The sequence below is a fragment of the Eimeria necatrix genome, genomic scaffold (genome assembly GCF_000499385.1).
Source record: "Eimeria necatrix Houghton genomic scaffold, Enh_scaff22, whole genome shotgun sequence".
In the NCBI taxonomy this organism is placed as follows: Eukaryota; Apicomplexa; class Conoidasida; order Eucoccidiorida; family Eimeriidae; genus Eimeria; species Eimeria necatrix.
Genome location: NW_013652802.1, coordinates 47,495 through 184,561, shown reverse-complemented (window position 1 = coordinate 184,561; position 137,067 = coordinate 47,495). Strand labels below are relative to the sequence as shown.

General features: G+C 52.3%; 22 protein-coding genes across 22 annotated transcripts in view; 13 read left to right on the top strand and 9 right to left on the bottom strand.

The window, feature by feature from the left end:
• ENH_00031690 (ubiquitin / ribosomal protein S27a fusion protein, putative) overlaps positions 1–690 on the bottom strand; it is a gene marked incomplete at both ends in the record, with an annotated part of 1,695 nt that extends 1,005 nt beyond the window's left edge. The window contains 2 exons of the mRNA XM_013580096.1: positions 1–64; positions 588–690. The exon at positions 1–64 is cut by the window's left edge and continues 22 nt beyond it. Of these exons, the coding sequence (XP_013435550.1) occupies positions 1–64; positions 588–690 (167 nt within the window). The remainder of the gene's footprint in view (positions 65–587) is intronic.
• A 3,367-nt stretch (positions 691–4,057) lies between these two features.
• ENH_00031680 (hypothetical protein, conserved) lies at positions 4,058–5,728 on the top strand (the record flags this gene model as incomplete). Its single annotated transcript, XM_013580095.1, has 1 exon — positions 4,058–5,728. One exon carries the CDS (start codon positions 4,058–4,060, stop codon positions 5,726–5,728), a length of 1,671 nt encoding a protein of 556 aa, XP_013435549.1.
• A 1,341-nt stretch (positions 5,729–7,069) lies between these two features.
• ENH_00031670 (hypothetical protein, conserved) lies at positions 7,070–10,604 on the bottom strand (the record flags this gene model as incomplete). The annotated part of the gene is made up of 6 exons (XM_013580094.1): positions 7,070–8,085; positions 8,208–8,322; positions 8,490–8,771; positions 9,028–9,141; positions 9,401–9,524; positions 9,652–10,604. The coding sequence occupies 6 exons, from the start codon at positions 10,602–10,604 to the stop codon at positions 7,070–7,072; spliced, it is 2,604 nt and encodes an 867-aa protein (XP_013435548.1).
• Positions 10,605–15,049: 4,445 nt separating this feature from the next.
• On the top strand, positions 15,050–24,821 carry ENH_00031660 (DNA topoisomerase II, putative; the record flags this gene model as incomplete). Its single annotated transcript, XM_013580093.1, has 23 exons — positions 15,050–15,169; positions 15,580–15,880; positions 16,118–16,310; positions 16,810–16,938; positions 17,058–17,419; positions 17,613–17,772; positions 17,938–18,127; positions 18,283–18,373; positions 18,686–18,804; positions 19,035–19,190; positions 19,352–19,465; positions 19,581–19,662; positions 20,072–20,744; positions 20,908–21,076; positions 21,235–21,355; positions 21,504–21,673; positions 22,257–22,349; positions 22,496–22,600; positions 22,976–23,098; positions 23,234–23,413; positions 23,552–24,042; positions 24,206–24,486; positions 24,661–24,821. The coding sequence occupies 23 exons, from the start codon at positions 15,050–15,052 to the stop codon at positions 24,819–24,821; spliced, it is 4,584 nt and encodes a 1,527-aa protein (XP_013435547.1).
• Positions 24,822–29,835: 5,014 nt separating this feature from the next.
• Positions 29,836–35,269, bottom strand: ENH_00031650 (hypothetical protein; the record flags this gene model as incomplete). Its single annotated transcript, XM_013580092.1, has 4 exons — positions 29,836–30,105; positions 30,248–31,253; positions 31,762–34,123; positions 34,408–35,269. 4 exons carry the CDS (start codon positions 35,267–35,269, stop codon positions 29,836–29,838), a joined length of 4,500 nt encoding a protein of 1,499 aa, XP_013435546.1.
• Positions 35,270–36,941: 1,672 nt separating this feature from the next.
• ENH_00031640 (hypothetical protein) lies at positions 36,942–37,976 on the top strand (the record flags this gene model as incomplete). Its single annotated transcript, XM_013580091.1, has 2 exons — positions 36,942–37,310; positions 37,485–37,976. 2 exons carry the CDS (start codon positions 36,942–36,944, stop codon positions 37,974–37,976), a joined length of 861 nt encoding a protein of 286 aa, XP_013435545.1.
• Positions 37,977–41,659: 3,683 nt separating this feature from the next.
• ENH_00031630 (hypothetical protein, conserved) lies at positions 41,660–46,779 on the bottom strand (the record flags this gene model as incomplete). The annotated part of the gene is made up of 9 exons (XM_013580090.1): positions 41,660–42,424; positions 42,577–42,707; positions 42,868–43,090; positions 43,277–43,402; positions 43,597–43,788; positions 43,938–44,387; positions 44,522–46,257; positions 46,350–46,444; positions 46,700–46,779. 9 exons carry the CDS (start codon positions 46,777–46,779, stop codon positions 41,660–41,662), a joined length of 3,798 nt encoding a protein of 1,265 aa, XP_013435544.1.
• Positions 46,780–55,025: 8,246 nt separating this feature from the next.
• ENH_00031620 (SNARE associated Golgi protein family domain-containing protein, putative) lies at positions 55,026–57,733 on the bottom strand (the record flags this gene model as incomplete). The annotated part of the gene is made up of 7 exons (XM_013580089.1): positions 55,026–55,144; positions 55,364–55,408; positions 55,565–55,615; positions 55,864–56,200; positions 56,418–56,554; positions 56,900–57,109; positions 57,538–57,733. 7 exons carry the CDS (start codon positions 57,731–57,733, stop codon positions 55,026–55,028), a joined length of 1,095 nt encoding a protein of 364 aa, XP_013435543.1.
• A 1,385-nt stretch (positions 57,734–59,118) lies between these two features.
• Positions 59,119–59,487, top strand: ENH_00031610 (hypothetical protein, conserved; the record flags this gene model as incomplete). Its single annotated transcript, XM_013580088.1, has 2 exons — positions 59,119–59,188; positions 59,351–59,487. The coding sequence occupies 2 exons, from the start codon at positions 59,119–59,121 to the stop codon at positions 59,485–59,487; spliced, it is 207 nt and encodes a 68-aa protein (XP_013435542.1).
• A 2,986-nt stretch (positions 59,488–62,473) lies between these two features.
• Positions 62,474–64,364, bottom strand: ENH_00031600 (hypothetical protein, conserved; the record flags this gene model as incomplete). Its single annotated transcript, XM_013580087.1, has 5 exons — positions 62,474–62,751; positions 62,985–63,223; positions 63,337–63,646; positions 63,796–63,870; positions 64,037–64,364. The coding sequence occupies 5 exons, from the start codon at positions 64,362–64,364 to the stop codon at positions 62,474–62,476; spliced, it is 1,230 nt and encodes a 409-aa protein (XP_013435541.1).
• Positions 64,365–66,555: 2,191 nt separating this feature from the next.
• On the top strand, positions 66,556–73,100 carry ENH_00031590 (hypothetical protein, conserved; the record flags this gene model as incomplete). Its single annotated transcript, XM_013580086.1, has 10 exons — positions 66,556–66,970; positions 67,117–67,179; positions 67,304–67,622; positions 67,737–67,975; positions 68,213–68,965; positions 70,794–71,132; positions 71,459–71,524; positions 71,758–72,124; positions 72,430–72,653; positions 72,904–73,100. 10 exons carry the CDS (start codon positions 66,556–66,558, stop codon positions 73,098–73,100), a joined length of 2,982 nt encoding a protein of 993 aa, XP_013435540.1.
• A 1,859-nt stretch (positions 73,101–74,959) lies between these two features.
• ENH_00031580 (DnaJ domain-containing protein, putative) lies at positions 74,960–79,140 on the top strand (the record flags this gene model as incomplete). The annotated part of the gene is made up of 9 exons (XM_013580085.1): positions 74,960–75,598; positions 75,974–76,030; positions 76,729–76,817; positions 77,036–77,097; positions 77,314–77,390; positions 77,852–77,937; positions 78,165–78,297; positions 78,724–78,795; positions 78,916–79,140. The coding sequence occupies 9 exons, from the start codon at positions 74,960–74,962 to the stop codon at positions 79,138–79,140; spliced, it is 1,440 nt and encodes a 479-aa protein (XP_013435539.1).
• Positions 79,141–79,360: 220 nt separating this feature from the next.
• On the bottom strand, positions 79,361–81,585 carry ENH_00031570 (hypothetical protein, conserved; the record flags this gene model as incomplete). The annotated part of the gene is made up of 2 exons (XM_013580084.1): positions 79,361–79,869; positions 80,361–81,585. 2 exons carry the CDS (start codon positions 81,583–81,585, stop codon positions 79,361–79,363), a joined length of 1,734 nt encoding a protein of 577 aa, XP_013435538.1.
• An 889-nt stretch (positions 81,586–82,474) lies between these two features.
• Positions 82,475–87,256, top strand: ENH_00031560 (hypothetical protein, conserved; the record flags this gene model as incomplete). The annotated part of the gene is made up of 1 exon (XM_013580083.1): positions 82,475–87,256. The coding sequence occupies one exon, from the start codon at positions 82,475–82,477 to the stop codon at positions 87,254–87,256; it is 4,782 nt and encodes a 1,593-aa protein (XP_013435537.1).
• Positions 87,257–88,780: 1,524 nt separating this feature from the next.
• ENH_00031550 (hypothetical protein, conserved) lies at positions 88,781–96,352 on the top strand (the record flags this gene model as incomplete). Its single annotated transcript, XM_013580082.1, has 1 exon — positions 88,781–96,352. The coding sequence occupies one exon, from the start codon at positions 88,781–88,783 to the stop codon at positions 96,350–96,352; it is 7,572 nt and encodes a 2,523-aa protein (XP_013435536.1).
• Positions 96,353–97,865: 1,513 nt separating this feature from the next.
• ENH_00031540 (brix domain-containing protein, putative) lies at positions 97,866–99,308 on the bottom strand (the record flags this gene model as incomplete). Its single annotated transcript, XM_013580081.1, has 2 exons — positions 97,866–98,214; positions 98,314–99,308. 2 exons carry the CDS (start codon positions 99,306–99,308, stop codon positions 97,866–97,868), a joined length of 1,344 nt encoding a protein of 447 aa, XP_013435535.1.
• Positions 99,309–100,723: 1,415 nt separating this feature from the next.
• On the top strand, positions 100,724–109,601 carry ENH_00031530 (hypothetical protein, conserved; the record flags this gene model as incomplete). Its single annotated transcript, XM_013580080.1, has 16 exons — positions 100,724–101,152; positions 101,728–101,902; positions 102,249–102,413; positions 102,689–102,783; positions 103,185–103,874; positions 104,061–104,879; positions 105,147–105,658; positions 106,138–106,366; positions 106,531–106,590; positions 106,814–107,520; positions 107,717–108,053; positions 108,167–108,385; positions 108,558–108,769; positions 108,931–109,107; positions 109,202–109,403; positions 109,512–109,601. 16 exons carry the CDS (start codon positions 100,724–100,726, stop codon positions 109,599–109,601), a joined length of 5,118 nt encoding a protein of 1,705 aa, XP_013435534.1.
• A 1,565-nt stretch (positions 109,602–111,166) lies between these two features.
• On the top strand, positions 111,167–112,437 carry ENH_00031520 (hypothetical protein, conserved; the record flags this gene model as incomplete). The annotated part of the gene is made up of 3 exons (XM_013580079.1): positions 111,167–111,325; positions 111,441–111,593; positions 112,285–112,437. The coding sequence occupies 3 exons, from the start codon at positions 111,167–111,169 to the stop codon at positions 112,435–112,437; spliced, it is 465 nt and encodes a 154-aa protein (XP_013435533.1).
• Positions 112,438–113,771: 1,334 nt separating this feature from the next.
• Positions 113,772–116,714, bottom strand: ENH_00031510 (hypothetical protein, conserved; the record flags this gene model as incomplete). The annotated part of the gene is made up of 2 exons (XM_013580078.1): positions 113,772–116,178; positions 116,290–116,714. The coding sequence occupies 2 exons, from the start codon at positions 116,712–116,714 to the stop codon at positions 113,772–113,774; spliced, it is 2,832 nt and encodes a 943-aa protein (XP_013435532.1).
• Positions 116,715–118,578: 1,864 nt separating this feature from the next.
• Positions 118,579–119,008, top strand: ENH_00031500 (hypothetical protein, conserved; the record flags this gene model as incomplete). Its single annotated transcript, XM_013580077.1, is given in 3 exon segments — positions 118,579–118,596; positions 118,600–118,881; positions 118,991–119,008. Coding segments are annotated over 3 exon segments (318 nt in total).
• Positions 119,009–122,055: 3,047 nt separating this feature from the next.
• On the top strand, positions 122,056–124,641 carry ENH_00031490 (hypothetical protein, conserved; the record flags this gene model as incomplete). Its single annotated transcript, XM_013580076.1, has 1 exon — positions 122,056–124,641. One exon carries the CDS (start codon positions 122,056–122,058, stop codon positions 124,639–124,641), a length of 2,586 nt encoding a protein of 861 aa, XP_013435530.1.
• Positions 124,642–126,008: 1,367 nt separating this feature from the next.
• ENH_00031480 (hypothetical protein, conserved) lies at positions 126,009–135,993 on the top strand (the record flags this gene model as incomplete). Its single annotated transcript, XM_013580075.1, has 4 exons — positions 126,009–130,320; positions 130,493–130,613; positions 130,982–131,317; positions 131,748–135,993. 4 exons carry the CDS (start codon positions 126,009–126,011, stop codon positions 135,991–135,993), a joined length of 9,015 nt encoding a protein of 3,004 aa, XP_013435529.1.
• Positions 135,994–137,067: the final 1,074 nt, after the last annotated feature.

Here is a 137,067-nt window from a genome sequence, read left to right as displayed (position 1 = left end):
AGAGTACAAGCGTCATCTACGGCTGAAACGCCGAAGAAAAGACGCTGCAATGACGCAGCAACACCTGCAGGACAAACAGAAGACATTCTCAACCACACAAAATTTTAATTCGCATTTGTTCATGTACACCCGCAAGTGTAGGCTAGCGATCGACATTTCCAAGAAATGCCTCAACTAGCGCCCTTTCAGCGCCAGCACCAGACAAAAGCCTCATGCCAGTAACACCTTCACTGCCCGCATAAAGAGCACCAAAGGCAACAAATGCCGGCAGACAGACAAAAGGTGCTGCGGGGCTTCGCCAGCCCTGCGCCCATAGGCAGGAAGCCTATGTATGCGCTCTAATACTCCGAGAGGGCAATTTTGGAAGCAATAACCCGCCACGTTTTGCCCAAAGGAGGCGAGAGTTTGAATGGCCTCCGCACTTTGTTGAGAGGCAAAGCCGTTGCTCTCACCCACATGATAGCTGCAGCAGTGCAATCTCGGCCAGTGGTCAGCTTCCGCTGCCCCTAAAGTCCCCCGCAATGCTGAAAACAATGAAACGGGCTAAAAATATGCAAAAATTTCGCGGAAAACCTGCAGCAACGTACCTAATCGCGCCTCCAGGTGCTGCTTGAGCTCGAGCACCGTCGAGGTGGCGGACACCTCGACAGGCACGGATTCCCCCGCATATGAACGCACGAAAATCTGCATTATGACGTACGACGGGGAAGCACAAATGTCAGAGCCCTTGCGTCGCCATTCTTGAGGTGAACTTCGATTAGCTGCAGGCTGCAGTGTGCGGGGCTCTGCGCTGCAGGACCCCGCAGGCGGTGGCCCCCAAAAGCCAGCCTATCTCCTGCTTGCATGCACGTAGGTGGGTCTTGTCTTCTCATTTGTAGCTGTAACCAGCTGAAATTAATTGCCTCTTAATACATTTTGTGTTTTCCTTCGTAGTGAATGCGATATCCAGGGCCTTCATCGACGTCGCTAGTGAAGAGATGCACTGAGTGTGCAGATTTTGGCTTCAAACCAAAAGCCTTACTGAAAGGCTACTACTAACCGAGCACGCCTTTGGTGAATCACTCTTCTCAATGACTTAATTGCATTACATTATAGTGAGAAAAAGTAGGGCTAGGTTGTTCACATGCGTTGGTTTCCCTAGAAAAGAGGCCTCGCAGTTGTATCAGGGTCTCGTTCCTGGGTTTTCCTTTGGCGTCTCATTTCAGAGTTTCCTTTCGGGTTCTTTTTTTTAGAAATTCCTTTCATAGTACTCTTTCAAAGTCTCTTCGTTGGGTCTTCTAGGATTTCTCTTCCGGGTTCCACTCTGCCGTTCCGTGGGTTACGATCCCAGCAAAACCAAAGTTGAACACAATTCGCCGCAAGAAAAGGTTGCTGTACTTCTCTCAAAATACCAGCAGCTTTTCCAGTGCACGCATTTTCTGCCGCAGCTTTCTTAGGTCAGCAGGAACCTTTTTCTCCGCAGGACCATAGGGGCTCTATTTACTATTCTTAGTTTAGCTTCCACGAGAGGGAGTATAGCAGGTGGCTTTCGAAGAGCAAGCGAATCACTGGGGTGCAGGTGTGAGAGAGCTATTTCAGCGCCTTAACACTCCATTACAGAAAACTCTTCCTTCAGCGAAAAGAAGAAAGGGGGATGGCACATGCTCCTCAGAGCCTTCAGAAAGAACTAGCAATTAGTAGCTTTCCAGTGGTCGATCTCCTTTCCGAAACTCGTGGTGATATACGTAAGCAGGTCAAGACATGGCTACTTCTTGTCCTGCGGAGTGCCTTCACACTAAGTTACATCTTGAAGGGCGATTAGGCGGGTGGTCAGGTAGCAGTAGCCCTGGTTGCCTTCACCTATGGTCTTTGCCCTAGTGAAGACTGAAACTTCATGCTTTAAGTTCGAATCATGGTGCGCGTCACACCATTGATGGTCTTCGCTTTCCGTATTTTAGCCTCACAAGACTAGCATCAATAACAACTCAAGCTTGGCTTCCTGGGGTATCCATAAGGTACTATTGCAACTAGGTAAGCTTTTGATGGGTGTGAGGCTAAGGCCAAGTTTGTTCTGCTTTATATGCAGGGCTAGGAGAAGAACAGGCCCTTCAGAACGATTGAAAACGCCTTTTTGGGGATTCAAAAAGGTGCTGCCCGGCGGGGCAATACTGTCGAGGCAAAATCCTACGAACCTGGCGCTTACGGGGTTGCCATACTTGCTTGAAACTAGCACTTCCTCAGAAATGCTGATAGGCTTCTTTGCAGGCAGGGATGGCGACTGCTGCTGCCAAGGCAATGCATCTTAGTTGGCGAGAATCGCCAACATTCAAGTAGTCAATATCTGCGCATGACGGCACCCACAATATATAAAAGGTTAAGGACGCCTAGAAACAATGCTTAGGAAGCAGTAGGGTGCTGAAGCTTCCAGTTTCACTCGCAGTAACTTGAACGCGTTCCCCCTGCGAAACCTTAAGTAGATTTAAACCTTACATGCTGTTACCTTGTTCCTTCATTGATGTGATTGAGACGATAATTGTATTTATGTACGACTTGAAATGAAGAAGTAGCACATCATTAAAAGTGGAACCAGAGTAAATCATTCCTGACCTAGGCTGTAATTCTCTGGAATTTCGCTCAAGCGCCTTTTACTCTTCCGTAAGTGTTACCTGTGCCGCGCTCTGCCCGGCCACCTTGAGCGGTGGACTATGATGTGACCACCGCACTCATACGTCGGCATTCCACTGGTTCTAGCTGTGCAAAATGTGTAGCGGATCTCGGCCGGGGGGCAAAGAAAGCTCAGACAGACTAATCGCAAAGGCTACACAGACAGGGCTCAGACAGCGGCTAGACACTACGAGCTGTACAGCGAGGGTAACAGCTACGGGCTGGCACTGATTTTGCAGCCAGAAACTCCTCTGTGCACACCGGGGGGTCAGGTTTTGTGGAAAGACCGTAGGTCTACTTTGGTCCTCTGCAGAATTTCCCGCTCCTCAGTTAACCCCCTTACGTATATGTACGGAGTCGGTGGGATCCTACTCAGTGTAGGTTACCCGGCAAAAAAAAATCTACGTAAGATCAAGTGTGGCTTTGGCTCAATGAAAGGTTTAACAACCTCACAGAGCCCTAAAGCTGACTCTCAATGGCGCTCTCGGCGCATTCGAGCTAAACTTTTAGTTTACAGTCAGAGGCCATATACATTCGCATATGAAGTCCGAAATAAGAGACCATCTTAAAGGCACCTCGAGAAACAATCTTCGTACACAGGTGACCAGTGATGCTGTTGCCTTTAGCTGCTGCTAGGCACGATTCCCACGTTCTGGAGTCTGGTGAGAGAGCCCTTGTACCCTTAGGGAGCCACATTTTTTGTCATTCTCTCCTGAAAAAGCCTAAAAGGTCTCTAGTACTATATTTATAGCAAGAGGGACTTGACCATTACTGTGGCTGGTACTGCACGAGCCTCGGTTGGGCGCCTGGCCAGATTTCGTTTTCTTACCCAGTCGGCATATCACCACCATAACCCCAATGAGTGTCTTAACACCTCAGAACGGTAACATGTTTGATCTGTGATCAAAGAGAACTCCACATTAACCACCCCACGGCGCTGTGTTACAAGAAGACCCACGGCCAGCCCCGACCGAGGCCTGGCACTGTGCCTCAGCACGCATGGAGGCCTTGACGGCTTTGGCTTGTTTGCCATCACAGCATGAAAGTACCTTAAGTAGTATTTTAATTTGTACAGAGAGCTTCTGTGCGTAGGAGGTTCACCCCGTGAAGTGCCCAGGCCTACGCCAACCCCCGTATCCTTGCGTTGGGTTGAGGGCGGTCCTGTGTGTGGCTTTGGGCTAGCTGTCCAGTTTGCTGATGCATCAAGTAAAGATCATTTAATGACAGTTGGCTTTTCCGCAAGCGGATACGCTGCGGGGTTTGATGGTAAGGAGGCACTTCGGGTGCTTGTGTTGTCGTTTTAGTTCGGTTTGCTGTATGTACCTTTACTGGCTGCGCGGCCCTGCAGTCTGTCCATTCGAGGAATCTTAAGTGAAATTCAAATTCAAATCTGGTACACCAACACACAGCTAAGATGCCCCACCACGTGCTGGCCATGGGGACGGTGTTGGCGGCCCTGGGGGCCAAGGCAGCTGGGTCCGCTGTGGACCCGGCAACCTTCATTACCACAGGGGCTGCGCCCCTAGGCAAAGGGATGGGCTCTGCGCTGCTTTCTGTGAAGGCTGGAAAGGCAGCAGCAGCAGCTGCTGCCCCTGCGGCGAGCTCCTTCCTTGCTCACGGCGGGGGAGACGCAGCAACGCAAGCAGCAGCAGCAGGAACCTCTGCACTAGCAGCCAAAGCACCTTCGGCGGGGGCTTTGACTGGGTCTGCGGCTACTGCATCGAAAGGAGCGGCGACACTTCTGGCCAAGGGCAACGCAGGCGGCGCCGCTGCCAAGGCAGCCGCGGGCCCCGCGGGAGTGCAAACAGCAATGTTGAAGACCTCACAGAAGGTCTGTCTGGCCAAGAAGAAAGCAGCTGTGGCGAAGGTCAAGCCGGGGGGAGCTTCGGGCTCCAGTTCTGCGGCTAAGGGCAGCAAGGCGGCGGCGAAGGCGCACAAAACGTCGGCGGGCGGCAAAGCAGCAAAGGGAGGCGAAAAGAGCGCGGGATCCAAAGGGGGAGAAGCAGCGCATGCAAAGCATGCAGAAGGCAAAGGAAGCGGCGGCGGCAGCCACAAAGAACATGAGTCCGGGCATTCACAAAGCAGCAGCAGCGGACCCCATCACCGCCACCACCAGTCGCACCACACAGAAGGTGCGCGCGGAGGTGGAGGCGGGGGAAACAGCGGCTTTCCCTCCACCAATGACCATTCATATTCCGGGGACTACGGCAATGGGGAAGGTGGATACTACGGAGAAGAAGAAGTGATGCCAGGCTCTCTGGGGCCTTCTTCCAAGGCTGGGTTTCTGCAAGTCCACCAGGGACCTGCTGACGCCGGCTCTGCAGCTACGGCCGCCTCGTTCACGGGCACTTCCCACACAGCCACTACAGCAACTACAGCAGCCCACACCGGGACAGCAGCAGCAGCAGCAGCAGCAGCAGACCACGCCGCCGACGTTGCCACAGCTGTTCCGCCCGGAGACATGGGAGCTTCTGTCGTGGACCCGTCAGCCGCAGGCGGGAACTTAACTGGCGGCGACATGGGGCTCTCCGCCGACCCCGGGGCGGAAGCTGCAGCAGTTGAGGAGGTGGCGGCGGGCCCGTCCAAAGGGTCTACTATTCTAAAGGGGCTGATGCAAGGGGCCCTGGGTATGGAAGGTTCTGAAGATCAGGGCCTGCTGCAGAGTGTGTCGCAGCAAGCGGGCTACAACATCTTCGGGAGCGTGCTGGACAACTCGCCCGTGCTGGGTGGCGCCGCCGCCATCATGGGCGCAGCAGCCATGGACCCCACGGCCGCGGGCGCTGACTACGGGATGGCAGATGTTGACACGGAACTCGTAGAAGAACAGACCATGGCGGTGGCTGCGTTTCTCCCGACGCTCTTCGGCCGGCTCTCAGGCCTTGGGAGTCCTCCGAAAGGCCCAAGCACAGCCAAGGCTGACAGCCGGCTGCGGAGGAGCGACTCTGCAGTGTCCACTGTGTGCTCGAGCGACGGCGCTCTCTCAGATGGAAGCCCCAACTCGTATCCTGAGCATTTATCAGCGCGGCGAGTCATCAGATCCCGTATGGACATCCGGAAGATCAGCTATGCAGCCTTTCTCTGCTGACGGGCGCGTACGTGCGAGTGCACGCACACTTGTGGGCAATACACACCGTCGACAGCACGCCTTCAAGTGTAACATATGTTAGCTGGCGGCACAGCTTAGGAGCCGGGACTGTCTAGTGCCTAGGCTCAATCAGTTTGTAGAAGGGCCGCCAGCCGTATATCGTTTTCACAGATTGCTTACTTGCTGCGGGGAGCAAAGATACAGTAGCGACATGTTAATCGTCTAGAACAATGGGACACCGTAGCCTGTTAGACAAATTTGCGAGGCCCTGCGTTGCCGGCGAGGCCTCCAGAAGGAAACTGTCCGTTTCCTCTCTTCCGCCTACTTTGCCTGTAAAGGCCCCCACGCGATTTGTGGAGAGCCGCAAACTCACCAGTGCTGCACTGTGTCAGCATTAGGTGCTCCGCTATGCACGCTTGACTACAGCGCTGCTGCTGTGGCCGGCTCAGGTGTCGTCATTGGGTGCTGTTCGGGAGTTTCGTGACGCACTACTGGCTAAATAGAGGGCGCTGCCCATAAAAGAAACTACGGCGATAAGGGCCGTGGCTACCGTAGGAAACCTAGCGGCAGATGCAATGTGCTGCTGAACAATACCGTTCTCTTTCCAATGTGGCCTGAGGCTTGGGGACATGGCGGAGGCCTTTCCGCCTCCGTATGTTCCCCAAGGGCTCTGCCCTCCCCACTAACTCCGAAACTTTTTGAAGGCCATCTATTTCAAGTCCCAAAAAACGCGCTCCATCTGCGGGTCCTCAGTGCGCCTAGCGGTTAACGGAGGCACAAATCGTGATACAAGTGCAGACAAAAAAGCAAAATTGTTGTCACGCAACCAGCTTTTAAATTGACGTTGCTAATGAGGCCGGGCAAAATGCACACAACGGGTTTCACCAACACCTCAACACTATAAAAATTTGGGTGAAGTCACGCATCTTTGAGGCTGCGCTGAGCGCAGCAACCTTGCCTTCTTCGGCTCCTGAAAATTGGAGCCCCGGGGATACATTGCTGAGGCACATATATGACAGGCTGTCTGGGGGTAAGGCGACCTGCCCACTGCAGCACGCATAAAGCGCGGGAGAAGAGCAAGAAACATAATAGGCACTTTGAAGCAGATACAGAAGGCCCAGAAACCAAACAAAGAGTACAGCCTGCTGCAAACAGCCCGCCAGCACAACCCCGAAAGAGCCCTTGACAGATGGTCCACAGAAGCAAATAAGGAGCACTCCTCCTTCGTTGCCTATGTAGAGGAAGAAGACCCCAACATTGTAGCATCCACCTAGCAATGTTCATAGAGAGGAGCTGGAAAGTAGATAGCATCCCACTAAGCTGCGGTACGAGTTGACGCCTTCATTTCTTGGCGCCAAAAAGGCCTCCCCCAGCAGCCGGCTGCTGTGTGCTGCCAAAGAGACCCCCGCCAGTCTGGGCACCCTTGTTTGCCCCAAAGAGGCCTCCAGTCCCCTGATTGGCAGTAGAGGCCCCGAAAAACCCTCCTCCTGCATTCTGCGTCCCTGTAGAGGACCCAAAAAGGCCACTGCCTTGTGTGCCTGTGGATGCCCCCAGGAGGCCCCCAGCAGTTCCTTGCTGATTGTTAGTGGAGGCTCCGAATAAACCCCCTCCTGAAGTATTTGTCTGCTGTGTTGTGCTGCCAAAGAGGCCCCCTGTCGTGCCCGCAGCGGGAGTCGCCGAAGAGGTTCCAAAAAGACCCCCACCTCCTGCATTTTGCTGCCCTGTGGATGAGCCACCGAAAAGGCCCCCACCTTGCGCATTCTGCTGCCCTGTGGATGCCCCGAAGAGGCCCCCTGTGGAAGGTTGTTGCTGCTGCTGCTGGATGTTGCCAAAGAGACCTCCACCTCCGCCCTGCGTGCCTGTGGAGGCCCCGAAAAGACCCCCTCCCCCAGCAGCAGTGTTTGTTGTGGACGGGGCCCCTGCCGCTGCCGAGCCAAAGAGGCCTCCTCCCCCTGTGCTGGAGGTCCCAAAGAGGCCCCCGCCTGGTGCTGTGGTTCCTGCTGCGGTCTGACCCCCCGTAGCAGCCGTATTGTTCGAGGCACCAAAGAGGCCCCCTCCACTTGATGTCCCAAAGAGGCCTCCGGTGCTAGGGGTGCCCTGTTGCTGTTGCTGGCCCGTATTCTGTGTGCCGAAAAGCCCTACCCCGCCTGCCGAGGCACCCCCAAAAAGACTCGTACCGCCTCCCTGTGGGGCCCCCGCAGATCCAAAGAGGCCACCTCCAGCGCTCGTGCTTGGCTGCTGGCTGCTTCCGAAAAGAGAACCACTACTTCCAAGCAGTCGACCTCCGCCTACGCTTTGAGGCGCTTTGTCTCCTATTGCACTGGCACCACCCAACAGGGAGCCTGGGGCCGTCCCACCTGAAAACCGAACACAAAACACTGTAGCCGTTTTTCACATGATGAACGCGCCGGCAGTACTAGTAGCAGTAAGAAAACGCAGGACCTGCAGTAAAGACCCTCCACAGCTGAAGTTATTTTACCCTGACTGCGCTGCATGTCTTCTGTCTTCTCGTCTTCGCTAGCTGGCAACAGCTTTATGCCTGCTTGCTCGAGGGCTTCTTGCGCCTCCTGCACTGCTTCAATCAGTACCAATGCCTGCATCCAGGCAACAAGGACCACAGGAGCACAGCAGGAACATGAAAGATCTTTCAGGCGCACGTAAGAACCCCGAACTGAACAACGGTCTGGGTGGCACACAATGTTACGGGGGCCAAGGACATGAGCAAATCGGGAAGCCCAGAATAGCCGAGTGCCCTATGTACCCTCTTCGATGCATTTAGTAAGAGGTCTCGCTGGGCCGCGACGATTTCGACTATCAAGACGCCATCTGCTCTTCTGGGAGAGGCGCCCCGTCCAGAGGCCAGTGAGGCCTCTTGTTGGCCATTCCCGTCAAAGAGAGGCCCCCCATCGCCATCGCCAGGCTCTCCCTCTTGGGCACACCGCAGCTCCTGCAGCTGAGCTTCAAGAAGACAAAGTCGTTCTCGTGCCGCCCCAACATACTGCAAGAGCTGCTGGATGCAGGGTGTGGACAAAGCGCAGGGTATCTGCAGAAATGCGGACAAACATGGCTTCAATTCCTGATCCTCAAACCCTGAAAACTGAGCTGCGCAGTTTCATCGCAACTCCCTGGGTCATTTGTCCACACATGCATGCGCTGCTGAGGCCACTAAAAGTCCTTGAACAGCGGTGATGCCAGGTTCCTAGCTGGGTACTAGCTAGCTAGGCAGTAACTACCTATGCGAGGTTGCTAGGTACACTAAACAGCCATTTGGCTGATTAGCAGCGGCTCCGGAGTCGCACCTGGAGCGGCAGTGCACAAGGCGCGTCAGCCGATTGCGCCCCCATTCCAGCAGCTGCGACTGCGAGGTTCTGCATGAGTTGCTGGTACAACTGTTCAACTTGCAAGCAGAAACTCTGCAAAATACAAAATACAAGAACGCGCGAGAGAAGGTGCACCGAGGGTGTTTATTTGAAAGAAACTCTTCGGACGTTCCCCTTGTATATCAGCACCAACGACTACATAGCACACGCCAGCTCTAGAAAATCCAAATAGGCTCAAGGAGCTCCTCCTCAGGCTCAACAGCAGTCTTTCACTGGCCCCAGGGGACCCTTCAGAAGCCCGCAAGGCCTCCAGCTGCCCAAACAACAAATTACATAAACTCTTCAGGCTTACCTTGTCCCTCTCCAGAAGAGGCTGCACTGCACTTGTCTGCCGTTTCGTCACTGAAATGCGATGGCCCGCGGCTGCCACTCTCGCCGCCTCCGCCGCCAGGCCTCCCTCGAGTGACCCGAATGACCTGAAAGTAAAATAAAAACTAAAAAAAAGATTCCATTTCCTTTGCACTGACGCATGCGGGCTGAGGGCACTCTGGGTCTGTGCGGGGCGCCCGCCCAGCAAGGCGCAGCTGAGAAAGAAAGCCTCACTTTTTCAAAGCAAGAGTTTGAGCTTGCAAGGATTCCAGTTGCCTCTCCTGTTCCCTGAGCTGTACCTCCACCTCTCGGGCCCCCTGGGGCAGCTGCGGCAGCACTCTCCCCAAACTCTCTAGAGTGGGCTGTCTCGGCAGCAAAGCAGCAGCACGCCAGTCTACATTAGCAAAGGCAGCGCTGCTGATGTTGACTCCCTTTGAGCTGCCAGCACTGCTGCCGGCGGCGCTGCTGCTGCTCCCCAAAAGGCCACCTGCGCCGGCGTTGCTGCTGCTGCTGCTGCCAAAGAGACCCGTTCCAGTGTTGCTGCTTCCGAATAGCCCCCCCGTGCTGTTGCTGCTGCTGCCGCCAAAAAGTCCACCCCCTGTGGTACTGCTGCTGCCAAAGAGACCCCCGGTGGAGGGCGCTGCTGCTGCTGGCTTAGCTGCACCGAAGAGGCCTCCACTTGCCCCTGCAGGCGCTGCTGCACCTCCAGCAGCATTTGTGCCAAAGAGGCTTCCCCCACCCACCGCACCTAGGTTTGACCCAGCAGTGCTGCTGGAGGCTCCGGCAGCAGGAGCAAGGCCTCCAAAGAGGCCTCCTCCTCCTGTGCCAGTGGCTGTGTTGGAGGTGCCACTGCCAAAGAGGCCCCCACCAGAGGCTCCTGTGCCTGCAGGCTTTCCAAACAAGCCTCCGCCAGAAGTTTTGTTGCCAGCGGTTGCTGCAGTTCCAAAGAGGCCCCCTCCCGTGGTACTGGGGTTGGTCACGGAAGCGCCCCCAAACAAGCCCAGTCCCCCCGTTGAAGGGGCTCCTGTGGAGGCGTTTGTTGCTGTTGAGTTTCCTGGTGCCGTTCCTGATGCTTGGCCCCCACTGCCGAAGAGGCCTGTAGTCCCACCCGTCGCTCCAGGGGTCTGGGTAGTCGAGCCGAACAAGCCCCCGCTTGTGTTCGTGGCTAAGGCAGTGGAGCCGAACATTTCTTGCTGAAGTCTTTTCTACGATGCTCAAGAATTGAATCTGGAATTAGTAACTTCTTTCCGACATCCAAAACCGAGAAAAGACTCGCTATTGGCGAAGGGCCTGCCTTCGGACCCAGAAGCAACTTCAAGAAGAGCACTCGGGCCTCACGAGAACATGCGTGGAACTGGGAAGAGGCCTGCTACAAATATGGCTTGAACAAAGGAGCTGAAGGTGTCAAAGAAGCCCTCATGAAAGTTGGGGTCCTCCACCCTAAAGGGCCCCAACGAGAAACAGCAAAGAGCGTGGCGGTTCCATGAGGCCCTTGTCTCTCCTTCAAACCAGAGCCACGTTGGTTAACTTGACAGTTTAAGAGACAAACACAAATATTGCAGCTCCTGTGCTGTAGCAAACTCTGCCTGAAACTTCGAGTCACAAAGATAGATCCACCAAACCACCATTGCGCACGATCTCTCGTGGGGGGCCCCAGCCCGCACCTACTTTGCGCAGCGTTTCTGGATGCCGATACTTTCCCGTAGGAGCCTATCTGTTCAGTTACTCTTAAGCGACAGGCCTGTTGATCTAAAATGAAACAGGATTTGGTGATGTAGTTCGTCAGCATGTGACACAGCGCAACCATCTCCAACCGGGCTGCGTTACTGCACATTGGAAGGGCTTAGGTCCTGCGACACCTGCCGTGGATTGCTTGCTTTCGAAAGTTTTGTGAATTCTTTTCATTCTTCCAACAGAATACTGCATGAGCGTTTGGTTCCCATCAATTATGATTTACTGCAAGCGGTTGTCGGCGTACCTGTTTCCTAGTGGAGCGCTGGAAGGCTTGCAATTCAGTATACAGTGTAATATCTGTGCGGCACTGATTAAGAAAACCATTCTTTGGGACTTCTTTTATCCACAATATGGCCTGGACACCCGTACATAATGTGATACGGCCAGTAGAGTCAAGTGCGGCGGTGGCATGTGGTGGGCGTAGACTAACCACAAAGCTATGGACCAATAATACTTTGTGACGTGGGGTTGCCGAGAGGACACCAAACTAAATTGGCAAGGCATTGTGGAGTATCTTGCCCTGTGAGAGGGCTAGGCAGTGTTCACGTAGCGTTGCTGCGAGGGTAAGTTCACACAATGAACTCAAGCTTTACAATTCAAGAGACACTAACAGTGGCTGTCGGCAAGTTAATATGAGGTGGGCAAACTTTTAGAGAAACTGTAGCGCCGGACGGTTCCCCATTTTTCCTAAACAGCACCAGAATGGTGAGGATAGGGACTCACCGGTACGTGCCTTCCCAAGAAAGTTGAGCTGACTGGAGTCTTCTTTCGCCTGTTCTGATCCATTAGTTACTCTAATATTCTTCCGAATATTTTTATTGTACCCGTATCTCCATGGCTGGAGGCTCTTGTTGGTATCTGGTTCCCTCCCCTCTGCCCCTTTTCTATCGTGTTCGAGCCGATTCTCCCAGCTAGTGGATGCTTCTATACGGTGAAGCGCTGTTGCTGGTGCCCACTTATTTCCTGTATGATGCGTCTGGTTTCCAGAACGTTGATTTCCTGTTTGCCTCCCTGCGGTGCCAAAGATCGCCTGTGGTTCCAAAGCTCGATTCCTCGCCTCTCTCCCAACGTTTTCCAGAAGTGACTCGGATTTCGGTAGCCTGTTATCCGCGTTTTGGCAGGTACGGCACAGCCACGTATACTGTCACACTGCCTGGTGACAGTGTTCACAGGCCCGCGTATCCTTTGAGCACTGCCGGGCTGGGCATGCTATGTTTCTCCCTTCAAAAGCTACACTCGCGTGTGGCGTTCCTCACGATCCCTTGCAGATAGCTCCTCACGATGGTTTCAACGCATTGACGTACATCCTGCATGACAATTTTATTCAGCCGTTTGTCAGGGTGTTCGTGGCCACAATCGCCCACCATCGTTTTCCACACAAATGATGCCTCCTGCCAAGGAAGATACGTCACCGGCCTGCATCCAGTCAGAGCAAGAAAAGTGTTCTCATGTTAATTAAGCTCAAGCAAAAATATCAGCTACTTGAGGGATAATAGCTCCCCGTGAGCAAATAGGTCACAAAAGTCCGATACGTACAGGATTACTCTTCCACTTGTTTTCCGTTGTGGGTGCCATGCCAGCCCCCTGAGATTTGCAGTGAACTTGGCTGCTCATTGCCTTTTTAGCTACATCGGGGCCGTCCGTATTAGCAGCGCCAATGCAGTAGAGGTGGAGCCAGTAGTTAAGGCCCGCTGCTGCCGTGTGCTCACGGACGCCAAACGCACAGCAGTTGAACCGGATCCTCGTGCTGCAGCATGCTGTAGGCGACTGTGTAACGAAGAAAAACTGAGCACAGACCAGTTCCAGAACCTGGAAACGGTGATACGAAATCAAAAACGGAGCCAATCCTGGTTCTGTGAAAGGCTCTCCACGTTACGGAAAAGCAGGGACAACTGTGGAACCCCCGAGATAACCATGAATTCAACTGACTTAAGAGCTCTTGTACCTAAACTGGCATTGGCAGAGCAGGATGTTCTTGAAAGGTAAACTGCGCCCGCTTTCTTCCCAAAGAAGTTGAAAACAGAGAGCGCTCAGTTCGTCGGGAGAATCCCAACCTGCAGCAAGGTGTTGCTGCCTATCCGTCAAATGCATCATAGTGACCGTCTACATCTAGATACAATGTTGAGAAATGAATGTCAAACCTAGGGAAGCATTAAACGTCTGCACGGCTGAATTGAAGTGGCTTTCCCCTGCATTGCAGCACTGCGCACACCATCAGCCGACACACTTGTAGGCGGGCCTCATGGAGGGCCACATGGGCATTAAACCTCTTCCAGGCTCATCTTCTGCTATAATATAGACGGAAACACACACTAGCAGAGTCGCTTCATTGGATGCTACCAGCCTGGGCATTTCCCTACGCACAGTATGGCCCATTAATTTGCCTGGCATGGTCTTCATGTGCAGCCAAGGCTCAAACTCCTGCCTTTGCAACCCAAAATGACTGCCCAGTCCGTGAAAAATGGTAGTCTCTTGCTTTTTTCTTTTAGTCAATTTTGCAACTCTTTAGTATCATCACTCCGCAATGCGGGCCGTAGCTGCAGAGCGCAGTTTCACCCATAGTAGTAGTGCAGAACGATAGAACACACACAATTTAAATTCATGTACTAGGAAGTGCCGCTTCATCAGTCTCTGTGACTTGATTGCGTATAGAGCTACCTAGTCTGCTCGCAGCTGACGTTATTTGTGTCCGACACAAAGGTTGATTGCAGGTGATTACGCTGCCTAATTTGTCATGGCAAGCAAGCACATTTTGACGTTCTGCTGCGTGGCTCGTTTGACTGGGATGGCGCGGACCGCTTGACGGGTACTAATTGTGGTATACAGGTTGTGCTACCCTCAAGCTAAGCACATTGCTGCACGCTGCTTCGCGAGCAGCAATTAAGAATTCTCGATTTCTCTCCCTACAATTTTCCCCCCCAAAAACTAATTTGGCACGTAATGCCTGCTTTTTTGCAGAATTCGAACAGACGGTGCAGCATCCTCGCAGAAACTTCCAAGGAGTGCCCGAGATCCATTACTTCAACGGGCTCTCGTGCAACGTCTCGTTGCGACGTCCACAAGTCGCAAATTGAAACCTTGATATCTTCTTAAACAATCCCATTTATACATTGGTAATAGCTCCATAGTTCCAGCGGCGTCTCACGTCCATATCCAACGCAGCACAAGGCAAATCTAGGAATCTACGAGGAGCAGAACAGCACATGCTTTCCCCCTGAGTATCCCTCCCACGACCGCCGTAACTCTAACTTTACTGCCTCTGGTTTCGGTTTAGACTCATCGAAACGCAAATTTAGACTCACTACAATTATGAAATTAGGGCCTGCTAGCTTCCACTGCAAATAGGGTTATTGTAGACGGAAGAGGCTGTTTGGGGCTGCAGTTCGGGCCTGCAGTAATTGCCCGATCGTGGTGCCCAGCTCCGGCTTCATTGTTTTGCTTTTCATATTTCCACCAGTAAAGCAAGCTGGATTTTTGGCTACGAAATCGGGCCGCAGAGACGGTCCATCGGGGGGGCCCTCAGTCTGTCTGACTGTTCTAGTGGGGTTGCTTTACAAACACACTCAACCCCCCCGTTCCCTTGCGTAGACTGAAAGCCCAACAGGGTTCACTAGGGACAACCTTAAATTGTCACAGACCGTATCCCTTGCTACCAGGGACGGTTCTGCCTTGGCTGTTGCCTCTGTCTTGAGCACGAAAAGGAGAAGACATTGTGATCACCACGGCCCCCTGGATCGACTGCAGCAGACCCAAAGATAGTTGCAGCTTCAACAGCATCCTCATCAATACCGGAGTCATCAGCGACAGCAACAACAACAGCAGCGGCAGCAACAGCAACTGGCACAGCAAGAAAAGCAACAAAAGCGGAAACGACTGTAGCAGCAATTGTGTCTGCAAAATGAGCTCGTCTGACACCGAAGATGCGCACGAGATAAGCTCCAGCGATGAAGAAGCAGAATCAGGGCCTACTTGTAGGAGCGGGGGCGGCGCTAAAAGGGCGAAAAAGACAATTGAAGAGGTATCGAAAACGTGTCCGCATAAGCTGAATAATCGAGAGGGTGAATCAAATGGAACTTTCACGTCGGTTTGCTTCTATTTACCTCCTCTAGCTACACATAGAGAACAGCGCAGCGATAAGCACAAACTGTAGCTTTAGGATGGCGATCCATACGCATGTATGCCTGCATTTCGTCTGTTCGTTTGTTTTTGACCCCGTAGTTTCGTCTTTGAGGCACATATACTCATGCGCTACGTGAAATATTTTACATGCTCTCACTAAATACTGAGCGCAATATGCTTGTTGAGGAAGGAAGGATAGGCGGTAGTCAAGAATCCCGTCCCTCGCTCTACTTCAGTTTTTGCTGTACACCTCATTCTTCGTTCCGAATGCCTTAAAAGCCACTTTTGTTTCCTTTCATAATGGCTCAGAGGTACCAGAAGAAGTCGCAACTGGAACACATTCTATTGCGTCCGGACTCGTACATCGGCAGTACGGAGATAAGTTCCCAACAGCTATGGGTGATGCCTGAAGGGGAGCAGCGAATGCAGCAACGGGTCATATCATTTGCTCCGGGGCTCTACAAAATAGTTGACGAGATATTAGTTAATGCAGCAGATGTGAAGGCGAGAGAAACGGAAGGCGGTGCGGCGCCAAGGGCGAAAATGACGGCTATCAAAGTCAATGTCAACCAGGTCGAGGGAACTATCCGTGTATGGAACGACGGAGACGGTTTGTCTTTGCCTCTGTTTCCTCCCCTGTAAAATGTTGGCGTTGTTTATTTTGTTCTGCATGATTCAACATGGCTTTCTGGCTCGACGAAATAAAGCTAAGCACTCGTCCAAAAACCCGCTTGCCTCGTCGGTTCTGCCTGCCGCTTGCTTCCCGTCGTTTCCTATAGTGGACGCTCTGCATCTCCAGTGGCGCCCCCAAAAAGCCTCTGGCACGGAAGGCGTGTGGCGCGTTTAGGTATTCCCGTCGCAATTCACAAAGAACACAAGGTGTACGTTGCGGAGCTGATCTTCGGTCAGTTGCTCACTAGTGACAACTACGACGACACAGAGGCCAGAGTGACGGGAGGCCGTAATGGCTTTGGCGCCAAGTTGACGAATATATTTTCTACATATTTTGAAGTCGAATGCGCAGACAGCAAGAGAAACAAGTGAGCCAATCTCGCTTGATTCTTTTCTTTTGTCGCAATGTTTTCACCACCAAGTGTCCGTCCTGCCTTATGCACTCTGTCCCCCCAAGCCGCGTTTGCTTGGTTGTATTTTTTCTGGATATCTCTGTGTGCCTTTTCGCCTCTGTCTGCCCTTGCCTTTGGCTTCATAGACCTCCTAGTGGTTTGGCAGTTCCAGGGTTTCGCTCTTAACTTTTCCCTGGCTGTAGTGACGGAAGTGTAATTGTGTGCCTCTTCCCTCGCTGTCCATGACACGGCATCCTCTTAGCCAGTATTTTCTTCATTTTTTCGCTATGCTTCGGTTTGGTGCCGTCGAGCTCAGCTGTTTTTTTGCTCCTCGCTTCGTTCGATCAATCCCTCTGCTTCTCCACATGCTTCTGCCGTCTCTTTGTCGCATTGTCCATGCTTGATATCGCATGTAGCACTTGCCGTCTGCATCTGGCCCTCAGATTGTTGTGTTTCGGGGTTCCCCTATTTTCAGAAAGATTAAGGTTGTGTGGACCGACAATATGAGCAAACAAGATCCTCCGGTCATTTCGCCATTTAACGGGGCGGGCGACTACGTGGCCGTTAAATTCAAACCTGACCTTCGCCGTTTTGGGATGACGACGTAAGAAGGATGCTCTCTGTTGCATGCCGAGGCTTCATTTTCCAATACCTGCAAATCTGCTGCCCAAGCGCACACGCAAATGGTTGCCGAGTCGTCTGTCTGTTGTATCTTCGTCGCAGGCTTGATGAGGATTTGATATCTTTGCTACGAAAAAGGTGCTACGATCTGGCTGGCACTGCAGGGACTGCTGTTTACTGGAATGGCATGCGTTTGCCAGTACGCAACTTCGTAGAATACGTTGACCTGTACCTTGGGGAAAGCCCATCAAGAAAGAGGGGGAGCAAAAGCAAAGGTGGAGGACGAAAGAAGAGAAAAAAGAAAGGCAGTGACGGTGAAAGTAGCGATTCCACGGGAGAAGGGACAGAGGATGGCACAGAGACTGCCCAGGATGAGGACAAGGAGAACGAAAGGCCGCCTGAAAGGCAGACAATTAAAATTCACGAAAAAATGCATAGATGGGAAGTCGTTATTAGCCAGACGGGTCGGTCGCGTGTAAACACGTTTATTAGAGATGTTCAAGCACAAGCAGCCTGAAGGCCTGGGCAGAAATGGAAAAGAGCTGAACAGGCAGCGCAGTAGTAACTGATCACATGTATCCTGTGGATACCCAGACTGAAAGACATGCGTTTCCAGTGTTCCTGATGCTGTGGCTCACTTCGCTATATTGTACGCAGACGGCAGCGCGTTTTCTCAGGTGTCATTTGTCAACAGTATTTGCACGCCAAAGGGGGGCCACCATGTAAATCACGTCATAGAGCCGCTCTTGGCGGCCTTAGTTAAGAAGGCGAATGCCAAAAATAAAGGAGGGATGGAGATCAAGGCCGCGCACGTGAGGTCGGTACCACGCCGCGGCGCCGGGGACCATGATAGAACAACGTCTTTCAGCTTGCTCATCTAATGATAGCAGGATGCCACTAGGCGTTAACGCGTAAGAACATGTGAATATAGATAATGTGTTGAAACGGTACATGGCTAGCCCGTCTGATTTTCGTGACTCAGGCAGCACCTTTGGGTATTTGTCAAATGTCTTATCGAGAACCCGGCTTTCGACTCGCAAACAAAGGAGACGCTAACCACGACTGTTTCTCGCTTTGGGAGCAAGTGTAATTTGTCGGAGCGGACAATAAACGCTGTCGCTAAATCTCCTATCTTAGAAGGGGTTCTCTTGTGGGCACAGACAAAGGCACAGGTACAGCTCACCTAAGCGATGAGACCCCCTGTGGTTTTATTTTTTTGCGGGTTTCAATGCTAGTCAACAGTGCGTATATAATCGACGAAACTCGTTGGAGTATGCTTGAGCTGTACGCTTGACTATCTAGAGAGATGCATGAATATCTTGATTAGGTTGAACTGAGGCGTCAGATGTCTGTGGGAAAGACAAAAGGCAGAGAACGTCTCACGGGCATTTCCAAACTTGAGGACGCTAACGAGGCGGGTGGGCACTAACTATGTGTCGCTTCATGCGTTGCATCCCCTACGCAAAAAAAAATTTTCGTGACCGCTCACAGCTAAGCTCGCACGACTGAGCACTGTTGGCGCATTGGCCTGTGCAAGAAGTTGTGCACGTGTTCCATTATAGCCTTGGCGCAGCCACTGGTGTGTACCGTGGGCATTTAGAATGCTCCACTTGCGTCAACAGTACAGGGGTACCGACTTACGCGCTTCTTTGATGTCGTGCACAGCGCACCGGAGCCAGCCGATGACGCTGCATCATGCTAGGCAGCCGCAGTGCCAATTGGTGACGCAGGGGGCCGCTATGCCCAGGAGTGCACGTTGATCCTCACAGAGGGTGACAGCGCCAAAACGTCTTGTCTTGCGGGCCTTTCTGTCGTTGGCAGAGATAAATATGGCGTGTTTCCGCTTCGGGTAAGTTTCACGATTACAGAGCCCTTGAGGTCTTATGTCTGTCCCTTTCGCATCGCATCAAGATTTGCATTTTGAGGGGAGAATGCGCACTAAGTGATTCATATTCCCACTGCGAGTACTATGCATGATGGTATATTTAACCTGCATTACACTTCAGTCTCTAGAATCCCTCCGTAATTTGTTTTCGGAAAGGCAAAGGCAGAACGATTTGGCCTGGTGAGTTCCTTCAGGGGAAGCTGCTAAATGTGCGCGAAGCATCATTCAAGCAGCTAAAGGAGAATCGAGAAATACAGAACATCCTCAGAATTCTTGGACTGCAGATTAACGATAAGTTGCAGGACGCGCGGGGCTTGCGTTATGGATCCCTCATGATCATGACAGACCAGGTAAGTCTTGCATTGTGCTCTGAATTGGATGCAGAGCTTTATGTCTTTGCGAGGTTTGATTCAGACACATTATTCATGCAAGGTTTGGCTAACTGAGCGATAGCGGGGAGCCAGCGGGGTCTAAGGCGTCCATGTGCTTTTCCTGCGCAGTGTGCCTACAGGACTATGACGGGTCGCACATAAAGGGGCTTCTCATCAACATGCTCCACCACTACTGGCCCCAGCTGCTACAGTGCAACCATTTTCTCACCGAGTTTGTCACACCCATTGTCAAGGTGAAACCGTAGTACAGATCCTGACAGCGGCACTTGCACAAAATGCACGCAAGCATCACGTTTTTGTTCATCCATGAAGTAACCTAGGAACTTGTTCAAACTGTTCCCAATGCAGGTATCGAAGGGGTCGGTCGAAAAGGCATTTTTCACCCTCGTTGAATATGACATGTGGAGGAAACAGGCCGGGAACCTCACCGGTTGGAAGATAAAGTATTATAAAGTCTGTCGTGTCTGACAAAGGCACAGATGGTCAAAAAAGTATACACAGACTAGGCATGGTACAATACGACTAGTCCAGTCAGTATCTGCATAAGCTGGGCATTCAATCGTGTTGAACGGCTGCAGGGGCTGGGTACTTCCACCGACAGAGAATTTAAGGACTACTTCCAGGCACTGGATAAGCATCGAATCAGATTCCGATGGACAGGCAAGACATTGCGCACAGGCTTCTGTTTGAGATTTTTTGTACTCAGCGCCTTTCTCATGTCAAAGCTATCTCATGCTCCCCAAAGTCGCACGGGGGCTGTCTGTATGGTCAGTAACCAGTGCTGATTTAACACTTCTCTATGTGCGTGGCTCATTCTGTGTTTTCACTTCTGTTTGCAGGCACCGGAGATGGGGAGCTGATCGATATGGCCTTCAGCAAGAAACGTGCAGAAGATAGAAAGCGTTGGCTGCAGGGTTATCGTGAGGGCACCTTTGTTGACCATTCAATGAGGGAATTGACTTTCTCCGACTTCGTAAACAAGGAACTTGTTCAATTCTCCCGATACGACAATGAGCGTTCTATCCCTCAACTTGTGGATGGCTGGAAAGTTGGGCAGCGCAAAGTGCTGTTTGCAGTTTTCAAGAAAAATACGAAGGCTGAATTGAAGGTCGCTCAGTTGTCAGGTTACGTAGCCGAACAGAGTGCTTACCACCACGGAGAACAGTCCCTGCAACAAACTATCATAACCATGGCGCAGCGGTTTGTGGGCAGCAACAACCTGAATTTCCTTGAGCCTGTTGGACAATTCGGCTCGAGGAAAGAAGGAGGGAAAGATGCGTCTGCACCGCGCTACATCTTCACCAAGCTCGCGCCGTACACTCGTCTAGTCTTTCCTGAGGCGGACGACCCACTGCTGGAATACCTTTATGAAGAGGGTCAAAAGATTGAGCCCAAGTATTATGTCCCTGTCATTCCAACTGTGCTTGTCAATGGAAGCGAAGGCATCGGAACAGGGTGGTCTTCCTTCATCCCCAACTATAACCCAAAAGACATTATCTCTAACTTGAAAAGGTCAGCATTCCTCACCACAACGCAACATGCCACGTGGAAAAAACGTTAAATGGAACACATATGTTCACCTTCCACAAACTTTTGTGAGGCTGGATGCTGTGCCTTTGAAACGGTCGTAGATCCATGCGGTAAGCGCATTTTCTTCTGCTGCTTGTTCATGAAGATTCATCGCGGGAGAGGAGATGGTTCGGATGAAGCCATGGTATAGGGGGTTTAAGGGCATAATTGAAGAAAACGCGACCAAAACTGCATTCGAGACCATTGGCCTTATTGAAAAGAAGGGGGAAGATGTCATAGAGATAAGCGAATTACCCATCAAGCGCTGGACGCAGGTACGCTCCGGTAGATATTAACTCTACACTCACCAGAAGTTGAAGAAAAAAGCATTTACACGGCATCCTAAAAGAAGGGTCTGCTGATTCCTAAGCTTTACTACAGCAAGGCTCGATATTGCAGCTGGAGTGCAGGTGCTTTTCGGATTCGACTGCAGGATTACAAAGAATGGATTGAAGAGCAGCTGCCAGCACCCGACAAGAAGGATCCTTGGATTTTCGACTACAGGGACAGCAGCAGTCATGAAGACATTAAGTTTGTTGTTAAGCTTTCGGCAGGTGAAAAGAAGGGCTTGTCGCAGGCGTTGCGCAACAGCTCAGTTTCGTCCTCACCATCCATACGAAGCAAAGTCGCACAATTTGACGGACTGTCTGAGGTGCTAGCTTTTGATTGGTTATGCATTTAGATGTTTTGCTATCGCTTCAGAGCGCCTTGAGGGGGCCGATCATGAGGGCCTTGTGAAAATGTTTCGTCTCAAATCTTCCTTAAGTACCCAAAACTATCACCTTTTCAATGCTGAGGGGAAGGTTCAAAAATACGCTGACGAACTTGAAATCATGAAGGACTTTGCTTCCATTCGCTTGGCGTTCTATGAGGTAAGTCATCCGCACCCTTTCTTTCCTCCAAAGAATCACAATCATCATACCCTTGACGGACGAGCATCTTTTCATACTTAGCATTAGGCTGAATGGACCCTAGCGTCAGTCGCCACTACGCAATACTTTAGCCCTGGCTCAACTAGGCAGGAAACGTGGCAACTTATATTTATAGGCCTCTGCAATAGAAAAAAGGCTGTGATGTTCTTATGATTGGACTGTTGAATGATGTGCGCGATGCCGCAGAAGCGGAAAGCTTATCTCATCGCAGTGTCGGAGAAAGAAAGATCTATTCTACACAACAGAGTCCGCTTCATCACTTCAGTCCTTTGCGGAGAATTGGTTGTGAACAACAAGCGGCGCCAAACTTTAATAGAGGAGCTATTCGCTAAGGCAAGCAGCTCTACAGGAACTATAGCTCTTTCGTTGTTCTCGATTTTCTCACACTCACAGCGCAGTAGCAGATATCATGCAGCCAAAGTATCGAGCATACAGGATTGTTTTAGCTGTAGCATTGTTTTAGCTCCAAGCTCACGATTTAACTCCCGTGCTTGGAGCCAGGCACTGTCCGGTTTGTTTTAAGGGGTATGACCCCATGAGGGAACTGGAGAAGAAATGTGCATGTCTCATTGAGAGCATCCTCAAACGCGAGACCCCCCAAGAGCATGGCTTGTCTGTGAGTTGTATATGCGATTTTTTTGCACTCTGCAGTTGCCTTTGGCCACTAACACTCTAATGAAGCCTACTTCCCGTCATGCTTATTTATCTGGACAAAAACCACGTCGGGTGTACATATATCATGTACACTGTGCATGCGCTCAGGAAAGAGAAAGTGCCGATGAAGAGGTGCCGACTGCATGCGGGTGTATAGGCTCGGACTTTGACTATCTCGTTGGGATGCCTCTGTGGAGTCTAACAACCGAGAAAGTAATCGTGACTCGTGCGACAACTACTCTTGCTGTGTTCGGTCATAAATACACCAGCGAAGCTTTGTGCCTGTTTTCTCCTGTCTGTTGTGTACCTGAGGATGACTATCTGTAGATGCGAATAAACAGTAAATAAAGTACCTCGGTATGTAGCAGGAGGCCCGCGATGCAGTCAGCAGCAAGAGGCAGTTGGCGGCTCAGACCTTGCAGTTCTCAAGCTTGGCCGAATATGGGGAAAAGCACCTTGAGGGAGGAAGAACGCCTTTAGTCTGCCGCCTTAACTTGCCTGCGCAGCATCTGCTTCGTTCATGAACAAGCCACCAAAAGCATAAGCACCTGCTTTTCCTCTGTTCTTCCTACGAATCTGTGGATGCAGGTTGAAGATTTGAAGCGGCAGCTGCGCGACAAAGAAGTTGAGCTTGAGAATCTTCGGCAGACAGACATCCGCACCTTGTGGCTGAAGGACTTAGACGCCCTTTTAGAAGCGATTGAGAAGCAGGTGATGCGTGGGGGGCAACTATACGCTCCAGCACAGCAGCAGCGTTCCCTGGATAGATGCCCTGCATGTTCAAAGCCAGGCCAGCCTGAGTGTTTGCGTGCGCGTCCATGCCTTTGTGACCTACGTGTCTGTTAGGAAGTTGCTGATCAAAAGCAGAGAGAAGCGGACCTTGCTTTTCACAAGCATTTGGAGAACAAGAAAGGCCTGAAGGGTCTCACAGCCCTTAAGGGAAAGCCGAAGGCAGTGAAAGGAGGTGTACCCAAAGCAGCACCCAAAGTGGGGAGCGCCAAGTCGACATCCAAAGCCCGTAAAAAGGTGCCACTTCACCTCAGCCTTGCTCGCCAGCTCCAATCCTGAATACGTTGCAGGCTTTCGACATCGGGACTTAACTTGGCTGCCACGTGGGACAAAGGAACCTGGTCGCATCGCTGTTATGTTGATGCAAATATGCAGGCAAAGCCAAGCTCTGAGGAGGAGTGTGTGAGCTCCTCAGACGATTCAGATGAGTCTTCAGATGAAGTGAGCCTTCCAGACGATTCTTCTGAAGAGGATCGGCCTTCCAGGAAGCAGTCGAGATCTCAGCACGCTCCGACAGCGAACGAAGCGAAGCCACAGGTGTCTTCAAGGCCTACTGCTGCGTTACCGACAGCTGCAGATGGACACGGATTCGCGTCGTTGTTGCAGTCACAAGAAACTCCAAAGGCGACGACCGAGAAGGAAGAAAACACCCCACAGGCCCCAGCCGTTCGACCTCCACTTCAGTCGCTTTCGCTTCTTGACCGACTTAGACTAGGAGGAGGGAATTCTTTTTCTTCGGCCGCTCCCATTAGAACTAAACAACTAACCCTGGACGAGATATTTGCACCTACGGGCAGCAGCGCGGCCAAGCCCTCAAATTCTTCAAAGCCGGCTCAGCTCATGTCCACCAGCGCGACACACACCATGTGAGCAATCTTCTTTCAGCGGTGAAGAATTTGTGCATGTACAACATCCATCACTACCACTGAAGCCGAATTTCGCATAATTGGATCGCTAATGGTCGCGTCTGTCTGCATGAAGTAAGTTGCTTCGGAGTCTCATTGCGCGTTCTGTCTCGTGTTCACTCAGAAACGGACCTCCAGCGCCGGCTCCTGGTGCAACTGCTCTACCTGCCTCTGCAGAACCGACTACAGATCACTCTGTGACCAAAACGCCGCCGAAGCCCAAAAGACGCAGGGTGCTGGCGGACTCCGGTGATTCGGATTCCTGTGTGAAGTCCGCAAGAAAAGCGAAGTCCTCAACTCCTAGGACGTCCGCGCAGTCAACACCGCAGAAGCCAAAGCCTCGAGAAACTCCAAAAAAGCGGCAATCCAGGAATGATGACGCTATTGGCCCTGCCACAGACGACGGTAAGATAAGTCCATCGTTGCCGGCAGGCTGCTTCTCAAAGCCATGGCCGAATACCTAGCTGGGCTCCATTTTCATATGTTTTTTTATAGACGCAGTAAGTCGTCGTCGTACGTTTTCCACGTGGTTCACATCTGTGGGGAAGGCTCGTGCATCTTTCGCTATTTTTTGTCCAGATTTGGGCGTGGAGGTATCTCCGATCGCGTCTAACAGGCCTCGTCGCGCGGCGGCGCAGGCGCCGAAGAAGTACACCGTAGACTCATCGGATTCAAGCGGAGACAGCGATGCTTCTGAAGAAGCTTCCGAAGCAGAAAGTGTTTCGGACAGCGATGAGTAGATCCGCGGAAGAGTGGAACGAGTTTCGCCATTGTGCCTACGGACAGGATTTCCCTTGTCCAAAGTGCAGCAAAACACGACCGCGCTTGCAGAAGTACTAGATTGCCAGCTCTGACTTATTCTACATGCTCTTCATTCAACATGGAGAGCTTGCCCTTGCCTGTTGCCACTGGACGTTAATTTATTCACTCCTGGCACCAAGGAGCTGTCCTGCAACGCGCAATCAGTGGCTTTTGAACGATTCAAGCCAACAGCTCCATTAGTTGGTTGCCTGTTACCAAGGCACCTGTACAGGGAGCATTTGCGACGAAGAAACGCCTACCAGCACTGCGGCCCCAAATATTAGCCTGATCCCAGCGTGTAACCAAGGTACTGTTCACGATTACGCCAAAATACCTGAATGTTCTCGTCACAGGCAGAAGATGAAAAGCTCATACAAATACTTCTAAACATAGCACTTCCTCTTTGGGCCAGAAAAAGTGGGGTGCTCCAAGCTGCGGGTGAATACCTCCCCATATGAAGCATAAATCTCGGAACCCTTCAGCACCTTCTCAGTAGTTCGTAGTAAGACGCGCCTGAAAATTGGCAATGAACGTGTTTGCCTGCTTGAATTGGTTCCAAGCGCACTGTAACGCCGGGACGCCTGCGGTCGGCGGGCGCTGCAGACGCACCTCTCTTGTTTGAACTTGACGAATTCGGCGTTCAAGGCGCATTTGTTGCCGTTGTCATTGACGTACCTGGCGAATACCTGGCGCACAACGCGGAGCCTTGCGTGCTTGTGATGCTATCTACGCCGCTTGCTACTTCTTTTTGCAGATCGGGCGTGCGGGTCATTAATCAGGACAATGTTGGCCACGGGAGATACGCAAAACACGCCTGCAGAACTTGCCTTTGGATGCTTCGTAGCATCTATGTGGCAGTTAATATGTCCAGTACCCATAACATATTGTCTGTCCTCCAAGCGCAGCAGTTGCCTGCATAATGCATCATCTGCACTCGCCGAAGACTACTTCCGTTAGGCTGAATCTCTATTCACTTTCTAATGAGCATATTAGTCCGACGCCGCTGTCGACTAATGGACAGAAACAAGGGCCCCGAATATCAGCTTTAATTCCCGGGCTAATCTTCATGTAGCGGCTGCCCACATTAGGCTCTTCCTGTCTCCGAGATACTCGCAAATCCATGTCCCCGGTGCGATATCTAAGACAATCGAAGACAGAGATTTAATGGCCTTAAAAGAACGCGAAAGAAAAACCCATTCTTTGGAGTAGCGTGCATCCGAGCTACAACTGTCACCACAATGCACCATAGTGGGCACTTCGTGTCACTGAGGCAACAGCACACTGTTGGTAAATAACTTATGTCATCAGCCGCCTCGTTTTCCCTCACCCTCTCCGGCAAAGAGCCCTAAGCCTGCGCCGGGGATTCGTGAAGCACTAATAACGAGTGCACCTTCTGGTAGAAAAGACCCGTTGGCATTGTTTGATTTTTGTGGAAACTTATCAAGCTGGCTCGACCTCATTTGAAGCGTTGTCAACTCCACGGTGAGCAGCCGATTGAGGGCGAGCGACAAACAGCAGATCAGGAGTATAATGAAGTGAAAACTTTGGAACTACAAAAGTTTCAGTTTCATGTCTTCCCAACAAGTAACCGAGCCTTTCTGATAGTGCGAAAAATTGCAGACTGAGGAGCGGGATCGTCGCCTTTCATAGTTAACAAAGTACTTGCTCATCAGAACACAGTTTCGTCTTTACTGATCGGCAACTTAAAAGCGACAGATCGTTATTACCAAAAGAATAGACTCCTTGAAATACAATTTTTTTCGCCTTCGCGTGCTCCCTGCTGAAGAGGCCCACAACGGGCCGTTATCGTGCCGGTTGCTTAGAGCGGGGCTTCACACTGATACTGTACTGCACTCCTCAGAATCTAAGCGTCATATTTGGTATTATGGGCAGGTTCATAGCTCAAAATTTAGCCTCAGCGTCACGCTATACTTGTACAGAGGTGCACAAAACCAAACAATTCCGTGCATTCCTTTGACGAGCTGTAACCGCCCCTCGGACAAACGTCAGTTGGCTATCGTGGTTATTTGGGGTTTGGATAAATTGTTCCCATGAAAGATAGCCCTTGTGTATGAATGTGCAACGTGTGTGCTTAGGGTTGGGTTCTCGTTTGGCACAATATGGGATGCGCTGTGTAACATTACAAATTCTAGAACAGCCTCAAGACAAGTCACTGCCTCCTGTACGTAGCATATCGGCGCTTGCACCTCATACTTTATGTTCTCCATAAACTCTTTCTCATATTAGTTTTGAAGTTAAATTTTCGGGGCTTATTTCTGATACGACCACCGAAAGCGTCTCGCGAACAACCTCAGCTGCATCTGCGCGTCGGCACGTGCAGCGCGCATAGCCCACCTTAATTTCCAAAAGCCTGTGGCTCGGTCCACAATCGAGAATTTGAAAAGTATAAGCGTCTATTGTGTTTGCTCTATCTGATAAGGGCACCTGGACCAGTAGCGTTTTCGGACTCCAGCGGGAAACAAAGCAATGGCGGTGGCCTGTACAAACTGAGGCTCTACGTAAAACCCCAAAAGCGACTCCACACAACGGTACTAGACAAGGGGACATGTGAGGCAATATTCAGAGGGGTTGACGCAGAAAACGACAGCAATGAGGCTTAAATTAATGGAGGATAACGCGTGACATCACGATGGGGACACATGTACTCCTCAGCGGGCCTGATCATTAATACCTGTCTTGTATGTATAGTAAACGCAGTGCATGGTCTTTTTGTGGTAGCCTTGAGCAATTCTAGCCCCCACATTGAAGTGCTGGAAGGCCACGACTACTGCCGCCCCCACTGCCCGAGTGGAACACCTCCAGTGTTTCACGCCAAATGTTTTCCTGGCGTGGGCCACTTTACCCAGATCATTTTATTGGAGTACTGGCCCACGAAGTGCAGAAATTGTGAACACTTGGGGCTTTTTCAGTAATGCAGGCTTGGCGACCCTTGTCCCTATCATTCTGTAAGGCGAGGCCAAAAAGGCCTGAGGTCCTCGTACCCTTTGAAGAAATCTGAAGCTATTCTAACGACCACACTGCAGTAAATGGGCTCATGAACCATAATAAGCGAGTTCTAGTGGCTAGATTCAGTGTTTGCGCCTACCTGCTACAAAACACCAAGGCTCTGGCGGGCGCCCTTCCATTACGTTAAGGTGACTATGCCATGAGCTATCAGATACGTGCGCTGACTGTTTGCTATTATGGGCATCAGGGTCGCATCTTGTTAAGCATCGGAAAGCTTAGTTCCGCTCTCCCAGGGATGTTCAGAGGCAGACTTCCTCGATACTTTCTGTAATGAGAGGTATGGCCACGTAGGTTCTCAAAGTTTCCCTCCAAGCATGCACAGGAGCACTGCTGTCTATATTTCTTCGAGTCATCGGGGTATGCACCAAAAGCACAAGGGGCACTTCTCTTTCTCAGCTCTGGGAAAATTAAATGGAAAGCAACTGCCTTCTCTTTTCAGGTATTTTTCGGGCAGCTGGCGACATCACTGACACTGCCAGCCCCAAATGCAGGGCCTAGCTGTAGAGAATCATGAGCCAGAACTGCTGCACAACGAACCCTCTTCGTGTTACCTATTCTCCAGTGCATTTTGATTCTCATTGCTCCGAGTCGTACAACGGGCGAAGGTTGTTTCTTCTCAGCATGGTACTACACGTGCTGTCTCTTCGTTGGCTCCATCCCGCAAGCCAGAGGCTTGCGATAGATGAAGGGCCCCCTTCCTCAAAATATGCTCACTACACACACAAAAGTTGGGTACATAGGTTGACTGTTCAGCTTGATTCAGTACAGGCATGACAACGGAATCCGCTGCCGAGATTCAGGTAACCCGTGTGTAATACTGTTGGCCAGAAAGGAACAAAAAAGTGTCCGGGGGAGGTCCATAAACTGGAACAATAGCATCTAACATACGCACTTGCACCGTATATGAAAAAACAAAGATCTGAGCGTGGATAGACCCTGTGGGATCTGCATCTAGTCCCGGGTATTACAGCCAGCGGCCAGAAACCGTATGACCAACAACAGGGGTTCTCTGCTCGCCTTGTAGTCGTGGACTCTACTTTTAGTGTCTCTAAGTATGCTGTGCATTGGCGTTCTCCTCTATTTACTCTTTTCTTGAGACATCGGAAGAGTTTCTGGGCTCACCGACAGTTGAGGAAAAAAAACGAGCCAATCGGGGCTTGGTTCGCTCCAAGTGGTGATATTATTTTGGATTCATAGAATGTTTTGCACCTCTCTGTTGAGGCACTCGACACCATAACAGACTCAGCGCCACCCCGCGAGGACATGTGGCGCCAGAGTCTCATCCGCACTTTCGCAATATTAGTGACAAAGGAGCATTCAGACAGCCTGCAATGGAGATCTCCACACAACGGGAATCCACCTCAGTCACTATACACAGCAAGCAAAATGTGACACGGGACCACCTCCTGAGGAGGAAGTACTGCTACTATGCAGAAATAAGTCTACACATGCCCATAGAGAACTGACTGCGGAGTTTGAGTTCCTACAAACGATGCCGAGTTAGAAGCGCTTGAGAAAAACGAAATAAGAGCTCCAGCGCGAGCGAGGAAGCACTATTGCCTAAATTTTGTTTCACTGGGGAGATCCGCTTCTCCCATGAGCGCGTGGTCATACCCATGTTACACAGTATGCGAGGGCAGGTATTTCCTTACTGTCCTCACAATATTTATCGCCGCAACTGATGCGCACCGTCTGCTCCTCTACTTGTTCAGGAACCTAGTTCACGTTGTTCCACACTACTCCTTCACGCTCTAGTTCAGTGTCCAACAATAATTCTAGACGACACTCGGATCATTTGTGTTTCAGGCAGGGGAAATATCTTTACATTCTTGGAGGGTTCGTACTTCCTTTCTCTTGGGATATATGGCTTTTTTCTCCAGCTATAACTGTAATCTATGAGGTTGTCCTCTGTCCCAACTGCACACATCACTGTTTCGCCGCCGTACTGGCACACACTGCATTCGTTGCCGGTTGCCATGTGGCCCTTTCCTCGGGAGCACCCCGCCACTTAACAAGATAATGCGCCTCCTCTCCAGTCCCTCTTTGGTCCATGGTATAGTCGACAAGATACTGGTCCGTAGGGTTGCCGGCGTCATCGCGTGTTGGTAGCCAGCCCACTGGAGCTTCGTGTGGAACTAAAGCGGGATCACGGGGATGATGTGGGACCAATTGTGAAACATGAAAAACATTGTGTCCCTCGTATGTGGGGGGCAAAGCAAGACGGTATGCGACCGTGCCAATAGGTTCGGTCACTGTGAAGGGCCCATCTAGGTTCAAACTTAGAACAATGGTTAAGAGCAGGTAAGTGTTTGCCACTAAGCCAGAGTTGGTCGCCCACCTTATATTCCACAGCCCTGCGGCGGGCGTCAGCGTAGTATTTCTGACGCCACTTTGCCTGGAGGATGTGGCTCTGTGCGCGATCGCAGAGCTGCCGGAAGAGTTTCGTCATAGGGGAAGTGAGCGTAGGAGCCAAAGCACCAACAATGTCTAAGTCCGCCGTGGTTAAGGGATTCTCCCCAATCATGATTTCGAAAGGGGAAAGCTCAGTAGAGGAATGACTGGTGGTGTTATACGCTAGCTCCAAGGCAGGCAGCAGGCCTTCCCACTCCCTCTCGTCTGCCTGGATGTACGTGCGTAGCATCTGTTCAAGGGTGCGGTTAACTCGCTCGGTCTGGCCGTCCGTTTGCGGGTGGTAAGAAGAAGACATCGCCCGGGTAATATTGAAACGTGAGCACAATTGCGACCACACTTCCGATTGGAAACGAGGATCCCTGTCGGAAATAAGGACGTCGGGGAAGCCGTGGTAGCGGATGAGACGGTCAGCAAGGAGCTCTACAGTGTCGGCGGCTGAATGGGACTTCTTGGCCGGAATAAAGTGTGCCATCTTGCTGAGAGAATCAACGACGATCAGGATGGCGTCGTGCCCAGTGGTAGTGAGGGGTAAGTCAGTGACGAAATCTAGGCTAACATAGCTCCACCGGCGCGAGGGAATAAGCAGCTGCTGTAAGAGGCCGGCGGGTTTCTGATTGAGGGATTTGGATGCGCGACACTGCGTGCAGGACTCCACGTACGCGTTGGTGTAAGTACGCATGCCAGGCCAATAGTAACGCTTGCTGAGGGCCTTGTAGGTCTTCTTTTGGCCTCGATGCCCGGCGGTGACGTGATCATGATGCCTGTACAGGACGTGAGTGAGGAACTCTGGAAATTGAGGCACGCAAATAAGCCAGAGATCATTAACGCAGATATGTAAGTAGGGCAGAACAAAACGGAAGGTATGACGACGATGTTGGAACTCCAGTTGAACAACTTCACCCTGCTTGGTAGAGGCAGCGTTATAAGGCGCGCTGAACACAGGGCACTTAGAATACGCTGCCGGCCAGTCGAGGACGGGAGAACTGGGCGTAGGTGTTGGGTCCGCCGGCGTGGGAGATTCGGGAGCGGGTTCGAGCGTAGGGGTCGGGGGTGGAACCGGCGGTGACAGAGTGCGTTTCCGGGAGGAACGTCGGCGGAGGCCGGCAAGTTTCCGGTAGTCAGGATGTGTTCCCCGGGTGGTTCGGGCGGGTCAGTCGCAGGCCCGAGAGCTGCAAGGGACCCAGAAGGGGTCGCAGGGGGATCGATGTGGGAGGGTGGAGGGCAGGGGGCTGAGTGACAAGGGAGACGAGACAGTGCGTCGGCTACTTGATTACGTGCACCCGGCAAGTATGTAATAGTGAGGTCGGGGAACTCAGTCAGAAAATCTAGCCACCGGGCGGTGCGGCCGCGGAGAGGCTTCGACGCCTTGAGCTGCTGTAAGTATGTAAGGGCTTGGTGGTCGGTGTGTGCCGTGACCTTGGTAGGTCGCAGTGTGCACACTTGTCGAGTGCAGAGACTAAGGCCAAAAGCTCCTGGTCGTAGATCGAGTATTTCTGCTGCGTGGGGGTCATGGCCTGACTGAGGAACCCTATTGGCTGACCGGCCTGTTCGAGGACCGCGCCAATTGCATAGCCAGAAGCATCCGTGTATAGCTCAAAGGGTTTCGTGGTGTCAGGAATCTGTAGGGTGGTGTAATCAATCAAAAGCTGCTTGAGGTGGCGTACCGCCTGAGTATGTGCGTCTGTCCACTGGAAAGGGACACCTTTGCGTGTGAGATCGACGAGCGGGCGGGCGACCCTAGCAAAATCCGGGCCCATGAACATGCGACAATAATTAACGGTGCCTAAGAACTGACGAATTTGCGTCTCGTTCTCCAACACCTCGGGCCACGCCTTGATGACTTGAATCTTGTCTGCTGCGGGTTTTATGCCCTCCGCGCTGACTGTATAGCCCAGGTAGTTAAGCTCCCGCTTCGCAAACTTCCGCTTAGAGAACTTTGGGTAAAATTGGTGATCGAGGAAAATACGTAGCACTTGTTGGAGGAGGGTAACGTGACTGGGAAGGTCGTGGCTGTACATGAGGACATCATCGAGGTACGCGATGACTCCCTGACCTACTAAAGGCTGGAGGTAGGCATTGATATTGGCCTGAAACCTAGCAGGCGCGCCCTTGAGGCCAAAGGGCATGACCTTATACTCAAATAGCCCCATAACAGAACGGAAAGCTGTCTTCCACCTTTCCTCCTTAGCCATCCTTATCTGGTGAAATCCTGACTCGAGGTCAAGGGTAGAAAAGTACTGGGCACCCCCTAGCATCTCAAGAATCGTTTGAATGGGTGGTAGGGGAAAATCAGGCGCAATCGTAAGGGCGTTCAGCTCCCGGTAATTGACAACCATGCGCATCTTACGCTCGCCCGTTCCATCGCTACGCTTATCTACCATAATCGTAGGTGCACAGATAGGAGAGTAAGTGGGGCCAATCCACCCATTAGCAGACAGTTTAGCTATCTCCTGCTTGTGAAATTGAAGTTGTTCGGGGGTCATGCGGTAGATCGCCGACTTCGTAGGGAGCTTCCCTGGCACGAGGAGGATACGGTGATCGTGGGGGCGCTTCGGTGGCAGCCCTGTAGGAAGTTTATCCGGGAAGACCGCGCGGTGGGCACACAACACATCCAGTATCACACGGGGAGTGGCCTGCGCCTCCACGGAAGTTAGCCACGTATCGAATTGCGAGTACTCGAGTTTGGCCGTTGGCCAAGGGGATGTTTCCTCTTCTTCGGGAAGCGCGGAAGCGGGTAGAGCCTTAAGACACTGCTGTTGGGGGTTGGGAGGGGAGGTTTCGACCATGGCACAACATAAAGCCCCTTGCCACTCCTCCACTAGACGCAGAGCCACGTTCGACTCCATCGCGGGAAGAGCTAGTACAACGTAGAGCCCTTGAAGTGGATGGCGTATGCAGGCTGCGCTCTCCGAAGCCTGCTGTATCAGAGCAGCGACCACTGCCTTCCGTTTGCCTTTTGAGGGTGGCTTGTACTTCTTGGAGGGCGGGCGTAGAAGTGCCGTAGCTTCCTCCCTAGTCATGTCTGCTACCTGCTTAGCCAGTATGTCGTACGCCTGCTCCGCGGGGGTCCGCTGACGCGTCCCTAGAGTACTGCCGTTCCGTTGTGTGACATCGTTGGCACGAACAACAGGTAGATCGCACCACTGGCCATTCACATACGTACGTAGCTGATCAGACTGGAAATACCACGCTACCCTATGATTAGTCAGCCAATCAAGCCCCACCACTAGGTCATATGGCACAGGCCCGACTAAGAAGTCGACAGCTAAACGGGTAGCCCCACACCACCTAGTGAGTCCCTTCACCACGCGATCTATCCTCAACTGCGCACCGTTAGCTACGGTGAACACACATTCCTCAGGCCGCTTCCACGCTTTCAGCCGTAGGCGTTCTACCGCCCCTGGGCTAATGAAGCTTCTTGAGGCGCCGGTATCTAGAAGAACTTCGCATTGGCTGCCAGCCACTTCGACTATTAATACGGCGGTCATACCCACACTACACAGAGTCCCCTTGGAAGTGGAGTCTTCCTGCGTCCTCTGCTCGCGCCACCACTGTGGTTCTTTAGTGCTCGTGTCCTGCGGACGGTCCCCTTCAGCTGCGGCGTCGTTTAGCTCGCCGCAGTGGTCCAGCTTACGCCTAGACCCTTCCTCAATTTGCAACGTAGTCCCGGCGTGGGACTGGTCTGCCGAGGGTTGCTGGATCTCCCCCATCTCCGGACCCTCGGCGCGTTCCTGTTCCTCCAGAATAAGCAACCTCTTCCCCCAATCTGGGGAGACTGGAATGGAGTTAGGCCCTGACGCTACTGCGCACATCGCACCTTAACCACTCCTAGTCCGCCTAGCACGCTCGTCTCCCTTAACGGCTAGGCTCGTCCGTTCAAATGCCCCGATTGGTCGACGTTGGGCCGCGTTGGCTGCTGTCTGTGCTGCCTGACGGGCTCTGCTCTGGGTCGAGCCGACGTAGGACAGTCTCTAGCGTAGTGATCCCGGCCCCCACACCTGGAGCACGTTTCCCCAATCCGTCGCGTCGCTCCATTGCGGAGCGGACAGTCCCTGCTCACATGTCCCCTTTTGCTGCACGCGTAACAGCGTGAGTCCGTAGTGTCATTCCGTCTGTTTTCCCTGCTCGCTCGTTCGCGTTGTGGGCCCGGCTCTCGCCCTCCGTTAGCCCATCTACGCTTGGCATCCTCTAAGTCCCGCTGGAATCGGAGGCGATCTTCGCATGAATCCCTCCACGGTGCCGCCGTGGTAGCCAGTGCTGCGGCTGCTTCCTGCCAGTCCGCGAATTTCCTTGTTCCCCCTTGAGTTATCTCTCGGTATTTTTCATCCGGCAGGTTGGCCAAATAGTAACCCACCAACAGGTCTGGTGCCACCGATACCCCTTGGGCCACGATAGCCGCAAAGCGCGCAGAGTATGCGTGGTGATCGCCCCTCCATACATTCTCCGCTATCATGACTTTCATCCGTTCCTTTGTTATGTTACAGAATTGCGCACAGAATCGCTGTCTCAGTTGCTCCCAATCAGTCAGGAGTACTCCCGTGCGACGCAGATACAACCAGTAACCCAAGGCGTCGCCCGTCAGATATCTTTTGAGTTCTTGTCCCCACTGCCGCTCCTCCAGCCCTCGTTCGATGAACTCTAACTCCACAAGGTCGAGGAAATTCCTCATATTCTTGCCGTCCTCGTGCCCAATGGACCTCTGGGGCGTATGCACTAACCCCCATGCCATCTGAGATGCGAATTGCCGAAAAAACTCGGCCATTCCCGGTTCCATCCAAGCTTGATTCATTTCGGGTTCCTTGCGTCCTCCAACGTCGCGGTCCCGGTTTCTCGGTATCGGTCGGCCTACCCCCGCGATGGACTGGCTGATGCCGCGACCGGGTTCTGTTCGTTTCGATTCAATAGGGTGCTCCGCGGTTTCTTTGCCTGATACAACTATATTCGGCATTCCTGCGTTCGTGTCTGGTGAAGGTTATACCACTTTTCCGTTGCGTAGGTGCATGTCCATCCCCGTCTTCACCTAGGTGCAGAGGTCACTTCGGAATTTGCGAGAGCGAAAGGAAAGGATCTTCCCCTGTAGAGCAAGCTCAATAATTTCTCAATTTAGTTTAAATTTTATATCCCGGAACAGCCCCCAAATGTAGTGAACAGCTGGCCTGCACTGTTACTACGTATGGTCCCTGGGCAAGTCTGACTTAAGTGCACACTCTGCGCTTGCTGTCTAAAGTCCATGATTCTCGCCAACCACTACTGAATACCATAATTAGCCATATACAATTGAGTTCATATTATTAAAAGGTAAGAAAAACCCAGAATAATAGAACTGAGTGTTGACCGTCGCTGAGGGTCAGTGCCTGAGCCGCGGCACCAACCTCGCGTCCAGCCCCATACCCGGTGCTGGCTAGCGAGCACACTATTCCCTTTTATGATTTCCCAATATCCAATGGTTCCTTATGCCTTAAAATATTCTATATTATTCATGCCTTTTCGCGTTATTAAGCCTCGAGGGGTGGCGACGAAGGTCAATTGTAGTGCCTGGCACTACACTGATCATCAAGCTCTCACCCATCTCCAACGACTCCAAGCATCGAAGCGTCTGCGCGGACGCACCGCCCGGTGGCTAGACTTTCTTGCGGAGCTCCCGGATATGTTCAAGGCGCGCGCAATCAAGTTGCCGACGCCTTGTCTCGCCATCCTGGCCTTCCTAACACCTGCTCGAACGACACACCATCGGTACCACTGATGCTCGCAATAGGACAAGCGCGCGCGGCTCCCCGCTCTCGTGGTCGGCCTCCCAACTACAGGGAGCTCGCCGGAATTCGTTCGCGACGACCTAGACGACGCAGCATGCCGTCTGCGCCTTCACCTTCGCCGCCGGAACCCAAACCAGAGGCGGAACATCCTACACTCACAACGAAGCCACGAGCTGACCCTCCTGATGTGCGCCATTGGCCGCAAGCTTACTCGAAGTGTCCTGTTTTTCGCGTTCCCTACAAAGCCGCAGCAAACCAACCAGGAGAAGCTCTGCAAATCGATTTTGTAATCGCCAATTTACCTTTCGCTACGTAGAGCCCTAACTGCACATCGGCGTTCATGGATTGTGGCGCATCTGCGTCCCACAATTCCCTGAGTTCCTTACTCACGTTCTGCATTCACATCACGACCATGTCACAGCCGGCCATCGAGGCCAGAAGAAGACCTTTGCGGCTCTCAGCAAGCACTACTACTGGCCAGGAATGCGCGCCTACACTACTGCTTATGTTGAGTCTTGTACCCACTGTCGAGCGTCAAAGTCTCTTAGCCAGAAGCCTGCAGGCCTTCTTCAACAGTTGCTCATCCCTTCTCGTCGATGGGCGCAAGTGAGTCTCGAGTTTATCACAGATCTTCCCCTTACAGCGACAGGGCACGACTCGATTCTTGTCATGGTCGACTCCCTCAGCAAGATGGCTCATTTCGTTCCTGCAAAGAAGTCATTCACAGCAGCAGACACCGTGGAGCTTCTCGCAGACCGCCTTATCCGCTAACACGGTTTTCCAGAGGTGCTCATATCGGATCGAGACCCCCGTTTCCAGTCGGATCTTTGGAACCAGCTCTGTTGCCGCTTTAACATCAAACGGTGCATGTCCTCGTACTACCGTCCCCAAAGCGACGGCCAAACTGAACGGGTTAACCGCACACTGGAGCAGATGCTTCGTACATATATCAAATCTGACGAATGCGAGTGGAAGCGATTGCTTCCGGCCTTGGAACTTGCCTACAACACAACAAGTCATTCACCCACTGAGCTCTCTCCTTTCGAGGTCATGATTGGAGAGAGCCCGTTGACTGCTGCGGACCTTGATATCGTAGGCGCGTTAGCTCCTACGCTCACTCCTCCAATGACTAAGCTTCTCCGGCAGCTCTGCCACAGAGCACAGAGTCACATCCTGAAGGCAAAATGGCAGCAGAAGGAATACGCAGACACAAAGCGCCGAGCAGTGGAGTATGCGGTGGGAGACAAGGTCTAGCTCAGCAGCAAGCACCTACCGCCTTTCAACAGCTGCCCAAAGTTAGAGCCCCGTTACCGCGGACCCTTCGAAGTCATCGAACGCATACGAACTGTCGCTTACCATCTCGCTCTGCCTCCCACTTATGAATGCCATAACGTTTTCCACGTCTCGCAGCTAGTTCCCCACCGCCCCCGACCTCCCGCTTTGGTTCTCTCGGCAGCCGACGCCGCCTGGCCTCCTATCCATGATGCAGCAGGCAATCCCACAGATGAATACGAAGTCGACTATATTATGGACCAACGCGGCTCGGGAGATGCAGTTCAGTACTTCGTGAAGTGGCGCGGGACCCCTGAAGATCAAGCCACATGGGAGCCAGCTCACCACCTTACAGGCTACCCGGCTTTGCTTCGCGCTTGGCGCCGCCGCCAACGAAGACGTCTTCAGGCTCGAAACAAGATTGGTCCTTCCGAGGCGTGGACGTATGGGTCCGTCATATTCCACCGGCTACACCCTTCAATGAGGAGTTGGGAGCGCTGCGCACCGCATGCGATCACGACGTCAGCTTTAGAAGAGCACAGAGATTCAAAAGGCAAAAATAATGTGTTTTGGGGTAGGTCTCTCCAGTCCGGCAAAGGGGGAAGTTGTAGTGCACAGGCAATACAATAGGGCTTGCTAGTGTCCTAGAGACAATAGCTAGCTAGCGACCTACAAGGGGTCGCACCACTGGAGGAGGACAGGACCCTCCTACTAGGATAAAAGTAAGGAAAATTGTCTATGAGTTAAAATGCATACGTGAAATGTGTGGAAGTTGTGTGGAAACTGGGACTGGCGATAGCGCCGGCACGAGTGCTGGCCTCCTCCCCATAGGGACTAGGAGGCGAGCTCCCAGAGTGGGGCGAATCGAACAGACAGATTTTGAAACACTTAGGAATTATTGTATTTCGATGAAATTAAGCTACAGTTTCCAGGAAATGGGCCTACGCTAGGTGTAGTTTGTAGGCCTGCTCGAGGGGCAGGTAGGAGCGTAGTCGCAGCAGTAGGCGCTACGCACTACAAGCCAGCTCCCTCCCCTATCGGCTACAAGCTATTTTTACACTGGTAAAGCGTATATTTGCATTGCCTAGTACGGTTTTCATGACTCAAAAGTTGTTGTGCTGTTAAATTTTGATGGACATGCGCACTTCTTTGCGCATTCTTCGTGGAAGTTCCATCTCTGTGGGCACTTACTAAGCAAGGCGTGTTTGTTAAACAGCTACAGCACTGTTCCTGAAGAATGGGTATAATACGTGAGCGGGCTCACTGCTGCCACTACGTAGAGACCTAAGTGCTTCTCTGCGGCGAGCACCCCGACAAACTTCCTAAATCCCCACAATTAACCTCAAATCATGTTTCACGTCTCTTTTTCCATAAAAAGGGAGACTACGAAAGAGCTTCCCCCTGATTCTGACCTCCTAATGTGCGTTGGTCTCTCAGCAACTCAGTTAGCCGCGAAATCCTGAAAGGCGGTTGTCGCTCCTTGCCTGCTAGCACTCCGGCTGGCGCTCCTAGCCGGTTGGCGCTCATAGCTGGTGGGCTCTATCTCTCCCCTAAATGTATTTCACGGAAAAGCTTACTATGTGCTCACTGGGGAACCACTGTAGTGCTTGTGCCCTACAGTGGGGGCGTCATTGTACGACCCCGTCGCTTATGCATTTCCCGCGCCTCATTGAATTTTTTTCTTCGGGTTGGTTGGCTCGGTAACTTGCGGTGACTGCGGTAGCTGTAGTCGCTCTTTTTTGTAGAAATCTCTGGTGTAGGCTCTATGCGCGCTCGTTTGACGCTTCCGTATTTGCGTATGCGCAGTTGCTTATGCCACTCTGACAGCGCATATTTGCCCCAGGCCTAAGATGTCGTTCTAGTGTGAGCAGCTGTTTAAGACTAGAATAAGGGAGTTAACGGACCCTCGCTTCACCGAGCCCCGCCTGGTTGGTGAACTGTTTCCAATATTCCCGGTTGATAGAGAAGCTTTTTTGACATTCCACGCGAAGACTACAAACAATCAAACAGTGGCATCCATTAAATATAAAAGAGCTATGGGCTCTGAAACACACAGGAATAAAACTGAGCTATATAAAAAAAGCGGAAGGCCATTTTGTTCGAAGATTCCCAAACGGCAAAAGGGTCGCTTCTAGGCCTATTCCCCTGAGAAGTTTCCAGAGCTTGCAGGTAGAATCCCTCTTCGAAACTTGTTTGCTCTGAGCAGGTTATGCACATATGCTCATGAATTACGTCCATTTTTATTAATGTAGCATTCCACGGCTGCTTTCGTGCTCCATTGCAATGTGCGGCACTACAACGTCGCCTTCTGAGGCCACTGGTGGTTGACAGCGACACGCAACAAAATAAAGCTGGACCAATGGGTTAATAAATTGTAATCAATAGAATGAACCCAAGGATTGATTAGTAAAGAAGCGTCGATACTAGTTCCGCGTATCGAGAGCCCGCTGGGCGCGGGCTGCATGACTGGGGATGTCGAACCCAACTGGCTCAATCATAACTCCTGCAAGAAGAAGTCAAATAATTATAGGCTCTTTCGGCAAACTCAGTGCCTGATCGCTATAGGCTACAGTGCTTTAGGCAGTGGGCTGAAAGCTCTCTGCGGATTGCTGCCGGCGTAGGCTAACTGCGAAACTAGCTTCAAGCAGCCAAATAAGTTCTAACCGCCTATGTAAGCTCTGGAAGATCTGGTGAGTCAGCTAAGGAGAACTGGCAGAGCAGGGACCTTGAGGCGTTTAATGTAAGGCCATATGGGAGGCCACGAATACTCTAAAGCAGTACCTTTATAGAAATTTGGGCAATGCGTCCTCCGCACAAATGACCACCAGCTGCAGAACAGTGAATACTTTGTTCTGCCCCGGTACGCAGAGGCCGCAACTAATGTCCCAGCCACCCTGCCTGTGAATGTGAAGAGCTATAGATACAAGGCAAGCATTGATGCTAAATGGAGTAAAGGATCTTCTGAGCACCTTTGCGATAGTTATGACCCTTCCCTGTGCTACTGTTCCACTCAGGTATTATTCAGTAAGGCCCAAACAGCCTGGTTCATTTATCAGGTTCCTTAAAATTTTCCGTAATTGTTGCCTGTGGGAATATGGCTACGCCTAAGGCATCATGTGGCCTGTGCATACGGGAGTGCCGTAGCATTGCAAAAGTTCTATTAAACACTACTCAAATGGGGCCGAAAGCTGACAGAGCTAAATCTTATTAAATGCGGTTATGACCGACACGGAGCAGTCATCCGCGGTCCCGTGCACTCCCTGAAAGCAATCAGGTAGCCTGATCAGTTTCGTGTAACCGCTTATGCTCTAGCCATCTCATTTACAAACCAGTTGTCACCGGATTGTATATCGGACATCAGATGGGTTTTGGCAGCGTACCCTGGTTAGGGCTGCGGCTACAGAAAGAAAGCGCCACAGCATTGGAGCCAGCTCAGCCTACAAAATAGGCAAGGTACACCATTGCTGAGCGGCGACTTTCGCAATGAGCTTAAATCCTTGCTCACGTTCAATCGCGCTTTGTTGTACTGACCCGTTCTGACGGCATATCCGGTCGTTAGGTATTAAAGTGGCTCATGGTAAAGGGCACACTTTACTTCAGGCTGAAGTACAACTAAGGCAAGAACACAAGAGCAGTCGCTCCGCTCTGATGGCCTGAAGTTACCTTCTGCCTGCTGTGGCAAGCGCAGCTTTACCGCCTTCGTGGCTATCTTCAGGCGCATTCTAGGACTCTGAGAAGAAGCCACAGTGCCAACACATACGTATTTAGCAACTGTGGGCAGCGATAGATTAAGAAGTGACACCTAGAGAATCACAAACACGCTACTCACGGCACTAGTTGTCGTGCCATTAACTGGCATTGAGTTTGCAGTCGACTCTGTTGTCGTGTTTCTCGTATTAATACTAGGGAAGTAGCAACGGGAAATTTTCGTTTACACCTGAAGCAACCAGGCTTACAAGTCCGTTAGCGACGACAAAGCTAGTGCAGTAGGTAACAAAGTGACGTGCAGCATGCAAACTGAAGCATGGTACTGCACGTTTACTCGGATATTCGCAGAGTCAGAACGAGTTCTGGTGATCCCTGTTAGTGCTGAGGTCCTACTTCTGCAGCTGATGTACTGCCTCCCATCTTCAAGACTCGAAGCGTTAGTGAAACCAGCTGTCCTCGAAGCTGCAGTGAATAGAATGAATTTAGCTACTTTGATACCGTGCTCGTGTTGCCTGCTGACGCCCTCCACATGGCAGGACGGGCACGCTCTCCTTTGCCCCGAAGTGGCCAGGAGCCCCCGTTGCCCACTGAATTGACAAAGACAATTATGGCTTGTTATTTGACACATCTCCCCGCTCTAAGGGATATCTGTACCGCCATCCCATGCTAGGAAAGGCTTTCGCCACAGGGTGTGTTTTGTAACACTGGCGACAACAGTCCCGTGCCCGCAGAAGTCTCTGCATAACACATGCACCTTCTGCCTCTTTAGCTGCGCCCTCTACCACGACCCAGTGGCTTTCGAGCAGAGGACCCAGCTCGTGGGGTGGAAGACTGGCATACGCCTCCGGAAGATGCAGCAGCCGCAGCGCAACCCGTCTTAGTTTAATGCTGCTGGGGCAGCTGCAAAGGGGCAGAGAGGCTTCCCTTGCTAAAAGCGATTCTATTTCTTCTCTGAATGAGCTGTCATGAGATACGTGCCACTGCATAAAGCACGTTAGACCCGTGCGCGGGGAGATGTTAATGCTGGATGGCTCTCTATTGCCGGGCCCGCTAGTCAGGCCTAGGCGACTGGCCAACGTAACGCTGCGCGGCCCTTCAGTGTTGTGCCTGGAAACAAGCTCCAGCAGGCGAACAGTCTCCATCGAACCCCTAGAGCATATATCTTCGTAGTTCAGGGGGTACCTCAGTAGCAAACACCGCTGTAGCCACTGAGGAGATGTGTAGCCCTGCAGCCGTAGGTTCTCTAGCACGCTCTCTGCGTTTGCGCGACGCCTCTTTATCAAACCCAATGTCGCCAAAAATGTGTCCGTCAGGAAACCGGGAAACTTCAGCATGTTTAGACACAACTCATCCCCAGTTGTTAGAGACTCCTGCAGCGCAGGCCCGCCAAAATCAATACCACGCACACAATCCACGATGCGTTGCTTGCAACAGCCTCACCGTTGCAGCAAGCCAGAAAACTTGAAAGCAACATCGAAGGCAAGAACAACAGTGGCAAGAACATGCGCCAAAGAGGTTTCACCTGCGGATTGTTCGAGTAAAGGTAGAGCGGCAGTCCGTTTACCAGCACTTGGTGTACACAGACAGTTTCACGCTGGCGGCGCCACTTTGTCCACGGGCTCCTCAACAAATCAGAGTTCAGCAGGCGTTCCCCTGCATGACCCACAGACGCATGAACTACAAGCCCAATAACACCAGCAGAAGACTGACAAGAAGCAGCCACATTATCCAAGATGAGGTCCTAAAAGCAAAAAAAGATGAAGCGAAACGGCAGTGTGCATGCACCAGTCCAGACCAGTAACTCAGAACCCACCCGTATGCTGGACAAAAGCAAGGGGGCAGGCTCTGCGTATAGAGGAGAACTCTAAGCCCATGTAGGGGACTGCCACAAATGGTACCGTGCCGCAGTCGCTGCAGCCATGCGAAAAGCGCTTCGCGCTGAACTCTTTCTCCCGTGGATCACTGCTAACACCCGCCAGACGAAGAGCATCACATACCTTGCGCTGCCACTGCCCGCTGGCGTCTGAGGCGTCCGGCTGCAGCAAAGATTCAGATACAGACACATATAGCTGACGGTGCGTGGGGCTAGTGGCTTCGTTGAGCCGCGAAAGTCCCACATAAGCCTACTCAGGGCTCTGGTTCATCAATTGCCACGAGGGGCGGCAGAAACACCCAACAAGTACCAGCAGCAGCAGCAGCCTCCTCATGGGGGCAAATCTCACGTAAATGTCGCAAGTCCTAATGCTGTCGTACTGTCCCGTTGGCTGCAGGGCCTTAGCCGCCTCGGCCCCTTCTGCAGGAGTAAGAAATTCCCCGGCTCGAATCCCAAAGATCTTAAACTCGCCTTTCTACACCAACACACATAGAACCAAGTAATATGCAACACTGCACGTACACCAACGTTGGACTGCAGGCTCTGTGTAGTGCGCAAGCTCAGGAAAGGCAAAAATGTGTGGCCAGCAGCAGCACCTTCAGCAACAGCAATACGGACGCCTTAGCAATACAGATGATGAACCCCAAAAACAGCAGCCGCGCCAGTCACCTTGATCGGGGATCCGACCCAGACTGCCACGGGGTAGGGTGAGCCGAAGACCCAAATCCGTTCTCCTGGCCTTGTGAATCTTTCTCCTGTGAAGGAAGTAAGTTTACTTATTGGGTGACAGGCATCGGCCACTGCGGCCAGGCGAACCTCAGGCACGCAGAAGAAGATAGGTAGCCGACTCCACAAACGTGTCTGCAAAAACAGCATCTCTAGCCGAGCAGAACTAGCGCCAATGCAAACTACTACCAAAGGAGCCCCTCACTGCCAGAAATACTACAACACCAGCAGCCAGAATACGGCAGTAGCACCGCGGAAAATTTGTCCGATTTTGCTGTGCTCACATGAACAACCTGAAGGACCTCGGCTTGGATGTGTTTTGGTGTTGGACCCCAACTCGATCGCACGTACTGCAACTGTGGCTTTGGCATAGGTGTACCTGCAGGGCGCGTCAGCATGTCGAGGCGCTGCATTGCCATGAAGACGTTCCGAGCTGTGGGGCCCAGAGCCTCCTTTATGGTGCTCACAGTGCTTAACTGCAGTGCAGCAACCCCAAAGCGCATCTGCGTCTTAGCTGATACAGCAGTCTCATCATCTGCCGCGTCTCCAGCCTCCGTTGCTGATGCTGCCGCGGCAGAAATTCCGACTGTTGTTGCTGCTTCAGGTTCTGGTGCTCTCGCGCTGCAGGAATTTGAATTCGTCTCCACGGTAGCGGGGTTATTTGGTAAACGACATTCGGCCACAGGTTGCTCACGGATGGGCAGGAGGGATTGGAGCATGTGTTTCCGATGCCGCTGCACGGGCAACAAAAACAAGAGCAGAAGCACAAGAGCACTTGTGTGTCTGGGGGCGTAGGAGAAATAGATGCAGCTCGCACACTACCAGTAGCTGTTGGATCGTCTTTGGCGCTGGCGCTTCCACAACTCACTGCTAGTCTTTCCTCCCATTGTTTGGCAATCTTGTTACTGCTGCTGTTGTTGGTTGAGATTGTGGTGCTGCTGTTGCTGCTACTGTTGCTGCTTCCTTCACCAGACAAGGTGGCCTGCTTCTTTCTCCTGAGAGCTTGCCGGGCCGCCATGAGGGCTTGTGTTCTTTGTTGTAGCTGTTTTTGAGTGAGTTTACGGGGGTGCTGCAGCGCGTTGTGTTGCGTACCCTCACGCTTCTGTTGCTGCTGTTGCAACAACTGCGCCCTCTGTTGCGAATACTGCTGGTGGTGATGCTGTTCTCTCTTCACTGTCAAAAGGCGCTGCTGCTGTGCCTGCTGCTGGCACTGTTGCTGCAGGTAGCTCCGCTCCTGATTAGCGTTTGATCGGTTCCTCATATGCTTTTTGTTATGAGACTCTTCCAGAAGCGGGGGACCCGCTCTTTTAGTGGAAGCTTTGTGACCTACTGTGGCAGCAGCAGCGGCAGCAACAGCGGCAGCGGCAGCAACGGCAGCCGCCCGCAACGACCGGTGGTGATGCCGAGGGGTGTGGAGCTCCCCACTTTTGAATGTATGTGAGCCTTGGAGACGGCCCCTTGCCTGTACCGCGCGCGAAAGCATTGGCACGCTGCTGCCTCTGCTGTTCGTAGCACTTCTGTAACTGCTGCTGCTGGCACTGCTGCTGCTGCTGCGGTGGCAACTGTTGCTGCTTACGGAGCTGCTGCAAACTTGTGAGACTGTTCTCGTATTGCTTTTGTTGGTGCCAATCGATGGCCACAGGGCTCGCTGCTGAACGGCAGCAACAATTGTTGCTGTTGGTTCTCGTTGCAGGCTCACTGATTGCATGCGATGCTGGTGGGTCGGTTCCTGGTCAGGTTGCTGCTTGATAGTTTCACTTCTGCGTCTGTCGAGAAACTGCTGCAGTAGCTGCAGCGTAAGCTGATGCTGCTGCTGCCGCGCCGTGTCGTCTTGCTGCATTGCTGCCTCTAGCAGCTCCCACTTGAGAAATGCTCTGTCTACGATGATTCGGTTGCACTCTTGCTGCGTGACCTTCATCTGTTGCAGCTGTTCCTGTTCCGTAGCCCGAAGTATCTGATGTTCCTCAACAAGACGAGCCAAGTGCAGTACCTCCCGGGCGTCCTCACCTTGCAGCTGCTGGTGATGCTCGTTCTGTTGTGATGTTGGCTGCCACGACCCCTGCTGTTCTCTCTTCGGTCCCCCTTCACTGCGTCGGGAATCTTGTGGCTGCCCAGCAAAAAGTGCGTTGCAGCAGCTTAAGGCACCTCGATCTTGCTCCCGCTGTCGCTGCTGCTGCAGATGCGTTCCCTCTCGCTTTCTGATTTCATCTTTAACGCGGATTATTCGCTTGTTCAAGGCCGACAATCCCAACAAGCCGCCACCTTTCGAGGCAGAACTCAACGGGTTCTCAATTGCTTGCTGCTTTTGAAGCTGGAATTGCTGTTGATGCAGTTGCTCTTCCCCCTCGTCATCATTATCGCAGAACAGCTCGTCTTCCGCGCCAGCATCAGGCTGTGTTAGCTGCTGATGCTTCTGCAGAACATGTTGCTGTCGTAGCACTCCCACATCTTCGCGTGCAAGTCCTGTTTCCGAGTCTCTTGTTGCTGTAATTTGCTTTTGCAGCCACCCGTGTTCGTCCTCCACCCACGAGTGCTGTCCCTGCCACATCCTCAGCAGCTCGCTGCCTCCTACATAAGCTGCTGCTCGTGTTGTCGCTGCTGCTCCTGTCGGTTGCGTTGTGCTATGCTACTTGCGCTGCGCTGTCGGCGTACGCCGACACAGCTTCAATTTAGCTGTCCAAAGAGCTCCGCAGCACCTGGAGCTGTTCCCTCCTGTTCAGTAAGCAAGTAGTATTTTTGCCGAGTTGTCCCGTTTCTGCTGCGAGCATCCGCGCGCGCTTTCCTGTACTGCCTTCATAGCTCCATCAGGATACGCTGCCACCTCCGCAGCATCAGAGGCAGCCAATGTTGCGCCAGCAGCTGGTGTTGCAGCGCTGCATTGAAGGTGACCCTAGCGAAAAGTGCACTGGGTCGCCCACTACACGGAATCCCGTTTCTGCTAAATTAATAATAAAGGGGTTGGATGGTAAGGCAATGGGAGCTGCGACAGCAGGTGCACACAGCAGGCTTATATGTGAGCAGGAAAGATCACGATGTGCTGCCTCACCGGCTGTGGTTGTGGCCGTTTCCGTTCTTGTAGCTGTTGCAGCTGTATCTTTGGGCCAGATGTATCACAGATTGGGACATGTGCTTCTAAAGAATAAAGAGGATCGTCTCTAGCGGGCAGTGAGGTGCATATCCACTCGACTCAAAACAGCTGCAGCAACAGCACCAAGAACGCTCGGTTTTCACGCGCAAAGAAGCGTCCCCGTGAAAGTCTTCTGCTTAAGTACAAGAGCGTTTATTTATGTGATTATCAAATATATCCCCATTTTCCTCTAACTCGAACATAATAGCAGTTGCCACCATGCTGTAGCTGTGACTGGAGCTGGGCCCCCCAACTGATGTGGGGGTCCAGTACCTTTCATCTGGGGGCGCAGCATTCTGCCTTCTGTGGTGCCACTGTCTTGTGATTTATGTACAAATCAACGTTTATGAATTATGCAGTTGCAAGCCCCTTGCTTCAATGTGGCGTTTGTATTGGGAAGCCTGCTCGCCCTCTCCTTGGGTTTTGCCGTGTGGGTGTTGTTCGTGTTAGCGTTTGTTTTATGTTTGCTTTTAAAGGCAAAACGAGTTCATGTCTCCGTAATCAAGTTTCAGCTTTGAGGCTGGTGGACACTTCCGTGAGTTTTGCACATGCGAAAAGAGACACGAGGTCCCGGAACGGAACTCACCTGCTAAGCTCACCAGCTGCAGCTGGTTGGGCTGTTGCAGCTTGTCACATGCAGCGCCCCTTAGCTTCTCACAAAAACGCCTATTCCTCTGTGAATGAGACATGTGCTGTGTACAGCCCCATGCACCAGTCTATGCGACGTTTGTGAAGTTCCTGCGGCTTTTGCTAAGTTTGAGTACTGAAGGTGTATTTTTTCTGCGCAGTGTAGCGCCTCCCTTTGCCTGAAGGCGTCATTGTACGTTGTACGCTTAGCCAGTTGCAGCAAAGGTAGTTTTTGGCGCTGAGCATTTATCATGGCTGCTCGCTGGAAGGGAACGGAGGGGACACAGCCTCCACTAAAGCAATGTGACGAGAAAGTTTGGAATTCTCCTATCCCTGTAGCATTACTGGAAACTGAGCATGCATACGGCAACGCCGTGGGCACCTATCTACGGAGCGCTTGACCACTGTTTCGTTTCAGTTTGACATACAGGGATTGCGACTGTGGTCGAGACCGTCGTCCTGGGAAGAATAACAAATCTATTCCGCGCTCGTTGCCTGTGCCGAGCAAGTGGTGTGGGACTGGCAGGGAGTAATAAAATGAATGAGACCAGGACTGCCTCCGTCCCTCAGCCTCACTTACATGCGTCCATCCAGTACGGCAGACAGCGAATATTTTATACCTGCATGCAATGCAGGAGCAACCCGGGAGGTACTCCACATGGCTTGATCACGCTTTCTCAGTTGCCACGGCGAGTACAGTTTGCAGCCGGCACTCCAGTATGCCAGTCCAAACAGCACTTACTTGCAACCTCAACCTAGCCTGCGCTCATCCGCGTTCGAATTATCTAGACTTTTAAAGTATAGCAGCGGTGAAAGACGGCACGCGAGCAGCCTGCCGCAAACGCTCTCCGGACAGCTTTAGCCGCCTTGAGTGACTGAAGTATTTGACGTTTTTCTCTTAATGTTGTCTTCTCAAAAGTCAGCGCTTCACAGTGACCTTATGAGCAAATAAATCTGCTAGAAAGGAATTTGACAATGCCCGCTGCAGTCGGTGTTTTTTTCCTGTGGGAATAGAGTAGGCCGTTTTGGTGAAAACTTGAAGAAGCATAAGTGTCCATTCTTTCCCTGCGAACGAAACGTCGATAGCTTGATGTCGTTGGCGTGACTGCAGCGTCTACAGGGAATGACAGGCGGATAAAGAGGACTGGCAGGTTTTCGCTTCAGTGCCTCAGCAACAAGACATTACAGTCAGTGCAGTACACGTAGTATTTTATGCTTGCAAACCCTCCACTGATAAAATTTAAAAAAGCACAAAAATAATCTTCCTTTCCATGCGTTCTGGGGCAATTTGATGCCAATGGACGCTGAGCATGTGCGTGAGGAATTTTTCAGACTAGAGCACACATGTAGTGCGCAGGCACTAATTAAGGCATTTTATTAGAAAGACAGCATGTTTAAATTGGCGATGCCTGTAAATACCATAAGATAGGGGCTGTCTCTAACGCTGGCACCGGTGCGGGGCGCCGCCCCAACCTGGCCAAGGAAGCAAGAGCTATGAGGGTGCGGCTTTTAGCAATGTTGGATTGAGAACTTGAAAGATGACTGCTTTTATTGATATTTTGGTATTTGCTTCATGAGATATGAGTCGAATGCAGAGGGTTTGTCAAAGGGCGCCCTATTCGTGGGCCAGGTACCAACATACGTAGTAGCAGCAGAGAGCGCTGTGCACTATATCGTGAGACTTTTCTGTAGCTGATGCAGGGTAAACAAGTTACTATTTGGGTAGTGGGTACCGTCCGAAGCAGTCCGCTTGCCTGTCAAGTAGCAGCCTTGGCGGCGTTATGCCGCCAAGGCTGCGGGATGCATGGACCACGAAAATCTCTCTCGCATACAGCTGTTGTATGCATTCAGTGCCACAATTAGCCACTGGGTGGTTTGAATTCCCCAAGGAGCTTCGAGATATCTCAATAAGGCAAGTGAAAAAACATAGAGAACCGAGGTGCTGACATATTGTCAAAACCGTCCCAATACTCTGCTACTTGACAGGCAGGCGGACTGCTTCGGACGGTACCCACTACCCAAATAGTAACTTGTTTACTCTGCAGCAGCTACAGAAAAGTCTCAGAAACATGGTGAAGTTCGATGACTCAAGTGAAACTATATGATGGCGGGCATACTTATACATCTGTCCTGGCCGCTTCGCACCACCACCAAAATAAATAATCTCCCTCGCTGCTAGCTTCAGCTCCTGCCTTTCCCAGGTCCTGGCCCTTTTGTGGTATATCTGCTAACAAAGCACAACAAATCAGCGAAGCCGTTCTAGCTATTCGTAGCCGGTTGTAGCATTCCGCTGTTAATATCTTTTTTCAGGCGTTTATATTTGAGGAATGGAACGCAGACTCTGCTACAATGTTTCGTCAAACCGCGTCAAAAGCCTGCGCTGTACCATCTCCCAGTTGCTTAGGTCGTTATTCCGCCGCAAATACATCCAGTAAGTCAGGGCTCGGCCCACAAGGTGGTCGATAAGCGCGGTCCCCCAGTTACGCGGCTTTAATCCCAACTGAGTGTACCGTCGTTCGATGCGCAACAAAAAGGCTTGCATAGTGCTGGAGTCTTAAGGAAGTATGGGGAACGTTGCGCACTATTCCCAGGGCATCCTCATAGCATTATTCATCACAGCAATCGCGGAATACAGTTGGTCCCGCGTAATGTGCGGACTGTCCGCTGGTAGGCCGGCAGCATTGGGTATAGGTGCCATCTGCGGGGGCGCCTCCTTATGCTCATGCGGCCGCTCTGCTGCGGTGGGTTTCGGAGTAGCATGACGGTTCTGAACCGGTTGCCCGCTGGGTATTCTGCTTAAGGAAATTACAGACGCCTCCTGTTGAGGTGGGCTGATAATGCACCCTTTGCGCAAATGCACCCGTTACCGAGCCGTGTGTGTGTGAATCATTTAGGTAAATATTGCAGGTATTACTACTCCTAGGCCTGGAAATGAAAAATAGTTAAATCCATGAGCAGCCCCAAAATGCAGTGCACAGAGCTCTTTGTTGCTACTACGTTACCACCTGGCGCATGAATAGGGCGCCCTTCTGACAAATCCTCTACATGGCACACGTATCTCATAAAACAGTACCGAATGATTAATAACCCGCCATCTCCCGAGTCTATGAATCGAACTTTCTTGAAAAGTCGCCGAAGCATAGTTCTTGAACACATGACCCGGTTGGGGTGGTGCCCGCAGCGTGCCGGCGTCATCGCCAGCCCCAATATGAGGGTATTGGCAGACACTTCTAGTTTACGCATGCTATCTTTCTGACAAAGTGCCCTACTTCGTTACCAGTAAGAAGTTTCTGCGCTCGCTTTCCGTGCTAACCTCCTATAGGTCACCAGCTAGCTACCCTCTTAAGGTCACCAGCAAACGCCATTGTAGTGCCTGTGCACTACAGAACCTTCACGCGGGCCGTCGTTGCCATCTTTGCGGTGGGTTCTGCCTATTCTGTTAATGCTGGTGTGTGTATGCTGCTATGCTTGTGCTGCTCGCCTGCTTCTGTGTGTTTCGTAAAAATGGCCTTTGTTTTCGCTTCCAGAAAGACTGCTGACAAATTGTCTCCACCGTGTTCATCAATCATGTTGCCACAAAATGTCCTGCCGTGCTGTTGTAAGTTCTCACGTTCTACTGCTGTACCAATAGTGCCTTTCATGCAGCGTTGGCAATATGTAAGTTTATCTGCCTGATATTGAACGTCTCATCTTTTTATTCAAGCCCTTGCTTGCTCGCTAGTTTACCATTCCTACTTCGTTTTAACATCTACGCAAACCGTCATGAGGAGTAAGATTTGCAGGAGGCCGGAGCATGCCGGCTTAGCCAAGGCCGACGACCATGAGGCAATACTCACAGCTCCAGGGAAGTGGCATACTTTTGCCTCATTAGTAAATGCTTCTGGCCACTCGTGAGGAGAATGTATCTTGCCAGCTGCAGGCTCCATGCCCCTAGTGCTGGTAGACTAGCTCGGATAGCTAACATTCCGATGCTGAGTACTTGCCGCCCGAACTTAGCATGCGTAATAGCTGTACACCAGCACGTCAACAAGGTGGGCAGTAGAACCCTATCCCCGTGTTGGAGCTAAGTGTTAACGTTAGCTTGAGAGACAGCAGGGACGTCCGTGAGGCCGAAGTGCATAGCCGTATACTCAAAGAAGCACAAGACTGGGAGAGACTGTTTTTCAGGGGCCTTCCTGGGTCACTAAGATCTGGGGAAACCTGCCTTGAAATAAAGCACACAAAGATGTTAAGCTCCCTTGAGCACCTCCAGTAAAGCTTGGGTGGGGAAGGGGAAGAATCAGCGGCAATCATAGGCGCATTTCATGTATCATTCTCGTCATGGGCCCTTTCCGCTGGAGTGGACCATCAGCGAACGCGCCAGCCGTTATTATCAATGCACGGATTGGGGATGAGACTGAGCCTATTCAGGCACTAGCTAACAGCTTAGCTATCCCTGAGAATTGGGTTGGTAGCATCCGGTATATGGTGGACTTGTTAAATAGCTGGCCTGGTGATAATAATGAAGCTGTCATGCGGACACCGCGGTGGTAGTCCCACAGGTAAGTTGTTTCAAACCAATGTTCTATACTCCTTTGAAACCTCACGTATCTGCAAGAGAACCCTCTGGCCCTTGTATAATTGTAGCAACTCGTCAAGATGGCCATAGCTGAGTGTGGCAGTAGCTTTTGGCAGCCCTTCGTCTCCCTGCCGCTTTTTTGGGAGGTTGGTAACACGATGCGGGCTTGTGAGATAGGGACGCAGCTACGATTCCCTGCAATCGCACAAGTAGAGGTCCTTGGCGCTTGCTGGTGGATGGCTGCTGGACACTCCACGCTCAGTAGAGCCAGCATGGTGTTAAGGCTAGGCGTCAAAAACGAAATGATGTCCTGTGTCTGCTGATGTAGTTACTTAATGAGTATCCTATCCTTGACTTTGCGGCTCCCCTTGTTTTTGTTTGCGGGTAAGGTGAAGGAGTGTAGCCACTTGTACCGCTTGCAGCCTAGAGAGTTGTTGTGCCAACATTTCGTAGGCTCGCTCCGACGGTATTCGTTTCAGTGTCCACTGATGGCAGTTCCGCTGCTCATTCACTTCGTTTGTTCGTCTTTCCGGCAGGCCACACTATCAACCATGCATGTGGTGTCGCAGGGCTAAAAGCGCTAAGCTTCCTTATGCTCAATTAGCCATTCTAGCTCTGGGAAGGCATACTACGGTAGAGGCGCCCATAGTGCATTCCGCTATGGGCGTTCTTCTCTGTGCCACGTAGTAAGCTCTGTCACTAAGCCGTCAATATGCAGTTGCTCGTTGTTTTCTCCAGTGAAATGGTAGGTTTTGTGTCAATGACACGCCCGCAGGCATGAGCGGACTAATGAAAGTGCGCAGTGCACTTGCATCGATGAGTCCCCCCAATGTCAGAGCACCTCAGAAACAAGCACAGCTGTTATGCCGACACTGCACAATCATCACCTGGGGGTTCAGCTGCTCATGTATCGCGTGGGCTTTTACCATGGCTGGCTTTCACTTCTTCAGCATTAACGGTGTCATGAGTTTTTCCCTTGCAATTAGAATCTTGGCACTCCACTGTGTCAAGAATTCCAATAAATACGTGCTCCTCTAGTTGGTGCTGTTTCGCTTTCTCAGCTTACACCTTTGGTTCATCTGTTGCACCCCCCTATGGCCTGAGCTCGATCCATCTGTGCCCAGCTTGCCACGATTGGGGGATGTTCGGGTGTTGTGTGCATACTACAGTAGTCTTAACCACTGGACTCTTAGGCGTCTTGCATCGCACACATGAGAGCTTACTACTTATGAACTTACCCAAGAAGCTTGTAATGTGCGCAGGCGATGGGACATCCCCCCGGTTGTCCGGTGCACGAGACGCCACTTGAATAGTGTAGACAGCAGCTCCTGTGCTTATAACAAAGGACCACCATGACACGAGAATATCCCTACAGGAGGTACGCCAGAGACACATAACAGATCCTACACCGCAGATTGTCCGAAGCAGGGGATGGCCCGCTTGGGCGGGAAGTCACGCACCTGCGGGATATCGTGATGCAAAATGCACTACAGCCAATAGGGTTGCAGAAGCAGAGGCATGGAAGAGATGACCGAGCGAGTTGGAGCTAACCAGCGCAGCAGTGCAAGTAGAGTTTAGAGGCCTCCTCCAAAGTGATATGAGCACAAGAAGTCACACAAGAGACACTCAGCAGAACCTCCACCACAGATGCGCCAAAGCAGGGGCATTGCCCGCTGGGGTGGGAATTCACACGCCTGCGGGATCGCTGCAACGAGGAGGCGAGGATTGCGTTATGTTCAATCGAGAGGACCAAGCAACTGCAGCGTTTAAACCGACTAGCCTTGGAGCTATCGGCGACGAGCATCCTAGGGCAAAAGACTGCGTGTAGAGACTACCATGCGCTGTAGCAACAGGGCGGAACGCTACCAAAGACATTTGTGGCTGGAAGCAGAGGCTTTCGCAACAAGAGAGACCAGATTCCCACTGGGGCACAGTGTACCCCATACTACGTAATACTTTTTCGTGGCTTCATCCTTGTCTCTGAAGGTCTAAAACGCCGGATGATTCCTCAGGAGGAGAGACTTCGTTCGTGTTTCTCGACTGTATTTCCAGACCCAACCGTAGGCCTAGTGCAGCAGGCTAGACAACCTTTGCCTGGTCTGCAGCGATTTAACAGGATTCCTTCAAGTGGGGTGATTTCAATTGCGCCGTATCTTTTCAAAGCAGATTTTTAAGTTCCTGCAGGTTGTTTCTGCGCTATATTGAGGGTAGCGTCCCCATTAAATGTCCCATACCAGCAGCGTAAGTTCCTAACTGGTAACAGTAACAAGCACTTTACAGAGGAGAGCTGAAAATTTAGACTTCTAGCGATGGGATCTGTTCTCCACGCATGATGACGCGGTGTTCACTGATTGTCTGGTGGCGAAAGCGTCAGCCACTTGCATGCTCCTCTCCAGTGGGCTCCATTACACAAGCCCTACCGCGCTGGTAAAGCAGCACACGGGTTCTTTGCATTATGCCGCTCTCTGCCGGGCAGTGTCCGCATCTACTACTGTCTATGCCTCTGTGCGGTCTTTGGCCTGTACGTGTGTTCTCCTGTCCGTCTGGTAACTGACTATGCGTGTCATTTCGTCCCATTTCTTTTGTGACTATCTTTCGTGGATGCATCTTTTCCCATCACTACTAGAGGTGGCTGCCCTGCTGTTGATGCACTTTCGGTTGCCTAAGTGAGGGTCACCCAGTAGGTAGCCGTTTGATTCTATCGAGGAAGGTCTTTACTTTTACCGCTACTACTCTTTGCCGGCGCTTCTTGTGCCGCTTCCAGTACTACAACTAGATATGCATAAAACCCTACGAATCCCTGTTGCGCCGAGGTCATCCCGTAAAGTGCTCGTCGTCCGGTCAATGGCGTGCAAACGATGGAGTTTATGAACACCTGCAACTTGCTGCTGCTGCTACGAAATCAGTTGCTCCAGAAGCAGCAACAACCTCTACTGCTGCTGCTGCGGTGCTGATACATTTGCCGTCGCAGGCCGGCTAGAGCCGCTCAGGAGAGGTCATATGCCACGGCCTGCAGCAGCCGCTGATTCGAACAGCCTGCAGGTGCTGCTGTCTCCTGTGTTAGGAGACAGTGGGCGCGTCCTGCTCGGCCAAGTGAGAAGGCCTCAGCTTCCGCAGAGCTGTCTTCAGCAGCACAACAGCAAACGCCCCAAAAACAAACACCGCCAGTGGCCTCCAGCCTGAGAGAGCAGCAAACGCTAAATTCACACTGTTGATAGGGCCCACGCTGCTGCTGCTTGCAGCTGCAGCGACTACATGAATCGGCGTCGCGAACTTGCATCTCCATAAAAGACAGCGTTTCAGTGCACTCTCAATCAAACACCTCCAAAAAGGCATGCCGTTCTTGTTGCTGTTAACTAGTTACTCCTACGTGTGTGCTGCAGCTCTCAACTTCTCACCCGAGCTAAGGGAGTCAAGGCTTCCCAACGCGGAGCCCATTGAGACTGCATCAGCACAACGCTCAGAGGCCAGAAACCGCATGCGGTTAAAATGACTATATGGTTAAAAGGACCAAGTTTGTCTGCCTCACACGAAAAACATAAACCCTACGCCCTATACCCCCAAGTACTTGCCAAAAAGAGCTGAGTTGGGCATCAAACCCAGCCATGTCGCAACGAAAAAGGCCCCGAATGGAACGTCAAGTACAGGCGCTGTAGGCAACAACAAAGCCGCACAATGTCCGAAAATATGAATTACGACCAATACGGTTCATCTGCTAAGAACCAACAAGTACACAGGGAGGCAGGAAAAACAGCGCCTAGGGTTAGCACTTCAGGACTTGTGGCTACCCGGCGCAAACACCAACCGTAAGCACCACACACAAATCCTTTGATGAAATGAGCACAAAGAGAGGCAGAAGAGGTGCATGCAGACGCAGAGGCTGTGGTTCAGCGCTTACAAGCAGCATTGATGACGAGATTGGGGAACGGAGATACTCTGAGGAATAGAACAGTCAGCATCAGATCCAGCTCCGTATCCCACGCACCCCGCGGTCGGTGTTGCCGCGGTTGGAGATGCTGCTGCCGCTGTTCCCGTTGCTGCTGATGCTGTCCTTGTAGCTCTGCACTTGTCTGTGTCTTCTGCTTCAACTGTACCGCGGCGCTGCTGCTCTTGTCGTTGGAAGCGTTGCTGCTGCTGCTGGTCACGTCGCTGCAGCCACTGCCACAGGCACTGCTGCTTTCCCCGGGATGTATCAGTTGACGCATGCGGTGCAGCTGGTTCGGGAAGAGCCGCACCTGCACCAGCGGTATCAGTAAGAGTAACGTACAGTCTGATTTGCTTCGTCACTGGTTTAAGGACGGGAGCAAACACAGACACAACAAGAAACAAGACACTTAGCAAGAGAAGCACTGAAAAATAAAAGAGTTCCGCGTTAAAACATATACGTCAGCGCTGCGATTCTGCAAAAGCATAATAAGCGGCGACAGCAACGACAAACGCATCCACACACACCACGAGGGGTTTCCCTGCAGCCTTAAAGAGGAAGTATGACAGGCTCGGCCCTATAGCGGACAGCGCAGAAGCCAAACTAAAGGCCACTAGTGGACTGTACAGCGCGCCCAAAAGCAGAGTGACAGCCATCGCAAGGCCTGCAGCAACAACATCAGCAGCAACGCGCACAGCAGTGGCAGTAGTCGCAGTAGTGGCAATAGCCACAGCAGGGGCAGCAGCAACACAGAAACCACCAGCAATGGTTTCAGAAGTCGAGAAGGGCGCGCTGCGGCTCTGTATTGTCATTAAAGCAACAAAATGAAATCCACAGCCACCAAAATTGGAATTCCAAACCCATAACACTACAAAAAAACAATACTTCGACAGCAGTTCTTCGGCACAGGAACCAACACACTGAACAGTTGCGTCGCGCCTTTCCAGCGAACACGTGCTTATGTTCAAACTTTTAGCAATCAGGGCTTGTGTATGTGGCCTTGTCGTACCAGAAAAGGGGAACATAAAGAGGGGGAATGCCTGGTAAAGAAGATAAACGTAGGAGAGCAACAACGCCAGAGCGACAGGGTGCTGCTGCCTGTACACGCCAATTGCAGCACAGAGCTTTCTCAGTGTTTTAATGTCTCGCAGACAACCTAAATCCGAGAATGAAGTCGGGATTACAGACTCCAGCTCAGCCCGCGCTTCTTCAGTTAGTCCTGTGCATGCAGCAACAACAGCAGCAGCAGCAATATAAACAGCAGCCGTAGCCTTGAGAGCACAGGCAGCTAAGGCTGCGACGTAAAAGCTCCCGCACACGCAGCAGAGACATCAGATGCGTTGATGCTGCTGCAGCCGCAGCAAAGGGAGGCCAAAAATCGATGATAACTGAAGAGAGAGGGCTCAGCCTAGGAAACAGGAAGCACTGAGCAGCCAGCCACTACTTCTCAGCAAGCACAAAGTGTTCACATATAACCTGGAAAAAGTGTCTAAGGAATTAGTATCTAAAGGGGCAGCCAAAATAGTAGCAAGTGGAAAGGCAGAGTAATGACGTTTTCTTAGAAGACGCAGCGCGAGCAGGATTTGCTACAGCCTCGGTAACAGCAGCACTGAAACCAGAAATAGCACTAGCCGCCCTGTGCCTCACCGGGAAGACTGAGATAGAGTATGGCCATGGCCCAGAGAGCGCAGACAAACAGCAGGGCCATGAATCCAAATTTAATAAAAATGACTCGCCCACGCTCACGGGCAAGATCAACCCTGGCACCTTCACGGGGTCCGTCGAGGCCCTGGGCCGGCAAAGGGCCCAGGAGAGCCTCTTCTCCATGCTGGACTGAGCCCATTGCAAACCCGAAGAGTATGACTCTTGCTTCGACTACTGCTGTCTCCGCTGCTGCCACCGTTGTTGCTAGTCCGGCGCGGAGTGATATGCGCTCGCGGAGTCAAGTACGCACCGGCACAGCCAGATGCAGATATCGATGCTGCTGCCTTACATTGGGAAGCCGCTGCACGAGCAGCAACAGCAGTAGCAGCGGCAGCGGCAGCAGGAGACCAGGAGCAGCAACAGCAGCAGCTGCAGTGGCAGCAGAGCCCTGAAGCAAAGCAACGCGGGCAATGAGTGCGTTCAAAATTGAACACAGAAAAACAGTAGAATAAATACTTCACGAATCAGCAGGTTTAGGAAGTGCCACAAAAAGAAGCACCAACGTATGCTCCTGCGATTTTAGGGGGCCCCAGGGGCCCCCAGCCCTCTGAGTCTCGCAGTAGCAGCACCAGCAGCAGCGCTTGCTGCTGCTGGTGCTGCACAAGGGAATCTCATAACCAAGAGCCCCAAAGTGGAAACCTGTGTTCTAATGGGTCTGAAAGAAGGTTTTTGTGCTTTTATCCAGCACATCACTGTCACGAGCAACAACAGCAGGTAGCAAGGCGCCGCAGTAGGAGGAGCAGCATCAACAGCAGCAGCAGCAGCAGTCGATACACTGATAACACTGAATGGCGGCGAGTATTTGAACTTGCAGCTACAAAATTTTCAGCTGCGGCACGAAAGCTGCAGCTTCTCCTAGAGGCCCAGACACACTGCTTTGGCGGCAGTCGCAGATCTTCTTCATAGGAGCAGCAGCAGCAGCAGACAGAGAAGCCAAAAGTAGCTGCTTAGTAGTCCTCAGTAAATGCAGAAGCCTTGGAAGCTCACTTTCTGGCTGTTCCCCCCGTGTTTCCTCCGGACTGCAGCGGCAGCAGTACCGTTTCCACCAGCACCGCACTCCTTCCCATGTCTATCCGAATTCCTCCGCTCTGTCGAACAGAAACACTACCAAGCGTAGGGGAGTTAGTGGCGCATGTCAGTCCTCTATCGTGCGACCTGGCGTGCAGAAGCTGTCCGAGGCTCAGCGGCTGTGGCAGCTGCCAGGCTTCATGAGCGCCGTCAGCGGAGTCAGCAGCAATAATAATCACACAAGGAAGAGCAACGGCCACGGCAGGAACACGAACAGCCATATTATTCCATTGCCTGCAATCCTTGCGTCACTTTCTACTTGGAAACGCACTGTCTGCATCGCCACTTGCCTTTGAAAAGGCGCCGCCGAAAGTTTCCGCTGCGCCACATCTGCTACTGCCTCTGCTCCTACTGGGTTATCGGCCCATCTTTTCCCAATCTGACTAAGACCTCCAAGGGGACACTGGCGACTACTTGTGCTTCTGCGTTTGGTGCTTTTCCTGCTGCCCGCCAACAATGGAGAACACGAAGCACGAGAAGTTCCTGCCTCTGCAGGCACTGCATTTGCCCTCAGTGCAACAGCGCAGTGAGCCGATCGCAGCTTAAGTCTACCTTGTTTGTCTCTCTTTGCTCTGCAGTGTGGCGTTTCACACCTTGTCTAACTGTAGCATGCCTAATCGCCCCGGCGTTAGTGGTTGGGCCGCTAGCTGTTGCAGGTAGCTGTGGTTTGTTGCTATTTCCTCTACAGATTTGGATCGTTTTGAGATGAGCATACGCCAGTCTCTTAGAGAACTAAGAGGGGTTGCATGCCTCCACACCAGTAAGAGCTGGCTTTCGGGGGTTACTGCGTCGCTAGCCAGCTACACAGTTTGCCTTAGACATTAGATCAGTCTGCACGGACTGATCCAGAGATGTGGCTACTACTGCTGCTGTTGCTGCCGACGAGTTGCAGGGATCGTTTTCTTGCTGCTCGCCTTTGCGGCCACAAGTTTACTAGCGAGCAGCTTGCAACGAGTAAGGCGTACCACGTAGTGTTGATAGTTGGGGAGTTACATTTAAGGCTAAGGCATAGGTTTTATCGCTTACGTTGTGAGTTGAGGTGATTTTGCACGCAGCCCTTGTTGTTGGACCAGGTGTACCCTCATTTGAACGTCGCTGTGTCTCTCCTGTTGCTTTTCCTCTGTTTGCACTCCCCGCGCTTCTCGCGCGATTTGCGGGCAGATAAGTTGTACGCACGCTGCTGTTGCCCTTACTTCAGTGACTGTTTCTGCTAATGTTGCTACTACTGTGGTGGTTGCCAGTTCTACGGCTGTTGTTATTGCTGTTGTTGCTGCTGCTATTCTTGCTGTTGTGGTTTTTGCTGCGTTCTCCCAAATGCTGCGTGCCATGCGGTTGATTGCTGTGATGAGAGGCATGTTTTCAATGAGACTGCTGCAGCACCATCCTAAAGAGCTTCCTCTCTCTTTTCGTCTCTTTGTTTTGTTTGGCATGAAGGTATTTGGCGAGGCTAAACTCCGCTCTGCAGCATTTACACTTGTTCTACGACAACAAGTGCGTTGGGTCCCTTCCCGCCTGCATAATTCACTTCAAAGTTTATTACTTGGATTTGTTGCTGACTCTATTTAATTTGTCGTTGCTTTGCTTACTCCAAAGTGTGTTTCATTTGATTATTGCTGATCGTTCAGTTTGTAGCTTAGGCTTTTGTTCTTTGCTGTCTGTCTGTGCATCTGCCGGCTTATGAGTGAGTTTTTCCGTCGTTCTTGGTTTCTCCTTATTTGCTCTCATCTGCACTTATGTGTCCTTGCCTTGCCGTTATGGTGTCCTTGTTTTGCCGTTCGGAAACTCTTGCGTTTATTTATCCCGCCATGTTTTGCTGCCGTATGCCTTTGCTTCTTTGTTTCGGCTCATATGTAGCAGTTCTTCTTCCTGTGCCTTTCTTCATTTTCCTGTCATCAATAGTTCATGTTTGTGTGTGTTCCTGTTGTCTTCGTGGTTTGTTGTGTCATTGTCTTGCCCTGGACCAAAAGTCCCCAATGGGTGCCGTTTCGTTGGCCGCTTTTGCTGTCATGCTTTCTTCAACTTTGTTCCGTGGAGTGCAGAGTTAATCACTGCTTGCCTGCGGCTGCGGCTTTTCTTCAGCTGCAGCTTGTTGCGCTTTAGTATCTAGTCAGCTTTAGTTAGTCGTGGCAGCTGTCTGGCTCTCATTCTGTGCCATTCTGTGTGTTGGCTGAAGACTTCCTGCTGCTATGCCTTCGTTGGTTTGGTACGGTTTTTTTTATGGTGCTCCTCTTCGGCCGTTGGCTTGTCACAGGCTGGATGGACTAATGGTGTCTCGCGGGCCCCCTGCCCCGCTTCAGGTGGTTGACTCTTGCCGTTTGTTGCAGCTTAGAGAGGCATCGTATTTGCAAGAAGGCGCTGCAGAACATATCAAGCGCTACAGAGAATGTCTTCTCAATACGGCATCCACGGATGTCAATGCAAACGTGGGGCCAGCTAGCTAGCTACGTAGATAGCTGGCCAGCGTGATCACTGGTTAGGCGGCCAGCGAGCCAGGTACCTTGCTAGCGTGCGAAATACCTGCTGTACCAGTGTTGTACAGCAGCTTTAGTAGCAGAAGTGGCGTGTTGCAGTTTCTTGTCAGTGCAAACGCACAGCCACGGGAAAGGTCTTACGCTCTTCTCCCAAACTTTGGCCGCCCTACCCCAACTGTGGCTTTTTTTTTGTTGAACTGCAGCTACAAGTGGGGTGCTTTCTTAGCCCTCGTTAGGATTTGGTGTAGCAGTGCTGTATTGGCAGCGAACAGATAAGAATGCTGCGAACAAGTAGACGACAGTTTTGACGGGAGCACGTCAGCTGGTTTTGGTGAACACGCCACTGGCAATGCCACCGCTAATGGTAATGACAGAAATCTAGTTAGGCGTACAGGCGTTAGAACGTCTTCTGTGGATGGGTGGTGGGGCATAGCTGAGGTGAGGCACTATCGCCTCTGTTTGGCATGAGAGCACGCGGCGATGAAGGAGGCGCATGCGCAGGCATGTGTACGTGGGCTCAACATACCTATAAGCACGGGCAGCTGAAGCATGGCGTACAAACGCGAACAGGAAATCAACGTCCACCGCCACTTGCAAGGCATGCTCCGTGCGAAGGGCTCTCCGCACCAGAGCCGAAAAGCCCAGCCTCCGCCACTGTTCACAACAAATGGCTAGCGAGGTGAAGGGGCGTCGTATGACCTGAGTGCAAATGGTCAGCTGGCCGAAAGCCTGCCAAGAACTAACGACTGGTGGAATGTGTGGCAGCCATTGCAGCACGTGCTGCGAACCTACACTCAGCTCACCACCCACGCTACAGGCCAGTTGAAATCGAAGCGGAGGAGCAAAGGTGTTGTTTTGTCGCAAGGAGGACGCTCATGAGCCAGCCTTGGGTTAGCCCATTCTCCCCTCGCTGCATATATTGGTATCTCGACCCTTAGGTCTACCAACAGAACTTCGCACGTATGCGCATCAGCCTGTTCGTGATTGTACGCGGACTCCGCAAAACGCGTTTGTATGCCTTAATCAATTAACCATGCCATGCACTCAGCTGGCATCAAATGTCACGAATACTCCCCAAGTTCCTTGTGACAATACTAGCAACAAAGCAGCAGCAACAGGCAGCAAATGCGGAAAAGGGAGATGTAAGCATAATTTGTACTATAGGAGGGAGCTGACCCCACTATTATTTGCGGTTGTACCAAAAGCGGGTTCATCATTTTGTCTTTCAAGGATAATTTGCAGGCCAATGACGGCTTCACAAATAAATTCCTAGCCAGAGCCAATGAGTGCGTTAGCTCGCAAGCGTACATGGAGCTGCGAGTACATCAATTTGACAAGAGCTAGTCGACCATTCGCGCGAGATGTTCACTTGCGTCTGTATCTGCGGGCGGGAAGGGGTTGCCCCCTTGATGGGGCCTTCTGATGTTCGCTGCCTTTTCTAGTATGGCAATTCTCTTCTCCAGCTCGTTAAGAAGCACCAGCGACGCGAACACGGACCTATGCTCAGTAGAATGGGGGATCGCCAACACGGCGGCTTTTATCACCTCCCGTAACAAAGTCACCATGCGTCTCCCCGCTGTTTCCACTCGCTGGAACGGCGCACAGGCTATTCTATAGTCTGCGCAAGCAAACGGCGGAAAGTGACATGAGGAAAACAAAACAACTACCTTCAAACTGGTGGGTTTAGCTGATGTGGTAGCTGATGTGGTGGCTCCGCAGGTTATTACGGGGTTAGCAGCCAGCTGCTACGAACACACTCTGCAGAAGTCAAAAGAAGCACAACAAAGCGTGCCGGCTGCTGCAGCTTGTGCTGCTCTCCGGGGGTGGTTATATTTTACGTCCGGCTCTCACTTGTTGACTGGCAATGAAGAACTAGGGACTGCTTTTTTTCGGAGGCGACACAAGAATTGTCAGCGTGGCTGTCAAAGGCAATAAGGCGAAGGTCCGGCCTGTTGGAGTCAGTGGACACATTTGTCCCACTCCCCAACTTGCCACTAAGGTCACCAGCGTGGCAAGCGAAGGGCCTGTGGGCGTAGATTGAAGGGTTGCAGTTGTACTGCCCCGTAAAGTGGGAAGTACCCTCTAGGGCTCTGCAGGAAAAGCACAGGCGTCGACGCAATGTGCCATCGAGTTTTACTCGCTTCCTTTAAGCAAAGAAAAATAAAAATTCCACAAATGAGTAAAGGCGAAAGGGAGTTCTCACGAAGAACCGGGGATGTTCAAATTCTTGCAGGCGGAGGCCCCTGTGGGCCCGCAAGCGAAGCCTGGGTCGTGATGGCCTCCAGTCCTCTCTGCCTCGCATGACTTATCGATGTTGAGGTGGCCTCTACTCATCAAGTCTACTGCGCGTTCATGCTGATGGAATGACAGCGGCAGCAGCTGATTGTTGCACTTGCTGCTGAAATCTTGAAGCTGCTGCTTGTCTATGCGCACGCGGGACAGCATCATTTGGCGTACCAAACCCACAGTGACTTGCACCTCGTCCAGATCTATCACTGCCACATTCATACACCCTGCAAACAACGGAGTGACACAAGTTGCCCTCATATTGTAAGAAGTTGTAAATGGTGAATCCGATGGAATTAGTGTTGCTGGGTTTGCTGGGTTTGCTCTAAGTTTACCAGGTCTGCACGAACTAAGCCCGACGCAGCTCCCAGCCTACCCAATCTATCGAGTGCGTCCACTAATTGGCGGTCATTGTAATCAATCCCAACGCTGCTAACAGCTGAGAGCCTCACTGAAATGACAAGCAAACAGCAACCGACGCGAAAAAAATGAAACTGGGAGCGGAGGGGCCAGATGCAGCGGTGAAACTAATGTAAACGCTTGAACGCCACAGATAGAAAATGCAATGTACTTATCTGGAAGCACAAAAAATAAGGATAATTAATTCGAAAATTTACCGGCCAAGGACCGTAAGTAATCCCGCACGCCAGTTATAGGCGCATCTCGGCAGCGGTTTTGACCGTTGATGAAACAGCCTGGAGGGTAGTTCTGTTGTGTATCATATTGTTCTTCATCCTCAGAAGCAGCTATTATGGAGTACAGGGCGGCATCTGAGGACGTTTCTGGGATGTGGGGTTTCATTTCGGTAGGAGGTTGTGCTTCATTGGCGTCAACGGAACCGGCCGCGCCGAGCCTGCGGAATTCATTTGCCGTGGCGAGTGTACAAAAGATAAGTAATATGAGACTGCGAGCTAACAAAAAGCGAATTCCTCCATAGGCTGCCATGCTGTCAACAAGTGCACCAGTGGTCACTCTTTCTACCACTGCAGGCTACTGCGTTGATGCAGGTAATCAGCGGTTCAAGGCTTCTGACCAAAAACTATTGAAAAAGGAGACAAGATAAGCAAATAATAAACTTCGGACATTGATGAAGTTGTGTGCCAACGTAAAGCCCCGGTGATAGCAATTTTGCCCACTGGCCTGTGGAGAGCCAGCCGAGCGGGGGTTGTGCAAAGTCAGTGTGGGCTGGTTCGTCAAGGTAAATTACTGCCACCCTGCATAATTTTCTAATAATAATTTTTATGCAAAAAAACACAAAAACAAATGGTAGCCTCCGTGCCGCCCAAGAGCCAAAGTGATGGTGACGACATGCGTACGTGTAGCAAAAAACTTCGAACAAGAGCTGCTCGCAAGTTATACCTCGCTGACTCACCCCGTGAATCCTAACGAAAATTGCCTATATCTTCGCAATTTCATAGTTTTGGATGTGATAAGGGGACTATGTTCTACCGGTAGCACATCTAGAATGCTCTGCACTCTGCATATCATGTGATGGGTTTAAGAGCAGAGCAAGAAACTATTTTTCCCAGTCAAAAAAAACAACTCGCCTTGTGAACTCTGTGTCAACTACTCAGAATAAAGTTTACACATTAGAGCTAACAACTTCTGGTCGTTCTGCGCTCCAAATAGAGCAACACACCTGGCGCAATTACATGCTAGTTGCTCGAGATTAGGACAAGGGCCTTTCCGTTAGGTAGACTATTCACTTACAGAGGTAAAAGTGCACTATATTTGTCCAAAGCGGCAAAACAAGCCAAGTTTATTCTTGCTAGGCAGACTACTCACCAGAACATGCCAACAGTCCGTACACGGCAAGGGAGCACCAAAGAGCCAACGCTGAGGCAAAATTTTGACTGAAAACGTCTGAATAATGTCCCACCAGAATCTCCCGTATCAAAAGACGAAGAAAATGCAGGCCTTTTTTTGTTCTTATATAGCAAACGCCAGAGCGTGGCTCACTTGGCATTAGCGTGCATATATACATAGTCGAATCACAGCGTGCTACCACTGCAGCCTTGGAAGATATACAGCCACCGCGAAAGAGCTTTTTCTCAAGTGCCAATTTGGTTGTTTTGGCCTGTCTCTGTCTGTGTTAAATTTGCTGGGCCAAAGTAATGCTTAGTGTAACTTGTCGGAACTCCTACAGATGTCAGAATAAATGCAGATTAATCGTTAAGATGTCGCTCGTCCCTTGTCAGCTTTGGCTAACTTCACCACCAGGAGAGCTTGAAAATAGCAAAACATCGGAAATATTCATTTCTGCCTAATTGTAATAAGACGAAACTAGCACCTTTTGCGGGCATCCAGTCCACTTCTGTGTCGTCGCTTCTCTTCTTCCGCAAGGACACTTGTTCGATTGATCAGCTTCGTATGAATAAGCTTGGCTTTTGTGACAAAAATTGGAGCTTGTATTGGCTCAGTACGGCACGAATTTGTTGCTGCAAACGGGCACACATTCTTCTTGTGTCGCTGGTTCGTCAGCCATTACAGGCTGCAAAGAGGTCGCAGCGGGCCACAATTTGAGAGTTGGGGGGAAATTTTGAAAGCCTGCATGCTATCAGATATTTTAGCTACTCCTGCATAGCTTTTGTGTTGTTGTCTCCAACCTCTGGGCTCTAGTCCTAGGAACCAGCTGTATGGAGCTGTACTCTGAGGGGTCTTCCTAATAGTGAGCAAGTCAGTAGTGTTTGAGGCAGGCGGACACTGAAATTACCCATTATGCATGGACCAAATATGAAAATATACAGGTAATCTAATTTTCGGCTGAGATTTCAAGCACAGAGTGCACCGAGCACTAGGGCGGCGCCAGTGGTCAGGCGCCTGTCACCCACATGCCGGCGCAGTGCGTGCGCCAGTTCTGATTTACGTCTGGGCCCCAGCAGTCAGCACATACTGGTTTTATTCATTTTTCTAACCGAGGTAGTCAGGTAACGAGGAGGAAATTGTTGACAGAGGCAGCATGCCAGCCGGGTCACTTTGTCTCTCACATTCGCAAGACCTGACAAGTGCTGTCAACCCCGCTCGGTTCTGACAGTTCATGAGTTCTTTGAATTTTCCTTTTGACTCCAGACTGCTCCTTTTAGACTAATGAGCTGGCAGTGTATTCTTCTTGGTTGTTGATTTATTCTCCCCAAGCATGACGCTTCCGGGCAATGAGCGCTGTCGGCAGTGCTCTACACTGCGAGGCTGTGGTACTGCAATGATTTTGGCCGTGTTGCTGCATTTTTCTCTCTTTTGCCTCTCTTCCTGTTTTTCGAGTGATCAAGATAGTTTTCATGAGCTACTTATTGGCTCTGATAATGGAGCAGCAGTGGCGTTTTCGAGCCTACTGCCACAATCACAGATGGACAAGTTAGAGATTTCTCTCAGCCCCGAGGAGTCGTTGACAGACGAAAAGGAAGACCATTTAACATCTGCGGCCAACGTCAGGAGACTCATGGAATTCATTAGTACTATGAACCCCAGTGCCCGCGGAGAGTTTCATATGCAAGCCAACAACGGGGTGGACCCCATTGTGCGCTTCCTTAGAGGTTGTCTCAACGGACTGGCAGGTGAAAACCAAAAAATTGTTCTCTTACCTCCAAGAGTTTGGGGAACTGCATTGACTTTCAGGGTATTCTGCGTAGTGATGTCTACATGGTTGCAAATCATGGTCACGAATTGTATTAATTGCCTTTGCCTATGCTGTTTCGCCTAGGGAGACTTCTAAAGCTCCAGGACGAAAAGCTTAATATTGATTATGAAGAGTTCAAGAAACAAGGTGACTTTCTTCTCAACCTAGCCGGAAGGGACGGCAAGTGCCCGCAGGGCTAATAATGCAAACAATAGAAGCTTACCTCTGCCTCTTTATGGAGCTATGCGCGCCTGCGTTGGTTCGACTTCAGGCTGCATAGCGTATGCCAAATTTAATCTGGAAGGAATGAAAGGAATTGTGGCGCTTTTTCCGTCTTCTTTTCTGGCCCGTCTGACTTTGTCTGTGCCCCACCTCTCCCCCCTCTTTCAGCAAGTCTTCCAGACTCCTTGCGTCACCCCAGTCGGTCTGTCGGTGCACGAAAAGAGCAACCCAAGTTTGTCACACGAAGGTTCTTTTAACAATCATGGCCAATGCAGCAAAGAGAAGGTCGGAGGCAGGCATGACCCCGGTCTGGCCTGCGGCCCCGACGGCGCGGAGCTTTGCGAAGCTCTATCCATTCCCCCCTTCGAGTAAACTTTCAAATTCCCAAAACGTAATTTGTCTACTTCTGCTCTGCCTTATATATAAGGACTCCAGTGGCATGTGAAGCTTGTGGCAAACTGCTTTCTTGGTTGTTGACGCAGCAAGGAAACGGGGAAAAGAAAACAAGGGGCGGCGTATTCATGCAATAGCACCCAGTACAATGCTCTCCCCTTCTCCTGCCATGCTGGGGACCTTACCGGAAAATTTGGCCCCGGAACAGATGTCTCACCCTCTCCCTTATTGGTAGACCTGCGCCAGGTGGCCTCGGACGAGACGGCAGACAATCCCTGTAGTATTGGCGAACATTCACTTCCGGTTGTGATAAGCTGTCACGCCAGTGGTCAGTAGCAGACAGTAACAGATGCCAAAGCACATTCCCCTGCATCGATGGCATTTACAAAAGCTGCCCCAAGTGATTACGCAAGCTGCACAGCTGTGACATTACCTTCCATTGCCTTTCTTAGAGTTCTCAATTACGTTTTCAAGTGCAGCACATGCGCAGGTCCCCTATGTAGGTCTTCAGCACGTTTGTTCCACTCCTGAGTTTACTCATAGCTGTGCTTTTCTTCTTCTACAGGCCGCAGGCTCGCCTGTTCACCGCTGCAGGTCCTCGGGACTGATCCTCAGCTCGTGGTGCCCACGCTACAAGAACTAGTCCTAGAGATAACGACGGCCCTGCCAAACAGCCCCACAGTGCAAGAGATGATGGGAGCACTGAAGGTGGCAGTAGAGCTAGAGTCAAGAATTAAGTTTCTTGAAGCTTTAGCCACGGGTTCTCCTCTTCCTAAGCCGCCAGTACCACTCCCACCCCCCCCTCGAACCACTACTACTACGTGCGCAGCCACCACAAGTCCCGGTACCACAACAACTACTCCACGACCCACCCCCACGCCCACAACTTCCACTACGACCACCACCACAACTACCACCACCACAGCCACCACGACCACAACTACCACAACAACCACTACTACAACCACGACCACGTTTCCAACTATTACCACTACGACCACTCCTGTTATTACCACCACCACCAGTGTGACTACCACCACTCATAAAGCAATTCCAGGACCTCCCACCATGCCAGACCCCGTAAGGCCCCCTGGGATGCCACCCCGCAGGAGACGCCGACCCATCCCTCCTCCCCCAGCGCCGGCACCCCCGGCGGAACCGGCGCCCATCCCCAAGCCTCCCACCCCTACTCCGCAGCCAAACCCAAGGCCCCCCACCGACCCTACCCCTGTACCACAGCCTCCTGGCCCGACCCCACCCCCGCGTAGGAGGCGAAGGAGGCCCTGGGAGCCCGAGCCGCGCACGTACTATGACGTCAGTGATGCACGCTCTTTGGTGTGGAGGCACCGGCTTTGACGGGGCCGGCGGGCGGCTTCGTAGCGCCCGCACTGAATTTAACTGACTTTTGCGTGGCCCGCAGCAGACACGTAGGCTCAGAATGCCTCGACCGCTGTGTTGCGCGATGCTGCTGTCCCTCAGCATTTTTTGAGGCACCCTAGACTTCTATGACACCTCCAGCAAGGGAATCAGAGCCTAAAAAGAATAATTCAAGGCTAGTAAACCCTTGCAGGAACGAATCATTGGAGTTTTCGCTGTTCCAGCAATCTAGAGGCAGGAAGCCCAAGTGGAATGAGATGAACCGGAGAGTCTCATTGTGCTTGAGCGGGAACTTTTTCGTTTTGCAATGTTTATTTTGTCATTCTACTTGATTACGCTTTATAAGTTTTGGTCTATGGTTTAGAATTTCGGCTCCGTAGTTCACTGCCTGAGGTTACGTTTGTTTCCGCACACAGCGTGGGTGCAAGCCCGTTTTCTGAAAGCATGGTAGGGAATCCCTCCCCTGAGAGAACTCCAGATGAGAGACGGCTTACTCCACCTCACCTGCACCACACCAAACACCAGCTATGAGGTTTTGAAACTAGACAACGTCTCCTGCATCTCATGCTGGCAGAAACACTCCGTTGGACACATTCTGCCGTTGCTGCATAGCAGCAGCGCAGGCTGCCAAGCAGGTGCATGGTCCCCGGCGTCAGCTTGGCTCTGTGCTCTTGCGTTTCCACAGGGGTTCACAGTCATGAAAGGGTGTGTCGCTGATAAAATAGCTAACAAGTATACTACACAAGTGCGGAATTGTGAACTTCATAGCACAACTTTGGGAGTGTAATCATAAAACCGAATCCTGGCAAGTCTAAACGTACTGGTAGAAAAGCACAACAGATTTAAAGCTTGCTCTTCTCAATGGTCGGTGGGACCACTCTCGTGAAACGCCGATGCCAGTACTCCAGCATTTACCACGTGCTTGTACCTGAAATTTACTACTTATGTCAGCGCAAACGCTGCCAAGAACGATGCTGTGACACATTATCTGTAGATTACTAGGAATTACGAGGAACACAATTCGCAGATTTCCAGGGGCTACAGAAAGTCAGCGAGTACATCCAAGTTCCCTGTGCGTAAGACCGGAATGCACGGCAGGAGTTCAGAAATCCAGAAGTTACACTTCATGAGCAAGATCAGAAGGTCTCATTTCGTCCAGCGCAAACACTCAATAGAAAAGAAAGCAAAAGCAAAGCGTGGTGCCACGTGCCGTCGAATAATGCCTCTGTAAGCAGCCACAATTCTTCAAAAGGAAAATTCGTTGAGTATAAAGTAATTGAAATGCCATCCAAATGGGACAGTATGCGAAATCTTTAGGCCGAATAATCAACAGAGGTTTTTTTCGTAGAGTTTCGTTTTCTGCCATCCCTGGACCGGACTGGTACGATGCAGGGTGTCCTGCCCTTCGACCATCTTAGTGATTGGGCACCTCAATAAATTTTCTAAGCCATCAAGTTTTAACGTAAAACATTTTCCTCCACTGTAGAAACATATCTGGGGGTTCTGGTTGCTGGCTCACCTGGCGCACAACATTCCCTCGGGCAGCAGCGCCCCACAATTGACACCAGGGTCACCTGGGGTGGTGGAAAAGCTCACGGCAATTTTAGCAGCAGGGACACTGGCGTCACTTGGAACACTTCTTACTTATGCTGCTTGTCGCTTATTTTTATTGTTTTCCCCCTTTGTCCCTACCGTGTCCCAACACCACTGCAAAATTTCAAGTACTGCAGAAATGGAATTGCTTCCTTCTTTGTCACGTTTGGCTTCAGTGTTCCTTCTTTTCCCTCGGCCGCTTTTTTCAAGTGCTTCTCAAACCTCATTGTCCGAGTTTACAGGCGCTTTCCCAGATGTTCATGCTGTGACAGCTGCTGCTGCATCAAACAAATCAAACACGCAGCCTACAGCACCAACAGCAGGCTGCTCCGCCCCTCCCTGTGTCAGTGATATCACAAGCGCAGTGGCATTAGAGCTGGAGGTCCCCTTAGCTCAGGAGGAGAACACATTAGGCAGGCGTTTTCCTGTCAAGGTAGAAGAAGCTGATAAGCCCGCTTCACATTCACAGCAAAGGCTAAAGACAGCAATCGAAACCCTCCTGTCTAGCCTAGAAGGTAAGCAACATATAATTTTGCTCCACTTGAACGTGCTTAATGTGGTCCAAACGCGACCGTTTGTGGCCGTCATAGCAACTCAAATGAGGATGGCGTTTGGAGGGGAATGAAGCTGCAGAATCAAACAGCAGTGCCTGCTCACAAGCTTCAATTTACTTGGCTTCTCTTCTGGACTTTCTTCCGTGCCTTCTGCCATGGCAATCTTTCCCTTTCCATTTATCTGTGTCAGCCTCTACATCACTGTATGCTTGTCATTTGTCTGTGGCGTTGTTTCAATGAAGCAGGTACAGAGTAGCTGTTGTCTGAATTTGCTCTTTTTGCCTCAGCCAAAGTGAAGCAACTCCGTACTCAACTGCCGCTTCACTACGACGAGCAAAAGTTTAGAGAGCTAGGTGAGCCTCAGACAAGCAAAAAGGCTGGCACTTTCGAATTTACACTAACTGATTGATCCCCAAGAGACGCTGCACTATTGTCCTTCAGTTTTCGTACCTGTGTTGGTATGCGTGCATTAGAGAATGAGGCAGCTGCAGCTGTAGGGGCGGCAGCAGCAGCCCTTCCAAACTAGAGTTGTGTCGCTGCTTCTCAAAGTGAATATATTTGAATGTGAATTCATTTTTTTCCTCAGGCTGCATCGCGGTGGCGTCCCCCTCCCTACGCGCCTTTAACGGTGTGGTAGGCCTCTTTCCTTCCGCGTTTTTGGCACGTTTGTCGGTTTCTCTGTCGCCCGTCGAGTCTGCCTTCGGCCGTGCATGCAACGGAAGCATTACCCCGTTGGCCTTAAACCTGCATAATTACAGGAATCCAGCTATAGCTCCAACGGGCTGCTTCAATCTCACAGGTCAGTGCAACAGCCGCGCCGTGGGCGGAATCTACACACCCGCGCCCACAGCATCTCCCACCTTCTACGAGCTCAATAAGAGCAATTCTGCTGCTGATCCACAAGCAGCAGTGCAGCGAAGTGACTGCGGCGGCCCCTGTTTTACCCCCGGACAGTACGTTGCACTGACATGACTGAGGTTGTGTGCATTTTTCCTCTTCTAGGCTGCCTCATAAGGATCGCAGAATCTGTCAGTTGCAGTTATTCTCTTCTTATATCTCGAAAATGTGCTACTGATGATCTTTGTCTTTTTCTCTTTCAGCCCTTTGTGTGTCTGACTCATGCTGGTTGTAGCTGCCTTGAGCATTTGCCCCCACTGGCGCCCGTTTTCTTTCTGCGCCGCGTCTGATGTCTTTTCACGTGTGCGTGGGCTCTTTTTCCATCCGTTTGTGTCTGGCTGCGCCTCTGCCTTTGTCGCAGGGGTGTGCCTGTGCCGTTGCAAGGCTGCAACCCCAGCACCTACAGGCTGCGGCCTTTTACGTGTCGGCCTGGTCACTTTGTCGGTAAATTTGGGCTGCCGAATGATGTAGCGTCTTCGGCTGTTTTCGCTGATTTGAGAGTTATTGCACTCGACAGACATTCCGAGAGTCCTTGCGTCGTAGGCGAGGCAAACCTGCCTCTTGTCCTGTCCTGCTCCGCCACATGTACGACCGGCCGCAATCCCCTAGCCCTAATATGTAGACCAACTCTTGGCCCTAAGCTCTAACGCCGAAGAAATCAGCATGCATCCTCTGCTAACACCCTTTAAAAGAAATGATGAGTGCGAAGCTCTCAAGCCTGAAATATAAAACATTTCGCCCAAAGGATTCGTGCTGTGAGCGCCTGCTGGCATGGCAGCTGTCTGACGGTATGCCCTACACAGTGTAGGTCATAGCATTTTTACTGTATGTGCAGGCGCAGCCCTGGCTTGTGTGCCTTTCCGCCGCTTGGAGACCTTACAGCAATCTACCGTGTTGGACAGTTTGGATTTGCTGTTGGGAGCAGCAGCAGCAGCAGCAACCGTCACAAATACTAACGAGCAGATGCAGGCTCTTCTTAGCATTATCAGTGAACTTGAAATACGAATCAACTTCCTCTTCTGTGGCCGCTAACACCCGCACGGCGCGGCGCGTGCTGAGCAGCAAGAGTGCCTCTGGTAAAGCACGCTCCCGAAAAACCCCTTACTCCCTATGCTAGCACTTACCGGGAACAGCTTGTGGTGGCTCACATCACCAGACAATAGACCCAAGAGCACTGGCGTAAAAGGACCCTCAGCACAAAACCGCGCTGGAGGGGCCCCTGCCTTTGAGGGCCGGGCTAGATCTGGATGCGCCGTCTCGTTTGGTTGCGGGCGGTTTATTTTTCTTACTGTGCCATATTATTGGCTTCTATGACGTTTTGTAGTTTGATGACGGGGCAGAATGCAGGGCCAACATGGCAGAAAGGCACAAACAGACCGGCAGAGTAGAACGAGATAGCTAACTCACAATGGGACTGTAAGGCCTGGTGAGTCCAGGGGCAAATAAGGCTAGATGATATTACGATAAGCAGAGAAGTGAACGGAGGTAACAGATGAGCAGGCAGGTAGATAAACGGCCAGAGTGACGAACAAACCAAAGCAGGGTTCACCGGAACATCAACAAATAAAAGAGGCTAGTACGGCTCCTGAGATGAAACATGGAAATAAAGGGGGATAACACTGCATTATGTATCTCAGAGGGACACCTGAATTGCTGAAGAAGAGTTTGTGCTGCCCGTGTGGGCCTTTTGCTACGCAGCTCTTCTGAACTAGAAGTAGCCTCATTTGCTTTGTTCAGAAACTGCGTCATAGTATACAGGGGTTCATTCAGTTTTGAGGGCGTGCGCTTTTGGAATCCGTGTCATAGTATACATAGGTTCATTCAGTATTGACGAGGTTGTGCGCTTCAACATAGAGTAATAAAAGTCAGAGTACGCTGAGTCCGCGTGGGCGGCGTGGGCGGACTCAGCGTACTCTGATTTTTATTACTCTATGGCGAATCGCATAACGTCTTCAACACTGAATTAGCATAGTACGAGAATTTGAGAGCTTCCCCTTGACACTGAATGAACCTCTGCTTACTGTGAGCGGGTCCCTAAACACAGCAACTGAGGCTGTTTCTTAATCTTAAAGTCTGGGTGAGCTGTGCTAATGAGAGAATCGCGGCTGAAATCCATTGTACAAGCGAGGGGCATAATGCACAGGCAATGGGCCTCCGAGAGCAGTTGAAGTGACCTTAGTCCCTTACACGTTCCCCAGGGGCTCTACGTATTACTTGATTAGAGCAAAATCATGAAAACGTCAAATAAAAACTGAATGCGAAGCCGATAACTTATTCTTGTACCGCAGTATGACGTGTCCGAACAGTTCGCCTCCACATGGGGCCCCGTGAGGCTAACGGGAGCTTCCCTCCATACGGTTCTCTGTATCCCTAGAGGCAAATCAATTCAAGCTTAGTGACAGGGCTAAAGTAAAATAATTGGATATGAAGATAAGGACATCAAGCAGTTGCTGTGGCAGGTAGTAAGACCCGAATGAGCACCTGGCATTCTCTGGGTTTTGCCAAGACAGAGTTGGTTGCAGCCCTCCATTATTGCCGTTTAGATCCCCACCTGACCGTTTTCTCCTCTACTTTATTTTTATTGGGCCGCGGCAGCTCGCTTTGCACAGGGCTTCCCCAAAGTCACTGGACACTGACGCAGCAGCAACAAGCTGCTGCCCCGTCAGCAGCAACGAATGCAACGACAGCGACGGCAGCCGGAGCAGCTAAAATAGCAGTAGCCGGGGCCACAGTTGCAGCGGCAACAACAGCGGCAACAACACGAGCGGCGGCGGTTGTAACAGTTGCAGCACCAGCGCAAGTTGCGGCACCGGCAGTAGCTGCGGCATTAGTGACGGTTGGAGCTCCAACAGCCAAAAGGAGGCAGCTCCATCATTTGTCACACCCGTCTTATGTTGCTTGTAGAGGGCTGCCGGCCGCTGCTGCGGAATTGGCCCTCCTTCCCCGCAGCAGTTGCTGGAGGATGCAACGAGCGGAACATTCTTGTGTTGGGTGCCAGCAGTTCCCCCCGTGCTGTGGTATGCACTTCAGCAACGATTGCAGCAGCAGTTTCGATCTTAAAAGCGAAGGAAGCCGCAAGGCAGAGGCTACGTAAGCCACGGAATGATGGGATTCAAGACGTAGGTTCAGACTTTCACCGCCAAGTGGAATGCTACTGCAGTGCCGGCTGTGAAAAAAATAGCCGCAGCAGGATCGGAAGAAGGAGCTTTGATAGGGGCTATAACTGGAGTCTTTCTAGCAGCAATTGCAGGACTGGCATCAGCAGCCATCACTCCCTCAGCCACAGGCGCAGTAGCAACAGCAACGGCATCGGCGGCGGTGGGAGCGAAGGCGGGAGCACCTCCGACTCAACGACGTCCGGTAGTCTATGTAGGAGGGAAGGCGCGTGGTGGTTTTCGGCATGCTCCGTGCGTGGGCTCTTTGTGGTCGGTGCGCGTTGCTCCGTCTCCAGGGCCTACAGCAGTAGCAGCAGCAGCAGCGCCAGTGCAACCACAACCACCGGTGTTGGGTCTCACTACGAAACCCTAGGGGTAAAGCCAAATGCAACTCAGGCGGAAATTCGACAGGCAAGAAGAGACACCAAAGCGTCGAAGGCTGAGAGACAAGAATTTGATAGACAACCACGCAGAGAAGCAGACAAGCAGATACACATGAATGCAGCATAATGGCAAGGCAGATAAACGAAGAGTAACCAGGGCAGAAAAACACGAATCTCTCAATAAATTGGCGTGCGACTAGAGGCAGACGGATAGACAAAGAAAACAGAGAGCTCGTCAAACGAGATCGCGCTGCTGTGCAGGACAGTGTCTCAGTGTCACTTCCATACGCTGTTTCTTTCCGTGCTTGTGTATGCGTTGGTTTGCTACTTAACGCATTTTCCGTATTTTGTGGTTTTTAACTTTCAGGCCTATGTGGCACTGGCCCTCAAATTACATCCAGACAGGAACAGAGACGACCCTAATGTTAGATAGCCACGGCTTATCTGCTGACGCTGCTCCTGCCGATTCTCCTGCTTTTGTTTCTTTCCATGTGCCGTTTGTTGCCTTTTGTTATTGCTGTTGGCGCTCCTGCTGGTGCTGCCGCTGATGCTGTTGTTGTTGGCTCGCAACAACTGTTCCCGTAAAGTAATGGAACAGCACTCACTGTTGCCGTTTCAGTGTTTCCTCTATTTGTAATTACTGTCTTCTTCTTTTGGGTATCAAACAATGCCACGCGTTTAGCCTTGCCGCGCTGCTCGTTTGCCTCTCTTCACCGTCGTCACTGCCTGTGTCTATTTGGGTTTTATAGTGTGTATGGCTGTTTCTGGTCTTGCATTTATTTTTTACCTTGCTGCCTTCCGAGCTTTGGTTAATCCTTGTAGTTCTCTCATTGTTGACTTTCCTCGATGTGCCTGTTGCTTTTCGTCCGTGCGTGTATATTTATCGCGTTCATCCCCTTTTTCCTGCCATCTTTGAGCTTCGATTTCTTTCTAGCGTCTGTTTGGGTCTTTGTTAAGTAAGGATCACCTCTTCTTGTGTATATGTGTGCGTGTGTCTGTGCATCGTACGTACGTATTTCTTTCTCTCCCTTCTTCCCTTTTTTGTTTTGTGTGTTTACTTTTTCGCCACCTGTGCTGGCCGCTTAAACCCAGTGGCCTACGGTTTGAGCTGCTTGTGTTCAGGCAGCAATGCGCTTCAATGAGATAAGAGCGGCTTATGATGTTCTCTCCCAGCCGTTTACCCGTAGCCATTACGACAGGCAATGTGAAGGGTAAAACTAGGCCTCCTCTTTCCTCCTATTCATTGCAGCATTTATCGCAGCATTGAATGTTATAAATGAAAATTTTAGAAATGTATTTGCCTACCACAGTGGTGCTTCTACGAGGAGGTAGTCGCCACATAGCGACATTGAGGGACGGGGCAAGACTTGCTGTCTACTTTGCACATCTGCTCATGTACGATAGCACTGCAACGTGAAATGCGCTGCAGCACCAGAGGTGTAGGGGCTATGGGTGAAGCAGTCTGGGAAGAAGAGACGGAGGAGCAGCGAAGTGAGTTGCTTGCCTGGGTTGTTAGGAAGCGAGGTCTCTAGTTGGTGTCGCCGCAAGAGGTGTCTAGAAGTATGTTTGGATCCGCTTGTGTGTGGCGTTTTCTCGGTAACATTTTGACACAGCTTACCGACTGTTCCTTCGTTTCATTGCATTGCCGGTTTGGGCTTGTTGTTTTGATTTCTTTTGCTCTTCACTTGTATCTCTGTCCTGCTGCAGCGCTTAGGAGGGAAAGATACCAAAGATACGCAGCAGAACAACGCAATGACGTTCCCGTGGACGATACCCCAGGAGTCGTGCGTTAAGACTTATCTTGTAGTTAAGCACCGCTAGGACCTTGTTGTTGTTGCTTGCCCTATTCCGTCGTGCATTAATATGCCTTAGAGGTAGTTCTGGGTGTTAGAACGCGGAGAAGACTATTCCTCTCCTGTCAAATTTCTGTGTTCCACCTGTTTTCTGTCCCCGTTTTCATGTCTGTCTGTGTCCGATCTTCGACCTGGTTTCCCTTCATCAACTGGCCTGTCCTTTCTGTATTTGCGTCTGCTCTTGTCAGCTATTGTGACCTCCTTACTCTTGTTGGCCTTTTTCTTCGTCCCTGTCTTCTGCTTGTCGCTGCCTGCTTGTTCTCTTGGCTCTGTTTGTTAGTTTGTCTGCAAAGGAGCCCAAATCCTAACCGAATCTAACTATGGCCGATTTTCACGGCTAACTCTCAGGAGACAGCGTCCAAGTGCAGTATTTGGGATTTTCTCTCTTTCAGGCGCCCGTCATCTTATGCGCCTTCCTCACGATTGCCTACTTCTCAGTGGCGTACCCCAAGGCGCGTGAGGCTGAGGAGTGTTATGGGTAAGAGAGATCGCCAGCACAAACCCTAAACCTTCGCCATGAACCGTTAGCCCCAATCCCAGTGTCCCTAGCCACTGCCCTTGGACAAGTATACTTCGGTTCCCCCAGCTGTTAAGTATATGCACCCATCAAGCTTTGGCTGTGGGCTCGCGCAGACGCGCTGTCACTCCCCGTAAAAATTTGAACAATTGCCCTACTCCCTATTGAGTTCTTTGTCCTTGCTTTAGGGTTCACGACAGGGTCACCGCGCAAGATACGCGGGGAGACACCTTAGTTAGGGCCTTCTACAACCCTCTTAGCTGCCAGTGGGAACGGATACCCAAAGGGCTGGAGGCTCCCCTGCCGTCCGCCTTGCACACGGTAACAATCAGCGCTAAAAAATTGAGTATTCACCTTGATGAGTTTAGGCCCCCTTTCAGTGCTGTCTCCTTTCTTTGTTCGCATGTTTTGTTGTGTTATTTGTACATATGGATGTATGCGTCTTCGTTGCCACTTTTTCCTGGCGGAGTGTGCCTGGCCTTAACCGGGTCGGTATCCATCTCGTTGTTCCCATTTGTGTTTGTGGCTTCGACTCAGTGTTTCGATTCTGCCACCGTATTTTCCCCCGTTTGCATACTTCTGCCGGGTTCAGCGTCTCTTCTGGTGCCCTTTCCAGCCAGTCCTGTTTTCTCCTTGTTCACCCCGTTACTGTCGCTGTTTCCGTTTCGTTCTTCGTTTTTTCAACTCCTTGCCCCTTTCTGTATCCCTGTACATTTCCGGCTTTTCTCTGTGAGAACGGCAATGCAGATGTATGCCGTACGCCACCCTTCACTTCACCTCGAAAAGTCCCACATGCCCAAGCAGTTGGCGGTGTCGCAGGTCTGTTTGTTTGCCTCTAGCAGTCGCTGCCGCTGCGGAAGCGTGAAAAACTTCTGAGCACTGCATGCAGCAACTGCAGCAGCAGCATGGACTGCGTGTCTGTGACTCGTGCTCATGCAGATGCCGCAGTCTCAGACGGAACCTTCACGTCTTGCTCGAGACCCTATAACTGGAGAGCATGTTTGGACTGACGAGCTTTTGAAGCACAGCACCGGAAGCTGCAGTAGTCCAAGCAGCAGAAAGGGCGGCAACAGCAGCAACAGCAGCGGCGGTAGCCCAAACGAAGCTCTACCCTCGACAGCAATTCAAGGGCAGCCCAAAGGGGCCGCAGCACTCTGTAGTTGAAAGCCAGCCAAAAGCCCTCAATGGTTTGAGTGCAGCTCCGCTGCAATGGCAGGGACGCTGCTGCAGCAATAGCTTGCTGCATGGGGCGTGGTGTACTCGCACTGGGTTGAACTGCACGAACTATGATCATTCTTTGCCAATAGCTGCACGCCTCCCCAGGACGTGGGTATGCCGGCTTCCAGTGTTGCTGCAATTGGCGCGATTGCAGTTCTTGTCTTCGTTACTGTTGGCAATTTCCGTGCAGCATCAGTTCCCGGAGCTCTGTACGGTTGTGGGGTGCTACCTGTAGTGTGTCTTTAGGAGGCTGCGTGCGCAGCCAGTCGTCGCCATAAGGCACCTTGCTGAACTTCAGCAGATCCAGAAGCTGTGGATCACTAGTCACTAGCGAAGCATTGCCCACGCGATTACAAAATACATAGTTAATCTCCCCGCGACGAGAAAAGCGTAGGTTGGCTACCTGCCCCTTTTGCCCTGGCTGCTGGTCCCGCTGAGACAGCCGCCGTTGAAGCGGAAGCTGAAGGCACAATTGCAGAGCAGAGCTAACAGAACAGCCAAGGAGAGCAGCGAGACGCTGCAGGGACACGCTGTGCCCCCCTAAAGGTGCTGCAGCAACCACGGCGGCGATAGCACTAGCCCGAAGCGCATCCAGGTGCCTGTATACTGCAGCCTGTAGCAGAAAGGGAAGCCGGGCCGATGTGCGCAGTACCCTGCATATATTCCCAAGCGATGCTGCGGCAGCCACAGAAGCAGCATGAGATGCAAGAGAAGCAAAATTTAGACATCGCTGGATGCCTTACTCCAGAAGCGTCTTCGGCACTGCAAATACGGGGGCAGACGCTTCCTGCATCGCAGGGCAAAGGGCTAAGCAAGCGCGCTGCCCTGGCACTAAGTACGCAAGGAACGAAAAAGTGGCGTACGAGAGATTGGTTTTGCACAACAATTGTCAGGCAGACGAACAGAAACATACGGGGAGCAATGCAAGTCACAGAAACATACAGACAACCTGAACACGCAGCAGACGGCAGCAAGATGCGAGCACGAGACGGAAAGAGAGAGAAAAACATAAGGCGGCGATGAGAAGGATCACCACTAGGCCGCATGCAGCCAGTGACGCAGTCAAGAGAGTCGGTCATGCGGAGCTTCAGACTCGTCTTGCCACCCACACGCACACCAGCAGCTACTTAGAAACTGAAGCGACCGAATTGCGGGAAAGCGCCCACCTTCGGAGATGAGTCGAAGGGCTAAGCGGCAGAGGCGCAGTTGCTTCCATCCATCTTTGCCCACAAGGAGCATCAACCGCTGAAGCAGAAACACCTGCTGCTGCTGCTGTTGTTGCAGTGGGGGCAGAAGCAGCTCATAAAGCATCAGGGCAGCGAAAAGTTCATCTAAGCTTGCAGCGTCCATCTGCAGCGCCTGCAATAGTGCAGCAAAGTGCTGCCGTTGTGCTACTGGCTGCTGAATCTGCTTTCCTGTCACTGCGCTGGCCACTTGTTGCAGCTGCTGCAGCATCGAAGAGAAAGTTCCGCTAAGGAGTAGGCGGTTCAGGCTTGCGGGGAAGGAAGCAGCCCTTTGCGCGGTCTCTGCCTCATTTTGTTGTCTGCTGCAGACGCTGGCTATTTCTACAGTGCTCCTGCACACAGCTGGCGTTGCATACAGTTGCTGCAGCTTCTGCAGGGCTGGCTTCCCACAAGTGAAGCAACTGCTGCAGCAACTGCAGCTGTATCCGTCCTTTGCTTCTGTGTGGTAGAGACGCCCTCCCCAGAACACCTCCGCGAACAACATAAAGCGGATACTGCGGAATAACTGGGACACTACTAGTGCAGGCGTCAAATTCTGCTGCTGCTGGTTCTGCTTCGTATGCTCGCACCGCTGCATGTGCAGTAGCAGACCCTGCCGCTGCGCTCTCAGTCTGTCTGCAATGAAAACGAATCCCTTACGCTGCTGGCGCAACAGGACAGTGCACTCACAGGCGCTTGTATTGCTGTTGTGGCTGCTGCTTTTGTTACTGCTTCTGAGAAAAGAACAACAGGGCTCTGCATCGGACACACAAAAAGGGAAGACAAGGGAGGTCAATAAATTGCCCAGGAGGTACCCGCTTAACTCCGTGAGAGCCTCTATGGGCAAGAGTTCACGAAGAACGAGAGATCCCTTCTTCCCATGACTGCTGCCGGTGCAGTAACCGCAGCGGACAAACTGCTGCACGAGACAGCGCCGGGGAGGGGCTTCGAGAGGGCTGGGCTGAATTGCACGTCGGAATGAGGATTCAGAGGGACCGCAGAAATAGTGGCGTGCAGGAAACCGGCAGCTGCCGCAACTGCAACTAGTAGCGGAAGCAACAGTATCAGAAACACCTGTTGCTTGTTCTCTTGCCGCTGTTGTCTCTGGCTCCGTAGCTGCTCCCGTTGGAGCTGCAGACTGATCTCTTCTGCGATGTTCATCCCCCATGGATGTTTCTTCTGTTGTTATTGACATCACTGCTTCTGTGGGAAATCCACTGCGAAACAATATGAAGAGTAGTTCAGGTAATGGTAATACCGTAAGCTACAATGGTCGCCAGAGGTGACCCTGAGCGGGTGACCAAGCGCAGCAGCAATCATGCAGGCACTTTAAGGCCATTCGATGTAGGAGCTGCATTTTCAGGTGTCATCTGCTCAACAGGTGAGGCCGTTCTGCGCTGCCTTCTACAGAGGCAACAACAACATGCCGCTGCTGATTCCTCCGTAAGACAATTCCCTTGGCCGTGGGCTTCCAGCTCAAAGCTTGTGTTATGTGTGTTTGCTTCATTTATCTCGAAAAGAGAAATAAAAGCAACGAAATAACGATGAAGTGTCGCTGTCTGGGGGTGGTGTTGGTGCTGTTGCCGTTGCGCAGCTGCATCGCATGCAGGACGAGGCCCTGTGTACTTCTGGCTGCTAGACACAAGAATGACGATTCATGGCTATTGTGGGCGCACAGTCACCCTGAAGTAATTCCTGTTTATAAGGGAGCAGCAGCACGAACCTCTCAACAAGCAGCTTGGGCGAGGGGAACTGAGTATGCTGCTGCTACTGCGGTTGCTACTTCATGCTTTCATCTGGCTGCAGTGCCTGGATAGCTGCTACATGCATCCCCATTCTCTGTTTATTTCTTGGTGTAGAATCACCTTCTGTTAACAAGGGCTTGACGAGATTGGCTTGACGAAATAGTGCTACAGGAAATGCCACTGCAGCCTCACCTATTCCCTGATGCGAACAACGTTAGCTGCAAGTGTATGCAGCAACCGCCGCTTCAGCAGTATCAGCCCTGGCAACGTTAGTAGCCAGAGCAGCAATCACAGCAGCTGCAGCAAAGGCCTATGGAAAATGCTGGAGGGAAAAGCATGAAGAGAGCAAAGGTCGCAACGGCAGGTGACAGATGGCGCAAGAGGTCCTTCCTTGGGCCGGTGCTTCTGCTTCTTCTTGATGCTGCTGTCGTGCTGCTGTTGCTCGCCGCCGTCTTTGCTGACCCTTTTCCTCCCGAAAAAGAAGCAGCAGGCGAAATCGAATGCCTATATAGCTGTCTATTCCCCACCACTGCATCGGCTCCTGAACCCCAGAAGCAGCAGCTGCAGCTTTCGCCGCAGCAAGAAAATGCAACAGCTGAATCAGTTAGCTCTGCAGACAATGGAGGAAGGCCTAGGACTACGCGGTGCAGCAGCAAGAGTTGCAATCGTCTCCGTTTGCCTGCTGCGGCAGCTGCTGCAGCTACGGTGGAGTTACTTCGGGGCAGCAGCGGGGCAGCAGTGACCGCAACAGCGCGCATCAGTCAGCTGTGTCGGGTAGTCAGGGACATGGTAGCAGCAGGAGCATCAGCAGCAGCTGCAGCGGTCAGCCGAGGCAAGGCAACCGCCAGCTCACTGCTGCAGGATGGTCTGCTGCAGCACCTCCTTGTGCTGCCGAGGGGACCCCCCCTGCTCATGCCTAAGGGCTTGCTGCTGTTGCCTTCACTTCCACCTTTTTTGTTGCCGCCTCCGCACAGCCGCCTGAGGCGTATCTTCGACTTTCTCCCGGGCCTATTGTTGCGAGTCTCTTTCTTGCCTCCTGCTCCCCGCCCTCGTCCCAGCAACAACGGCAGCAGCGGTGAAAGCAGCAACAGCAGGAAGAGAGTCCGATATGTGGCTCAAATTCCAATGGGTCTTAGCTATCTGTTTCTCACTAGGTGTGTCCTTCTGTTGATCATCGGTGCTTCTTACGTAGCCCTTAGGCGTTCGTGTGCTTCAGCCGCTGCAGCTGCTGCGCAGGCCCAGGAAGCAGTAGCAGAGGCAAATGTAAGGGCTCGTTCTATTAAGTATCGCCGTCAAAATAAAAGGCGTGAGCGTGAAGGCAGCAGCAACAGCATGGAAAGTGACAGTAGCATTGTCAACCGGTGCAGCAGAGGCAACAGCGGTAGCAGCAGCAAGATGGCCGGATGCGACAGTTTACGTTGTCGGATGGAACGGGAGCTCCGCAGAGCAGATAAAAGGAGACGCCGGCACAGAACTGCTGTTGCTCGGGACTGGCGCCAGTCTATATTCAGTTGTCTTTTTTCGTGCTGTTTTGCAGCTTCTGCAGTGAGCTTGGCGCCGCTCTTGCTGCACGCATCTGTTTCTCCCTCAAATGTTCTTGTTGCTGCTGCTGTTGCTGCTGCGTGTGCTTTCCACGCATCGGCCTTAAAGTGCCTGTATCGCAGCAGAGTTACTGCTGCGCAACAGCTAATTAGCAGCAGCAGCAGAAACAACGCCGCGTGCAGTTCGGAAGAAAGCTGCACAAGCAGCTGCAGCAGCAACAGGCCTGCAGACCAAAGGTCTGAGAGCCCATGCAACCACAATAACGACGGCAGCAGTAGCTGCAAAACCAGGAGTGCTGCGCTCCTTCATTTCAGGGGAGATGAGGCTGCTGCACCAATCGGAAATGGCAACATGCGTCCCATCAGCAACAGCAGAGAAGAATGCGAGAGCAGCAGCAGCTGCAGCAACTGTAGCAGCTGCGTAGTTGAGGAGCGCGACGGCTCATTGCTGCAATGTAAAAGCAGAGGCAGCAGCAAGGACAGCAAAGGCTGCGAACAGCTCAGCGCCTGTGCCTGTTCGGAGGCCCTACCTTCGAAATCTAGCAGCAGCAGCAGCAGCAGCAGCAAGAGCAACTGCAACAGCGGCAGATCCAGCAAGCTCCCTGTTCGCAGTGACGGGGGCAAAGGCAACAACACCAGCGGCGCTAATATGTCTTTCCCTTACTACATGCGCGCAGTTGGATGCATGCTGTGTGGAGGTGCAGCGGCTGCTGCTGGAGATGCCTCCTTGATTTTCGCGTTTGTACCATTGCTGCTGCACCTCGCGTTTCGCTTGCCGGTTAATGAGTCCAGGATTGTTGGGGCCACAAGGTGCAGTGACAGCAGCACCAGCAGCTGTGACGGCAGCTGTAGCCGCAGTGCTTGCCTGAAGAAGAGGTTGGGCCGAGTCTCACGGCTCCTGTTGCTGCTGTTTGTCGCTGCTGCCACAGGTGTGTTGCTTGGCGCTGCAGGAGCTGCAGCTTTGGAGACATTAGCTGTGAATGAGACGCTACCATGTCAACAGTTGATGGTGTACGTGTACTGCTCGTTAATGCAGCGCCTGCAGCATGCCAAGGCTTCGCTACTGTTGTCAGCAGAACGAGCGTTGCAGCAGTTGTTACTTTCTCACCAGTGGATGGACACCTCAGCAGTTGCTGCACAAAGCAGCAGCAGCAGCTTTGGCTGGCACAAGGCAACGCGGCTGCTGCTGTGGCAGCGAGAGGCAGAGGGTTCCCCGTCTACGGGACGCATCAGCCTCCATCAGTATGTGTTGCAGCTGCCAGGAGGCATGCTTTTTACTACCTTTGGGCTGCTATCCCTTCTGCCGTTACTGCTTTTGCCGTTACAGCTGGTGGCTAAGTTGTTGCGTCTTGGCGGGACTCTGGTACCAAAACATGCATCAGTCCGCTGGAGCGTACCCCGTTTCTGCTGGAAGAGGCGGAATAGCGCGCTACAACTTTCTGATCACGCAATAAGCAAGAAGAGCAACAGTTGCAGCGGCAGCAGCAGCAACAACCGCGAAACAAACATACCAAAAAATACGGGCGCACAGGGCAGCTGCTTTCTCCCTAACGAACATTCGATGTCGGGAGATTCTGGCATCACTTTGAAGTCTCAAAGGGCAAGTAGCAGTGGCACTGACCGTAGCGTGAACACCAGCAGCAGCAACAACCATTGCGAGAAGAGCAGCAGTAATGACAGCATCAGGAGCGAGCAAGGAGACGGAGGCAGCGATGCCTTCATCCCCTGGTTTATTTGCTGTGATTTCGGCTTCCCGTGGCTTGCAGGAGCCTTCTGCCTGCTATTGACAATGCAGCAGCAAGGCCAAGTAAGTCTACAACAGCAACAACAGGAAAAGAAGGACGCGCTGGTGCCGCTTCTGTTGCCTTTCTGCACTGTAGTGGCGGCCTGTGGAGCAGCTGCAGGGGCAGCACTGCTGCAACAAATCTTCCCAACAGAGGTGTCGAGCACAGAGTTAGCCACGTTTGGTGCTGCTGCTGCTGTGGGCCGTCGCAGCTCTGCATTTGCAGCAACAGAAAGTGACGCCTTTTTTGACGACGTATCTCCGGCCATGCGTGATGTGCTTGAGCAAAGTAAGCTTGGGGACTACCCTTGCTGTGGCAGCAAGAGCGGTCACAACAGTAGCAAAGGCAATAATTACTCTGACGTTGCTGCACGTAAAGCAGGCGGATGTGCTGCAAAGGCGATTGGCTTTGTGCGTGCTGATGCCGCGAGCAGTAGCCATAACGGCAGTGCAAGCAGCAGCAGTAGCGGCTGCTGCGAAATGGGGGCGCTGCAACTGCTGCATGCGGTATCAGCACGCCTACCGCCACAGGCCGCGTCAGCCGCAAGGCAGTTACGTCGCGCCTCTTTTGCATGCATCGAAGCGACACTGAAGAGAAGTCCGACTTTGCTGCAATTGCGGCGAATGGCCTTGTGGCAGAAGAAGTTGGCGCGGCGGTTGCTGACACCGCGCGGAGCAGCAGCTGGAGCTGCAGCAGTTGGACTGCTACTGTTGTTTGCTGCTGCCGACGTGATCGCCCTAGCCAGGCTTGCAGTTGCAGCATATCTTTCTCCGGGGGGGCACGCTCTGCATGCGCTAGAGCGACTGTTGCTGTTGCACAAGAAAGAGATGCAGGCGCATACCGACGTAGTACCAACAATAGCAGCAGTTGCAGCAGCAGGGGTTGCTGGTGGGGGTCCCGTCAGGAGCATAACGGTGCCAACAATTTTTCGACAGCTCTATGATTCAGCATTGTATCCAGATGTAGGGGAGGCGCTTCCTACTGCTGCTTCTGTGATATACAGTCCGTGGATTGCTGCAGGGGCAGCAGCGCCTGGCTCTGCAGCAGCGGCGGCAGCAGCAAGCGCTGCTGCAGCAGTCCCCATTGGTACTTTGGAGGAGCTCCTGCAGCCTCTTCACCCCCTGGTGGCAGTTGCGCTGCATCGGCACAAACCAATACAGCAAGAAGCCATTCGGGCTGCGTCATGCACTCCTGAGTTTCTGGGGACTCACTTTCACTACTTCTTGACATCAGGACCCACTCACAAGAAGCAGCAGCAACAGGCCGAAGAGCAGCACCACCGCTGCACTATTTATGTTGCTGCAGATGCATTGTCCGTTGGTGTTTCTCCGTTTGCTTCTCCTCCCCCCTCTCGTTGTCTTGTGCAGTTGGGGCCTCCTGGGGATTTGGAGAGAGCTTTGGCGTCGTCAGCCTTCAACTTCATCATCACAGCAACCCCACCTGACGTCTTCCCTGGCTCACTTTGCAGCAGAAACAGCAGCAACGACAACGGGATTAAATACTGCTTGCTGTTTGCTTCTGCTGGTTTAGCTGAGGTACGGCTTGACGCTGCTCCGCTCTTGCAGCTGTTGGGGATGACGCCTTCCCGGTGGATGCCACAGAAGCCGCATATTGCACAGCAGCGGTGGCGGCTGCTACAGCTGCGGGAGAAAGACTCACAGAAAGGTCTGCTATTGCTGTCTCTGCAGCACAGAGCATTTGTGTACTACTGCGCTCATCCAATGCCCAGACGCAGGAGGCTTAGGAGGCGGCAAACGGATCAGCAGTAGCTGCTACTGCAGTGTTGAGGGCTGGACCAACAGAGCATTCCAAGTAGCTTTTTTGAGCAACCGCAGCTGCTGCAGACACTGCTAAATTACCAGGGCCGCCGATGCACTACCGAGAGTGTGACAAAACATTTGATACTGCTACACTGTGCTATTCTTTAAGCCTGTGGAAAACATGGGTAAACAGCGTCTGCTGGAGGCTTTTCTGTTGTAGCGGTTCCCTGCACCTGTGGTAGGCCTTTCAGCGGTACCATGAATTCCTGCCTTTGCTCTGGGATCTTTTTGTCGGTGGAGTGTGGTTCGATGCAAGTGATGGTATGACAGCATGAGCTACCATATTATTTAGTAGGTGATGCTTGATGGGTTTAAACTGTTATCTTCTCCATGATGTGATTTAGTTGTGACGTTGGTCGCTACCACGCAGCGGCGGTGCAGAGGCATTCTTCGGTGGGTGCACCGTTGCAGCGTTCTTTCGCTCTTTCACTCAACTACATTCATATTAAAATTTCATTTAAATGCACTTTTGGGGTAAGTGCGTCCTCATTTCTCTTCCTGCGGTGCTCGATGGAGGTCTCCTGCGTTGCGGCATGGTCTGAAACTCCTTAATTGCGTCTTGCAAACCGAAGCCACAAATCACAAGCATATTAAAATAAGCTTTTGAGCATGTTTTTCAAAGCCTTTCTATAATTGCAGTTGGACGGCGTCATAAAAAGCAGGGTGCACAAGAGGCCCACTGGTCTGGGGACCTGGACCGCCCTTCCCCAGTGCCTGTCTTCGTGTGCTGCATTTCGTTGTGGGGTCCTTGACCTTGAGTATGGCATAGATGAGGTTGCATTGGAATTCAGGTTTTTGCTAGAGGCGTATTAACATCGAGACGGCTTTAAAACACCAAGGGAGACTCCTCCAATCCTCTCTCTCGAGTCTGGGCCGTGGCTAGTAGCCGCACGGCGAGAGTACCTCGCGCACACTTTACAATGTTTTTCCCCTTATTTTTCAGTTTTCCCCCCGATACAACTTTCAACATTGGCCTTTCTACACATATTACACTTTAGAAGCATTGCTTTCGGGCCGCACAGATACAGCAGCTAGACAGCGGCAGCAACAGCGCCATCAGCAGCAGGGCCTGCCTCAATGTTTGTTGTGTTAGGTTAACCGTGGCAGCAAAAGGAGGGTTTGTCAAAGGCAACACTGTGACATTCATCTTGATGAGCCAAATTTGGGTCGAGAAAGAACGCTTCGCCCCCCACGGGACTAGCGCCGATTTCAGGAGCAGTGACGTCGACAGCTGCGGCAGGAGTAGCAGCGTTTGCTGCATGAATGCTATGGCCCAGTGTTTTGATTGATTCTTAAACGTGTACACCAACCAGAAGTAGCAAAAGCGCCGGCGGCAGTGGACAGCAGTAGGTGCCGGTGGAACTGCCGGCTCCGCTCATCTGGGACTGGTGTTGTTTTTCTTTTTTGTCTCTGGAGCCCAGTACAATTCTTAGAAAGGGGGGGCCTTTGGCACCAGGCACTCAGCTCGCCAGGATGGAGGGTTCCACAGACGCCGCCGGGGAGAGAGTTCCTGAGGCACGTGATGTTCCTGATCAGAAGGCCCACCAATCCCTTCCAGAGGAAGTGCAGCGGCAGCAGCAGCAGCCGCATGAACAGAAAAATGTACAAGCTGCGCCAAAGAGAGAGAGTAGTGGGAATGCAGATAATCAAGCGCGGCAGGAGCAGGCGCAGCCGCAGCCGCAGGCACAGCCGCAGGCGCAGCCGCAGGCGCAGCCGCAGCAGCAGCAACCAGAACACGCGTCAGAAGTTTCTCGGAATGGGCAGCAACAGCAGACGCCTGGCCCGGAGAAGCCAGTGCGGGAGCAGCAGCATCCACAGCAGCAACCGAACGAACAACGGCAGAAACAGCAGGAGCTCCAGGAGGCTGGAAAGCAGCAGCGAGAGCCAGTGAAAGAGACGCAGCCGGAGGCTGAAGGGCAGTCGCAGCAGCCGCAACGCGAACAGCAGCAGCAGCGTCAAAGTGCACAGCTGCAACGGCAACAGACTGAAGAACAGCAGCGGCCTGAAGAGCAGCAACCTCAACAGCAGCAACGACCTGAAGAGCAGCAACCTGAACAGCGGCAACGGCCTGATTCGCAGGAACAGCAGCAACAAAAAGCTGTCTCCGGGCAGGAGCCGAAGCAGCAGCAACAGCAGCAGCAGCAGTCTGAAGAGCACCAACGACCCGAAGAACAGCGGTCTGAACAGCGGCAGCGGTCTGATCCGCAGGAGCAGCCTGGACAGCACCAACAGGGAGCTGCCTCGGAGCAGGAGCCGAAGGAGCAGCAGCGCGAACAAGAGCAGGGGCAGACCCAAGAGGCGCAGCAAAAGGTTGCCACTGAGCAACTCCAGCAAGGGCAGCAGCAGCAACCCGAGAGGTGCGAAACAGAAAAAGAGGAGTCTGATAATCTACAACGCTTACAGAACGAAAGCAAGACGCAGGATCAGCAGGAACAGCTTCAACAGCAGCAGCAGCAAACAGGCCAGCAGGACCCACAAATAGCCCCTGAGTCGCGTGAGGAGCAGCAGCAACCGCAGCTCACGCAGCAGCAGGAGCACGAAGCTACGGAGACAGTACCAACGGAGCAACAGGTACAGAGGCAGCAAGAAGGGGAACAGCAACAAGAGTCTGAGGAACATCAAGCCACACAGGAGCAACAACAGCAGGAGCCACAACCTATTGTGCAATCAGAGGGAGACCCTGAGGAAGTGTCGAAGCCCCCAGGAGGATCAGCCGCAGAAGAACAGCAGCAGAAGGAGCTGCCGGGAGAAGATGAGCAGCCCCAAATGGAGCAGCAACAAGGCGAGGAACACCAGCAGCAGGAGCAGCCGCCTCAGGAGGACCAGCAAGCTGACCAAGAAGGTGGGCCGCCAGCTCTGCAGCAGGAAGAGCAACTTCAGCTAGAGGAGGAACAGCAGGGAGAACAGCGTCAGGATGTTGAAGGTAACTTGGTAGAGCCACTGCAAGCTGATCAACAGCTCCAGGAAGAGGCGCAGCAGCTGCAGCAGCACGAGCAGCAGCTGGATGAGGAAGTGCAGCAGCTGGAGGAGGTAAGGGAAGGCGAAAAGCAGCTGCAGGGACAAGAAGATGGTCAGGAAGAAGAGCAGCATCCGCAGGAGGTGCAAGATGGGCAACTGCAGCAAGACCTGCAGGAGCTGCAGCAAGACGATCAAAGATTTCATGAAGGGAAACAGCCTGTAGAAGAGCAACTTTCGGAGGAGAGCAATGACGAACAACAGGATCAGTTGTTGCTGCCACAGCAGCAAGCAGTGGGAAAGTCTGCAGCGGTTGTAGATCAAGAATTGCAGCAAGGCCAGTCTGACGGTGTGTCTTCAGTTCAGCATGATGCTGACAGCAAAGAGCAGCAACGGTACCAGCAGAATTTGTTGCAGCGCCTGGCTTCCCGATTGGGTCCCTCTCCGTTGAACGTTTCGTGGAGTATTGGAGCCGTTGCAGACTTGGTGGCGCTGGAGCAGGAGGGTCTGCTGTACCTAGCACCGCGTGACTCGTCTAATTCCAACGCTGGGGCAGCAGGATTAGCAGTCGTACCAGAACACTGCTTAGCAAGAGTTGACTCAGCAGGAGGTGGCAACGAGAGTGCTGTAACAACTGCAGCTCGAGAGCAGTGGCCAGCAAAGGTAGACCTGGGAGCAGGCGGCAACGAGGGTGCTGCGACAGCTGCAGCAAGTTCTGACTTGGGGCAGTTTCGGGGTTTGGTGAGATTTCTTGCCACAGCAGACGAGGAATTGATGATGCAGCAGAAACGTCAGGAGCAGCGGCAAGCTCAGCCCACACAGCAGCAACAGGAAAAGAAACAGGAAGAGCACCCAGCTGAAAAATCATCTGTGGATGCAGCAGGAACAAGAGCTTACATACAAACGTTGCTGCTGACTCTGCTGCGGTTGCAGCGGCAGCAGCACTGTTTACGGGAGCAGCAGACGCAGCATGAGCAGCACGAGCAGCAGCGAAATAGCAGTGGCATTGGGACATTGTGGCTTGTCATTGAGTTGCCCATAGAGGCTGTCAACAGCGCAGAGAGACACCAGCGCCGCTGTGCGCTTCGGTGTCTTCGTAGGCTGCAGCTGGAAGCCGTTGAGAGACAAGAGCGCCGCCTAGGGCTCTCAAACATAGAGACACAACCAGTTGTGCTGCAGCAACAAACGCAGGAGGAGGAAGCAGTGAAGCAGCAGCAACAGTTCCAGGAGGAAGGACAACATAATATTGCAGAGATGAGACCGTCACCAATACGCGTAACTGTCTCTGCTGTTGCAGGGACTGGGGATGTCACGCCTTTACCCGTTCCTGAGTTACACACATCCAAATCCTCCCCACCAGACCCGACGGAACCCTACGGAAAGAAGTTTTCTTTGTGGGGCTCCTTTCGTCGCAAGGCGTCTAGCAAAGGCAGCTTGCGGGGATCGGCATTGGCATCTGGGGTTGGGGGAATAGCTGCCGGAGCTGGTGTGGGTGCTGAGGGGGCGCAGCGGGCGTTGCAGGGGGCGAAGCGTCTTCTGAGCAAAGCCAGCAAGGCTTTAAGCCTCCCTGTATCTTCCCTTAGTCACTCGAAGACATCGCAAAGGGGCACAACTCAAAAGGAGCATTTGATGGGAGGGGGCTCGCTGGAACAAAACAATTTGCAAGGGGACGCTGTTGGCAGTGAGGCAGTCGCACCGAATGAACCAAGAGGGAAAGCAGGAGTGCCGGAGAGCGCAGCAGCAGAAAGCACACCAACGGGGAACGCTGCAGCAGAGGGAGAAGAAATGGAGGCAGCAGCCGGTCGTGCTGAGGAAGAACAGCACCACGACCATAAGCTTGTTTCTGACTCTCAAGGTGTTGCAGCGTCTCTTGTCCCTGCACAGCTTCCGAAGAAGGTATCAGGGAATCTGCCGCTACTGCGCATCCTTGCTGCTCTTCTGCATCTCAACGAGGAAAGCCGTCTTCGAGGGTTGGAAGCTGCTGGGGACATCCGCACTGAAGAAATGTGGGAGGCCGTTTGTGTCACTGCTCGGCAGCATCTTGCGCAGATCCTTGCTTTGGTCCCCCACACGAGCGCACCGTCGCCAGAAGCAGTCGGGGTAACAGTTGCAGCAACTGCAGAACCGACGGCGTCAGGCGATCAGCCGCGTAGTCCAAGGCTTCGCGAGGGTGCTTCAGCTTCGCTAGATAGAGAAAAGCAACAGGAGAATTCACGTGTCGCCAAAATGCTGCTGCAAGTCCGGAAGCGTTTGTTGTTGCTGAGGCAGAGCCCTGATGAGGTTGGCGCTCCACTGCTGCCGCCTCGCGTCGATCAACCTTTTGGTGATGAAGCAAATGAAGGCGAGGTGTTCTCTGAAACAGATGAACAGTGTAGTTGTTCACGGGGCTCTCCTGCAGAAGCAGCACTCACGGGGAGCATTTCTGCAGCAGCGGCACTAGTACCTGCGGAAGAAGTGGAGGCTATGCTGCTTGCAGCGTTCGCCCTGCTTGAAGTCCTCATTAGAAGTCAGCAGACGCTGCAATACTTGTGTTTAGGTGCCCCTGTCATTGAGTTGCTAGCTCAGGCCCCTGATCTGCTCCTTACGGACTGGGGGAGCAGACAAGTGGCCAAGGTGCAGCGTCGTATCCTAGGGCTTCTTGCCGGCTCTTCGTGTATTTGTCCCTTACAAGAAGGCATACAGCAGCAGCCGCGGGAGCAGGAGCATCAGCAAGAACAGCAGCAAGAACAGCAGCAAGAACAGCATTTGCTGCACTTGCACTGTCTGGAGGTGCTGGTTTTGAATAGGCCGCTCATCGGATCTGCATTTTCGCGCATGCTGACAGCAAGCGTGGGCAATTACTTAGGTGGCTTCAGCACTTGCAGCAGCTGCAGAAGCAGAAGTTCTGAGAGCAGCCATGGCTCCCTGGTAGAAAGCCATGGTGAGTCTGCTGACGCAGAGCCCTGGCCCCGGCAAGAAGGGGACAAAGGGGAGCATTGGAGAAATCAGGGTACTGTCTCTGCAGAGGAGGGCATTCATCAGACACCCCAGGAGACCGAGGCCCTTCAGTGGGAGTTGCATTACAGGTTAGCAAGGGGAAATATCTTTGAGGACTCTGACGATACCCCCGTCCAGTCCCTCGAGAGCAGGCCCACACTAGAGCATACACTATCCCTCATGCAGCAGAGGCAGCAGCAGACAGAGCAGCTGGGGTTGGCAAGTGCAGACGAGAACGCTGCTACAGCAGGAATCACAGGAGGCGCTCTTCGTTGCTTTGCTGCAGCAGTTGCAGCTCGCCCAACGATCTTGGCGGCATTTGTCTGTCAGCCAGACGAGCTGAAGCAGTTCGTAGACATCATTGGCCACTTCGCGGTTCCCATGAGCAGCCAGGAGCAGCAGCATCAACACCAGCAGCAGCCTGTGCAGAGCCGTGCTCTCAGGTCTCTGTATGTTTGCAACGCTATTGAAGGCCACGGTCTCCACACTCACACTGGGGCAGCAGTGGGTTCGGCCTTTGAGGAAGCAAAGACACACGATAGAAAGCCTGAGGTGGAAGAAGCAGCACCAAGAATGGATGAGAGAGGAGAGGAAGCTACAGCGTTACCAGAGGCAGAGAAAGCTGAGGCCCGCTACTTGTCCCTGGCAAGCCGGAGTTGCAGGGATCTGTTGCTCCAGACCGAAGCCAAAGTATTGCCCTACGTCAGACGCATGCACCTCAAGCGCTGCAGCATGCTGCTGCCTTTGTTAGTTTGCCCGTCGGTGCAGCAGCTACTGCTGCAGCAAACGACAGCGAATATTAAGTCTCTATTGGTCTTTCTGGAGTGCTGTAGCGGCACCATTCGCCAGCTATATGTACATCGGATCAAGGGACGAGCAGCTGTTCCTGTGCGCTCCCATTCAGGGTCACTGCAGGATGGCCTTCCCCCTGTGGTGCATTCCCAGGTCGGCGATTTTCCTGAAGTGCAAGCGGGCGTTGCCGCTGCTGAGGCCCCTGTTACTGAGGCCGCTACTGCCGCAGATGGTGTAGATGGAGAAGACGCCGCCGACGTTTGTGCAGCAACTGCTAGCTCGCGGGAAAAGGAACCCATCGGTTTTCGAGAGACGTCTGGTTCGAGGCCTTTGCTCCCGCTGCCACAGCTCCATCAGTACGGAGGCACTGCGCGTCTTTTCTGCCAGAGTGCAAGAGGCCTGTTGTTGCCTTCTCTAAGGAAGTTGTATCTCACTGACGCATACAGCGGGCTCCATAAATCCCTGAAGGGGCAGCAGCAGCAACGACGTGGCGACGCTGCAGAAACAGCATCGTTAGCAGGGACCGATTTGAAGATGCAGAGCCCCAGAACGGGCAGTATAAGGGGCCGCAGCTATAGGGGAGTGGATGCAGGTTTACTACAACGCTTCTTAGAGTCTCACGTACCTCAGTTGGAAGTTCTAAGTGTGGATGGACCAGTACCATTACCTTTTCATGCTGGGGCTTCTGCGCCTGTCGTCTGTCATTTGCAACATCTAGCCATTGGGCAATCACGCCGCTATGACGGATTTGAGAAGGTGGCGGGAGATGTGACGGAGAAGCACCACGGAAGTCGGGAGCAATCAGTGGGCGGCACAGGTATGTGCCCACGCGATTCCAACAGCGATGAAGGCAGTGAGCACAGAAGCGCCAGCGACACAGAGGAAGAGCCATCAACTGCGGGGCCACCTAACAGTACGTCGCTCTCTTTTCCATTCACAGTTTCCGATATAGGAAGCAGAGAGATGTTGCCGGACCTATTATGCTTGGCAGTTGCAGGGAGAGTCACTGTTGAGGCCCTGATGCGCCTGACAACAGGAGGCGAAGGCTCACCTGTGGTGAGAGGAAGCGCGCTTGCTGGGGCGGGGGGTTCTCCTTTGTTGTTTCTTTTTCTTGGTGCCATTGTCTCTTCTGTGGAGGAAAAGGATTCGGAGAACTCTCACGCGAGAAGCCGAGAGGTAGCTCAGTCACCAAGTCCAAAGGTAGCATCACCAGCAGCAGGTGTCAGTGAGGTATCCGGTGTTAGCTCGAGGACTGTTGAACAACTACTGCAGAGGTGCCCTTCCTTGAGAGTCTTCGGGCTGCAGCAGCTGCCTCCAGGAGTACACTTGCAGGTGCTAGAAACGCGCCTGAAGCGAAGCGGGTTTGTGAGGGTTGATAAGCAGCTTGTCGCCTCAATGATATTGTACGAGCCACCGCCGTATGCAGGGACGGCAAAGACTTGCCAGCCAGCTTTCCCACGAACTCCACGTTCCGAGCAGTTTGTAGAGGATGAAGAAAGCGACGATGGACATAACCACACTGGGGACACTCAGATAGCCCCAAGCCTTCATTCTAAGCATCAGCAGGGGCAACCAGAGGAGAAGCAGCAACGAAACTGCGACTTGGATGCAGCCGAAAGTGCGTTGGGTGTTGTAGAGGCGCCACTTGGTACGCCAGCTGACAGTACTGAGGCTGGCGCTTCCGGGGCCAGCGGCTTGCAGGGTGATGCAGCCGACAACGGGCAGCTCCCAAAAGAAGCACTACAGGATGAGACAACAGATGCTGCTACTGCGGGAGACATGACACCTGCTGCGGCACCTGCTGTGGCTTCTGCTAGTGGCGAGCAACCACTTCGCGATGTGACCAATTCGGTTACTGCTACTGCGCATGTTCATGCCTTTCCTCCAAATAGCAGTAATGTCGCCGCGGCTACCCCTCGCATCGTTCACAGGACTTGTGGCGTGTCTGAGGAGGTTGCTGAGAAGGCGTGCCTTCCAGAGTTGCGGGCTCTTCAAGCTGCTGCTGCTTGTTTGCTGAGTCCTGAAATTGTAGAACTAAAAAGCCCCCACTTTGAGACAATCAAGGAAAAGTTGCAGCACGATGCTGTGGATTCTGCGGCTTCTTCTTTGCCATGCCAGGGGGCTCCAGCAGAGCTTCACAGGAAGCCCAGCTGCAGTAGTGCAACCGGGAGACCTCTCACAGCAAGGAACCAACAACAGCAACGCCAACAGAGGGAAATCAAGGCGGCAGTAGACAAGGCCGTGGCAAGGATGCTGCGACATTGGAAACATGTTTTCGTGAGATTTTCGCCAGAGGGCCTTCGAGCCGTCGGAAATCAGTGACAGTATAGGCGGTTGTATCTCACACGCTTTATGTTAACTACTATTTTGAGGGGCTAATGGGGACTCGTTGTGCAGGCTTCGCCGAAACGCCTGAAGTTTTGTACTGCAAGCGCTGGACGTTATACTGTGTACTTAACATTTCGAGGGCAGCCCTTGCTGTTCTTTGTGTGGCGGGCTGTGCTCTTTTCCCAATTTCACACTTTCGAGCATTTTCGCTTGGCGGGTAATGTTTAGTTTTGCTTATCTTCGTTGATGCACGCCCCTGAGGCGTCATTACAGGACCTGTGAGAACTGCAGATGAATAAGAGAAACGCTGGGGCCTATGTGCTTTTTGCTGCGAATTGTTGGACGTGCACAGATATTAAATATATATATATACTCCGGATGCAAAAGACGTATTTCTTCGTGCCTCTTATCTTCCCCACACTTTGTTTCTAGTCTTGGAACTTCACGTAGATGTGACGGTTTTTGGCATTTGCATCCGAGGAGAGCTCGGCAGAACATTCGAAGGAATGCCGCATTCGGTCGAGCGCCGTCGAGGTTTCAGCAAAGTGAAGTAGCTGGCATCCCGTCGTCAGTGCATGGTATACACCACGAAGCATGTGGCTGTTCATCAGGCATCCACCGGAAACTGTACAGCGAGACCTTTGGAAGTAGGAAACCAGTATGTTGAAGTTGCACGATCGGAGGCCAGGAAGTAAAATGAAGACGAACAACGAAATTTCTTCACGTGTAGAACGGCAGGTGACACACATAGATCCGGATCCATGAGGATGAGGGTTGCATGCCGTTTCAAATGTTCAGCCAACCAGAGATTTGGCTCTTCCATCGGAAGATGTGGACCTAAACTGCGTTGATGTAGTCCATTCAGTTTCAACAGCTCACGTCGGATGAGGAGCTTTTTCTTAAGAACATATCCACCATCCCCGTCTGCCTGTAGCTAAACTGATAGTGCTACGAAAACGTTTGTGCCATTTTCAAACAATACATCGAATACGTTATATTCAGTCGAGTGTAGGTAAGACTCCGCGAAGTCTAAGACGAGACTCTGTTAAGGTACAAAACTAACGACGCCAAGTCTTCGCCGTGGCGCCCTCAGCTGGTATGTTTGGCTTCCGGTAAGCCAAGGTAGCGGCCTTTGAAGCCCTGCCCCATACCTACAGGCCCACAATGGCCTTCAGCGGAACCATGGAGATCGTGAGCGCACACGACCGCAGTGCCCTGCGGGGAACAGGGACGGTAGGGGCCTTCCTAGCTGCTAAGAACAGCAGTAGGCGCATCGCCGCTACGACGTTTAGTGCTACGTTTCAGCCTAGTTGTAAAAGGGCTGCTCATTGCACTGCCCGGAGCTTCTTTACTGCGGGGTGCTGTTGGTGAATGCGGCATGTGACTATTAGAACCAAGCGAACAGGGCTTGACAAGTTGTTGCTTGTGGGCCAACAGCAGCTCCTCACAACTGTCGCTGCAGCCCCAGCAGGGAGCTGCAGCAAAGTTAGGTTTCCGTCGTTGCTACTTATTCTGCCGTTTCTTCCTGTCTCCGTTGCTTCTTCCCCTTGTTTTCTTCTCGGCGTAGCTTATGAAGCATCGGTGACTGAATTTGCTTCAGACGGGTGAAGTCGGTGTTCCCAACATACACTCGGCCGACAGAGTCCCCAAATACATTGGTCGTTATGTTTTTGCTCTTCTTTTTCGTAAGTGCTTGAGATCCTTGAACTTTCTGGGACGCGTGGGGGCCACCAACAGTACCCTGTCCGTCAGCCGCAGCCTTTTGCCGCTCCCGCCTCTCCTCCGCCTTTGCCTTCTCGAGAGACTTCACAGCTGACTTCCACATCTCTGCGGAAGGTAGACGCACGCGGTCAGGCCTGCAGTTACAAAAACGGCAGCAGCAGAACAGCTACAGAAAATAAGCCGCAACAGCACCAGAAGAAACTACTACACCAAAACTGACGTACGGCATTTACCTTAGGTCAATCTGGGGACCAACTTCTACGAGTTTGACCGCTGGTCCTCCCACTCCGCCTGCGTCTGCAGCTTTCACCAAGGCGATTCTGTAGTGCCTTACGCAAATCAAAACGTCCCCTGAGTACCCACTGTCAGCGGCAGTGGAATCAGTGCCATCAGCAGTTGCACCAGATGCTGAGGCTTCTGTTTCACAGTCTTCACTGCCTCCCATAACTGCTTTTGCAGCCGCCGCAGTTGTTGTTGCGGTGGCTGCGCTGCCTGGTGTAGCCTGTACAGCGCTAACAGCAATGAGGCGGTCGACCCCTCCTAAGTACAATTTCTGAGTAGGACCATCAGGTGGAACTTCTGCTGCTCTGAACAAATCACCGAAGATGTTTCTCGCGTTTCTCATTTCATCAGAAACATCCCACAGGCCTCCCTGCAGCAACAGCAGTGGAGCGGAGCCTGCGGCGGGCGCTTGTACTGCAGCAAACGCAGCAGCAGGCGTGTAGTGAGCAACAGCGAACTCCTGCATGTCCAATATCTGATTGTCGTAGACCCTACCTAGCACCAATCTGGCTGGGCGTTTCTTGCTGCTACTGGCATAAGCGAAGAGGCCGCATCCATTCTTGCGAGCTAGGTACTCTATGGGTTCTGCGTTTTCGAACGGGTGCAAGTTTTCCTGCTTCCTCTGTGACAAATACACTGCATTTGGTTTTTTCAAGTCCCGCAGGTCCCCCAGTAAGCCGAGTAGATCGGCGCTGCAGCGGCTGCCCCGCAATAGCAGCAAACTTTTGACTGCAGGAAACGACTCGCTCTCTCGCGCAGCCAATATGCGCCGTCCCTTGTGTGTTTTGGCTTTCCGAGTGGCGCTCAGTCCAGAAAGATCTCCCCATGCTCCTGTCTGAGTCTGTCCTTTCGACTTCATGTACTGCTTTCCCCCTGCTCCCCGCTTCAGGGCCCCAATCCCTGCTTTCTTCCCCTCCCCCTTTGCCTTCTTTGCCGACTTTCCCATTGTCCTACTGCTTGCTTTGAATTACAGGGGCAGAAAAGGGAAAACGGATGAAAGTATGCGCAGAAGGAGCTGTGCCACTCGCAGCGGCAGGCCTGCAACTGTACAGGCTCGCTGCAGGCCTGGAAGTAGGGGTTGTCGCCTACCCTGATTTAAAGTGTTGCTCTAGCAAAGAGAAGCAACAACAAAGGCACACATGCAAAAATCAGTGTGGAGTGAGGCTGTACTCGGGAGAAGGCAGCAAGGCATCCTGCTTCTTGCTATTCAGCCCTTCAGCCCTCAGCCTGAGCTAACTGGACGGGCTTAAGCCTAATTAAAATTTCAAACGAGTATTTCTACTGGTTTCAAGCGCCTTAATGCCCCCGCAACGCTACGCATTGCCGCCCCACACGTCTGCAAGGCAGGGGTAATGTTCCGCGTTGGGCCCTCGAAGGACCGACCCCCTTTGCCTTTCCCTCTTGATGCGGAGCTTTCCTATTAAACAGGAAACAAAAGTCGTGTTTACTTTAACCCTGCTCATTACTTTCTAGTTGATGGGTAAGCTGTTTCACATGTATGCAAAGCTGGGCAAATTTTCCGCAAACCGTGTCAACGACACAACAGAGCCTCAAACAGGAGGGGCCCCCGAGGGCTTGCTAGGGTGGATGCGCCCACCTGATGCCAAGCTCACGCAACTCGGCTGCATCTTATACGCGAGCATCTCGCTGTTATTGTTTGGACTAGTTGGTTTGGCATCTGGTGCTCTTAAAACCCTTCTGCGTGGCTTGCAAGCAGTCAAGACATCAGGCCCTGCGCAAAGCCCATACGCGCCGCTGACTGCTCCCGACCAGCTACCCTCATTTCCCTTATATGAAGATTCGCACTTCATTGATCTGTGGAATTCAGGCTTATCGCGGTGCATACACATATAGAGGCTCGTAAGCTTGGGCATGACAGCGACAGCCACCGCCGCAGCCTCAGTTATTCTGGTCTCCGTCCCGGTGAAAGCATCAGCAGCAACTCTACCAAACCTAGCATGAAGTGGAAAGACGCTGATCTTTTCTGGATGGCAGAGCGCAGGGAGCCAATGATTTTGGTCCGAGATACATTCGAGCGGCTCCCTTCTAGGGTCTCCGCAGCTCTGTCCTGTCTCTACGGCCTCCCTTCCCGATGAGTAGCCGCCCTGGTATCTCTTGTATTCGTCTACCATACGTCCTTCGTTAACAAATAAGATGGTAGCACTCCCGGGGCAGCGGCTGCTGCCGCTGCTCCTGCTCCTGCTCGATTACAACTGCAAAAAAATAGGGGCTGCCCTGCTGCCCCTCTTGCCTTCCCCAACAATGCTTCTAAAAGAACAATTTTCTTTGTTGAGGGGCTTTCAAGGGTGCTCCTGTTTTTTGTCTAGCGATTCGCGGCTTTGTTACTCCCCTAACACTCCCATGCAGCACCAAAGACAGCAGCAACGCCGACGCCGCGTCTGCGCTGCAGCCAGCTCAACGCCAGCTGATGCATTTCCACACAACTCTGATAATCAGAGATGCCGACGGAAATGCAGCAGCGACAGCAGCAGTGCTAGCTGCAGCAGCAGCACTAAAAACTGGTTTGAACTGCTGGGACAGCCTTATACACCAGTGTCTGACGGGGAGCTGCAGCAGCAAAAGCAGCAATTGGAAGAGCAACTTGCTGCTGATATGGCTTTTTCTGAAACTCTGAAGAAACTTCAAGGTGACCCTCAAGGGACGAGGCTATTCGGTTTGCCACAGCAGCAACAACAAATGCAGCAGCAGGAGGGAGATGGTGAACCCCTCGACAATCTTATTGGGGGCCTCATTGATGCCCTACCGTACACACGCAACGAAGACGCAGTAGTGAGCAGTAGATCTCGTAGGTAGTGATATTTTACAATACCATGATTATCATGCGCACAGTGCACGTTGTTCAGTTCCTCTTACCCTACGTAACACTGATCCGTCAAATTCACGGATATTCCCTTCGTGGAAAGCAAGTCACGCCAAGAGGAACCAGATGAGCCGTAGTCAGGTAGCAGAGACGTGTCTTCTTACGCGCCGTTCCGGGTCTTCCTGTTCCGTCAGGTCTCTATCTAGCGTTCTGCCTCCTGCTGCCATCGCTGTTTTCTGCTCTTCTTGTGCACCTCTTTGTCCATATGTGTTTCTTTTCCTGTTTTCTACGGTGCCCCCTTATGTCTGAAAGTGGTTCGTTTCAATTTTCCGCGTGCATATGTGCATCTGTCTTTTTGCCTTCCTTTGTGTCTTTTTCCCTTCTCACTCGCTCCCTGCTTCTGTTCCTGGTTGTTTGCATAGCTTTTGTCGTCCCCTGCCTGCTTTGTTTTGTCATCGGCGTGTTAGCGTGCCCGGAAGCCAGACCCAAGCTTCGATCCATAGGGCTTCTGTGTGCCTTTGCATGCTGCGTTTCTGCAACTCAGCTTGAGGAGCTAATGGCTCTTGCTAGGGATCCCCAGGGGCATCCTGAGCGTGGGAAAGGTGACCTCGAACAGTGGGTCAAGGCAGCAGCGGCACTTGAAGGGAACCTCGTTGAGGTTCCCCGAGAGCTCCAGAATGAATCAGCGGAGTTTGTCAAGATTTTGGCTCGGGAAGGAGGTTGGTCACTGCTTTCTGATTCGTTCTGTGAATCTTATCCCCGCTGCTGTTGCTTTGCCTGAGGTGTCCCTTTCCTCCCTGTGTTGCTGGATTGCCGCTTTTTGATATTGTGAAAATCATCTGCTATCTTGCGGCTATCAGGATATACTTAACCAGTTTTGTGTAAATTTGGCTAGACACTAGTACATTAGGCAACTGGCTGGGCCGTCGTCGGCCTGTGCTGCTCGCAAACCTCAGCCTTCGCACTATGTGGCAATGCATCTATTATCTTCTTTGTTCTTTCTGGTTCCTCCTTGGCTGCTGCTGCATGTCCTCTCCGCTGTTCTACAATTGCGTGTTTCCACAGAGCTGCTGCAGGTGCTTCGCCGCCTCCAGCAGGAGCCTAAGCACCAAGGCACTTGCCGCGGCTCAGAGCTGTTCGCTGCATTGGCTGCTGTGGCAGAGAAAAACGGCGATGTCAGCTTCAAGAGGACCTTACGAGTCCCGCCAGGAAACACAGCTGCCGGCGTAGGTGAGGTTCTCAGGGTGCTACTGCTGGTTTTTGCAGGCGCTTCTCGTCTCACAGTTGCTGCCCGCGCAACGCCGGTGAATCCGTCTACATAGTGTTTATGAAAGCAGTCTGTACTTCCATGCTGTGCACAGCTTCATCGCAACCTCCACAATCCCAAGAAGTCTCTGTAAGCCTTTCTTGTTGCGCGGTCGCACTTGTCTGTTCGTTGTTTGTGGCAGCTGCTGTTTCTCCGTGTTCCGGCCTACGCACCATGACGTTTTCTTTTCATTCTGCAGTGACTGCAGCAGCTGCTGCAGCTGCTACTGCTGTTGGTGCTGCTTTGCGGGTTTTTCCTTGGTGCAAGGCGCGACAAACCCCAAGCCACTTTGCGGTACGAAATTATCTGCTGCACCTTCGTGAACAACATGCCTGCCGTGTCAACCGGGTTGTTCCTGTGCTGCAATCCACGCTTCGGGTAGTTTTGTTGTATATGAAGCAGTGTCTGAATATATCAGCACTAGTGCATGCGTTATTGTTAATATACAGAGATTGTATATGCAGAATATATGCGTTTAGCAGATCATGATGGCAGTTGCCGTTGAGGCGTGTGTAGTTTCTGCATTGCTGTTGTGCTTCTGCAAATTTATTTAACATCTTTATCGCTCCGGTGGTAAGTGAGCGCGTACAGTGAGGCTGCCGTCATTTGTGTCCAAATTCTCAGGCTTTGCTGCTGCCAGTGCTCTCACTGCTAATTCACCTCGACTGCGGCTTTCTAGGTGTTGTGTTTTACAGGGTAGAGCGCAGGAGGGGCCAGAGATCTTGAGAGACTCGCCGCAGGCTAATGTGTCCCAGGCTCAGCGGCAACTTCCTTCGTGGTTGCTGTTGCTTCAACGCCAGCAGGGAAAACAAGGTCAAATGCTGCAGCTACCAGCGCAAGATGAAGCTTCGATATCAAGGCTTCTTTCTGTCGGCACTGCTGCAGCAGCGTTTCTCATGCCTCGAGGGGAATCTCCCCAAAAACGCAGCAGCATCAAGAACAACAGCAGTGGCGTGATTTCATCAATTGACTGGGATGGACAGGACGAGGCACTTTACAGCGCGTTGATGAAATTAAAGGTGCAGCTGCAGCCGCAGCTCGAGCCGGACCTTAGGCGTAGCAGATCCAGTTCGAGCATGTTCAGTGGTCCTCCACTCATCGGTAGCACGCAGTGGGCTCGCCCAATAGTACAGCAATATGTGTATCTGTTGGAGCAGCAGCAGCAACAGCAGCAGCAGCGGCAGCAACGACAGTGGCAGAGTGCGCACTCTAAACGCTCTCCACAAACGGTATTTACCCCATTGCCCCCTCCTTCAGTGTTCGCGGATCGTTTGCTGCTGTTTTCACACCTTCTTGCTGCCCCGACTACAATAGCGCGCGCAGCCGGAGCTGCTGCTGTTCGGCACACCAGTGTCTCTGTGGCTGGCGTGGCTTCAGCCCTCTGCGTGAGTTCTCCGAATCTGTCGCTTTTGTTGTGTGGTCAGTGTCCGCAACTTGTTCTTTTACTGTCTTAGTCACCTCGCTTCCCTTAAAATTCGTGTTTGAGCTCTTACGTACAACATGTTGCACGGCACAGCAGCACCAACGGCCAGAGCTGCGAAAACATTTGGCCATCTGTTTATATTCCTCAGATTCCAGTCGAGCTAGCACAAGATCGTCTCCAGCAGCTTTTACGCCGCATCGTGTCTTCGCTAACCATGCGGCTGTTCGCCCACATAAATCCCCTTAACGTGCAGGCTAGCGGCAGGATGGTATCGGGTGCTAGGGACAAGCAACAAACGCAGCGACGGCAGCAACAAAGGCTACTACCTGAGGGAGCGGCTGCATTGCGTCAAGTTGCTGCAATGCTCGGAGTGGAGAGCTCAGAGATAAGAACAGTTGCTGTTGGCGTTCTGCCTTTGATGCTGCAGCGTCTCATCTTCTATGCAGAGTCCCAGTTGTGTGTCTTACCTCTTGGCTCAACATCTGGCGTGGAGATGAGCCAGCAGGAACTAAGGATGGCAGCCACAAGGATATTTCAAGGTTTGCAGCTGACTGTGGAGGCAGTGCGGGACGCTGCTGTCGCGCTAATGGGCGCCGAAGCAGAAGCTGAGGCTGTGCACCAAATTGCAGTATTGGCCTCACGACGACTGCTGCCCGAGCTGACTTTCGCCGCGCTTTCTCAATTGCTGGCATCTCATGCAGAGGCTCGAAGCTCTTCGCAGGGAGGTCTTCTGTCGCTTGAGGGCTCAATAACGGAGGGTGTTCTCGAGGCGGAGCAGTTTACAGAGAAAATTTTGGAGGGCGTGAGAGATCTCCTACGCCTCAATGTGGACCAGTACATGAATGTCCTGCAAGTTGGCTTTTTTTTAGCTGCCGCTCCGCTGCGGCGCTCACTGGAAGTCTTTGCGACCATGCGCAACGAAGATGGCTGCCTGCAATCTGCGGAACAGCTCCTTGCTCTCGACAGAGTACGAGCTGCTGCCAATGTTTTTGCTCGAAAGCTTGCCTTTTCTGCCGCACCTACTGCTGCCAATGTTGCCTCTGTTTGTGCACCACTTGCGCTTCTGTTCCCGCTGGATTTACATTGTTACAAGCCCTTAGCAGCATGCGGCACAGCCGAGAGTCGTGTCTCTGCCCGAATGCATGGTGCCATGCCCCACGCTAGGTTCAGAACTCATATTTTTCGTGTATTATGATTGGCACAATCTTTTTTTACAACTGTTGTGTTGCTGAAGGCGTTAGAGCGTCTTGTTGGTTGCTCCGTGGCAGCCCCACGCACGTCATCACCGAAAGCCACGTCAGCAATGGCCAGGCGGCGGCAACGGTCTCCCCAACGAGAAGTCCCCCCGGAATCCAATAGAAGATCCTGTGAAAATAAACATCTGATAAGGCTCTTACTGGCATATCTGCGGGCTCATGCGCTGCTGGGGGAGGTTCCCGAAACTGCAGCAGCAGAGGCGCACCAGCAAACATTAGATTTTTCTAAGGATGACGGTGGAGGGCCCCTAGGCTTACAGTTGGGCCAAAGCGAGGAAGCGCTCTCTTTGCAACGAATCGTCAACTCACGGAAAGAGACAACAATTATGGCGGCGAGCCAAACGCCAGACAGATTGTCGGCAAAAACGAGCGAGTATGTGCTAAAATTGCTGCTCCTCAGACGCCAGCCAACGCAACAAGAACCATCGGTTGCTGCTGAAGCAAATGCTTGCACAGAGAGATGGAAGCAACTGAACAGTATCGACGCCAAGTAAGCTTCTTTACTTGTGCAGAGTGGCCCAGATAAAGGCGAGCTTACCACACACACAGTCAGTCGCTATGCTTTAGTGTGTGGAGCCGCTGCGCAGGCAAGAAAAGGCCCTAAAATTCGCGCAGCTGCGCGAGTCTTTGAGTAACGCACTTGCATGTGCAAAGTCAACAGCATTGGGTTTCACGATTGATTCAAGCCAGACGAGGCAACGTTTCCAAAGCAGAGGCGTTCCGGAGTGCTGGAAGCGATGGCTTCAACTGAGACAGATTAACTCCTCAGCAGATGCAGACACTATCGCACTTCAGGCTAGGTCGAAATACCCTGACACACCTCACCCTAGTCCATGTGCGGCACCCCGACATTAGCTGAAGGAATAGCTCTGTAGCAAGCATGCCCTGTTTCTAATGTTGGTAGGTCTATAACACGGCGTCAGGGCTTGTCTGCAACATGGTTGTGGCGCATGCGCTGGGTATTTTTAGGGATGAAGCGTTGTTTCCAACTGCGGCGAGGCTAGGGTTGCTTGACGCACGAGAGGCGTTGGCTGCGGCTGTCGAGGTCTACAGGCAGGAGTTTAGCAGGGAGACAGATGCTGATGCACCGGTTACGGCAACAGCAGCGGAAGATCGCAGGCAGAGACTGCTGGGCTACCGCGCATTTCTGGGGCTCACCTCAGCTGACGTCTCCTCAGTACATTTGGATGCTTACAGAGTATGTTGCTGCTCCAAGGCCTGAAATATTCCCTTTAGATCCGCCATTTTTGTGTGAGCGGCAGCTTCACCCTTCGAATCCTCCATAGAGACAGGCAAAAGAGCAGGGAGCTTCTAGCTCTTTTTTCCTGTCTCAATTGTCACTGCATTTCCGGCCATCTGCAGGAGTGGTTCATTTCAATCACGCGGGAGGCGCTTGATAGTGAGGGGCAGTGGACAGCGGAGGTGCGCCGGGTCGTGGCCGATGCCGCTTCCAAGATTGACCTCGCCGAAGCAAGTCTCAGCACAAAGATTGGAGGCCACATTCTTATCTTACCAAAAGGTTTACGTTTTTTGTTTGCTATTTCTAATATTTGCAGAAGCAGTGGCGGTAGCGGCAGTATTTAAGAGCGCTGGCCACTGCGCTGCGTCAGCGGGCACTTCCTGTGGACGCTATCTGTCCTTTCAGGGTGACAGGCAGGAATTGAGTGCTGAGGCTTTAGCTTTATTTGCTGTGGAGAGGCTTCTGCCTCCGGTGTTACGCGCTGCGGGGAAGAGCCGAGCGTTGACCGAAAATAGGAGCCACCGACTGTTGGCAGCTCTGCCGCCCACCCTGGCAGTTGTTGTGGAGGAAGGAAACGCGGACGAGGCGGCTTTGGGGCCGCACGCGGATGACCCTCATGAACCCCTGTGGATACATCTGAATCGTGCTTCCACCCATCAGAGGGAGGGTATGACAGTGTTGCAAACGTGGATGTCAACGCACCCAGCGGGCAGCTCAGCGGCGGCACCCATTGACGGAGAAAAACAAAGCAGCCCTCTTTCGCTTGTGGGAGCCCTCCAGGTTCCAAAAAAGCGTAGAGACGCAGGAAAGTCTGATGTTTCACTGGATCCGACCTTCTTGTCTGCCTCCGGGGACGAATTAGACGCAGCAGCGCCAGCAGGCTGGAAGGAAGAAGACAAGATGTCGGAACTGCTAGGAGCCCTAAAGGCACTATCACGGTTTGGATCTGAGTATGGGCTGTTCCCTGCGCCATCTCGTAAGAAAGCCGATACGGGAAACCAAAATCATTCGCACGGGGAAGCGGAGACTTGTACTGTGTCGCCAGTACTCTCAGCCATACGGGCTTTACCCCGTGCTGAGCCTGTGAAGAGCTTCGTAATGGCCTTTAAAAGGTACAAACCTGCGTGTTGGGGCATCGCTTACCCAGTCTCTAAGCTCTGCTATCCCTATCGCATGTGCTATCATCTTCTTACAGTTTTACGCATTGCAGCACCGTCAAGTGTGCTTTTCAAGCCATGCGCCTATTGCATGTATGCCAACTTCCGGCTGCTCATTCTGTTAGCGAATTGGTTTGCGAACGGTATGCAGACACCAGCATCCCCCTGTAGCGCCCATCCAAGTGGCTCTCGAAGAAGCCCTGAATGCTGCCTTTGGTGTTTCTTCTTGGGAAACCGCTGTATCAAGGTTACCCGTTTACTTGAAGCAAAGGGAGGCAGAAGAAACGGCAACTGCGCTGTATGGGCTGCAGCGTCTGCTTGTTTCAGCAGCGGCAGCGTCTGCACACGCGTTTGCTGAAGCTGCGGAACTTTCGAGGCCCATTTTTGCACATTCGAGCCCATCTGCCGGTCGAAAAATAGAGCAGCCGCTGGAAGCTCCTACACTTTTGACTGATGCAGCAAAGGAACAAGGGCTGCGCCTGCTGGACGTGAGCCCAGACCCACTTCGTAGAATTCTAAGCCCTAAGAATCACATATGCTTAGTGGAGGTAATGCGTAAAGCACTCATCCACTTGACACCAAGTCCGTGTGGAGTCTGCAGATTGCCTCTTTGGAAGGGTCCCGAGCCGTCGCTGCAGCTTTAGTGCCCAGAGTGGGGCTTCTCCAAGGCGACAATGTTGCTCAGCGGAGCTGTGAAGGTGATGTTGACGCCACGCTTGAGGCTGCTCGAGACAAGATAAAAAGAATTATTGCGGCTTACGGATTAACACAGCAGGAAGCAGCGGGGCCAAATGGGGACCGATGGGAACTTGTAAAATGCGTAAGAGCATTTAGGGCCTGTGCTCCTACTTGTCCTTTGACCTGCCTTCCAGTCTATAGAGGATCAATGTGATTCCCCTCTTTAACAGTCCACAGTGCGAAGGTCCACTCTGTGGCGAGGTATTGTTTCTTATTGCACAGTGCGGTGTGTTCTTCACTTGCTGTGACTGCAGCTGGCGCTGCAGCTTGTTTACAAGGCCGCTGTGCATGAGGCAAAACGGAGGAATTCGCTTCTTGAAGAGGCAGAGAAGCGCAATGTGGTGCCTCCAGCTTTCTGTCCGTGGAGTCCCACCAGAGGTATTGCCGCTGCTGTGTCAGCCCTGGGAATCGCAGAGTGGCGCCGCCGGGTGCATGCGGAATCTCAGCAACTATCGGAACTGTTCCGGTACTTAAGCACCCTCGTCGCTACACCTGGATATCATCTCTCGCATTTTTAGCTGTGGCGGTAGAGTGTAGAAGGTTAAAGTGCTTTTCTGGTCTCTGGAACAACGCACGCGCCTGAAAGTGCTCCACAGCTGCTGTTGGTTCACGAGTGCTGCGGTGCAGGTACGAGGCGGGCTCTATAGTGTCGCGGGCTTTGACGGCTGCAAAACGGGCCAAAAGCTTCAAAGCTCGCTGTGAAGTATTCAACGCTGCAGTGCAGGATATTTCAACGAGCCGAAGTTTCTTTGATTTGCCAGGCTTTCTTACCACAAAGCACGTCAAGGACCACATTACAAGACGGTGCGCCTTGCTTTCTCCTAGGCAGGCCTGGAGCGCCTCGGGCTACTAAAAGCGCTCACAGTGTATGGAGCACGTGATCTTTTATTTTGCGCAGGATGAGTGCTGCCTCTGCGGAGGTAAAAGCGTTGATGGAGGCCAACGAGCTCCCAGCGGCCGTCAGAGCCCTCAGCGGGGTCACTAACGTAGTACTGCTATCCCGGGTTGTTCTGCGGCAGCCGTGGTGCACTTCTTCATCTCAAGGACTTCTAACGACGAATATTTTCGCGAAATTAACTCCTCAAGAACGAAGATACCTGGTAAGCTGTCCCAAAGCTCCTTGTCCGACTATCCGGATTCGGTGTTTGGACTCCGATTCAGGACACTTAGGATGTTTCATGTTGGCTATGACTGTTTGCCCCTTGCAGGTCGATCTGTGCCATGCATCTCCTTCTCCTAAACCAGAGAAGCAGGAGCTGGAACTTCTAGAAGAGATTTTGACCACCGTGCGTTCGTGAAGCCACTGCGTGTGCAGTGGCTCTGCACAGAAGAGCAGCTGCACGGTGCAGCGGGCCTTGCATCTAGCATTTCATTTCCCTTTGTATCGCCTACTGGCGGAAACACTATTTGCCTTTTTCCGTCACGAATCATGTTGGGCGCAGAATCGTTGCTGTATGCCAAACTGCCAAACTGCCTGAGTTGGCGTGATACACTAGTCCACGTAATCGCTGCGCTTACCTTTGGAGCAACAAATTTAGATGCGAAGTTGTACATTAGGCGGGAATTCGAGATATAATGCAAGTCGCTTTGCGGCATTGTTGGGAAGGAAAGATTGTTTACTATTGCTGTTGCAAATAACACAAAGACAAGACGGTAGTCACCTGACAAGTAAACGCTGTGTAAGGACACACCAAATGTGTAGATGCATACTTAGGGCATCTAATTGATCTTGACGAAGAAAGAGCAATTTTGCTGGCCCTCTGTGCAAAACTTGAGGATACCGAGGCGGAGGCTGCATACAGCAGTGTCGTACTACTTACTGGCAGATGAGCAGGGTTGTTTCCCACGAACATACATTGAGGGGGTGACTCCCTGTGGATGCAGAAACTCAGAGGAACAAATCTGAAGTGCAATTTGCCGTGAAGTAGAAATGCCTCGAAGACGAACCGAAGCGTATTTTGCATATGGTCCGGTTTGTCGTGGGACTGTCAGTAACTTCGGGATGCGCAAGTGAACTGTCACCTCTGATTTTTGCCTGTAAATTAAAAATCTTGGCATTGGGCTTACATAAAAATATTCAGTCTTCAGGTGGCCACTTACTTTGTGGAGGTGCAATTGAACCCCGTGCGTGCTCGAACGCATTGTACGCCATGGAGGCGCATTTCCTCTCCCGAAAAGCATTAAATCGTTTCTTGCCTGATAGTCTCTTGTGCACTTCGTGTATGTCATGCAGCTCCTTCAACTCGTTGTCTGCGAAGAATGGTGTTGGGGGTCAGCCACGGGCCCAGGCTCGTGTCCTCTGCAGGCCGCTCGCCAGGCATTGAAATGTCTCATTAAATATGGTTATTATTCGCCAATTTGTTTCAAATATCAAATGTTGCTTTTCTTGGTGTCCTAGAGGCAGTCTGCCTTGCACGACCATCACAGGATGCCTGATGGTCACGACCACTGGTTGTTGAAGTTCCATTGTTCCCTCCTATAATAGTAACATACCTGCATCTGAATCTTCCCTTTTCCTTCTTTTTATTTCTCTTGCCCATTTTTCACTAAAGGGACGCTCCATTGCAGCTAGCCTTTCATTGCTCGTGCCACGTCCCACACGAAGTTTCATCCAACGCAAAAGCTTCTGCATGCCGCTCGGCAGGAGAAGCACAAAGTTAAAGAAATGGATTGCCATTAGCACATCAACCTTTTCCATTCTACAAAGGGTACAGACAGCTAAAGAGATGGCCTGCCAATAACACCCCCGCTCCCTTAACATTTGTGACTTGCCATAGGCTCAGTGCACAGGCAGGAACCAGACCTTCTCGCCAGCTGTTTTTGCGCTGCATGCCGCACAGTAGCAGATCCTCGATCTCAAAATATGCAAGCAGAAGCTCCGCAGAAGACAGCGGTGATCCGAGAAAAGCCATCACAATGGGTCACTGCGGATGCCACCGACCTTCAACATCCTGAAGACTCAGGACTAGCGCAAGTGGGCATATTCACGTGCAGCTCACCTCCTGAAGTGCCTCTGGAGGAGGTTCGATGCTCCAAAAGATATTTCGTCTTGATATTCGGTGTGCACTGTGCCTCAAATGACTACACTCTTTTCGACTGGTGGTTCTGTTCGCTGCCTGTCTTGTCTACAACTGCAGTCTCTGCGGTTCTACGTGGCGCATGCCAATGCGGGGAACCGTAACATGTCCGAGAGTCCAGTGACAAGCGACATCTTTCGCTATCCTCCAGAGTCGCGAACAGCTGCGGCGGTTGCCCTAGCAGCAGACAAAGAGGACCGCCTGCTACACCTTGTGCGAGGCTACGGCTGTGCTGTGATACTGGCCAACCTCATAACCACCTTCTTATGTTCCAGTACGTCCTCTATCTGTGCCCAATTAATTAATAGAGTGTTATCTACGATGCTGCAAGGGCATATCCGTCATTGCTTGTTTTGGGTCTTTCCATTGAATGAGTGGTCCGAGAAACGGACATGGTTGGGCTCCCTAATGTGTTGCGAATACAGTGGCACTCATGTTCTTCATCGGAGCGAACGCCCCAGTGGATCCTGAGTCACTCCCAGCAAGCTTTGGTAAGATTACCCCATGGAAGGCAGAGCGCACCATGCAGCCGCCTTCGATTGTTAAAGGAGCACCTTCGTTCGGTTTAGCTCAAGGGTTCTGAAATATCTTGTGAACTTTTGCATCCTACTTTTAATCCGTCTTCTTTGTGAGTAGCTCTGACACCGAACATTCACGTGGTGCCGGCTTCCCCCGTGACGAAGCTGGAAGACGCCCTGGCAAACCCCCGCTCCGTCGTGATCACAGTATGCGGCACAGCCCCTGTCTTGTTCCTTCGGCTTTACGTATGCGTGTAAAAGCTCAAAAGCGTTTGTTCCTTAGGTGCAAGGCTGCACCGTAGTGTACATTGTTGTTCACAACGCAATATTCTTGTAAGCCTGGCAACCGACTTCTGCACTTGCTGCCGAATACGCCCGTCCTGCAGGCATTTGACTCGGAGGGATTCTCCGTCAAATATCGCCACGATGTTATCGGATGGGAGGCCAGCAGGGACCGGAGCAGCGCTACGCTCTTTCTTTCCTCAAATCGAAGGCTCATCGTCACCTCCAGTGAGCGCCTTTGCGTGGGCCTGTGTTGAATCCAGTTAAAATGAACTGTTTTACACCCATGCATCAGCAGACAGTGCCGATGCAGCTGTGCCGTAAACTTAAAGCGCCCTGGAGGTCATAGCGGTGTTGTCCCTAAAAATAGCATTTGTTGAGCAATGGCAGGGAAAGTGTAGAGTTCTACGAAGTGCACCTGCTGTGGCGCAGCAAGTATTATCTTTGAGGACCATATGTCGGGTTCGCGTCTGGCGGAGTGGGAACTTTGGGGCGAGAAAGGGGCTGAAAATGCACCTCACGCAGTCCTGCGAGATGCCCTTCACGCAGTAGGAGAGGGAACAAGTTCATCAGTCCCTCCCACAACAGACGAAGTTAAGGACCAGCTTGCAAATCCACTCATCAGTACAAAACCGGAGGACACAAATAGCTCTCTCACAAGCCGTCGTCTCTCAATGCCCATGACAACCCCTTCCCGCCAATTTCCATCCCTGCCGCCGTCACAGCTTTTCTCCGCTGTGCAGAACTCTTTGGTACATCCACAACCCAATGATGCCGCCTACCTTTTTGTCAGTCCCTCTGTCGCCTCCTGGTGATGCGGTGGAACTACGCAGAGCGTCAGCTGAAGTAGAGTTGCACTGGCATCACTCTCTGAGGCCGCCTTCGCCACTGGCCTAAAGAAGCAAATGCCAGCTACTGACGCCATCCCTCGTGTGCAACTAGCCGTGCGGCTTATCCGTGTACGTGGTGTAACTGCTTCAGTCACTTGCCTATCCGAGGCCATCCGCAGAGGGTTAATTTTGTCGAAACCCCCTGTGCACACTGATCACTAGCGAACTGACAGACCCTGCAGCTCAGCTAACTTAGAACCTCGAATCCAAATCAGTTTCTGGCTTAAGATGTAACTGATGCAGCCTGCCTGCAGCCTGAGCTGCTGGCACGCAAAAATCCATAGAGAAGCGTGTCAGACTTGGTGAAGGATATGCCACTGGGGTGGAGTCCACCCCTCCAGAAGATAATTGCTCGTACGACGCGTTCAAAAAATAATTCTACACGTGAACTTATATGGGGCGGTTCGAAGACTTCAGTCTTCCAGCATACTTTTTTATTAAAATACATTAATTGAGTAAAATGTATCTCGATTCTGTCCAAATTCAGCCTTACAGTGGGCTTTTTCAAGTTCATGGACAGTAGACCCTGGTCTTTGGCTCCAGCTGAGGTGAAGCCACGCATGTAAAACCGACGAGGAAGCACCTTTGTGGCTTTCTCGTCACCCTCAGCGGCGCAAGTCTTCTCTTCAAATGGTTCAGGTGGACGATGATTGACAACTTTGAGACCTCGGCGCATGCTTTCTTTGCACAAAGTGTTTCCTTTATCCGCTCGTGCGCGGTGAACGCAGAGATGCAGCGAGAAAGGAATGCATGACAGCGGTGACTCCTGTGTCAATATCAATCCATGATGGCGTGTTCTGCTGGGGAGCTTCATTTGTTTCTAATGGAAGGCCCTCTGCCTTCATGAGCTCTTGATAGATGTCTTTTGTGTATTGCAGTGGTGCGGCAACATGCCACGGGAAGCCCGGTCCGTCCTCCGGAGTCCAGTCTGGGCCTCCTGGGGTAAATCGATCAGACGGGAGTCGACTACGATCAGGGAAAGCATCAGGGAAAGACCCGGATCCCGGAGTATGAATAGGGGAGCCCCAGCGCAATTCGTTCCTCGAATCAAACGTTGCGACTTGAGGCATTTTTTCCCACGCATGATTATCCTGGTCTGTTGGCCTCCTCTCAACATTCAAGAGAGAACGCAACAGCCGCCGCTGTTGGGTTGCCATTCCAAAAACAGCCACGACAGAGCGAGACAACAGCGCTTCTGCTGCTTCTTCCACTGCTAGTTCTACCACTAAAACCCCCGGTGGCAAGACGCTAGCAACTGTGCTCTGTAAATACTGATCAAGGACACCGATGCGACGATCATTGACATCGGGGATCTTCTCTAAGGTCTGATGAAGTCCCTCCAGAGATGTCATGCCATCTTTGTTTTGAGTCATCATCCACAATCGTGAAGCACCCAACGCACACGTAGGTCTCACCCTAAACCCGAGACGAGCGTGAGGGGAGATATACTCAAACAAAATTCGAGCATCCGCCAAGTGAATCAGCCCCTTGTGGAGCGCCCTCAGCACGTGCTGGGCACTGGGAAACCGAATGAATCGCGTTTGCAGGGTCACACGATACTCTGCACCTATCGCCGCCACCACCTCCGTCATCGCGCGCTGGGCATAAAGCACTTCAGGGCTTGAAATCGATTCTTTGCTTCCCATGGGCATTCCCACGAGCACCACGCCGGTACGTAAGATGTCCATAAGGGCATCATCTGGTGGAATTCGGTGGGCAGGAGGAAAGCTCCGGGCTACGGATCCAGGCACAGTCCCGCCACAGTCAAAGAAAGGAACAATGTTTATCTCTTGAAGATCCTCAATAAGATTATCTAGCACAGAGTTATGCACAAGCTGCACGAGAGCAGCGTTATACGAATCGTGCAGTGCACGGGTGCGCAAGTATCGCCGGCCAGATGCCAGAGGCTCCCCGGCATCTCCGCGTAGGCTGTCGAACAGCTCCATTTCCCCCACTGGCGTCGATGGCTCCGTGCTCCAAGGCCCTGGAGTGGCAGGGTAGGAGTCTTCGCCATCTGTGGGGCCTCCAGGCGTATCGGCTCCATAAACACCCTCCCATGAAGATTTCCGACTACCCACGTAAAACTGCTGAGACCTCTGGAAACCAAGACTTTTCTTTGTAAGTTCTCTCCTTAATGAGGACAGCGCTGGGTCTTCCCCAGGCTTATCCGGTGCAGCTGGGCGTACGGGGTTCCTCTTTCCGCTTGCTGCAGTGGGGCACTTGCTACCATGTTTGTCCATAAGGAATAGCGCCCCTGTGGCGTACGTTGCTCCTGCAACGAATTGGCGTAGGCCATAGTGGATCCACGGCAATGGTACTTGCGCTGTTGCTGCCAGTGCCTCCTCATCCATGAGTACATCGATCAAATGTGATCCCGGTGCGCCGTCCGACAGTAGTTCATAGATAGTAAAAGGGGGGAGTACGCGAGCTAAGCTCTGGTGGTTCCACGTACTGTCTACTACCACTGTGCGACCCTCTTGATCATAAGACAGGAAAATTGAGTCTCGAAGAGCCCGCAAACTAGCGATGTTTGTGTCGCTCTTGACAATGACAATTGTGGACTGTGTCATTACCTGATCTGACCGGCTGTATCTTGATGTCATTGTGATCCCGTTGAAGGGGTTGTGACTTAGGACCATGTTGATATCTGTCATGTGGGCTTGCCCGGCATCCAGCGCCTGTAGTACGACAGCAGTGGACGCCTTATATACATATTCAATCTGGATAGGCAGAGATCCCCTTCGGCCAGTGGACTCGGAGAGTCCTTCAATTTCTGAGTAGTGCGAATCGATCTCATCTACGATTTCGCGCAGGAAGCTACTGTTAAAAGACGATGTTGCGGGGTCTTGAGAAGCTCCCCCGGCGACAGTCGCCACTCGCAGGACGCGTCGCTCTAAAACTTCCCGTAGTAAGTCGTGTTCATAGAGGTCGCTAAGCTTTGGCCATGCGGGGCTAGCCCCTTGAAGCTCCACAGCAAAAGAAAGAGGTAACCTATATTTTAGCAGCAATTGATTCCGCACGCCGCGATCAACAAGAATCCGGAGGGCGGCGTTAAACGCCTGACGAAGCGCAGCCGCACACGGGCACGGGGCAGCGGAGAGAATCATCCTGCAGAGAAACGAAAATGCAGAAGACACAGTTAGCTCAGGCTCAGCAACGTAGCGCGCAGCAAATCGAAGAGGCGGAGGAGTGAACTATTCTCAACGGAAAATCCCTCACCTCCTGTCATCGATATCTCCCCATATTTCCATGGGTTCTTCATCCTCCAGAAAGTCATCATCATTCATGGGCTGCTTCTCTGGAGTGCGGGGCACTGGGGACTGCCGGAGTGCCTCCGTGGCTATTTTCCGTCCAAGGAAACGGCCGTCGAAAACCGTAGACGCTTCTGCCGCCCATGAATAAACTGCCGAAGACGAGTTCTTTGTCCCTTTTGAAGGATCCGTGGGGTGCCGTTGACACCAGAGCCAATCATGGCAGCATGCTACAATAAGGAGTATGAGGGCGCGGGAGACTTGCAGTGGGCGAGCAACCTGGCGACTGGCGCGGTCGTTCCTGCGCTTCGTATGGCCTCTTGCAGTTTCCCTTCCAATTTCGGATAGGCCCGTAAGAGGGCTGGAGATTGAAGTGGCTGCGTCTGGCCTCATACTTCACTCCTCAAAGGACAGTGGGCGTTTACAGTTACACTGCACGTCATCATACTGCCTTGAGTCGCCGCAGCAGCGTGCCGCTCTGCAAACCAGCTCTTTGGGCTGGAGGTCGGCAGGTGCTGCAGTGCGGATCGGGCTGCCCAACCGCCAAGGGTAGACAGGACGCTGCAGGTTCGACGAAAATACCGCTTCAGCTCATAGGCGGGCAGATCAGCAAATAATGATATAGAACACCCTCTTAGTGGCTCTGAACAATTAGATTGTCCAGTTTTCTAGCTCTTTTCTCCGCCGCATTTGTGGGGGATTCGGCGCCTTTTGACTGACTCGCGGAGGGAAGGATCTGGGGGGAGGTTCAGTAGTGCTAAGGGCTACAGTGAGCGCATAACTCGCTCAGACTAGTCACATTATGCGCTATAAATAGTCGGAAAAACTCCATATCGCTATGCTGTCGTGATTTGTGGGGTCTGGCCAGTGCTCAAGCAAGCATAGTGAGGCATGGGCTTTTGCTATGGGGCTGGCTTTGATCCTCTGCCGAGGGTGGCGCCTGTGAGTGAGGAGTACCGGTTCGATAATCTCAGACGTTCCTGTATATTTGAACGCGTGTGATTTGACGATTTTTGTTCAGTTAAGTCCCATACCTAGATCAGAGCAATTACGGCGCTCACTTAAGGGTGCAGCAGTGCATTGACTACGGCAATGGGGTGGGCAACTTGCGTGCTCCTTTCTTACAGCTCACGTTACATCCTGATCTAGAGTGCGAGCCATAGTCACCATTCATAACGCAAAATTGCATAGCAAAACATGATGTTGCGGAACACAGGCTCTTGTTGGTGATAAACGGTAGAGCAGCACGTGCTCGATGCCGTTCATGGCTACAAGAGTACTTCGTGCACTTCAGACGAAGTTGGGTTCCCGAAGGAGAACTATGCCTGACAGCATGTCACACTTTTTAAAATCGTAGCCGTTATAGAAGCCTACGCGACTCGCTGTTGGTCATCTTAGAATACGACACTCGGCTCCCGCACTCCGCTCCCCCAAATACCGACGAAGAGCCCGAGCTTCATGTTTCATGTTTTTTTCATGCTCGTCTTACTTCTTCAGGGTTTTCATTCATCAACCACAGGGTCTACATCGAGTCAGAATCAGCTTTGTGGTCTGCAACCGATGAGTTGTAGCCGCTGCAATTCCTTTGCTTGTTTGTGTTGCTCTAAGTTAATAAAAAGTTCTTTCTTTTAGGCAACACGTGGGTACACTCGCCTCAGAGCAAGGCAAGATGGCCCATAGGGCGCGGTGCGCAAGGAAGTTCCCTACGGTCACTGCTGTGCAACACAAACACATGCTGCGCTGATCAGCTATCCCTGGCAATGGAGATGTACACATTCAGCATAACATGGATGTTCGCTGGGAATATAAGCGTACCGTCTGCAAATTTCAGCCTTCAGCAGCCAAGGTTCCGCAGGCACATGCTCACATCTTCTGCGTCAAGGGCCCCACGTGTGAAGCCTATTTTTCGATTTTTAAGAGTTTTAAACGCTGCCAACAGCCAGTTGATTTTGAGAAAAGGGGGAGTTTTGCTTTCCAGAGCAGCTTCATTTCATGCTTCTCTTATGATGTCTCATGCAGACCGGGTTTAGGCGAGCCCTCACGGTGTGTTCAGACGCCTTCATAATGCTTTCAGCTCAACAGTAATACTAAAGACTCCTCGAGATCTGGACTACTGTGCAGCCCCAGCGTTTCCCTTGGTGGAAGCTGCATCCAGCTCCACGGGTAGTGCTGCGCGCCACAACAAGCAACGGAAACGGCATTGGGAGGCTACGTAAACTTAATCCAACACGTATACAATATGCATTCCACGTAAAGGATGCAAAGGCTAGGCTTCTGAGGTTGCCCGGACCCTGTGAGTGCTGCTGAAAATCCCAAATCTTCGGTTGGCAGTGGACCTATCCAGTCAGTCTTCTTTCTGTTTGAGGACTGCGCCTATACCATAGCAGAAGACACCACTGTACAGCATGAAAGGGCCAATATTCTCGAAAGCCTGAATTGTGTACTCGATAAAGGGCTATTTTCGGTTTTGTACCGGGTGTCTGTGAGCATCTGCCCACTGGAAGGCCACGCCCTTCTGAGTAAGGTCGGCGAAGTGGATTTCGGCATCACAGAATTCCCGGTCTCGCCATGCAGCAATAGTTCACCGTGCAACGAGAGCTGCTTGCACTTTGGGCCAAAAGCTACTGCTGGGTATCGTGCCCGCAGCGGGGTTTGTACCCTGTGCGTATATTGTATACCTGACGTAGGCAAGTTTCTGTCTGGTAAGCTTGCCTTGCTGAACTACCTCAAAACATGAATGTTCACGGAGGCACTTAGAAGTTGCCTCCGTAGGCAAGCCTGCCGGTAGACTTCTGAGTAGTATGCAAGCACTTCGCGCGTTTAAAAGTGTGGGTGATATGCATACGCACCGCACGGAAATTTCCTGGTAAGGCTTGGAAGTACGTACTGAAGCTGCTTTCGAAAGAAACTGGCTCACCATCTGGGCCGAAAGGCATGGCAAGTACCCGAATAACTGCACGATCGAGCGAATAAGACGCTCCCGCTGGTCCTCTTTGGCTACGTAAACTCAATGGAAGCCTGTTTCTACAATTATTTTGGAAAAATATTCAGCTCCCCCTCACCATGTTCACTTCTGTTGAGGCAGGTGCTATGCAGAACTTAAAAGCAGTCGCAAAGGCACGCAATATTCAGCAAAGAATAATGCTCATCTTCCGCTTGCCAATGCAATCACCGTACTTGTCAAGCCTTTCAGCCATGGTGCGCACACAAGAGTGGGAGAGGCAGATCCAACGACTTGCTGGCAAATTAGCCACGTTTTTCCTGCGAAAGCTGAGCTGATCTGGTGTCACGAAATAGATATCGAAATGTGTCGGGAAAATGATGAGCACCTTCAAAGCAGGGCTGTGACAGGAGCGCTTTGGCGACGGACCGACATGGCATAGCTGAAGACAGCTAGTGGTCTACGTAATAGGTAGAGATTTTTAACCAATATTTTAGGCTTTTACTGTCTGGAGAATTTCATCATACACAGTATTCACTTGCTTGGAGTCAGGTCACGTTGGCTGGTCATCGTCTTTAGCATGCATTGACTCCCAGAGGGCCGGCAGACCAAGTGTTTAGAGGACTGCTTCATTAAGCGACCAAAGTGCACGCAGTAGCACATCCTGCATGCCTTCAGAGAGCTAAGGGGCGGGCCCGGCGTTCGAGTCAGTGACAGCTACTGAAAGGCTTAGCCCTGCTCTGGGTTATTTGGAGGATCAAAAAACTGTACATGACTGCCGAACTAACTCCCCGCTCTGCATGCTTTTTCTGCCCTTACATAGCGCTTGCATTGCTAAAAATGTGGGCGTAGGGGAGCCGGCGTCCATCCTGCCACCATACGTAGCACCTGTCTCGACGATGCGCCGTAGGGCTCCTTTGCAGAAGCCTTGGGTCGTGCCATGCCTGGCGTACCGTCCTGTTTTTCCCCTTCACTAGTGCGCCCCACGACTTCCCCACGCTGTCTCATTCACATAAGGTCTCAGCTTGTCAGATTGAAAGGATTAGGCTGCCTTACGTCGTACACGCCAGTTGATTTCCAAGACCAGATTGTAGTTATTTGGTCCAAATAGGAATCCAACCGAAGGTCATTCACAACTGCACAACATTATTATTCCTGTAACAACGTGCTCAATATGCAGCACTTCGCCGTTGGGCACGCTGGACGCGCAACCTGCAGTGAGCCCCGGCAATTTAGGGTGTGGCGGCTTTAGAAGTATCGGGCTAGCACTGCTACGCGATTTACAAGCACTTAAGAAGGCTTCACAAGTGTGGTAAACTATTTCGAATCGCATATCTGCTGTCGAGTCCACGCTAAATAGCACACCCCAGCACTCACTTGTTGGCTATTTACTCTGCATCTCGTGTCATCCATCCATGCAGGTGTAGGAAACAATCTACACCTGCAGACAGGGAAAAGCCTTACTTTGCCCTACGTGGGACGTTTCCATTGTCACAACGCTTCCACACAATAAGGCCTTATAGTTTCTTCTCTAGTTCTTGATTAAGCTTCTCTACTGCCTTCTCCAAAGGTCCTTTCGCATCATCAGCCAATAGATCTCGCCCACTTGCTGGCATTTGCAGGATCTGCCATCCTTAGATATCTTTTTGCACCATTTATGCATAATTCGTATCATCCGTGATTCTGCTTTGTTTGATGCAGGCTACCAAAGCTCATGCTTCTTTATCGTTAGTAACACTATAGAGGATGCTTCGCAGGAGCTTAACTTCTCTTGCAGATTTATAATGTCGCAGGCCAGAAAGAAAGAAACCATCAGGATTGACGTACGAGGCCGTCTGAATGGGATCGACGTATAAGATTGTCCGAATGGTGTTTTCGGGAGCGTAAGGTACGACTTCCGACTGTCTTCGCTAACGTGCAAATGTATCCGTGAGTCCATAAGCTGGCCCGTGGGACCATGAATGTCAGTATTCTTAGCTTCAAGCCATAATTCGCTTCCTGCCTCAGCATTTTATTTGTTTAGGCATGAAAGTAACAGGACATTTGTTTGCAATTGGTGAGTTGCATCAGTTTCGGAAATTTTGCGTAGAGCCGTTTTTCATTGTTTGTAGGAGGCCCTTCGTATATTCGTGGCGGCGCTCACTGCTGCACCTTGATAAGCACATCAACAGAATGTTGGAGAGTAAATATTTCTTGTACTGCAAACAATTTTTCCGTCTGCCTCTGTGCGGGCGGATAACCGCTGCGGGATCGCCGTGCACTGTAACTACAGATAGCGCTTCACCTCAGCACCAAAAAAGCGCCGACCAACGCCTGGCGTGTCCACGAAGCCAATTAAAAGTCACTGTACTGGGAAAATAGGGGAAATTTAGACTTATTATTGAAAAGAACCTTTAAAGAGACAGAAGCCGGAGAAAGCCACTGGTAGGGCGGCGCCGACCAGCCGCTTAAGTCAAGGGACCGCACCAGCTTCAACCCTTAGCTGGCCTGCAGTTAGTAGCGGACTGGACAAGTTTACACATTCTACAGTAAACCACGTGTGCTTTTTTAAATGGCAATTTTGAGATTCTGTTTGGCCTTAGAACCGCGGCGACACCCTTGTCGCCAACAGGAGAGCTGTTTCTATCGAGTGCCGCCACCGACAGAGGCGCAGTAAAAGCTCTGTCGCATGATTTCCAGTGTCCCGTAGCCTAGCATCCGTTCTCCTTTTTTACTTTTACTACAGCTGAAGTGTATTGGGGAGAAGCATAGCTAGTTTGAAGCCGCGCGGGCTAACTCTTTGGACACTTCGCCATGACAGCCAGACTCAACTGGCGCGGCGGCGCTGCCGTTCTATTCGGCATTTTGCTGGCTCTACAAAGCTGCCCTCTGCAAGCCGACTCTTTTTCTTTCACAGACTTCTTCCTTCGCCGGGAAGAAGCTCCTCCATCTAGTAGACCTTCGGCCGGTGGGGATGTCGCCGCTGCCGCTTTGTTCGGCGGCGGCTTCTTCGGCGGTCATTCATCGCGTGACACTCCAGAAAGCCTTAACTCTACTGAGGCGAGCTCCGATCTTTTTTCATCTACAGGCGTGGCTCGTGTACTGCGGCAGGCCGCAACCTCCGCCACGGGCGTGACAAACGACGTAGCAGGACAAGCGGCGGAGGCCTCCCACCAGGGTATCGAGGAGGCTACTTCCGGAGTACAGGAGGCACGCAAAACAGCGTGGGGCTGGTGGGATGGGGAAACCTCACATCAAGCTGCAGAGGCAGCGCGACAGGTCACCCACGACGCAGCAGAGGCAGCATCAGGAGCAGCACGGGAAGCCAAGAAGGGCCTTTACGCCCTGGGTGCGCTTCTGCAACAAAATGCCCCAGTTGCAGCAGATGCAGCGTATGAGGCAGCGAGGAAGGCCACGTCTGCCGCCGGTGAAGCAGCTAGGGATCTGTCATCTGCTGCCCAAGACGCCAAGTCTGCCGTTCTTGCCTGGGCCGACCGTGTCCGTGAGGAGGTGCAAAGCAACTCAAACGAGACGCTTCAATCTGCTTCCAGGACTGCTGCAAAGGCCGCTGTGGCGGCTGAAAAAGCGCGTCGGGCAGCAGTTGACGCCGCAGAGAAAGCCAACACAGCAGCCCGAGAGGCTAAACACACTCTCGAAGTTTTAGGACATGAAGTGCAATCGCGGTCAGAGGAAGCTGCGGAATCCGCTATTAAAGTTGCTCGTGAAACATCCCATAGAGCTGGAGAGGCAGTCAAGACAGTGCAGAGCGCTGCCGAGGCAGCCAAAACTGCTCTGGCCTCCTGGGGAGATGCCATTAGCGGGATGCTGCATACAGGGTCAGACAAAGTCAAAGAGGCAGCAGAAAACGCCTCGAGCGCAGCGAAGAATGCTGCTGAGCGTCTCGAAGAAGCAGCTAGCAGTGCTTCGACCGCGGCGGAAACATTGCAAGGCACAGCAGACATGGTCTCCTCCGGTGCACAGCGCGGAGTCAATAAAGCCGACGCAGTGATCGAAATATTGAGCACCAACGCATCTAAACCTTTGCTTGGCGCTCTCTTGCCTTGGGCAAACTCCAAAGAGCAAAATCCCCAGACGGAGACACAAGAAGCATCACCAATGCGAAACTGTGATTGCTCTTCCGATGCTGAAACAGCACAAGAGGCTCCGTGTGACTGCGCAACGGAGAAAAGCAACAACAATTCTATCCTCGACGCGACTAAGAGGCTCCTGGGCTTCGGCGCTCCCGCGGAAAAAATGACAGAGACTGCCCTCAAAGAGGCGGCCAGCACCGAGACAGCCGCAACGGATAGCACGAAAGAAGGAAGAGATACGTCTTTTCCCACTTTCCCTCCCTCAGAAGCTAAAGCTAACCTGAGGCCAACTGACAGTGCCGCGTGGCTCGGCAGCAGCGTTCTGCCGAAAGCTGAGGCTGAGCTAGAAAATGCTGAGCTCCAAGGAGCAGAGGAGCCCGAAACTGAGGCTAAAGACTTCCTTCCTGCAGTGTACAAGGAGGGACCGCCACTGGACTGTGATCCCATTCCTCCTTTCAGAGATTGCATCCGACAATGCAACGGGGAGGCGCCCAAAGAGACAGATGCTGCAGAAACGCATGACGAACTGCCTCATGGTCTCTCTTCCTACGACTACAGCAACAAACGGTCCTGCCACGCTTCCTGCAAGTCCAAGTGGCTTGATACAACTCTCCCTGGCTGTCTTGACAGCTCAGGTAAGGTTGTGGCTGGCACCCCTCCTGCAGAGCAGTTCCGCTCAACCACCACGACCACAACAACAACTACGACTACTACCACTACTTCCACCAACCCTGAAATCAATCGCAAATCCGCACAATATTCGTGGGGCTCTTTTATGAAGCGCATGCAGAACAAAGAGGAGCCTCCTCAGGATCTTCAAAATAAGATTGAATCTTCCGGTCTATCTTGGTTTTTTTCACGGGGAGACACAACGACTACCACTACAACAGTACCACCCAGTAATGGTTTATTAGAGTCTCTTTTTGGAAACACAAAAACGCAGCAAGTCACCGAAGCGGAAGACAGTCCACGCCCTCCCTCTTTAATCACGGGCTGGGAATGGCGAAAGTGGCGAAACGCCATCACCGGGCAAAGAGATACGGATGATAAAGTAGAGGATGCCTCACAACGGGATAAAGGCACAGAGGCTGCAGCTGATACGCCCGAGCTCAACAGCGCCCCAAACACGAACCTCACGCTCTTGGGAATTGGAGCTGTTGTGCTTCTTTGTGCTTTGTTTTTCGTCGCATTCGTGCTCCGACGCTGGGAGGCCCACCACAGAGAAAGAAGCCGCGCAGCTGAAAGGCAGCAGCTGTCTGAGAGCTCGAGGTCGGACATCCAGCGCCCTCTTATCCCCCAAGACGCGTAGGGGCCAATTGAAGGAGACGGGGGCAACGGGAGAGGAAATACTAACAACCCTACTGCCTCTCCTCCCACGCGACTTTTGTCTCTTTAGTTTGTTAGATTTGTCTGCATCTGCTTCGCGGGATACAATACGTCCAGCATGTAGATCATGCGCCAGGGTTGTCCTATTAGGGACGCCCATGCAGATTTAGAGGGATCTAGGAGCAAGGAGAGTCTCAGTAGAGGCTACTCCAGCCGTCCAACGAGGCTCAAAGAGCGTCTTTGCCTTTCGTTGCGGCCTTATCGAAATTTTTCCATTTCTGTCACTCACTTATCCTTACCATTTATTCATCGCGTTTTCAAGGAAGGAATAAGCGGTAGTACACCAGTCCCAACATTCCAGACACATATATTGTACCTTTATATGCGGCAGAGGATTTTATTCTCCCAGTTGCAGCGTTGTTCCGCCACGTTGCTTTCGCACTGTGGCGGGGCACTCAAAGCCTCCGCAGTGGTCTTCCATGTCTGTACCGTGCAGCCAAGCAGAATTCACATTTAGCTTATCTGTTGCTCCCCAAGCTGGGCATACAGCCACGCAGTCGGTACACGCAAAGTCACGCACATTGGACAGTTTGACTAAGCATGTACGTTAGAGGCAGCCCCTAGCACCATCCCTTCCAAGTAGGACCATCCCTTTCAAATAGGATCTCTAGAAGGCTTGATTGTAAGAACAGGATAGACTGCATTAGAGAGGCCACAGGACATCTGGCAGAGAAGCATACAGCTACAAATCGCTTGAAGACAGAGGCCCACAGCATGTCCTTGATAACTTGTGTGTTTCGAAGGATATTACTGTGCCTTGTGGCACTATTTACTCAATCAGTATTTAATATTGCTATATTATCAGTCAATTTTAGCAGTTTGTTCTCATCAACTCCCTGCTGGCCATTGTAAAACATCCCCAAGTTCACAAATGAAGAGACGTTAGCATGTGTCGGCCGTGAGGCCCCGCTCTTCAGTTATAGTCCCAGGGTGTCCAAGTCTTGTTTGCGAGTATTCATGCTTTTATTTGTTCTTCTGCGCTTCCGCCTTTCCACCAGAACGTGCGAATCCCTGCGTACGGTAAAAGCTGTAGTGAGCTTCCCCTGAATCCTCGTCCGTTGACCGGCTGCAGCATGCCTCATCGGGTCCTCTCCTGGCTGGTTATGTGGTACACTGCAGCAGTAGCACTTGTCATGCTGTAGCGCTGTAAAACCTGCGGCGTCATGCTACTTAGGTGCCGTTCCACGCACCCGTATCTGGGCGCACAGTGGTTATCTAACCTGCCCGTGCCATTCTGGCGAGCAAGGGGACGAGCAGCAGCAGCTCGCAGTACCACTGCCCCACATTAGAATGCCGCACGGCACTCAGGGCGCTGGAGGGGCCTCCTGGGGCAGCAGCTCCCTCTCGTGCCGCACTGCGGCTCTCCTTGCAGCAGCGCGTCATGGTCCCTTCGCACTGCAGGCGAAGAAGGCGGTGAAGACCCTGGAGGCTCCCAGTGCTCATGTGCGGTGCAGTGGTCTACACAAACTCAAATCACTGCTGCTGCAATTCACCCATCTTCACAAAGAGCGCCAGGTCGCCCTAGAGCTGCTACTGCTCGCTCTCGAGCACGGGACCCTCTCGGTGGCTGAATCTGAGGGAGAGAATGCTGCCGCTATGGCTGTCGCTTTCAATAGGGAGCACCAATTACCCTGTGCGGCATTTCTCCAGCCACCTGCAGCAGCAGCCGCTGTTCAGCCCGCTGCTGCTGCAGCGGCTGCCGCGGCAGAGGAGCAGCTACGGAGTGCCTGCCGCAGTGAGGCTCTTATCTGCCTCACAGATCTTATTGCTGATGGGGCCATAGGACCTCAGCAGTTGATTGATTTACTGCATGCGAGGCTTGCTGCTGCAGAGACCAACCGAACGGCGCTTACTATCAGTAACAGGAACAACGGAGACAGAAACAAAGCCAGCAGAGAGGAACTGCTACCACCGCAAATGCAGCTTTTGCTTGTGCAGCGATTCCTAAAGCTGGCGCTTCAAGATAAGCTGGTGCCTGCATCGCACCAGCAATACCAGCAGCAACTACTGGTGCGATTACAGCAAGCAGCAGCCGTTCTCCGTGATACACTCATCCGGATAAGCCACTTCTGTCCTCGTGTGTGCCTCGCCGCTGTGGAGGCTGTGTCTTGCGTCCTGGAAGAAGCAGCAGAAAGAAGTAGCGGCAACGGCGATGAGAGCAGCAGCAACAGTGGCAGGACGCTGCAAAGCGTCCCTTTTATGACGTTCACAACTCTGCTCGAGCCAACTTTACTGACATCCCTGCAGCTGCTCCTCAGCTGCAGCAGCAGCAGCCTCACAACTTGCTCCCTGCTTCCCCTTGCAGTTAATCGTCTTCTGCGCTGTGTAGAGGTTGTGGGGAAAGCAGAGATGCAGGAGGCTGCAAAACAGCAGCATGCACAGCAGCAGCAGCACCAGCCCGGACAACAGAACCAGAGCATGGTGAGCGACAGACTGCTGCACCTGAGCTTGTCTGCACTGACGAGAGTGAGAGACACTGAGGAGTTTTCCTGTTGTGTATCTGCTGCCTTGAGGAGCGCTGAGATGTCTTCTACAATGATTGCTGCATTCCAGAGTGAGACCAAGGTCAGTGGCACCGGGGAGTGGTTGATGCTGCAGCAGCAGCAGCAGGCACGTGCAGATCGCCTGCTGTGGGAGTGTGTTTGCGGTCTCTACACGGCTCGAGAGCAGCTGCAAAACGTGACGGCCCTGCTGCGGCAGCTGCTGCGCTGCCTCAACCTCTTCTCTCCCTTAAGGACTCCGATCTCTGCGGCTGCTGCGTTTTCTTCGGGCGGCAGCAGCGGTGACAGCAACAGCAGCAACTACAGTAGAACCTGCCTTTCATTGGGACTCTGGCGAGTCACCTGTGCGTTGGTTGGCTGGCTGCTGTGGAGCACCGCAGCAAACGAAGCAAACTCGGGAGAGCTCTCTTTGCTGCTGCAGGCCACTCACCGTATGTTGCAGCTGCAACCGCAGTTCGTACGTGCACCTGACGATAGCAGCGAGAGCTGCATCGCTAGAAGGACCAGTGAATGCTGCGCGTCTTGCCTCTGCACTGCAGAGGCCTTACGATGCATCTGCTGCTTCTCACCACTCGTACAGCTGCTGGTGCCACTGGTTACACAGCAGCAACTCGGTGGTGGAGCTGGAGGGGCTCTCCTCAGACAACAGCTGACCGACGCCCTGCAACAGACCTGCACCCGGCTACGTGCGCTGCTGTCTTGCGCAGCAGCAGCCGCTGCTGCAGATGCAGTCGCTGCTACAGGAACGCCTGCGGGTGAAGAAGAGCACTGCAGTTGCAGTAGGGCCTGTGGGCTGTCATTCGATGTGACGGAGCTTTTTGGCCTAGCAGGCGCAGTGCCGCTATCCAGTGATGCAGCGGCTGCTATGCCTCTCTCACTTGCGCTGTGGTCTTTTCGCGTTCTCGACAGGGGCGCAGCAGAGCAGCTGCTGGGCGCAGAAGTCTTTGCTGCAGCAACTCGGCCGCACCTGAAGAACAAGCTGCAGCTTGAGGTGGCTCAAGCTGCTGCTGGCAGTCAAGCTGGAGCAACAGCCGGCCAGCGGCAGTTGCTGCTGCACATGATGCTTGACAGGGATTACAGCGAAGACATCCACAGCACACCATTTCTACTATCTTTACCAAGTGCTTTGCTGCAGCAAGGGCCCTACACCTACGTGCTCGCTTGCTGCTTTCTCGCAGAGTCCTTGGCGGACCGACAGCAGGCTTTCGCCGCAATCGGGGCACTAGTGGCTGCAGCACCTGCAGCTGCTCTGCAGCTTCTGCCTGCACTGCACTTTGCTGCGTTGAGACTGCCCACATCCCCTATAGTGCGGACCCTGCTACGATGGAAAATTCAGGGGAAACATTGGCCTCGGGAGCAGCAGCCGCGACCAAGCCCGCTACTGCCAGACGAATTCATCCTTTTTGATGGACATGCAGAATTTGCTGCCGAGGCTCTGGCGGCTGCTGGTTCAGCCCTGTTAGCTCCCAGCGCGGCTGAGCTGCCGTCTGTAACAGCCGAACGGCGCCAGCTACTGCAAAGCCTCAGCAAAACGTTTGCTCTGTCTCTACAGGCGCTTGCCTCTCTCGGTCTCCACAAAACGGCAGTCCTTCCGGTTTACAGAGCACTATTTGACTTGCTGCCCGTACAGAAGCAACAGGGGCAGAAGATCCACAAAGGAACGATGCAGGGACAGCGACCGCTGAGTTCTGATCAGTGGCTGTGCAAATCCACGAACATTTTGGGGCCTTCAGGCAAGCATGACAAAATTTGCTGCTTTAGTAGCCGACAGGCTCTAAATAATGCAGCAGCTGTGGTCCCGTGCATCCGCTGCTGCTGCTGTAGCTTGTGTTGCTGGTGTAGCACTGATCCCCTGGGGGAGTTGGCGAGCTGCATGGAAGTAGTCCCGTCTCACCGTTTGCTGTCAACAAATGGAATGTGGTTTCTCTTGATGCGGAGCCTTTCGCGTCTTGCGGCCTTCGACGAACTGCCGTATTCGAAGCTCACTGCTGCAGCGCCTGCAGCAGAAGCGGAGCAGAGCCAGGGAGACACCAGAGAGCACCAGCAGCCGGTGGTGTCCCCGGGTAAAGCAGGTGGAGAAGCAGTTGTAGTGCACGATACAGACGCTGCAGTCTCCGTGCCTTTTATCCTACCTCAGGATGCCACACCGCTGCAGCAACTGCTACTGGCGTTTTGTCTGCAGCAGCTGGAAGCCGTATGCCCGCGGGCGTTGCTGCAATTTCTCCCTGCAATGGAACAGCTGGTTGCCTCTTATGGAGTTTGCCCTTCGCAGCTACAGCAGCGGGGCGCGTCTCAGCAGCAGCAGCAGTGGCTGCTCGGCCGGGCGTGCGGCGTGACTCTATGCACCTTAGGTCGCCTTTGCATGCGGCGCTTCCTTGAAACCCCGAAAATCATGCGAGTCCTTCGGCGAAAGTGCCAATTTCTATTTAACACTCTACAAGCTCCCCGCGCAGCACTTGAAGGCTTCGTGCTGGTTTTATTTGCCCTTTCCCAGGACCTTGCTGAACAGATAGAGCAGCACCAGCAGCATGAGGATGAACGGGTGCATCAACTGCAGCAACACAAACCGACAGAAAGTGGGCTGCCCCAAGAGCTTGAAAGCCAATTGCAGCAGCAGCTGCTCTTGTTGGAAGAAGTGGCCGAGGCAGGCTCTCCATTTGCGCGGTCTGTGGCATTACAGGCGGCATCTCTCATATTGGGGCCTCTTTACGTTGCATCTGCCGAAGCAGCTTCAGGCGGAATCCTTAGGACGCCCGCGGGCGAAGGAGCGTCAGTGCGGTTTGCCTGTAGCGAAGGCTTAGGGGGGGTCGTGCTACATCTGCCGCTGCGTCAGCTGGAAATACGTGGCGCTGCTTCTCTCCTGGCTGCTGCAATGAGCAAAGAACGCATTGCTCGGGGGGGTGTGGGGAACCAGACACCGGGAGAACTTCTAAGGCAGCAGCAGCAGCACAAACTGGGGACCCTGTTGTCGCGACGTGCTTCTGTTGATGCATCTGACACTTCAGGATATGCTCACAGCGAGCGTGCTCTCCTGCGGCTCCTACTGTTTTCCAGTCCAAGACCTTCAGGAGGCTCGGGTTGCAAGACAAGTGAAGGAAGAGGTGCATGCAGCTGACACGGCCGCACTTATTCTATGACTGCAGCATCCTGTTTATGGTACAGCTGCAGACAAAATGAGTCCTGGGCAGTGTATGTGTCTTGGCTTTGCTCCAGTCTCCAAACAAATTTTGCCTACTTAATTCTTGTCGACTACGAATTCCCCCATTCGTGCAGATCTGAAAGAGCTGAGGGCTTACACACATTTCGAAATCAGGGACATCGCAAGGCACCTCATGACGACGGAACCGTTGTTGTTGTGTTTGCTTCCTCGTGTTTGCGAATTTTTCGTCCAGAGGTAGGCGTCTTTTCATTTAGCTTCTCTGGGGAGCCTGATATGTTTGGGGTGCTGATGTTTTGTGGATATTCTAGCGTGGTCCTACGAGGCTCTAGTTTTCTTCCAAGGTTGCACATTGTACTTTACATTCTCCTTCGTCTTGTCCTCCCGCTTTCCTTTAAGCGCGCTTCGTGTGCTTCCTCTTTTGACGTCCTAAAGTCTATCGAGAATCCATTGTAACACTTCATTTGGGCGTTTTCGTGGTGAAATCACCCTGAAAGCCACGGCGATACAGTCGAGCAGCACGTAAAGCGTTTTTCATTAACAGGATGGCGGCGCACATGCCAACCTGCCGATTTCTTTGCATGCGGCTGTTTCCTTGCCGCCAGGTTCGCGGCGATGCTGCCCGCTGCTCTTGCGGCTGATGGGGAGCTGCTGCAGCTGGGGCATCACTTGCTGCAGGAGTTGGAGCTGCTGCTGCCACGAGCAGCGGTTGAAGAGCAGCAGGCTATGGACTCTAGAGTCACGCAACCTAAGGGCACCCCTGCAGCGGGCCCGCTCTGCACCAATCATTGTGCAGGGTTCGGCCTGAGGCTCTCAGAATTTTCCGTGCTTGCTTCCCTCCTTAGTGCCCTCACAGCCCAGCAGCCCGCTCTTATTCCCGCAATTTTCAGCTTTTTCTCCCAGCGGCTCAACTCCTCTGCTGCTGCACCGCCGCCACCCTGGTGAGCTTGCATGCAAGTTTGAACCATCTTCGTGTGCTGGACAGACCGCTGAACGACGCCTGTTTGGCGGTTAACGCGTTTCTGTCCTTGCTATCGCGCCTGAAGGTTGCCTTCCTGCTAGTTCCTGAATTTTGTGGCAGCTTTGCACGGGGCAGAGTGAAGCGTGTTATTATATTAAAGGCAGCTGTGGCCGTAGTGTGTACGGATATTCCGTATACAAGGACAGCAGTGTGCTATCGAAGTGCATGCGTCATGGCCATCTCAAACTAGCCTTGTCAGTTCTCGAGGTGCGGCTTGTGTTGCATCCGTTCAAGCCAGCAGCGCTGGTAGCAGAGTGCTCCGCCGTAGTTATCATGTGACGGCGTGCACAGCAATCCGTTTTTCTTTCACCACAAAGGTCTCTCGCTAATTGCTTTTCTTTGGTGCTCAGGCTCTCCAGCTGTTTGCTCCTTGCTTTAGCACCCGTCCACGCAACCTCAGCAGATGTATCCGAGCTGTGGACGGAGTTTCCAGAGGGGGAGGACGGAGCTGAGGTATTTTCCACTTTGTTGCAGGGTTTTCGCGGTCAGACTGGCGCTCAACCAAGCGCCACTGAAATTCAGCAGTGCCTTTGCGGGACTGGAACAGAGGCTGGCAACGATTTGCGTTGTGCTGCTCGATGCATCTTCTTGGCGGCCCATGCACAGCTACATTCGGGGGACCCTGTACTTCTGGGCTCTTGTTTAAGGGCTCTCATGGCTGCATTGGGTATCTTTACAGAGCTGTCATCGAGCTGCGAATCAGCAACACCAGCTTCTTCAGCAGACGGCAAGTATGTTGGTGTGACGGCAGCGCTGGCTGTTGCAATAGCGGAAGTCTCTCGGGTCACTCACCTGCAGACTCCAGACCCGACATATTTCTACGCGCAATTGCTTGAGCTTTACAAGGTCTTAGAGAGGGTAGCCCTTTCATGTGCAGGGCCCCAAAGCTCGCAGTGGAACGCCCTGCTTGCCCTAGGGAGCTTGCTACCAATCGTTGTAGAGGCCGGAGTTTTGCCTCTAGATGAAGCCCTGTACTTTATGCAGAGGCTTGAGGAGTTTCTGGGGCAAGCGCTGCCGGACCCTTCAACTCTGGCGTTTGCTGGTCTGGCTCACTTGACCCAATCCTTGCTTCCACTATTGCTGCTGCTGCAGCGGCCACGGCGGAAACGATCAGGACGCATTCAGCAGCAGGTTACAGAGCTGCAGCGCTTACTCTTGCATTTCGAAGATGTTGTGCTGCGGGCACTGGCAACACCAGCAGTGGGGGCTGTCTCCCAGCTCTCCAGGGCCTTTACTGCCGCAGCCCTTATAGGCGCCCCATTTGTGTTGCAGCCGCCTACTCATGCTGCAGCAGCACAGAGAAGTGCTGGAGCATCGAGCCTTACTTGGCCTTCCTTTGCGTTGTGCGGCCCGGACATGTCACAGGGCAACACCACCAATCAGCATCCTCAGGAGTGGCAGCAGCAAATGCGCCACCAGCAGGGGAAACAGCAGGATGCGTTCGGTGCTGCGTTGGATCGTCTGATCAATTGGCTCTCTGGAAATTCTGCGAACGCTTCTGTTGTCTCATTCGGAAACACTCACGCATCACAGCCAGCAAGAGGGCAGAAGAACAGATTTCCCGACTTAGCGGGGAGTATGGTGCTGAGTCTGCTATACATGCAGCTCACGAGCCACACAGCAGAGGGCTCCTTGGCTAGCTTACCTGAGAAGAGCTTGACACGTCTAGCTCTTCAACACTTGTTGCAGATACGGGAGGGGCAGGAGCTCTTGTTCCCTGAGGGGATTTCCTCTAGTGGAGCGTGCTTGCCAGACACTGTTGGCGGCACTCCTGCACCGAAGAGCGCTGCTGCAAATGTGGAGTTCTCAGCTTTCCAGGAACTTTCTGAACTTCAGAGACACGAAGAGGCAGCAGCGAATGATGTTGGAGAGGCTTTCGGCTGGATTGGTCTGCTCGGAAGCAGGGGATGCCAAAGGGAAGCTAGCGGGGCTAGTGGGCTGCCCGTGCCTCACTGTACATGCTTGCTAGAGGCTCTGTCGTATCGTGGAATTCCAGCCTTTTCGGAACTACAGCTGAGTAGAAGGCTAGCTCTGCTTTTTTCCCGCTCGTTGGAAGCCACCGTTGCCTCTCTTTCCGAGCTAGCTGCCTCTAAGGGTGGCGGTTTGCGGCAGCAACAGACAGCTGGTGCTAGCCCTGATAATGCAAAGACGGAGTCGCACTCCAGATTTCATCAACTGCTGCGGCAGCTGCAGTCGTGCTCTTCTCTTCAACTGGGTGTCCTGAGGTTTTGCTGCAGACACTGCGACCGTCTACCCCAGCTCGCTGCCCTGTTTATACGATTCGCCTATGCAGGCTTCGGCGTCGCAGCTGCTTCTGCACAGTGTCAGCAGCAGCAGCAGCACTGCCACAGCCAACGCCGATTCACCTCTGCTATGACGTGCTACTTCTTTGCGCTGTTGCCAGCTGCGGCTGGGTCACTGAGCCCCAGGGATGTTACATCGTTGGTAGGATCTGTCCTGCTTCGGGGGCTAATGCCGCCCTCGCGGGAGCCTTTTCTATGGTGCAGCGCCCTGAATGCTCTTCGCCGGATTTTCCAGAGCGCTCGCCGGAGCGTGTGCTGCAGTGGTAGAGAAACGCAGCAGCGCAAGCGGTGGGAGCTGCAGCAGCAGCAACGACAGCAGAAGCGAAGGCGTTTTTCTCTTGTTGAAAGCGAGACCCCCTTGTACGTATTTCCGTCTGTTTCGTATAAGCTGTGTTTCTTTAGAGAGCTCCAGCAGCTCATGCTACTGTGGGTCATACCGCTCTTAACTAATACAGCTGTCATGAATTCTAGCCAGCGGCCAGCAGCTTCATCTGCAGCAACGCCACAAAGATACTATGCAGAAGGGCTGGCCGAGTCACAGTCAGCAACACTGGTTGCAGCAGCTGCAGCAGCCCGAGCTGTTCCATTCGCTGTTTGGGGTACCGCAGCAGAAGCTCTTGTTGCATTTTTGGAGCTTCGCAAGGATTGCCAACTAGTGCAAGATTCACTTAACGGAGAAGATGTTGCCTCCCTGCCAACAGCTGAGTTGCGTAGTCGGCGTCGTCAGCATTTCGAGCTTCAGAAGGAAGAAGAATTCAGGCAGTTAAGGAGGCAATTGTGTCTTCTTCCTGCACATGTCGTGGTGCATCTGGTGATTTCCGGCGCTGCACCCTTGGAAATTCTCCATGAAAAACGCAAAATGTTGCTGAATGAGGGCGACAAATTCGGCGAAAACAGGTTTGTCCTTCCCGTAGAACAAGATAATGCAGCAGGTGCCGGAGTGCCACCTTGCAGACAACTTCCAGGAGCGGAAAAGGCAAACATTAAACCTGTCAAAGGTGAAGACCATCTGGCAGCTGAGGTGGCGGCTTTCTCCCACGCTTGCTCTTGGCTGCCGATAAAAGACCAACTCGAATTCCTGGAGGCGTTTGCCTGCAGCAGCAGCAGCAGTAAGGCTTCCGACGGCGTCACAGTGTCTGCGGTGCGCTGTTTTCTTGGCTTAGTGACCCTTGCTGCGCACATGGTGGCCCCACACTCTGCTGCATTCGTTCTCCCAAACGTTACAGGCGCGGAAAAGTTTTTGACTGCAGGCCGTGGATTCCGCGGCAGTGGTCATGTTGCACACTGCCCCGTGGGAGTTGCCGCTCAGTCCGACTGCGCGTATGTTTTGCTGCGGAATTCTGGAGTATCCGAGCTTTCACTTTGTGGGGAATTCGCTGCCTTCCCATCTGCCTGCTATGACGTGGCGGAACGCGAGGATTCTCTCTTTACGCCAGTGGCAGAAACAGGGTTTATGTACACGTCACAGCATGGCATCAAGCATCTTCTGTTACTCCACCACCTATGGCTGTGCTCCACTGCTCGCGGAACTGCAAGTCAACAGTGTTGTTGCTGCTCCTTGTCATGCTTCTCGGGAAAAAGGCAGCTGCCTCAGCTTGTGGCAGGTGCTGCAGGTGGCATGACCTCAGCGGCAAGCCAGTGTCTAGAGCCGCTACTGCTGATCCCTGCTGCTTTTTCAGGAGCTCGAGGGTTTTATTGTCTGAATTTCGCTCCAAACTTATATTACCTCTCCTCACTAATTTCTCAGCCTTTTCAACAGAGCAGTGGTCTGCTCACTCCAGGAAAGCCTCCCAGTGCTCATACGGAGTCCGGAACTGCTGGCCAGTGCAAGGTCGATGCCTCTGCTCTATGTAGCGAGCTTGCGGCTCAGTGCGACACGACAGAGCTTTGGCAGAAGAAGGCCATGTATGGAGAGGAGTGCCACGAAGAAATTCTCCTGGAGCGCCGGGATGCCGTTCTAGTGCAAGCACACTTCCCATCATCCTTGATGGTGCAGATAACGAGTTTTTCCAACGGTATTCAAGGGCAAGTACGAACACAGAGCGACAGCGAAGCCACGGCTGAAAAGCTGCTGGCCGCTGCAGAAGCACTGGCTCCCACTGTTGTACGCCTTTTGTATGAAGAAGCGCGAAGACGTGGAAGAATTCCCCTTGCAGACAGCTCACAGACGATTGACAGCGGAAATTCGACGAACTCTGTGGCAGAGCGGATTCGCCTTCTTGCTATCAGACTCCAACGGTTACTTGGAGAAATACAATCAGCTGGAGGAACACGAGTGTGCACCTCACACTGAATTTTACTGAGAACTTTAAGAAAACCACCATTCCCCCACCATAAACTGCAACTGCATCAAGGCCGTATTCCTGTATAGACCTTCTTACAGAAGTACCGGAAACCGCAGAAGCCATATACTACTTGAACATGACACTACCATACCTGTTCTCCATGACGGCTGCTGTTATTGCCGCACCTAGAATTTAGAAGCGCATCCCAAGCTGGTTATGTGCTTGCTTATCAGGGTGACCATATAGCTAGAGAGATACTTGCCTTTACGGTGACTGTCTCACGTCGGCCACTGTTGGAGGCCTGATTACGTAAAATCACGCATGTAAGTGCTGGTCACCGGCTCAGAACAATTATGAAATTCCTGTATCTTGCTTTGGAGCGACTGCAGTATTGTGACGAAGCCCCAGCTTCAGGCGAATTCATCTGACACACTACATTGGCAAGTTTTTTGAGGAACACGCAGAGTCTAATCTGTTTTGTCAGCCAGTGATGACACAAACACAGCGTGTCAGCAGTGCAAACTTTGGTTCCCCTGGTGAAGTATTTTGACCACACACAAGCATAGGCGCTTCCCGCTGGCGGGTCAGTCCGCTTCAGCCACGTACTGCAGCAGCTGATTTCCTGTTTGGCCGAGTTGAATTCTTCGCTTGGCAGTAGACGAGCTGTTGCGCGTCTGAATCCTGGGACAGTGAGTTGATTCCTGGAGTTTAGGTATCGAGTAGAGGCACTGCACTGACGCTACAGCTCTGGTAATAGATAGCAAGCGCTTGCATATTTGCGAGTGTAGGAACCACAACGGAATGTTAAACCCATGAAGCAAGCAGAGTTGCCCATATCTAGGCGGAGCAGGCGGCGGTGCGCCTGGATGTTGCTGGTTGCAGCGTCAAAGCTATCACAGCACATATGAACAGTGAAATAAAAACCTACTGAGGCACTTCAGTAGGAAAGTGTACAAAATCCTGCCTGCCTCACATAGAGTTGGCTTTTGCCTTCTCAAAATTGGCTGCTGCCCTCATAAAATTGGCTGCTGCCCCCTGTTCCCTTGGCGGCAGCGGTTCAGCCCAGTGTTTGTGCCGATGCG